Here is a 142675-nt window from a genome sequence, read left to right on the forward strand (position 1 = left end):
TGGGAACTTCCCCCAGCCCCACTCCTCTTTCACACATGCTCTCAGCTCTGCCTGAGCCCTGTTTCAAAAGGGACCAGCCGGAGGCAGCAGGAAAACCCACTCGGTCCTCCTTACCTGCCAGTAAAGTGGAACTGGCCCAGGAGAAAGCCACAACATCCTGACAGTGGATGCTGAGGGAGGTCCCCTTCCCTGCCTTTCCATTTTCCCAAGGCATCACCATCCCTGGTCTGTGGGACAACCCAGCCGTGAGCTCTGCAGCAGCTCATTAGATGCTCAGTGCAATTTAAAGGGGAAAAAATGCTCTTGTGACCATGAGTTGAAGGGCTGGTGGGATGATATTCAGTCTGACTTAAAAAGACTTTCCTGTCCTCCTGGATCTCATCTTCCCTCTCCAGCGGCATGCAGGCTGCAGGGCTGTCATTTCAGGGGTACTTCAGAAGTGTGGTTTGCAAAGCTCTGATATTCACAGCAGCTCCTTGGGAGCACTGCAGAAAGGCACCTACCACCCACTCCTCTCAGAGAACAGCAAACACGTCCAGATATTTGCAAGCTACATTTGTAATGCTTTGAAACAGTTTTTCAAGTAAATTTTGATAAACCTATCAGTGATCTTCCTCACTCTGAAACTATTTTATATATTTCAGAGGACATTATCGCGCATACACGGGAAGATGCCCTTCAGAGATGTCTTCTCTGTTGCTTTAGCGTGACGTTCAAGTTTTCCGTGTGATTCACAGACCCTCTGGAGCCTGGGGAAGAGAGCAGCCCCAAGGTCTGTCCAGACATTGAAGGTCGTTCCACACCCGTGCAGTGGTGCAAGAACCTCCCAGCCTGCAGTTTCCCAGTGCACGTGACTGACAGCCCTTCTCCACGTCTGTTAGACCAGATCGGAGATGTTTGCCATGAAAAGAGCTGTGGAAGGTAGAGGAGTGTTTACATGAAGCGCTCCCCTGCTGCTTTGGTGGGAACTCAGCCACGGTTAGTGTAGGCGAGACAACCAACAAGACACACAGGCCAACTTCTAGAGGACTTGTTTAGTCCCGTGGACCTGCCCTCTTCCAGTTTCGATGTGATTAATTGCACAAGAGGAGCTAAAGACGGATGGGAGGCATCCTCACACGGGCTCCTTCATGGATGCAATTGCTGTCCTTGGCTGCTTGCAGCTATGGGGCTGCAGCGGAGGTGAAAATGGAACCAACTGCCGCAAAAGGAAGAGGCAGGACTGTGCAGTGTGGGAAACGCATCAAGGTGGGTACATTAGCCAATGGGGCCAGAAGGGCTCCGGGCTTTGGAAAAAATGGAGGAGGAGAAATGAGGAATCAGCAGCAAGTCCTGCCCTGCTCCCAGGGCTCTGGGCAGTAGCAGGGGGCAGATCTCCACCACCACAGTCCCCCACACATCCCGTACGAGGGCTTGTGTCCCCAGGGCAGCTCCTCTCACCAGACACGATGTGCAGGAGCAGAGGTAGGTCATTTCCCCACTGCTCAGGGAAGGAGCTTTTCCTTGTGCTGAAATGCTGAGGCTTTTCACAGAGCCCTCCCATCCCTCACTGCTCTCCTTTGCATGCCAGCATCTGCAGAGGTGGCCAAGGGTGGCCAGGAGCTGGTGTCCTCCATACCTACCCTGTGTCTGCCCTGCTCCCTGTGCATCACTCCTGCTCGCCGTCAGAGCTGCAGCTCTGGCCGTGGACAACCTCGGCACCACGGTTCCTCCACTCCACACCAATTCACAGCAAAGGGCCCTTCAGCCATGCCCATCATCCCCGAGATGCCCAGGACAGCAGCACATTTTTAACACTGCCTTCTGCTTCCAGCCCATCTACTGCTGTTTCAGCTTGTGCCCAATCCAAAGCTGCAGTGCTGAACAAATATAGCAAAAGTGGTTATTTCCAGCAGACTGGAAAGCCTGCTGCCCTGCAGGTACCACTCACGGAGAAAAGAAGCCAAAGCTGCAGCTCCTGCAGCATGGAAGTGCTCAGGGCTGTCTTGCCTGGCACTTGCATCTGTCTCTCAGCCTTGTGCCCTGCGGCTGCTGGCTTTACCTGACGGGCCAACACACACACACGGTCCATGCCAGGCATCTGGCAGCACCATGCCAAGCTACTGAAAATGCTGCACTTTGAAGGAACAGAGGCAAACAGCGGAGCAGAAGGCAATGTCCTCCCCACACCCTGCCATCCCTTCTGCTCTGGGAAGGCCTAATGCAATTCCTGTTCTCACCGCATAGATGGCGTTAAGCTGTGCTCTGCAGTTTTCTGTGTACCAGCGTGCTCAGCAGCACGCCCGTGTGTGCATGGATTTGTAAGAGCACACATATATACATATATATATACACACACATACATTTGAAAAGCTTATGTTTTGATAGTGATCAACTATCAGTGACTTGAATGATTTCTCTCTGTTTCATGCTCAGCTCTGTTGTGCTTAAGATCCACTTCACCGCTGTCACCCAGGATCATCTTCTCCTGCTTCGCGCTTCTCCTTTACAGTCCCTAATAAGCAGACTACCATTTATGTCTGTACCCTGCTTGAGATAAGTGCAGTGATGTACCTTGCCTGTGTGCTACCCAAACAATGTGCCTGCATTGATGCTCTCTTGTTCCTCTGGGGCAGCACGGTCGGATCACCAACACCCTGCCAAGCTAGATTTTTTCTGCCAGCTCCCTCCAGGTCTGTCCCGCTGTTTCCTTGAAACTTGTCCTGTACTTTACTTTGAATGCAGCAGGGAGTCAGAATTACGCCCACTGTTCCCTTCTATTCTTGGCCCTCCGCTTCCCTCACCTCCCAACCAAAATCTGTTCGCCTTCTGAAAATGGCTTATATTTTCTGACTGCGAGAAAGCATCTCTCCCACGGGGGTTGCGGTGCCGTTGGCTGTCACACTTCAGAGCCGAGCAGCCTGGGGCAGGGGTCTGCCCCTTCCCCTCCCTGACCCCTCTCTCCAGCCATGCTCAAGTGGCGAGTGGCTGATCTGCCTTGTGGCAGCAGGTTTTGTGGCTCCTCCAATCTCTGTTTGCTGCATTTATTGCTTGCTTTATCCCAGCATTGCTAAATTTACTGGAGTTGTCGGTGGGAATTATTGGTGTGTCCGTATTTCTCTCCTTTAATGCCTGTGATTGCTGGGTGAGGCGGAACATGCTATTTGTCCCCTTTCCAAGCAACGTTTCTGTCGAATCAACAAGAACAGATTATTCATCTGCTGCAGGAGGCTAATTGCAAACAATCGTAAACCAAAATATTATTTCATTGCAAAGTAATGGACAGACTGTGTCTGTGCCATGCGGCACCCTAGTTCAAACACGGCCTGGTCTGGCCACCTGAACACAGCCCATGTGCAAGCACTCTTCCTCTTGCTTAAGGGCTATTCATCTAATGGGACGTTTTCCTCAGCGAGGCAGCAGCAGAGCGCTGTTATCCCCAGTCCAAGGAGAGCACCTGCAATGCCAGAGCAGGGCGACTTGCATCTGAGGAAAAGCAAGAAGCCCCAAGCTCACATTAAGGCACAGCTGTAACACCTGCACCAGCTCCCCAGAGCTTCTGAACCTCTGCCTGCAGCATGGGAAATTGTGAGGTGCTCTCTAGTGCTTTGAGATCTCTCAAAAAAACCAAAAACAAAAAAACCCCACAAATCAGCATCCTCGAGTTGCCCAATTTACAATCCTTAGCCAAGGGGTGGCACAAACATCAGCACCCAGGAGTCAGGGCAAGGAGGAACGTCATGGAGGCAACTGGGGAGACCCTTCAGCTCAGAAGCGTTGTGTCAGGGTTTTGCTGGAGATGAGGTTTGTGTGTCTCATTCTCACAGCATCCTCCAGCATTCATGGCTGGACTTCACCTCTGATGATGCACTGTGACACTGACCATTGATGAGCAGCTAGCATGGCATGAGTGTCCCTGCGTGTCTTCACCTGGTCGAGAACTGGTCAGCACGGCCTCCAGGAGCCCTGGTTTTATAGGAGATGGGAACAAGAGACATCGGCTCACAATTCTTACTGCCGCTGCTAGGTCTCTAAATTGAGCAGCTGGTTTTCAGACAGACAAATTTTCAATGAAAAGAACTGATTTCCATGGGACGCTGAGTCTTCCCACAGAGAAGCATTATGTTTACCTCCAGCCTTCTGTCTTTTCCTGAAAACCACTTTCTTTAGGAAACTACGTGGGCACTTCATTTTTCCTGGGGACACACTATGCAAGAACAGGATTTTAGTCATCTCTTCAGCCTCTTAACAGAAATAGGAAAGGGCGGATGACTGAGTGGCCACCAGATCAGTGGGGTTCATGAGATGGCCTAATCACAGGAGGTCTTCTAGGCTCAGGCCACTGCCAAGGCCACCACCTCCCTCTCACTGTACATGGCAGTATTTTTTGCCAAAATGCTCACTTCCATGAGTTCCTCTCGCCACTTCCCAGTTTACCCCTGAGAATCAGGTGCCCAAATGTTCACCTGCCTTTTGTCAACAGAGCAAAGCCATTGCCTTGACAGGGATATTTGTAAAGTCTTTGTTAAGAGCTGGTTGAACAACGTTGCCAGCATTTTCTTTGGGTTATTTCTTAAAGCTGAAATCTTTGTCTTTGTAAAGCCTCCATAGTTTCAGCACACATCTTCCTCAAAAATCATTGTGGTCCAGAGCAGCAATAATGCAACAGTAATCCTGTGGCTTGGTGATTAGCGTTAGCTGGGCTGCGAGACAGGCAGCTCCAAAAGGGCAAATACTGGCATTAGGGGAGATCACAGTAGTTTGGGGCAATAATTGCCAAAATGGATCAAGGACAAACGCACCAGATTTGAGCTCACTGTTCAAGTATTACTGCACTCCCCTGCATATAGAGCAAGTTTTAGGACAGAAAATAAGGTTTAAAAAAGTCCAACCTGCCACACATTCTTTCCAGGCGATGTCAGGGGCCCCGTTTAATCTAAAATCTTCTTATACTGTGAGCAATACATTGTTCCTCAAGTCTTCTGCCCAGTTTGGCATGATCAGGGATAGAAGATTCTGCTCTGAACTTTGCACTTCCATAGGTCAGCCCAATGTCCCCCACACTATGTTTTCAGGAAAACAGGCACAAGAATTTTGTTTAATTGCTTAATTCTAATAAAAGAAGATCTTTTTCACATCTTTCTGTGAAACACTTTAATGCACTCCAGTCCAGTCTGCGGGTTCACATGTTGAGTTTTGAGGACTTGTGACTGCACTACAATTTTTAGAAAACAAAAGAGCCAGACTACGATATCTGGAGATCCATGGGGCACCAACATGATAAAACTACTTAAACCCGGTCTGTCCCAGCTGAAGGTCCTGCATAGGAGAACCCATAAACAGCTCAAGCCACTTCAGAGGGAGCAATCTTTGCAGATGACTGAATAAATACTCACTGCCATATCCCAACTTCCTATCTTGCACCTTCCTCCAGCTCCATATGTTTCTCTTTACCATGTACAGTGTTTCTGCTCTTTAGCCAGTTTCTCACGCATCAAGCCATGCCAAGTCCTACACTCATCAGAAAGAGTGCATGGGCATGCGACACTGAATCCCTCACATCATTCAAACACAGCTGGCTCATAGTCCCCATCGCCTCAATGCTCTGCCTGAGGTCAGTGGTGTTTGTCCGGTCAGATGTGTCCTCAGGAAACCTCAAGCTACTCTTGAGGACTCATTCTTCTTAAGGGCCAATGCCTTCTCCTAAGGCTGTTTGGAAGATTTCCAAAGGATGGCTGGGTGCAGTTCCAGGTTCATCACACAGGTGGGCTCCAGCATCCAGCACACATGCCCTTGTTCAGGAATGCCATGCCATGATGGAGCATGCATGTATGTCCCATTTGATTTGGTCCAGTCTGCAGTTATAACCTGCCTCCAGCCTGCCCTGCTTCTCTGTCCCTTAGCTGTGTGCTCTCCTTCCTCCCCCTTCATTCCACCTCTGTTTCAGTTCCTGCTCCAGGGTGGTTCCCCTTCATAGAATCCTATCACAGAATCACAGCATGGTTTGGGTTGGAAGGGACCTCCCAGCCCATCCAGTCCCACCCCTGCCACGGGCAGGGACACCCTCCACTAGCCCAGCTTGCCCAAAGCCCCATCCAACCTGGCCTTGAACACTGCCAGGGAGCCAGGGGCAGCCACAGCTTCTCTGGGCAACCTGCGCCAGGGCCTCAGCACCCTCACAGGGAAGGATTTCTGCCTCACATCCCATCTCCATCTCCCCTCCTGCAGCTCCAGGCCATTCCCCTTGGCCTGTCACTCCCTGCCCTTGGCACCAGCCCCTCTCCAGCTTTCCTGGAGCCCCTGCAGGGACTGGAAGGGGCTCTAAGGTCTCCCCGCAGCCTTCTCTTCTGCAGGCTGAACAAGCCCAACTCTCTCAGCCTGTCTCCATAGCAGGGGTGCTCCAGCCCTCTGGTCATCTTTGTAAATCATCTTTCCTCCATCTCTCTCTGATGATGGCAGCAGGAAGAGGGAGAAAGTCCAGTTTTTGGTCTGGAATAGTCTTACCTTCACTGTCTCTGGACATCCCTTGGGGCTGTTTCACGTTCGGTAGCAAATACACATCAGTTGGGAGGATGAGTGCTGGCCAAGTGGAGACAGGACACCCTTACCTGCCTCACTGTCATTGTGGCTGCCTCCAACACAGCACTGCTTAAGGTATAGGAGCATCCCTGGAAATCTCTGCAGGCCCCGGAGGGTTTCAAGTTAAGACATGAGCTAGGAGAGTAATCTGAAATGAATAATTTATTTTGGTGAATTTTCCTTCCCTCTGTTTACAGATTGTCTAGGAGCAGATTGCAGCTTTCGCACCTCAATTCATTATTGGAAACTATTTGCAGATAGTTCCCGGTCTGCAACTCATTTGCTAACTCTGTTGGGAGTACTGCAGATCTGAAATCAGAGCTGTTTTGATTGGTCATGTGGTACTGCCATGCTCTCATTCCTCCATGAAATATATGTGACGTTTAGAGTCGGGCTGTAAGGGCAGATGCTCCTAGTCACGAATTAGATGTTCATTTTCTGCCAGTGCTCCCCAGTAGCCTTTCTGCATGTCCCTACAACTGCCCCTGCCAGGACATCTATCAAGATTAAGAGAGTAGGAGTCAGCCTTAAAAAAAAAAGAGTAACCCCTTGTCATCTTAAACTGGAAAACAAACAAACAAACAAACCACAAATGAAGTGGGAGAAACCATGTCTCAGTTACTCAAGGCAGAGAAACAATATGCAGCAACGTCCATCCAGGATTGGCACCATTGCTGTTGGCTTGAAGGAACACCAAAAGTCTGACCCCTTTATAGAACATATGAGCTACAGCCCACACCATCAATGCAGTGTACTTGGGAACAGCAGAGCTCCTGAAATGCAGACCTGTGAGCAGTTATAGGACCTGGACGGTGACCCCAATTGAATCATGTGTGATGGAGCAGCCATTCTTCAACTGCTGCTCTCGGGACTCTTCCCACTCCTTGGGCACTGCGTCCAACACATGTTGCTGGTCCAGGAATAGCCATGGAGTATGTGCAGGATCTGGTCACCAGGTCTTACTGAAGGGGCACAGAGAGGGCTTTCCACACCAAATACCTGTTTGTTTTGGATGATTTGTCCGGATGTTTGGCCTTCACACAGCTGTGGATGAGAGAGCTGCCAGAGAGCAGCTGTGCAGAAGTGGAGAGGCCATGACTCTGCTGAGCTCCTCTGGACCAGGGCATTAGGTTGGTTTGTGGGATGCACAGCCATGCACAGTTCAACCTAGATCTCATTCACTCTGCGGTCAACACACATGTAGTGCACTGGGCTCCCTTGGCTCAGCTCCACGGAGGAGCAGGTTTTACCCTCGGTCCATGTTTGGTGTCTGGCTGCCCTTCTTTCCTCTCCTCTTGGCTCACTGTGCACATGCTGATGAAACTCTCCTCCCCTCATATGGTCCATGCAGTCACAAATCCTATCCAGTCCAGCATTTGGAAGGAAAAAAACCCACCTTGCCCAGAAATCCAGGGGACCAATCTACCCCTTGAGATTGGTGTAGACACTTGGGATGTGGAGCCTTTCTCAGCAGAGTCTATACGAACCCAGATTCACTGCAGAGGGCCCTGCTTTGAACCAAGGGTCTGGCCAGGAAGTCATTTAAGAAACTTCTTAGGGCTTTTTGCTTCCTCTTCTTCAAAGTCCATTAGCACCTTTGACTGGTCCCAGTTGCTTCACAGTCAGTGCAGAGTGAGCTCAGGGCAACTCCAAGCCACGTGCAAGCTCTGATCCAGCTAAGTCCCCCTAAAGCTTGAAACTGAGCAGCTTTCTGCAAGACGTGCCTGAATAAATCTGTGGCCCTTCCTGCATGGCCCTATGATGCTCTGAAGGATTCTTGGTGCATCCTAATCTCAGCAGCACCGCCAGGACCAGGTGGGAACCTTTTACTGCGTGACGAGAGGGGATTGATGTGTCAGGCTGAAGCGAGTGCTGAGATGATTTACAGGAACAACTCGTCCAAGCCGACCCTATTGCTCAGGCAGAAGAGGCCTGAAATCTGAGAGAAATCACGAAGCAGAAGCTATGAGGCTCATAATTCACCTTCCTGGGAGAGGTAGGATCCGTGGGGAATCGCTGGCTGTGCAGGAAGTGGATGCACTGACAGAGGGGAAGCTTTTCTCACTCTGCCTTGCCCATCCAGGCTCTGCAAGGCTCTGGTGCAGTTTTTCATGGCAATAGGAGCGAAACAGCACATAAGAACAACACAGCTATTCAGTGCCTTCTCCTGAACTAACGTGATACGGTAATGAGCTGAGACAGTTAACAGAGATGGAGTGTCATGCCCGCCATAGCGGGGGTGGGTGGTTCAAGCCAGGCAAAGCTCACACCAGGGCCCGGGACCCAGTCGGCATGTCTCTGGCATGACATCTCTCACTGCAAAGGAGTCTAGGAGTGGCCAGCCATGGTTTAATCTTCTGGTTACTGGGCTCTCCCTGCAGTGTGCTGTTTGCTCGTACAGCCGTCTGAGGCATTCTGGTACCCAGGACACACTGCTCAGTGGGGTATCCTACTGCAGGAAAGAAATCAGACCTGACGTGTAACCTGGGACTGTTCATATATATGTATGTGTGTGTATATATATATATATGTTTGGTGTGCAGGTAGGATGATCCAATATTGCGTTCATGGTATTCTGGTCTGCTGGAAGAGCCACTCTGTCAGCATACAACTTATCTGCCCACTGGTGTGCATCAGTTCAAGTCTCAAAAATGGAGCAGTAACTACTCTGGGTGTCTGGATAAATCATGTCAGCACTGTTCATCCTCATGTGTGCAAACCTGGCCAAGGACCCTTGCTGATGTAGAGCCTCCCTGTGCCTCCATGTTTGGACAATCTGCAGGGTACATGTTTCAGCTGCTGAAAATGCCCAGGAGAGAGCCATGATCTATGTGCCCTTCATATAAGACAACATAGACAGTATAATACATAAACTATGTCAATAGTCCCAGTGTTGGTGGGTCTAGGGAGCCCTTTCAAATTTGTATTCCAGAGTCTGACCCGTTGTCTGCCTATGCCTGTCCTCAGAGCAGGTGAAAACTACTTCAAAACAAGGTCTTCTTGGATCTCCAGAAGGATGACCTGTCCAGGGGTCCCCAGGGATCCTTATCTAGCGGAGAAGGTAATATTCCCTGACCTGCTGGTTGCCCAGGCTGCATTATGCACCATGTGCTCATGTCTGCTCCTGTCTCCTGCAAGCGCAGGCAGTTCCAGAACTTGGTCTAGGCACAACAGCAAACAAACTTGTCCTTTAGTGCCCGTTTTCTGCCTCTTTGTTCCTCCACGAGACGTTTTCAGATGCTCACATCCACAGGACAGGTGCAGCCACAGGGCAGTGGGGAAGAAGGTAGAAAGCCTTTACTGGATCAGCACAAGGGTAAAAGCTACACTTTATGCAATATTGAGATTCAGGAATCGACTCCATTAGTTCCTATTCCAAAAAAGAGATGGGTGTGAGCATGGCAAAGGGCAATGTTTTCCCATTTTATCGGCCCTCTCTATTTCTCCACATCCACCTCTCTCTTCCACTTTCTCCTCAGCACCCTTAGACCCAGGAATGTGCCCCAAACACATGTTAAAGCCGCTCTGCCCGTAGATGAGGGTTAAACAGAGCAAGTCAACGGTTGACACTTTGCAAACAAGACTCACAATCAAAAGGAAGAGAATTGATCTAAGTGTGAGTAAGCATTAGGTAAAGACGAACATGTAATTATCCAGTCAAAGCAAGGTGTCTCTTGATCTCGGTGAATGTTGGCTCCTTTCCAGGCTGCAAACGAGCTGCACAGAATTACTCAGGCTGTAATTGCAAGCCACCTCAGATCCCCCCCTTGGGAGACTCCTTCTCCTTCACCCAGTCCTTGCTAGACAACGCTTAGACATGTTGGGAAACAGAAAGTGCCAATGTCCAATGTGCAGGCACAGAGGGAGAGCCAGTCTCCTGCACCTTGTAACATGAGCTTGGAAAGAAAGCTGGCACTAGGACACCCGCCGTCCTGTGGAGCTCCGCTTTGCATGCCAAGGTCACAGCCACCATGTTACTTCATGGTGACTTTTGTGTAATGAACTGTTGGGTCTCAAACCAGCCCAAAGTGGTGCAAGGATCTGCAAGAAAATTCAGTCCCAGCCTTCTACAGATGTGCTCTCTCCATTTCAAGATTCACCTTTCAGAAACGTCAGCCAAACAGCCACATGCAGATGGCTGCCTTCCCGGTAGAACCTGCAATTTTTGGCCTTGTGACCATAGCTTCAGTTAACTTTTTCAGTGCTCATGTTCACCTTCCAGCTCTCTCCCAGACAATTCCAGCTCCGGGGTCCTTTTATCTGCAGCGATTTTGATGCTCTGCACATAGGTGACCTCTCTCTCCTGATGCACCACTTGGGATGGTAAAGTCAGGAGCACTATTGAAACATGAGTCCTTGAAGGTGTGTTTAAAAGTGAGGAGCAGCATATTCCTAACCTGTGGTACCTAGACTGACGCTGCAGAAAGAGCAGGGCATGATAGGATCATCCTCCCTCCCCAGATGTCCACAAATCAACAACAAGATGTGCTGCCAGCAGATTGCATGGGAATGCTCCTTGTCCCTTCCCAGACCTCACCTTTCCTTTATCCCTGACACCTCCAGACATCCCTTCTGTTCCTTCAGAGCAGACCTGCCACAGACTGGCCCAAGCACCCAAAGGAGACAGCTGTGCTGAAAGCCACGGTCCCACCTGAGGGTCCCAGCCTCCGACCGTGTGGGCACAGTGCTCGCCCGGCAGCACGTTCATTAAGTGCTGTCCTGCGCTGTGTGCACAGGACTGACAGAGCGGAGAGGGGCTGTACGGTGCCAAGCTGTGGTATGTGCAGGGTAGGGCAGGGGTGCAGCGCTCACTGGTTAGGGTGCAAGCGTGGATACAGGATGGGCAGGGATACAGATGGAGATCGCACTTATGCAGAGCAAGTAGAGGGAACAAGGCGTGCAAGGCAAAAGCAGTAGAGAAGGTAGGTGCATGCCTAAGCTGGGATGCAATTAGGCATGCTGGCTGGAGGTGTGGGAAGGAATCATCCCTGCACACTTGCACTCTGGAGGGGCAGAGAGTGCTCAGAGGGGCAGGTATCCCCCCAAGTGTCATCTCCCATCCCCAGGGGAATGGAGGAGAGGGGCTGAGGCATTAAGCTGTACCTTTACATTTGGACCATGTTAGAGGGTGTTGGGTGGCTACAGTTCTCCTGGATTATTTTTAGGTGGGATTTCAAAGGTGGACGATTGCAAGTGGAAACTCTAGCAAGAGAAGGGGGAACTGGAACGGTCAGTGGCTGAGGAGTCTGATGCAGGGGAAGGCGCACTGTCTGACCAAGGTGAAAAGGTTTACAAGGTTTGTAAGGCAAGGTAACTAGGTGATGCATAATTGGACAGCCTTATTTGCACCCCTCTTTGTGATCTGAACTCACAGAGCTAAGCCAAGTAGAAGACAGTACCCCACAGCCCTCATAACTCCCCCTTTATGCTTCTTCCCCAGCCTGGCTCCTGGTGCCACACCACTCGGCCTCTGAGCTGAGCGCTGGAGGTAGCTGCCCCCAGACTCCTCGCACGCCTAGTTCTGGCACCAGCGCTCCTGTGTGGGCATTCCTCAAAGCACATCCTGCTTCCAGCCGTTTCCCAGCAAGTCCCCAAAATATAAGCCTCTAAAGATGAGTGTTATTGCATGAGAACCTGGCTGTATTTACAATTGGGAGGTTCTGTCCTGTACTGAGAAAAGTTGGATTTGTCTCTATTCTAATGGTGGCTCTGAAGGTCCTGAAAGAGTTGCAGGTGAGGTAGGTCCTGCTCTGACCCCAACTTGGGGCCCTTTCCAGAGCTCTGCCAGCTGCAGCCCTCCTGCTCTGGTCCTGGAAGCTCTGCACCTCAGCCCTGCTCCCGCACACTGCTTCTATTGATCTGCCCATGTATCCTAACGGCAGCCTTTCCCCTGCTCTGCTCTTACACTTTGGTTGAGGATGACCGATAAAATGTCGGCAAAAGATATCTAGAAGACATCTGGAAGCCATACCTCCCTGATACCTTTGGACAGCGGAGGCTCTTTGCATAATTAAAGCCCACACTTGGTAAACTACCTCCATCTAGCTCAAATGTCCAATAAAGCCTTCCTTTGGTTGCATTTCCTTTTTCCATAGGTGACTGTGGTGTCAGCATGAAGCACCCCAGAGATCTTTGGGTGAGATGAGATGGGTTATTGTACACAGGAGAAACAGTTTCCTGGCTCATCTTGGAACAATGCCTACACAGAGAGATGCAAACTGGGTAGGCCTTCAAGAGATGTGGTTGTGACACAAGCCCTGAGTCCAAGCTGCTCTAGAGATGGTCAATATTAGGGTGACAAGCTGTAAGAGAGGAATGAATATTCAATAGCATACATATACCTATGTGTACATAGATAGAGATGCGTACACATATCTGGTGGCAGTTTGAAACCTCTTGCTAGCAAAGACAGAGCCACCATGTCTTCACGTCCAAGATGTTCAGCTTTCTCTGGCATGATCCTTCCCTCCTCCTTTAGTTCACTTAATAAAAATCCGTCTTTCTGCTTCCCAGGACAACTGCAGATGGGAGCCGCCTATGCAGTAAGCACTTGTCCGCTCCAGGACAGGGAAGGACGGAAGCCTGCGGGAGGGCTGAGGAGGACGGGAAAGCCAGCTTCACCCCCTGCCTCATCCACCACCAGTGTTAAACTCGTGCTTTTTGGGTAAACTGAGGTAAGTTGTTGTCCTTCCTGTACAGGGGAGAGTGATCCCGAAAGAGCAGGGCTGGGATGTGGTGCGAGGGCTCAGACATGCAAGAGGGGAGCAAGAGCTCTCTGTTTCGGTTTTCCACTCTGCCCAAGGCCCTCTCTTGACCAGGCTTCCCCCGGGGACCGCACCAGCAGAACCAAACCTGCGGCTTCAGGCGTCTCCCGCCGCTCCCCCCCCTCCGCCCCGAGAGCAGCCCGGCTCCGGGGGGCCACAGCAGGGGCAAAACCACCCGCCGAGGCTCCGCTCCGGCACCCCGGGCTCCGCTGCCTCCCGGAGGGACTGCCGGAGCGAACCGGGCCGGGCCGTGCGGGCGCGGCTGCCGCGGGAGGCGGAGGAGGGGAGCGGGCCGGGCCGATGGCCGCAGCCGCCCGGGCGTCCCTATCCACGGCTTCCTTTAGGTGGCACCGCTCCTCCAGGAATGAGCCGCCCGGAGCCTCCCGGCCCCTCGCAGCCCTGCCCGGGCCGCGGCCGCCGATGACCGCGGGGGGCTCCGCCGAGGTCCCGCTGCCGTCGGAGCGGCCCCTGCGCTCTCCGTCTGCCCCCGGAGCGGCCCCTCCCTCCATCCATCCCGTGCCCGTCTCCCCCGTCCTCCCTCTCACTCCTCCAGCCAGTAAATCCGATCTAGGCTGATTCCTCTCACGTCAAACCACATGATCCCATAAAACATTCATCGCCTCTCCATCCCTGCGCCCCGCTCGCTCGCTCCCGGGATACAGTGCAGCAGGCTCCGCGCTCCCCGCCGCCGCCGCCGGCTCTGCCGCCGCGGGATCCGCCGCAGCCCCGGCCCCGTGCGTGCGGCGGGCGGGAGGGAGGAAGAAAGGAAGGAAGGACGGACGGAGGGAGGGACGGAGGAGGCAGGCAGGCAGGCAGGCAGGGAGGGGGAGCCTCGCCTGGATGCTGACTCCAGCTCGGGGGCTGCTCATTCCCCCGATGAGCGAGGGCGCCGGCACAGGGAGAGCCCCCTCCCCGTGCGCCGCAGCTCCGCGCTCGGGCTGAAGTTTTGCACGAGGATCTGCCCCGCTTTCGCAAGGATTGTACCGCTGCCGCTCGACTTTGCGCCTCCAGACGTGCCTTCCCCGACCCCTAAGATGAAGAGGGCGATAGCTGAAGGTAGGTGCGTCCCCGCCGTCGTTTTCCCCCCCCCACCCCCACCCCTCCTTCGCCGGGGCTCCCCCGCTCCCCGGGGGGCGGCAGGGCAGGGCGAGGCGGCCACGTCCCCAACTTCGCACCGCACCGGGAACTTCCCTCGCTGCAACTTTTTTTTTTTTTTCCTCGGCGGAGTCGGCGGGAGCGGCCAGGTCCCGCAGCGGGAGAGAGGGGCCGGACCCCGGGGGCTGGGCTGGGCTGAGCGCGGCCGGCGGGGTACGGCGGGAGCCGGGCGCTCGGCCCGGGAGAGGCGGCGGGGGGGGGGGGGGGGGGGAGCGGGAGCGCCGCGTCTGCAGGAGCGAAGAAGAGCCGAGGCCGGAGGGGGAGCGAGCACCGGGCTGCGCCCCGGCACGGCACGGCTCCGGCCGCGGAGCGAGGCAGCGGGATGGAAGGAGAGCAGCGGGCCGAGCCCCCGCCAGCCCCAGCCCCGCGGGGGAACCGGTCGGCCGCCCCCTGCCTCGCCCGGCCTTGGGATGCCCGGGCTGCCCCCAAAGTTGGAGCAGGCAAAGCGCCGCCGGGGAAAGCGGCACCCCGCGCTCTCAAGCCCGCATCCCGCGGGGGCTCGGAGCCGCTGCCGCGGCGGAGGGGGCCGGAGCCGCAGCGTCCGCGGGGAGCGAGAGGGGACGGGGGCAGCCCGGCTTTCCCCCCCGCCCCGCTCCCAGCTCCCCGGCGTGCGAGCACCGGCCCCGCTCCCCGAGCGCGGCGGAGGAGCCGCGGAACGCACCGGGCCCGGCCGCATGCGGGTGCCTCCGGCCGGGGAAGTTTGCGGAGGCTCCGGGCGCCCCGGAGGGACGGCGATCACCGGGGTGCGGCGCGGGCGCCCCTCGCTCGGGGTATCTGTCCCCTGCTTCGTCTCAGCCCGGCTGTCCGTTAGCTGGGAAGAGCTGGGGGTGGCAGGGGGGGACCCCCACGTCGGCTCGCCCCGCCGGGGGAGAGGCACACGGCATGCGGCGGGGCCGGCCCGGCACAGCCGGATCCCCCGCCTGAAAACAGCCCTTTTGCGTCTGCTTTGGCAGTCCCGGCGGTAGCCTTTGCTTCCCGGCTGCCGGTGTGGAGGGATGGGGCCGGGTCTGTGTTGGCGGCAGCAGCCGGGGGCTGCGGCTGCTGTTGGAGCTGCCCCGCTGTACGGTCCTGCCTTGGCCGTTTGCGGTTGCTCCGGGTGAAAACCGGAATAAAGACCTAGATTTGGAGGAACACATGCTCTCACGCTGCAGGTTCAGACCACTTGGAGAAGCATGTGCCACGCGGGTGTGTTCGCTGGAAACCCAGCCCACGGGTTGCAATTTTTAACTCGAGCAATCAACCCATTGTAGGAGCTCCACCGCTGTCCAGGCTGCTGGTCAAGGGAGCGTTTGGCATGCAAAGCCTCTTGCTTGCACGGAGTCCCTTCCCGTGTGTGCCACCCCCAGCTTGCTTGCTGTTCCCATCAGTGACACAAATATTTTCTTCTTTTTTTTTTTTCTTTCTCTTTTTGGAGGGCACTCTGATTTATTTGTGGTTATCAAGGGACATAACCAAGCTCTGATCCAAATGACACACCGCCTCCTTTAAAGAGTTTGTATCATTTTTAATTCTGAAATAGCCAGTTTATTCCTGTTTGGGAAACACCTTGGGAGCAGGTTGCAGCGACAGCTTCTCCCGCGGGCCCTTAGGGACTACCGACATTTCGGCATCCATTTGCTATGCGCTGCACCGTAGCCCCGTGCATGGGTTACCCACTGATTTGAACCCAGTGGTTGTGTGCTTATGCACAGACTCACAGTGCCGAGCTGGTGGTGTGGGCTGTTTGTCTACCGTGATGCTGTAGGACGGCTGTCAGCAGTACAGTATCCAGGTGATGGGTGTGGTACAGGCACCCAGGACAGCCTCTCCCCCCCATTCGCGATCCTGCTGCAGCACAGCACTTTCTCTTCACTCTGACATTCCCGGCTGCTACCAGCATCATGTGAAATAACACAGAAGATAATGAAATATAAAAACTGTGTTACAGCAGCTTTATTTATAGAACAAGGCTTTGAGGGGTTTGGGGTTGAATTATTATTTTTTTTTTCCTGCAGTTTATGAATTGCTCCCGTGAGAGACTGGGTAGCCTGGATTGCTGGTAGGTGTGACTGTAAAGTCCTTATGAACCTTGGGAGATTACGTTTAGATGAGTGACCATCCTACTGTATCTGGACTACGTTTCCCACCATGGGCTGCCAGGATACTTCAAGTGCCTTGTAAGCCAGAAATAGCCATTAGGGGCAGTTGGACAGGCAGAGCTTTCGCCTGGTGTTCTCAGCACTTACTGCCTCATTAGCACAATGTATTTATATCGAAAGAGGTCTTTCCATGCTTATTCTTTTATAAAATTTATTTTAAAAAAAACCCCGGAACACAAAATTCTGTAATATGAGAACCCAAACCAACCTCAGAGACTACTTATTCACTGATGTGAGAGCAGCTCTTTCTTTTTCTTGAGAGAAAACACCGTTCATCAGTGTATTATTTTATATTTCCTTTCTCTATAATGTTCATTTTGTATCAAGGTGCTGCAGCATTTCCTGGGCTTGGTCCCCCCTTCCCCACCAGGCAGCTCGTAGCTCAGACCTATATTCTGTGGGACAATCAAAGGGTGTGTTTGAAGGGGAGGAATTCCTCTAAAGGGGAATATTGGGGCAAAAAGGTGAAGGTGCTGTTGCACTGCTCCGTGCCTGGGCATTGTGTCAGTGCAGATGTCGTCGTGTCCGTGCTGGTTCTGTGATGTTTTCCCCGCTAAGAGCGCTAGAGAAAGCTGGTCCAGAAAATAAGTTAATTAGAAACGGAGAGAAAGCTGCCGCCGCTCTCTCCACTGCTGTGGCTTGTAGGCAGCATGTGCCTGTGCTGCTCACTGCCAGCACGGGGAGCGTGGCAGTCCTGTCTTAACAAGCCACGTCCTTTATTAATTGCCTCCATCTCGTGTTGAGATGCTCTGGGCTTTGCTCGAGTAAAACCCTCCTGGGAGCCTACGCTGTTCAAAGTGCGAAGGAGTCGGTGGCGGGAAGGAGCAAGGGGAGGAAGGCGGCAGTTTGCTGCACAACGGAGATGCCTCCCTCTGCTTTCGTCTGCTACCTGCCCTGCTCAGGGGGCTTGAAGGAGAGGGCAGGGGAATGGCTGTCCGTCTGTACACTCGGCCTGGTGGCTCTCTGCAGCAGGGGACGTGGGGGTCCACAACTCCCATCCCCACAGATGTCTTGATAACTCTGTGCCAGTCATTGTGCTCGTAACGAAGGCCTTGTGCCTGTGTAATCCTCTTCTGACACCAACGATGCCTTTGGCCATTAAGCCTTCCAAAGGAATAAGCAAAATGTGAAAATCCAGCAGCACGTCTGTGAATTTTCCACCTTCTTCGGCTCAGAAGCAGCGAGGGAGACTGTGAGATGGGGACAGGGGAGGGGAAGGATGCTCCGGAGGGCAGCTCTCAGGCACACTGCTGCACACCCTGCACGCACAGTGATACTGGCTGTGGGGAGCTGCTGCCAACCCTGGAAAGCGCAGTGTCTTCCTTCCCTCCCCATCCTCCTGAGCCTTGAGGGAGAGGAGGAGGGAGAGGAAAAATCAGTTGAGCCAGAGCCTTAGCACAAAGCAGGACAGGGAAGATTGCAAAGAGCTGAGCTCTAATCTCTGCTCTGAGCCTGCCCACGGCTGCTGTGCCAGTTGCTCACGCAGCTCAGCCCCGCCGTGCTGCAGGGTGCATCCTGGTGGAGAGGCTGAAGCTGCAGTCCCAGTGCAGGATTCACCCTGCGCATCCAGCCGGAGGCGGAACCGAAGGGAGAAGAAGAAAGGAGTCGGACTAATTAGGTGTGCATTCTCTTCCCCTTGGATTTGCAATGCTTTCTGCTGCTGTCACCTTCATTAAGACATATCTCTGAGTGCCAAGCTCCTCTTTTGATGTTCCTAAAGAGGGGTTTTTTTTTATGCACACAGTGGAATAGGAGTATCCCGTACCACTGCAAAGAGGCGCCGTTAAGAAGCAGCATCACGGTGTGGTGCCTGCAAGGGCTGGTAATTGCACCAGGGCTTCTCCCTCCTGTCCATGCAGAAAGCTTTGTGCTGTGTCCTGCAGCCAGATGGATCTGTCTGGGATTTGTGAGTAAGAGGGTTTCAGGGCTTCTCCATCACCGACACACACAGAGGTGTGGGAGGGAGGAGGGAGGCTTGTGATCTACAAAGCCCAGCCTCTCCTCCCCTTTCACGCTTGTGGTTGCAACTCCTGGAGGTTTCCAGAGACCAAGGGATGAGGGAGACAATTGTACTGAAAAGTCATAATCAGCGAAAAGAAGCAAAAGGTGAATCCTTCCATGTTTGCACAGAGATGCCAAAGCAATTCATACAGACTTTGCTAAAATGTGTAAACTCACCTCAGCCTGTGCTGGTGTCTTATTATGCTGTCGGAACACGCAGCAGCATGAGTCTTGGGTGGCTGATTATCCGTTGTGGTGGTGTTCAGTGATGATGTGTAGGCTCAGAGCAGAGTGGCGTCAAAGTGACACAGATATTTCCTACGGTGTGTGTGCAGCATGCGTGGAAAGGCCCTGCCTGGATGTAAGACAGAACACGTCTGCATGTGGTGTTGCACAGGCTCTGTCCGTATTTACGTTGCTTTTAAGAGAGCTCCTGGAAGTCAGGGCTTCTGGAGTCTGGTCTCAGCCCTGCTTCTGACTTCATTGTATCCTTGACCAGGTCAATGAGCCTTTCCGTGATTTAGTTTCAGCTTTTCCAGCTCTAACGCTGGGAGAGTGATGCTGAGTTATCTCCCAAGGGACGCAGAATATGCTTAAAGGCCAGTCCAGAGCTGAAATGTGGAGGTCTGTGCAATTGCCGATCACTTCTTTAGCAGTGACACAGTGTCAAGCAACAAGACCGATGATACTCTCCTTAGGGGTGTTGCTGCATCAACAGCAGGTTTGCCTCTCTGGTCCGGCCTGCCTTCCTCACAACCTTTGCATTGTAGCTTGGAGCTGATCAATAGCACCAGCAGATTTTACAGTATTTATTGTCCCTCTCAAATCTCTGCTCCTGGAATCAGGGGATTAGAAAAGTACTTGAGTTTTATTTTGTAGCCTTCCTGCCTGTCAAGAAAAGCAGAAGCATTGCACAAGATGTGCAAAACATTGAGGAAGTTGGAAGCAAGAAAGTACTGCAAAGCTGTGATTTTTAGTAGTTTCTTGGTAGCTCAGTAGTATGAGGAATCAGGCTGATGACTGGCAAGTAGCAGGCTGCAACTCTTCTCCCCCAGCCAGCCAGCAGTGTTAGGGTCCTCTCTGGAGGTGTCACAGAATATTTGCTTCCATAAAGTCATAGAATAGTTTGGAAGAGGCATCTGGAGGTGTCTAATCAACCTCCTGCCCAAAGCAGAGATAATTTCAAAGCTAGATCAGGTTGCTCAGGGGCTTGTCCTGTCAAAGATGGATGTCATCTCCAAGGATGGAGATATCCTCTCCTCCTCCACAGCTCAGACTTCTTGGCATGTCTGGCCAAGGCTGCTCAATCCCTTTGTCACCTGGCCTGGGTCAGGACCAGGAGTGCCCATGTGCCTTTGGCGTGGTCAGGGTACCTCTCGTCTGTCACTAGGCGTGGTGGTGGTGGTGGTGGAGCAGGAGCGATGGTGCACATAGTGCCTGAGTCCATGCTTGATGGGAGTAAGCTGGGGTGTCCCCATGAGTTTTGGAGCAGTCGTTGAGGGAGATAACAAGGAGGATAACCCTGAGAGTCAGGGTGCCTGGCAGAGCCACTGGGGAGGGCAGCAGACACTTCCAGACATTTCTGTCCTGTGTCTGTGTGTTTGCTTTTCTGACTGTGTTTGGGGGTGAAGCCCTTCGATGTATTTTCTGTGTACTTGTTACAGCTCTCCCAGCATGGTGTCCCACATCAACGTTAGCCAAAGCAGAGTTTCCCAGAAACTCTGTAGTCCTCAAACTCACCCTGCGCTGGAAACCTTTCCTGGACACTGCGCAGTGGCAGAGACCTCTCTGAGGACATGGTTTAGCATGGCCAAATCCCGGAATCCTGGAGGTGCTGGTGGGAGGTGCTCTCTGGAGGGTCCAGACTCCCACCCTGAGCAGGGCTATTGCTAACGTCAGATCAGGTCTGCTGTGGCTTTATCTAGCCAGGCCTTGGAAACCTCCAATGATGGAAATCTGCTGGCCTTTCCCAGCACTGGAGCTAATTAAAAAGCTTTTCCTTATGTCCGAACTGAACCTCCCAAACTGCAGTTCTTGGCCATGGCTCCTTGCTGTGTCATCTGGCCTCACAAAGGAGTGTTCAGCTCCATCATCCTTTTTAGTAGCTGTAGGCTGCAATTAGATTGTCCCTTCACCTCCTCTTTGCCAGACTCAAGCATCCTAACTCCCTCTACCTGACCTTGTAGGACATATGCTGTAGGCTTCTGACCATCTAGCTCACCCTCCACTGGACCTCTTTGGTTTCCCCACATTAATTTTGGACTCAGGGGCCCACAACTGGACACTGTGTTCGAGGTGCAGCCTCCCCAGTCCTGAGCAGAGAGGGACGATAACTTCCCCCACTCTGCTGTCCACGCTCCTCTCAGCACAGCCCAGGATGTAGTTGCCGTATTCATAGTAAGAGCAACCACCTGTTCATATGCACCTTGGTGCCCACCATAGCTCCCCGGCCGTTTACAGCAGACTGCTGCTCATGGTTTGCACCCTGGTATTGATGCACGGGGTTCTTCTGCCCCAGGTGCAGAACCTTATGCACCACTTCTTGTACCAAATAAATACTTTTTAATACTGTCCCTCTTTCACTCATTCAAAAAGCCTGGACATTTAGGTAAACAGATACCTACCTCTACATGCATTTATTTCCTCACTGTACTGAAGTGTTATTTAGCAGTGGGCCAGACACATTTGAAGAAGTCCAGGGTTCCCATCCTGCACCTACCTTCTCCAAATCACGGTGCTCCACCCCACTGACTGGTTGTTCCCTGTGCTGCTGGCCAAGTTCCAGTCCAGACAGCTAAGGAGAAGCTAGCCTTTGACATGGGTTGCCTTCTGCCCTCCACCGTCAACACCCTTGGGTGAACAAAGTCCTCTAGCCAAATGATACTTGTTTTGCTGCTTTCTTCTGGAGCTGACTCAGAAAAACTCTTCTGTCCTGCACATTTCTGTACTTTATCCAAGGAGGTCTCCATGAAGGTCTGGAGAGTCTTTATTGTCAGCTATGTATTGATCTCCATCCACACCTGCAGTTCCGCATGGAGATGAAAAAAGCCCCAGAGAAAGCAAATGCATCCCACCAGCAGAGTGATGTTCCCTGCCTGGATGGGAATTTCCAGCCCATCACAGCTTTGCTCTGTCTCCTGGGAGTTTGACATGTTCCCTCAGATGGCTCTTTGAATCTCCTTGCCTTTTTAACAGTTGTGCTTTCTTTTATCTCTCTGTGTTGCACCTTCCGGTGGAAACAAAGGAATGTTTGCATTCAAATTTGATGCTTTCTTTTCTTCCCTGAGTGCACGGGATAATTATAGTGCTTTGCATGGAGTCGTACTAATTGATCAGTTATTAGTGATAATTATAATTTACATGATGGTCTAGGAAGAAGGGGTACTTTTAAGGTAGAAATGATGTTCTAAGCTAACAGTTCAGAATTGCTTGCTGATGTGTCAGATCATCTCCTGTGTGCTGCTCATTGGGGAAATGGGTTAACTTTTTTTTTTTTTTTCCTGTTAGGAACAAATCTTTTGCAAGAACCATCTGGCTGCTAAATTCTTCTCCTGAAGCTGTGCAGTTTGCTGGGAGTTCATTTGCGTCTTTAGCTACTAAAGAGAAAGTAAAAGTGACTGATTAGTCTAAGACTGGGACCATTCACATCAAAGTGACAGATTTTGTGAGCTGGATTTGGGAAAGTGTTTAAAACTGGTGTGTTTTCATTAAATTTTGAAAACTGTGGGCAGAACTATGCTCTTGGCACTCCAGCACAGCTCTCAACTCTGCACCCTGCGTCGTTATGTCAGAGTGAATTGTGTGACTCTTAAAATTTGTGTCTGCTTGTTTGATGACTTTAAATATTGATTTTAATTGTGCGTCTTTCTTAAGGCTGTGAGTGATGATCAGAGCCGCGTACAATACACCATGTGCACAACACAGCAACGTGCACGGGGAGGAGATGTGAACTCAGTCTGACTCTTAAGCAGAAGGGAGGAGGGAGACGAAAGGAAAAACCTTTGGAGGCCCCAAATTCAGCTTTCCCTGCTTCCAGGCACTGCGGGGGGCTTTGTCAGAGACATGCAATCAGCTGCCGGGCAAGTCAGGATTGCAGGAGCCTTTTGCGAGCACTGGTGTCAGGCTGTCAAGGCTTCATGCCCTTCTCTGACAAAAGGCATCTTTTGAAATCCTAAGAGCAAATGCCGAGTTTGTTAAGATTGTCTTTGTGTCTGCAGAGAAAAACGATCATCTGAAAGGCGCTGGGACCTTTAGCACTTGCACATCTCCATGGCATCAGCATGTTTTTGAGGGGCAGCCCGAGCAGCTGGGGAGCAAACCCCTCTCCCTGGGCACAGGTCCCTTCCCAAGCGCACACACACATCCAGCATGGATCCGGCTGTGATTAATGCTTTCCATGCCCGTGCAAACGTGGTTAGCGTTGGCTTTACACTAGAGGGCTGTCTGTCCCTTTCCCTTCAGAGAAAAGGCATGAGTCCGTGCACTGCGAACGCTCCTGTCGTTCACAGCATCCACACGATTTGACAGCAGCCCGTTTTGTCAGGTGGGTAATGCGATGCAGGCTGGTATTTACTGCTCACCGCCTCCCTTCGTGCTGCACAAGAACTTCTGTGTCCTGGTCTGGAGGGCGCTTTGAAGCCATTTGTCTCGCGTGATGTGAAGCTGCTCTGGTGTTATCGCCAGGCTCTCTGTCCTGCACAGGTCAGCAGCCTTTTTGCAAGAATCAGCAGGCTTCGCACCGGCGGTCGTCTTCCCCTCCAGTTGGATCAAGCCACTTTCGCTGTCAGGAGTAATAGCACCGAGTGTTAGCGCAGGGGCTCGCTCTGGGAGGTGGGCATCTCCTGCTGCTGCCCTGTGCTTGTGAGGAGCTGCAGCCTCGAACGTTTGCACATCCCCTTCTGCGAGCTGTGGAGTGCACCCAGGCGGGAGGTGCTTTGGAAATGGCTGCCCTGGGGGCAGGAGGAGGGGCTGCAGTGTCCTAGGGATGAAAGAGATTTGGCAGCTTTTGTTCCATAAGCTCAGGTGGAACGGCTTCCTCTGGCTCTTCTGCTAACAGCAGGTCCGGGACCTTTGTGGGGACCTTGGCCACCATGAAGGCCAGTTGCTTCGGGTGCACGCGGGCACTCGTATCACAGATTTGTTAATGCTGTTCCCGCTCACCTTCGTCTAGACTGGGTTTAACTCTGGTGAAGATGAAACCAGCTGAGGTTTGCCGCCGCTTAACAAACTCGGTGTGAATTCAGACCTTTCCTTAAAGCGGCATGGCTGCCTGGAGAGATGCAACTGCAAACACAAGCCCCTCAGTGACTTCCAAGTGCATTGTGCCAGCTGCATTCGGGGCATTTGTTTCCGTCCTGGATGCCTGTGCAGTCAACGTTTGGCTTGGTTTGGGCAGAAGCGGTGTTAATTGAGAGCAGCCAAGTCCCTTGGCCTTTGCTAACAAGGGTCTGCTTCAGCGAGCAGGGCTGGAGGTGGGGGGGATGCGGTGGAGTGGCGGGGAGCCAGGGGAGGGAGGCAGTGGTGGGAGGGAGCACGGTGCTGGGCACACACTGAAGCGCAGACGTTGGTTCTTTGTCAGCAGCTGATTTATCAAGTCCAGGGACTTCTCTCCCTCCCTCTTTCCTCAATTTGCAGCTAATATATCCTGAAGGGAGGGGGGAATTAATAATGGTAATTACAGCAGCTCACAGTCCAGAGCGGTAGCATTAACCACATGCATAGTGATGGATGGTGGGAGACTGCGCTGCCACGAGGAAGCTGGACGTGGAGATGGCTTGTTGGACCTGCTCGCCGTCCACCACCACCTGCGGGCTGGGATAGCAGCTGCTGCCAGATGTGAGGCAGGAGGGGGATCGGCAGTGGGAGCAGGCTGAGATCTGCTGTCACCTGAACTCAGGGCAGGGGTGTCCCTGGGCTGAGCATCAGGGATGAGCCCGTTTGCTGCTCAGGTGTTACCTGCTGCAGGCAGGCATTACCTTGCTGCCTCTGGTCACCTGCTGCAGGAGCTGGGAGCTGCAGGCGGGCAGGAGGGCATTGCCTCACTCCCCATGTCACGCATCTGCCTTGCCTTTTTGCTCTGGCCCTGCTCCTCTGTCTAACTCTGTCTCTGGGCTGTCCATGGAGCACGTAAAGGTCTGCAGAGCAGCCCAGCTCTTCCCAGAGACTAACAGCAGTGCATGACCAGCATGGGATTTCGGCGTGCTGGTGCTGCCTTTCCCTGCCCGTGGTGTGGGATGTCCCCTGCCCGTGCGCCCAGCTGCGCGAAGGGAAGTCCCTGGGAGCTGCCCAGGCTGGGCTGGTGGGCTGCATCGCTCTGCCCCAGCCCCTGCTCCCCCCACATTTGCACTCCTCTGCGGAGACCGACAGTTGCCAAATCCCTCGCTTGGCTGGTTCAATTTCAATCCACAAAATGAATTTTAGGCCCTCTGGGTGAACCAGCATTAGCAGAGAGCAAAGGGATTCTGCCAGCCAAGCCCGTCTGGGCACTATGGGGGTGTCAGCTCTTGCAGGCTTTGGCATGTCAGCTCTAAGCCTCAATTTCTGGCATCGTGTGGCGAAGTGAGACTTTGGCTGGGGCTTGGAGGCAGAGCCTGGCTGATGCCCTGTGGCTTGCATCTCACACCGGAAGAGGTAACAGCCTTGGGTTTGGTGTTACCCACTGACAGATGAGCCACCTCTCCTGGTCTGTTTAGGAAGAGCCATTTCTAACACGATGCGCTGTTTGCTGTTGGGCAGTGGCTGTGGTCTGAGGGAGATGCGGTGTTTGGAAATCAGGCACTGGTTATTTAAACGGTGTCCCCAGCTCAGCAAGCACTATTCCAGTTTTCCCAAGGCTGCATCCTCTCCGTCGTGCAGCGGAGGGTGGTCCGAGCCCTGGGAAGAGGCTCTGTGCGGGGCTGGGATTGCTGCTGGTGCCCGAGCGATGTGCCTGCCTGGGCTCCACTTCCCCGCTCGAGGAGCAGGGTTGTGCCTGAATAATGGGCCCTTTTTCTCCCAGGCTGGAAGGGAGCACCAAGGGAGCAGCACAGCCAAAGAGAGATGTTTATACGAGTGGCACAATAAATGAATCTGAGCTGCCTCCTGGGAACCAGCCCAGAAGAGACTGACTTTCCTTGGCCATGGCTTTCCAGTGGGAAATGCTCTTCTTTCACTGTATTTATTTTTGGCTTTCCTAGAGTTTTGCTAGGCTTACAATTAATCCTAAGCTTCTGGGTGGCCAGCTGGGCTGCGGGGACAAAGTCTTCTTCAAAGCAGTTTGCTTGGTGATTTCCTGAGGACCTTGGATTTACTATGGGCTTGGTAGAGCTCGACCTGGGTCCACCTGGGGTATGCACACACGCTGCTTTTCATGGAGAAGAGGTATTTGTGGCTGCAGCCTGCATGGGGAAGCAAGTGGAGAAGCCGCTTGGCACTCTCCTGTCAGATGGAGGGGGAATTTGCCCTCCCCTGGGAGAGACGGCAGCGGGTATGTTGGTGCTGGGAGCCGGCATGCGGGGAAGGGACCAACTGCGCGTTGCTGCGTGCATGAGTTGGTGGCAAGTTGGCACGGTGTGTGTTGCATGGGTGTTAGAGCTGGGCTTGCCTCTCGCCCAGGTGCGCCTGGCATGTTTTTATTGTCATGAGGATCCCCCAGAACAGACTTTGCCTGCTCCAGCCTTGCCACCTGTGTAGGATTACATGAAATGCCTTGGGATTGCGCTGTGATGGATGGGCTGCAGGACTGGCAGGCACTGAGAGGAGCTGTGCTGAGCTCCTCGGCATCCCAGCACTGCACGGTCTCTGCCTTTGGTGCAGAGGGGGATCCCAATCCTCTGACGTATTCCGTGCCTGCCTTTTGAGCTTGTTTTATTGGCAAACACCCAGTGGGTGCCAGCCAAGGCAGATCTCTGTGTGCTGTGGGCTCGTTTCTCTGCCTGCACCCTCTTTCCTTCTCTCACTGCAGCTGAGATGGAGCCTCTGGAAGCGTTTGAGCTGTGTCAGTTTTGGCTGGGTTTCTGAGCCTTTCTAGCTTGCTCCTCTCTTCCTAAAATGAAGGCTTCGCCGCTGCTCATCTGAGCATGACTCCCTTGTCATGGACATTTGTGCCCTGTTTCCTGCTCATAAAGCCACCCTGCAAGGCATGGGCTTAATGTGGGGAAACTGCTGCTGTCAAAACTCCTAAAAAACCCAATGATGAGCGTGGGGTTTTCTCCCTTCCCTGCATGCCGGTGGGAGATGGGTGTAGTTGAGCATCTGCTGCTGTCTGCTGCAATGCAGACAAGGTACGGGCCAGCGAGCAGAGCATGGGCTGCCTGGCTGGGGCACGAGGTCCAGCTCTGCTGCTGACCTGCTGTCAGGCAAATGATTTAGTGGGTGACATGCAGGGGCCACAGGCCAGCATCTCCCACCGCCCCGGTGTGTGACCGAGGCACACACCCCTCCTGATAAATCCTCGTCAGCATATCGTTGTCCTTCTGTCCAGAGAGAAGGGTGACAGTCGTCATGTCTGCCTCCCCCCGCCTGTCCCCACATCCCCTCTGTTCCTAAGATGCTGAGTGCAGATCGAACATCCCAGGGGAGGGGATCGGGCAAACTGATGGCTGGCAGCACCGCAGGCACCGGGTCCTGTCGCTCTGAGCCTGGGGAACGCAGCGCTGGACTGCTAAAAAAACTTGCAGGCTCTCCCTGCATGCAGGGCTGGAGCAGAGCTGGCATTTACTGAACTGAGAGATCCTGTGAATTAAAGGAATGAGCCTGACACTTGGCACCAGGAGACGTGGGAAGTGATAATGGGAGACAGGGCTATAATGGCACAGGAATCTCTCAGTATGATGGGAGCTAAATGACGCGGTAAGGAAAATTGCACCTCGTTGTGAGTGTCAAAATCGACAGAGAGGAAAAGGAGATGAACACTGTGTGCAAGTGCACCCCAACTGCTCCTGTAAAAGAACCTTGACCCACCTTTGGCTCAGGCTGGAGTCAGCCTGCCAGAGCAGCGCACATGATCCCCAGCTCCCCATCCTGCTTCCCCCAAACCTCTCAGGCTTGGGAAGGACAAGGCAATGGACATAATCGTTTGGGCCAAGCGCACGCTCATGCAGCCTAAGACCGAAATGCCCATCGCAGAGTGTGGACACGCCTGGATGCATGATACTGTGCACGCGTGTAGGGCTATGTGAGCAGAGGCCATACGTGTGTTTGGTCACGCAAGCAGGGCATGGTGACCACTGCACGAGGGGCTGATTTTGTTTCTACCATGGGACAGGGATGGAAATGATCATGGGATGAGCACGTGGCTTGTGAAGGGGAAGGGACTGCAGCTTGCTTGTCATCCAAAAGAGACAGGAAAATCAGAGACGTGGAACAAAAATAATTAAACAAATGGCTGTGCTGAATACAGGCTAATGACAGGCTCTGCCAAGCACCTGGGCAGCAGTCAGCATTGCTATCTGTTGCAGGGGCTGAGCCCTGTGTGATCTGATGGTTTTGGGGCTGATGAGGCAAGAGGCTCAGCACTGAGAAAAGCATAGTGGTCCTCCTGGTTGTCAGCTGGGAGCTGGGAGCATGATGCACATCTCAGTGTGGGGCTCTGGCAGCCAGAATGGATAAAATCTGGATGAGGAGAAAATGGGAGGTCTGTACATAAATCGGTGGTGCCTACTCCCTTGGAGAATCATGGTTCCTTCCACTCCCTTCTCTCCAAAAAGACCTACATTTCTGAGGACACAAAGAGAGTTTGACATGAAGAGAGCTCAAAGGGGCTGGACCTACTTGATGTCAAAGGGAGATGGAAAAGATGGGCCGGTATAGAGGAGAAAGCACGGTGACAAATGGCACAGAAGGATAGCTTGGCTGTTGCTTCTGATACAAGAGCCAGATGGCAACACGCAGAAAAGCGTAGGAGGAGAGTCTTTCACTAGCAGGAGAGTCCTCTGTAGCTGCCTCCCACAAGGTCCTGCTGAACATCCACAGAAGGTGCAGCAAGGGCCACGTATTTATATTTTCAGGAAAACATCCAGCAATGCCAACCTGCAGGCTGTCCTGCTTCTGGCAGGGATGGAGGAGAGCTGAGGCCACGAGACAGCCCTGCTGCCTGCAGGAATGCAAAGGGGTCATCACCAGCGCCCACCAGCTCCTTCTGGAAAAACAGCAGCTGGTGCCACCAGCCTCAGCACCACCGCTCATTACACCCTGTTTTCTCCTCACCCAACAGTTCGGGGTGCATGTGCATCCTCATGACCTGCTCCCTCTCAAGCATTGCCACCTTGATTTCTTGCTTCAGAGGAGCTTGCTAAGGAGATGAGGGAGTGGGTTATTATTCAAAGTATAACACAAACATCTGGAGAAGCAGAAACCAGGCTTGGGAAACAAAAGGTGGTAGGTAAAGATGAGTATTGAATACACATTTAGCAATGGTGGATATGCATTGCTCAGTGTTACCGAAGGACTAATGCTGAGCTACACGGCATTGCTGAGCTGCGACACTGGTGCTGCAGGGTGGTCCTGTGCCCACACCTCGGAGGGGAGACCCTCTGTTTCTCCCACCATGTCTGCTGCAGAAGAGTTTCTCCCTGTCTTTTAGCGGCTTGTGGCTGAGCCTGAGCCCTGTCCCACTGAGAGCCCTCCCTGACTGCTGCTTTGCTTCTGCTTAGCTGAAGCCAACCCTTCCCTCTCGGGCGATTCACTCACGGCTTGTTCATTTGAATTTGTAACAGTCCTTCTGCACACACTGTAAAGAGTATTTAATGTGCAGCGTTTTGCTGAGCCTGTAGCCTTTGGAGCTTTTTGTGAAGACTCTTTGTGGCCTCCCTGGACACATTATTGGAGCGATACAGTCCCAGGCACACTGTTGAAAGCAGATGTCGTGCTAGTTAATACAGAAGTGCCTCCATTGCTTCTTCCCAGGATGCATCCAGCCCTGGCTGTTCCTCAGATGGGGTAATGGAGGTAATGCTGGCTTCCTCCTCGGTGACCTGGGCTGCTCTACAGATGCATGGCCAAAGCTTCGTCCTCTCCACTGCGTCTGGTCCTCAGGTTTGCTCCTTCTCAGAACTAGAGGCCACCATTAAGAAGTTGCACGGTGCCACCCAAAAGGGTCCCTCAGCCCTGGTGGGCACCGGGCGTTTGTGCTCCCTGTGCAGCAGGTTGGCAGCAGTTCATCCTGGAACACTGTCTGGCTCTTCAGAGCAGCACTGGGAAATATGCAAATTTAACCTTTGAATTTACTGTGCTGTTCTTTTCCTGGGAAATGTCACTCAGGGCATCAAGCTGGGATTGCCTGGTCTCGGGAGGGGGGTGGGCATCAGTGGCATATGCTCTGTCTCCGGGCATGCATCCGGCTGGCCCACAGCATGGGGAGGGTCGTTCAGGGAGTCTCTAGGTGCTCGCTGCAAGCAGGAGATCCCGTGCTCTGGAAGCGCCTGGAGCTCACGTGCCTCCCCGAAACCGATGTGATGTGATGGGTGGAACATGTTTTGGTGACTTGAGCTGGCTCCTGAGTGACATAAGGAGGATTACGTCTCGGTCGCCGGGTGCTGGGCAGGGGAGCTGTCAGCAGTGACACATCTCACAGCGGCAGAGCCGGTCCCGGAGAGGGCTCCTCTGCCTCAAGGGAGGGGAGCGCTTCCAGGGTCAGATCCAGACGATGCTGCGGCAGGAGGGAGCTTCCTGTTCGGTTGAATGTGCAGCAAATGAAGATGAAGGGAATCCCAGCTGTCAAAGCTAGCAGTAACTGATAGGACCGTCCTAGCTCAGGCCAGAGACTAAGATGAGGAGTTGAGTTTACAGGCTGCCCCTGGGAGGTACCTATGGAGCCAAAAAATGGGTGTGATTACAGTGTGAGCAGGAGTGACTGTGGAAAGAAGATGCATTTCAGCACAGGTGTATAACAAAAGGCTGCATCAACATCCCTGGAGGGCTTTGCCCTGGCTGCCGGACCATCCATGTCAAAGCCTTTCCTGCCACATCAGCTCTGATGCTTTTATGAGCTCCTGCCAGCACAGATAGGCCTGTCTCTGCAGCGTTTCCACCATACCTATGTGGACTGTGCCGGCTTCAAGCGTGGCTTCGGGGAGGCAGAACACACCTGAAGAGCACTGTGAATAGCTCTGGTTGTGTGGCCCTGGTGCAGAGTGTTCCCTGCAGCTTTTTGCAGAGTTATTACAGTTGCCAGTACAGATCTATCTTTGTTTAGGACAAACGCTTCAGGGTCAGCAGAGCAGGAACTCTCAAAGAACAAGCCAAGGTGTGCAGCTGGGCTCTCCTCCAGGACCATCCGAGAGCAGCCAGCGTGGGCAGCTCCAGGCTAGCAAGACCCTGAAATAACAGAGCGGAGCGCAGCCTGCCTTCACAAGCATCCCTAAAAATAGCAAGGCAGGATGTCCATGTGATGGGTTTCAATAGGAAAATAGATTCATTTCCCAGCTCCCAGAGGGGTTTTTGGAAACAGCAGAGAGTAAATAAGGGTTTTGAAAGTGATGACAAATACCTTGGAGGTGCCCTTCCAAGCAGCCCTAACTGTTTGAAATTACACTCACATTTCCAGTGGCTCTGAGAAGGGGAGCGTGAGGCCCTGACGATCTCCAGATCTAGCATGCTCTTATTTGCTTGGGTGCTAATTAAGAGAATGTTGAAGGTCTGCTACGTATTCTGCAACTCCCTGTAAATTCAGATAAGAGCGATTACAAATCCATCACAAGGTGTATTAAAATCTCCTTAATTAATAAACAATAAACACGGCAGTCTCCGGGAGAAGGGCTGTGAGCACTGGAGAGGAACGCAGGACAGGGATGGACACCGAGTTGCGGAGCAGTGGGACAAGGTGGGGAGGATGCTGCCCACTCATCCCTCATCCCCCAGGAGCAAGGCAGCACAGCAAAGGGAGTCGTGCAGGCTCTGCACGGGAAAGCTGCTGACCTCACGGCTGATACCTGAGGGTTCAAGCTACTGCCAGAGCCGTGGGTGTTGCCACCTTTCCCTGTGGCTGCTTGGGGACTGAAAAAACATCACAGTCTTTGTATGGGCAATGTGGATGGAAAGATGAGAGCAGCGCAGGGATGGGTTTCCCCGCTCTGTGCAACTTGAGAGCGTGTGGCCAACGGCGGGTGTCACCCAAGGGACACTGGTTCAAGCCCCTGTGGCAAGAAGAAGGTCCCGTACCAGACGTGGCCAGAAGAGACAGCTCACCCCACAGCTATGCAGGCATTCTGGACTGAAAGATGCTGGATTATTTACACAAAGCAGAATAGCTCAAAATGGAGATGGGGATTAGAGTGCTATCACCTCACAGCAATGGCTTGCATGCAGCGTGCTTCTGACCCCACTGGCAAACTGGGATCTGAACTGGCCCAAAGCCTGGGTGAGTGCCTTAACCATTAGGGCAACTTTGAACTTTTCATGCACCTTGGACAGAAGTACCTTCCTGGTCTGCAGGCACCCCTTCCTGACCAAGTTTTCTTGAAACTAGCGGTAATACATGGAGCTTACACCATATTCACATTTCCTGATGAAAAATCGCCTCTCAGAAGGGGAGTCCTCACTTGCGTAAAGAGAAAGGGCGCTGGAGTTTGAGCTGCAGATGCAAGAAGGAGGTGGGTTCCTGGATGGGGAGCTCAAATCCTGAGTCGTAGTGGGTTTATGTCCCTGGAAAGCTGTGGAGAGAATTGCCCTACTTGCAGATGAGACATTTCAAGGAAATCCCGTGGGTGGTCCTTTCAGGGACCTGACAACAGGGGCTTTATCATCCGCTTGTCCTCTGGGAGCTGGCAAGGAAGATCCACAGGCTTTCCAAGTGACACGGAGCAGTTTCCTTTCCTTTGTTTCCAAATCTTTTTGCAATAGCTCGCTGAGGAATATTTCCATTTCAGGAAGCATTTCCTCTCCCAGACCTGGATGCTGTGCTGGTGTCACCCGCGTCTGTGATATGCTGCCTCTGGGGACGTAGCATTTCAATTCACATTACAGTGCCCGTACCCTGGGGAGAAGTGTCAGACCAAGACAGACCTACTCCTCTGCTCCTCTTGTCCATGTTGCTCTTCTACCACAGAGGCTGGGCTTTCCTGGTCTCCACTGTCTTTAGAACATCAAGGGCAATAGCTAAGAGGGACATAACATTACTGCTGGGGGGAGTGAAGCCAGTAAAAGGAGGTAGCCTGCTTTTAGTAAAGCTATCTCAATTCATGCATTGGCACTGATGGTGCAGTTTCTTCAGGAGCAAGAAGGCAGTTGTGTCCCTTGTTTGGTGGGTTCAGAGGTCTGAATGTCCCTGACAAGGTTTATTACTCAGCTGAACCCGATAATGTGATGTTTGAGCCCATTGTGAAGCGTGCCTTGTCCAAACTGCCTTTCACTCCCTGCGGTACTCCCAATTTGTGTCAGTGGAGGGTTGATGAGACGATGTGTGTGACAAGCATCTGGGTGCTGCACTCACAAATCAGCAGGGCTAAAGGAGAACTCGCTAGGCAAAGATGCAAAATCTAAATAATCCTCAGATAGCATCTTAAAGCCCTGACAGGCTCCAGACAGGTGGTTTCTATAACAGACTCTATTCTCCACCTGCCCTGGGGCAGAAATACTGATCTGTCTTCTGCTGTCTGCGCCGGCAGACTGTTCGGTCCCTCATAAACCCATCGTGTCCTTCGATGTCCGTTCCTGGCACACCCTCTCCTGATCATTCCCTGTCCTGCGTGAGCACGTGTTGTGATGCCAGGTCTTCTGGCCCCACCGGCGCCTTGCAGGGCAGCTCCAATGGACACAAGTTTGTCCCTTAGGGACAGGGGTTGGGACCTTGGAGTCTGGCCTGAAAATAGCAAAATACATACAGCTGCTGTGTCTCGCTGAGAAAAGTCTGTCTGGTTTCAGGCTTCACTGTCTAGACGGAGAGCGGGTGGGCTGGAAAGGAGCAGGGGGGTTCCTGCGGTGATGGCACTCACGTGTACCTCTCCAGCTGTGCTGACTTGGCCGCCTCCAGCTGTTCCTGAGGCAACTGTGCAACACACTAAGGGGCTACGTCCCCTGTCCCCAGCAAGGGAGTCACCCCAGCCCACCTGCTCGGGTGCCTATGCTAAAGTTTCCAGCCACCACTATCTATTGTAACTCCCTTTCCAGGGAGGGTGACAGGTCCAGATTCAGGGACCCAGGACTGGGGCACCCGCTCTGCTGGAGAGCTGTGCTGTGGCCTCGGACCACCCGCAGCAGCAGCGATGAGCTGAGGGGGCGATGGCAGAGAGCTTTGCATAGGGGCTGCACGTGCCAGTGAGTGTTTCACAGATTACTGACCGGGTTAAAGCCCTGCAGCGTGTGTCCCAGAATTGCATAATGCTCCCACACTGTCAGCCCTCCTGGGAAATTACTTGAGCAGGCTACGGCCGGCCAGGCACATGGGAACAGCTCTTGTTCCAGCTGCAGCCCAGGGGCTGTTTGAGGGGTGCTGGGGCAGCAGAGCTGGCCCTTACACCCGGGACAGAGGAGGATGCACAGGCTGGAGCGGGGAGCATGGGGTCCTGCCTGGAGAGCGTTGCCTCTGGATGTGCCTCGGGCTGGCCGGAGGGGCTGGATGTCCTCCAGAGCAAGGTGAGGGGAGCCAGGCCCCGTGCAGGGCCAGAGGCTCTCCATCCCATGTGCTTTGCTCCCCGGGCTGGCTAAAAAAAACTGCATAGAAGATGGGTGACCCTCCATGCACCCTTGGAGGTTGGCCATGCCACCAGGGAAGCCTGTGCAAGCCAAGAGGGTTTTCTGTACATGCATTCAGCATCAGAAGCTGTGGGCTGTGGGGCCAAAGGGGTGTCTGTCCCCGTTCCAGCCTTCCTCACGCTGCTTTGCTTGGCTCGGGAGATAGTCTGCTTCTCCACATCTGCTGTGTGATATCTGATCTGTCTGCAACGTCTGCAGGTCCTCTGCTGTCTGAGGAGAGATGGGGCTGCTTGGTTAAAACCGCAAAAGCTAATTGCTTATCCTTATGGCACTGCTAAGATCACGTTCATCTGAATTGCCACAGACCTCTCTTGCATCTCCAGGGACAAGGGACCTCAGTGGTGGCTATGCTACATGTGAGACCGTCCAGTCCTGGGGGAGAGCAGGGTAACCCACGTGCAGTCGAGGAGGTGGTGGCTGGAGCTGGGTTTGGACCGTGAGTCTGGGGGGGTCCTTGCAAGCACCCTGCCCCTGGGGCTGGGTGATGCCTGGGAGGAGAGCGGTGTGCTGTCTCTGCTGTTGTACTTGTCAGCTGGCAGTGTTTGGCCAGCAGTGAAGGAGTAGCAAAGGCATCATGGATGGATTAATTCTTCTGGCGTTCACCTGAGGAAGAAGAGGTGATGGGGGAGGCAACTCCTGGCTCATCTGTGCAGAGGCACCTTTGCGGGGAGCTCGGCCGCGAAGTTCTTGCATGTGTTGCGTCCTGTGGTGCGGGTATGGGCACATTTGTGACTTCCCTGCCATAGCCCATGCGTGCACAGCAGGACTGATGGGTCTCCCATATCTGACAATATATTGTGGTTGCACGCATCCAGAGCTGGAGGACATTTTGGCTGAGAACTGCAACTACAGCAGAGCTGCCTGTGCTCTGGGGTATAGGCGTTTCTTCCAAAATTCATTCAGGAGCTAACATGTGAGCTGCTTGTGCACATGTCTAACTGCAGCTGTAAAGGAAAGCAACAGAGATTTCAAATGGCACTGCCTGTTTTACCATTTCAGGAAGAAGTGTGTCTTTTTATAATTGCCTTGCTTATTTGGAAGAAAAAACCCACTGTAGTTACTAGAAATTCAATATAGAAATTACTAGTTACTACCCTCAGTAGACTAATTTTGAGGGTAGAAGAAGAATGAGGAATTTAATGCACACTATAATGAATGTCAATCTTCTCTCTTAATGAATAGGAATCACAGTTTGCTGCACATTGTAGGGAAATGAAAAGCATCCAAAGTTCAATTCACTTTTTTCTTTTTTTCCTTTCTTACTTTTTTTTTTCTTTTTGAGAGAGATAATGCAGTGCACAGCAGATGGGTACATTCATTTGTGAACGCTAAGGATTTTTATCTCTCACTGTACAAGTCAAGGTTTTCCTTCAACTGAGCTTTGTAAAATTTCCTATACAAGCCGAGGCATAATGCCGTTTACAGAGCTGGATCCTTGAGAGCAAAGTAGGTTTGGGTTTTTTATCCTCCCTCCTGCAGCAAACCATCCAGACAATTAAAAGCAGAGATGACCCAGCTTGTGCTTGATATATGCTTGCTATTCTCAGCCATGGCTTCGCTTGCTGGATTCGCAGAGGGGGTGTGTGTGGGGGGGTGTGTGTGTGTGTGTGGGTGTGACTCTTGTGCAATTAGGTCCCTCGGAGGGGACACAACCCCCATCCCATTGCTGCATGTGGAAGCGGTACCTCTGCCTGCTTTCTTCGCTGCCTCCCTCGCCAGCAGGAATCCCCCGCTGCGAGCCAAAGGACTGGTTTGCGGCAAAAGCTTTAAATTTGAAAAGGCCGATGTAGTTAGCGTGGGACAGGCTCGTTCCTGGCTGAGGAGGCTGTGCAGGAATTCGTGTTTAATAGCGGGGAGAGGGTGGGCTCCTCAGCACGACCCAGCTCCGTGGTCCACAGGACCTTGATCTGTGAGAGCTTGCTTTGCTTGCGTGGTGTGGGGTCTCTGGAGGAGCAGAGCATCTCTGGCTCACGAGGGGCAGGATGTCTGTGGAGCAGCAGAGCCTGTTGCATGTGCCAGATCCCTTCCTAGTCCCTGCCTGTCCCCGCTGGGGCTGTTCCTTGGCAGCTTTCTCACTGTGGGAGAACCACCCTCCGGTGTGGTTCAAGGGATCTACTGTAAGTTCCTGAGCTCCTGATCGTGGTATCAGTTAAGCCGGGCTGGACACCATGTGCCTTTCTCTATGGCTCCATTAGTATCTTGGAGATGGTTTGGGGACACCTTGCAGCAGGCAGCCCATGGCTAGCGGCCAGCAGCTGGGTGTTGTGGCAGGCAGCAGAAGGCTTGGTGGACATCTCTGGTGACGGGGCCAAGGCCCTCAAGTCCTCTGGCTGATGCAGCTGGGATGGAGGGACACTGATGGAGCCTGTGGCCACAGACCCATATTGCAACTAAGGTGATCCACAGACTAAGAGCTGCAGCAAGGACCTGTGCCTGCCCTGAGCGGGTCCATCTTGCTGCACTCTGTATTTTCTTCTAGTTTCCTGAGCTAAACTGCCTCAGTGCTCTCAGGAAGGAGCTTTATGAGGAACAGCACCCTCAGATGACCCATCTGTTGGCCTTGCAGGTGGGGCAGTGCATTCTGAGGGCTGTGGTTTGGGAGGGGGGACCATGTTCCTGCCCATTCCCCTGTCCCAAGCCTTGCAGTGAAGCCCACCTGCTAAGCCAGTGCTAACTCCCCACTCTGAGACCTTTCTGTGGGAAAAGTCAGACCTTGAGGAGCAGTGTCTGTGGGAGAGTCCTGGACAGAGGCTCGTGAGGACCCTCTGAAGATGGTGGTTCAGGTCCTCTGCTCAACCTGGTCTCCACCGGACAGTGTGCAGATCTTCCTACAGCCTGTTCATCTGATTTTTGTCTCCCTCTCCTCTGCCTGGACAGCAGTTCATGTGGGTATGGCTCTCCGTCATGTGGATTGCTTCTTGCACACTGCGAATTGATGCTGATGAAGGTGGCTTTAAGGCATGCGCTATGCGCTGCAGTCAGAAGCTGGAAGGTCCGAGATGGTCCTTAACTCCATGAAGGTCTGTTCCACAAAGTCGCACAGTGTCCCTTGCCTCCTGCTCATTTTGTGACCCCCGTCAGGCTTGAGCAAAGACAGAGATAAATCTTTTTTCTGGAGGTAATTCTGCCTGTCTTCTGCTGCAAGCCTGTGATTTCCTTGCTGTGCCCAGGCAGCTGCTCTGAGGTCTGAATCTGCTGGACTCAGTAGTGAGGGAAGGAGGCTTTGGGGTGTATGTGAGGGTCGGGGGGTTCAGGGCTACTACACAGAAGGGCCTCCCCCTGCAGGTACCAGCACCCAGGGCTCAGGCGTGAAAGGGTGTGGGATGTATGGGTGCAACGGGGGGAAGGGGAATTTGGGGGGGCACCTGGGGGACAGAGCTGAGGGCTTGGCCCCATCAACCCAGGGGTGAGTCCCAGGAAGCATCCCTGGGAAAGGACGTGCCGGCAGAGCCTGGTTTGCCCTCCGTGCCAGCCGGCTGTCCAGATACAGACCTCAGAGGAGGAGCTGGCTTGCAGGGTCTGTGGGACCCCCTGCGGCCGCCGCTTTGGGAGGTGGAGGAGAGGGAAGGCGGCTGTCCCCCAGGCAGAGGTGCTCTGGCGTAGAGCTGGGGAGGTTCCTTGCTAATGTGGTCCTGGGGATCCGGAAGGTGTTTTTCTGTCTGTTTTCTCTCATGTGCAAATGCAAACTCCTGCTGAGCAGATGCCGGCTCTGTGCCAGAGGAGTTTAGAGTTCCACTGTTTTAAAATATTTATTAATGTGAAGATGTAGTTAGCACTTAAGCTGAGGCAATACGGTAGAAGTCTTTTTGTTGGAATGGAAGTTAGTGATGCTGAAAAACCATTAAGCTGTAAATATAAACTATATTAAGTGCTCAGTAGCAACCTTAAATATCCCTTTGTTGGTGGCTTTGCTTCTGCGAGGCTGAGTGTCTGTTGAGGGGATTACTCACTGCTGTAGCTCCATGGCATGCCCGGCTCTGCCCGATAGCTTTAAGAGGAGCGAGAATGGCTTTGCAGGCGAGATTTCCTGAGCAGCACAGCTCAGTGCTTGCCTTTCAGCATCTGATTATTCCACAGGATGCTCGTGGGGACGGTGAGTGGGGCAAGATGGCAGAGCATCTCTGCTCCCCCTGAGAGGCTGCACTGGGGTCCCGCAGTCGCCTGCGAGGGCCGGGCTCACAGACCACAGGCTGGTGCCTCCTTGCTATCTCCGTGGTATGATGCAGAAGCTGCCTGCTTGCCCTCAGGTCTGGCAGATCCCGGGCTGCATTCCCACCTTTCCCTGGAGGCACCAACACCAGGACAGGCTGAGCGAGAAGGGAGGCTCTGAGCGAGGTGCTGCGCTGCCTGGATGAGTGCTGCCCGCGGACGCGACTGACGGCCTTCCGCATTCAGCCCCTGCTGCGGAGCTCCTTCCCACCCAGACGGGCTCTTTGCCTAGTGCGGGATCAGCCCTGATCCCCTCGTCCTTGCGGATCAGTCAGAAGGGATGGGCTTTTCTCAGAGCGTGCTGCCAGAGCTCAAAGCGAGTGTCAGCGAGTCTCCCGTCATCACGCTGCCTCTGAGCCTTCCTCTCTCTCCATCCCTCCATGCTGCCTGCTCGTGGGCAGAGCAAGAAGGGGAGGAACAGTGTGGTGCTGGCCATCCTCGGTGGTCTGTGGGTCATGACTGTGCTCCCCAAGCGCCGGCTCAGCACAGGGCAGAGCAGAGCAGCAGAAGTCCTTCTGGTGCTGCGTGATGAACCCTCCTGCTCGCCCGGTGCCAGCCTGGCTCTGCTGCCCGGGGTTTAACAAACCTTGTAATTTCTGCCTGAGCAAGGGCTCAGCTCTTCCTCGGACCTGTGTGTCTTGACACGCTGAATCCCAGTAGCTGGTTTTGGGGGTATTATCCCAGTGAAAAGGGCTGCCTGGGCAGCCTGCCCTGCACCCTTCGCAGCCCTCCACGGATGCTGTGGCAGCAGGGCGAAGCAGAGGGAGCCTGGCCGCGCAGACCCTGCCTGCATCTGCTGTTTGGCCATGTCCTTCTGTGCTCCCAGCCCAACAGCGGCACTTGATTTAGTAAACTCCCTTTACCCAGGAGAGCTCATATTTCAATCTTTAAAACCATCCTGAATAAAGATTGCGAAAATAACAAACCCCCACTCTGGCTGCTGAGAGCATGGAGCTATATGGATTTCTTAGGCAATTAAATTTTACATAACAGAGTAACTAGATTGTACAAATTTAAAGAGCACCTGGAATATGCAGGCATATTCTGAAATTTCTAATCTCATATTTCAGCCCTAGACCATTAATCTGTCACATTTCTTGCTTCTATTTCTTTTCTATCCACACTGCTTCAAAGTTGGGATATTGGTGGTAAATGCACCTCCTCCACGTTTGCCGCTAGTCCCTGTTCTGTCGGGTGCTCCTCCCCTATGCCGTGGATATGAGCACTTTCTCATCTTCAGATCCTGTGCTCAGTATCATGGGGTTTTTTTGAGGAGAACGGAGCATAGCTTCTCAGCATAGCTTGTCACTTTGCCTCTACCTTGCTGGGAAGCAGTTCTGCCCCAGAGCTGGGACAGATGCTCGGAGATGGGAGCACCACCAGCAGAGACAGCAGAGACCTTCCTGGGGAGAGGGGGTGCAGCCTCGTGACACCATCACGCACGGAGCCGGCGTGCTGGTGGGGGGGCATGGGCTGGTGGGCAATAGGAGATAAGCAGGTGAGGGTGGGCAGGTCACTGAAGAACCCACATCACAGAAATTTCTGGCAAAACCTATTTGCTCACTTCCTGCCATCTCTGCTGCCCCACTGCTCGGTGGCTGAGTGTCACCGCTGTGCACGCAACCGTGTCTCCAAGTTGCACACCCCCCCCATGCCCTTCAGAGCTCCCTGAGCACCCTGATGACTGTGTATCGTAAGTAACGGTGGCCGCTTCCCCTGGCGACTGCAGATGCCGTGCTCCGTGCATAGCCCGCTTCCTCCCTGTTGCACTGATCCCTGCGTAGCAGCTGCCACCTGCGAGCAGCGTCCGAGCTGGGATGATGCTGCAGAGCCCCGTCATCCCCAGCCTCCCGCCGGCCAGCCCAGCCCTCACTTCTTGATTCTTCCCACCCCCAGCAGCTCTTGCTGCCAGCTCTGCCCGCTGGCTTGCCCCCAGGGCATGCCGGAGCATGTAATCCCCTTTCCGATGGGCAGCTAATTCTGGTGTGTTGGCCCCTTCCCTGCTTCTCTCATCCCTGTGCTTACCCCTAAGCTGCTTTCCCAGGTCAGGCGGACAGCAGCGATATTTCTGCTCACTCTTCCTGAGCGGGAGGATGCTCTGTGCCTGTGTGGAGGTCTGTGAGCGTGAGCTGACTCTGGGAGCCAGGATTGTTGGTTGTTCTTGATTATTTAAAGCCTGAGATGCAGCCAGTGGGATCTGGCCCCTGAGCCTGGGGAGAATCGGGGGGAACATCGGGATGTTTTCTGCTTTCCCCAGTGTGGCGACAGTGGCTGTGGCTGTCTCAGCTTCATGGGGACCCTTTCCTGCCCTGAGTTACTAATTCCTTGTTGGCAAGCAGTTGTAAACGCCCCAGCTGTATGAATTCTGCTGCTCTGAGCGCTCAACAGGCTGCATGTCTAGTGAGGAGACCGCTTTGGCAGGCCGATAGCCTTGGGGCAGCTTGTATTTGTTTGTGCTGTTGCAGGTTTTCAGTTAAAGGGGAGATTTTTCCCTTTACCCATCACAAGAGCATCCCCCTCAGCTCTCCAAACGGACCCTTGTGATCTCCATTGGGGTTGCAGATGCCCAGATCTGTTGGAAACAGTGGCCGGTGTGGCTTTGTGCATTGCCTGCAGGACACAGCGGGTTCTCTGTTCAGCAGTAGGCTTTACTCTAGCAAAGCAAAGGGCTGAAGTCATGGTTATAACATTGGAGACTGTTTGCCAGAAGATGGTGAAACAAACATGAATTGCAGGTCACATTTATTGCTAAACCTCATCCCTTGTTTCTCCTGTGCCTTGGATAGCTGGACAAGTTGACAATCTCACACAAACTTTGGTCTGGGACTCTCTGGCTGCTTGTAAAACGCTGATGGTATTTAAACAAGGAGCCCCTGTCAATGACTACGGGAGTCGAAACCCTGCTCAGCTTCATCTAAAATAGGTCACGGGTTGAAATGATCACGCAACGTCCCTGCCAGGCATTTCTGGGAGAAGTCTTGTGAGGTAGCTCTGAATTAAGGGATCTTCAAAATGCTTTGTCTCTTTTTTTTTTTTTTTTTTTTTTTTTTTTTTTCTCCTCTGCTGTGGAAGGAGAAAGATGGCAGCTGGAGGTCTGGCTGCAGCCCTGTCCCCGAGGTGCTGCTGGGGGGCTCTGGGGAAACAAGGACATCGTGGGGGCAGCAGGGTCGGGAGGCTGTGCCGCACATCCCACCCTCCACGATGCACCCAGAGGTCTCTGTGGGCTCAGGGTCTCTCCAGCCCTCTGCCATGCAGCTTCGTTCAGCCTCAGCTGAAACTGCATCTACCTCATTTTAAATCCAGCTAGAGGGAAGAGGGGAAAGAAAAAAAAAAAAAAGACCTGTTTTTGTTTGCCTGTGCACACAATCCAGGTTCCTTGGCTGCTTTAAGCTCCTGGCCTAGATTAGCAAAGGATAGATTATTTTCACGTGGAATTGTTTGGGAATAAAGACAGGTCTGGGATATTAATTTGCTCTTTATTGTTGCTGAAAGAACCTGGGAGCCTGGTTGCTCTGTGAGCAAGGCAGGAAGGTTTGTGTTGTTTTGTTTTTAAAACAAAGTTGGAGGGATCTACTTTACAGAGCAAAATGAGCAAGAATGGAAGAAAAGATGTGAATGCTATCTCTGGAGAGCTTTAAAAGTCTGAGCACCTCTGAGATGCTTTAGAAATTCAGAGTTGACCCTGCTCACTTTGTTTAAAAAAATAAAAAATAAATAAAATACACCACCACCCTCCACCTCCCGTCTGTGGCATTCTTTGTGAGGACTTCTGAAAGACTCTGAAATGCGCTGGCTGCTGAATAAATTATAAACACACTTCCTCTGGTAGAGTGCTTGTTTCAGGCTGCACATCCAAAAGCAAATTAAATACTCTTCAGCATAATTTCAAATGGAGCTCTTTGCTTCATTTTGAAGATTGTGTATTCAAATTATTTATCTTTTTCTCAGGCTACTCAGGAGGGGGCTATCTCTGGCTCAGAGCCTGGATGCGGAGCAGGCTGGAGGGACGTGCAGGTGTGAGACGGTGCGTGCTGCTCGGCTCTGCCCCGAGTCCCAAGCAGGGACCGCTCGCTCCTGCCGCAGGCTGCCCGTGTTTGGAGAGGGCTCGGGAGACAAATGTTTAAATCATGCTGCTTTTTAAAGCAAGAGGAGCCCAGGTCCCAGGCTTGGGCTGTGGCAGGGCTCGCCTGTGCTTCCCTTGCAAGGCAGAGATGGGGCACAGAGGTGCTGCTGGGTCTCCTCGGAGCAGGGATTTTGCCGTAGGGAGCCAGACCTGCTAAACACGCTCTTCTTGGCTGCTGTGCTTTGACAGCAGCCTGGAAATGGCTCAGCAAAGAATTGGGTAGGTCTTGCCAGAGTGGTCCATAAAGAACCTCAGTGGAGCGACACGCGTTTCGCCGCCCAGCGCTGCCTCAGTGGCACTAAGTCCCTGGGATGGGACACTCAGAAACAGAGGTGACACTGTCCCTGTGCCTGCCTGGGGTCCCAGAGCTGTACGGAGAGGTGATGCTCCAGCTCTATGAGTTCGCTGAGCATGGAGCAGCGGTGCCGTACACCCCTGGCCGCCTGGGAGCCCAGGAGTGTGAAATGCATGGAGAAAAGTGGGTCCAGGGCTGCTCTAACTGCTCTAATTCTTCACAGGTGACAGGAGAGGCAATAGGCGAACATTTATACATTAAGTTATGTAAGGATATAATAGCACTTTATGTTGCAGAGCAATCCAAACCGCACTTCATCACCCCTTCTGCTGGCTTCCTGCCTGCAAACTGGACGCATGATGTGTCAGTGCCAGCCTGTGTCTGTCCCCAGCGTGAGTTATCAGCTTGATTTCAGAAGAAACTTTAAGTATATTTGAAAAATTAAAGGGAGCAGAATCCCCCTGTATCTTCTTCATGAGCAGAGTCCAGTCAGAAATATTACAGATTGATCAGTATTTTATCTGGGAAGGAGGATGGCTCCTTAACATCATTAAGTGGTGACCTTTAAAACTCATATTCTCCTGCCAGCCAGATCGGGCAATGGATGGAGCAGAGACGGATGGCGGCGGTGGGGAATAAAATCAATTGTTTGCTGAGATCAGTGCGTGTGTGTTTTCAGTGGCATGGAGGTCCTTGGGATGCTGTTCACTGTCTTTTTCTGCACATTTCTTTTTTACAGCAGAATAAATTCTGTTTGGTACCCAAGATGAATTTTCAGAGTCATATGTCATGTTTTACAAGGGGCTGACAGCACAAATTGGGGGAGAATAATGGTGCCCAGCCCTAACTCACCTCAATGACTTTATTAGATTTCTCATCCAGAAGCAGATGAGCAGGCTGGGTTCTTGGGGTTGTTTTCTGTTGGGAAGCTGATCAGCCTAGTTTCAGGTTTGAATTTTGGTGTGTGTTAATCCTCTGCCTGGACTCGGCTATGAGACATGCTGGGTGGCAGCACCAGAGCCAGGGTTGAGGCTGCTCATCGGGGAGCATGCGGTGATCTAGACCCAGTTCTAGATCTAGGTCCTGTCCTCTTTACCCCTGGTGCCACCTGCCCGTAGCTTGGGAAGGAGAAGGTATCAATCGCATGTGGATCTGGGCACACTTGCCTTGAACCTTCTGAGTTTATGGCAGCCCATGGCAGCACGGTGATGGGAATCTGCTCTTTCATGCCCTGCATGTGTGTCTTAAGATCATGGCAGAAAGTTGGATCACGGCTGGCAAGTGTTGTCCCATGTAGCATAGGCCCATGGCAATGTCTTCATGGTATTGGCCATCATCTTCCCAGCTCTGTGTCCTCCATGGCTCCAAGGTCATGGCAGGTGCAGCTGCCATGCACAGCAGTGCAGTCCTGCCAGACACAGGACATTTGTCACCGGAGCACTTGCAGATGTTCTTGGACCCAAGCTGTCTGCGGATGTGTGCGTTGTCACTTGTGGCCAAGTTGGCTTTGCCACAGCCTTGGCGCCCTCACGCAGCCAAGATCTGCATCTCTGCTGGGGTGGCAACTTCAGGCCCCCCAGGGGCATCTCTACCCCTCTGCTCCCCCCTGGTCTGACCTCCCAGAGGGACAAATCAACCTTGCGTGCCATGTGCTTGGAGGGCTCAGTTTTCTGTGTTCCCACAGCCTTGGGCTCACACAGGCTAAGGTGGGCTCTGTAAAGTGGGTCCAGCTCTCACACTGCTGCCCACAACTTCACACGGTGCCTGGCAGGCAGGAGAGATGCCCCAAGGGAAGAAAAGGGCAAAGCGAAAAGGAAGCAGGTGGAAGTCTGGTGTAGAAGGGGTGTAACTCTGTGAGGGGTTTCTGCTGCTCCAGGGCAGTGGGTGACCCGTGGAATGTGTTCCCCTGGGGCTGTGGTCAGCAGCGTCACTCCTGCCAGCAGCCTGGACCTGGATCCAGTGAGGGAAATCCCAGTGTGATCTCTCTGTTTCCATTTCTGTTGCCTGCAACCCTGGGGCTCCCAGCACAGCCTGAAGCATCCATGCAGGCAGCGGGGATGCCGTTTGGGATGCAGGGGTGGATGGGAGGATGAGACAGGGCAGAGTGAGCTCGGGCAGTCTTGGTGGAGTGAGGGTCAGCTGTGGGGCTGGATCCTGAGCACAAATGCACGGTGTAAGGCCACAGTGACTCACTCACGTCTGGTGGAAGAGGGGAGGAACAGGCTCTGTGCTAGCCCAGAGCTGTCTCTGCTCCTGCCCAGACACAGTGCAGAGTCATTACAGGGTAACGTGCTTTCAAAGATGAGCAGGGAAGTGCTGCATCTTTTTTATAGCCCTCTTCTTTGACCTCTGATAGGCGATGGTGAGGACGTGGTGCTCATTCCCATGCATTCGGTGCAGCGGTGGTTTGTTGTTCGACAGCGAGGCAGTTGCTCATCCAAACCAGAGGCATGGGGACAGCGGCAGAGAGGAGCTGCATGGCAAGGAAGGGTGACACATCCTAGGGACAGCAGGAGTGGCAGGGACACCAGCTTTGGTCTCCCCTCCCCTCTGAGGACAGAAATCAGGGTTTTGCCCAAGCCCTGATCAAATGCAGCAGTTGGCACGGCTGCCCCTGAACCTGGGTGCGTTTGCTTCTCATCCCGGGGCCACAGTCCCCCAGGGAGGTGAGAACAGAGTACCTGTGTCTTCGGTGAGGATCTGCCTGACTTTGGGATGTCTTTGCAGAGCTCAGACAGCCCTTAAAGCAGAAGGTTACCCTAATTTATAGTCCCTGTATTTATGGGAGGTATATATCAAGGGAGAGTGTAATAGCTTTCATGTGGCCCATCAGCAGAAGGGGGACTGTCCTGAAGTGGCTGGGAGCAGGGACAGCAGTGGGATCATTCACCAGTGTAGCTGCTTTAACGCTTTCACTTCAGGAGCAGGGAAGAGGCAATCCTGCTGCTGCTTCGCAATGATGTTGCAGCTTGCTCCATGCACTGCTTGCAAGAGGACCTTGAGTCTGTGCTGGGAAGAAGCCAGAGGTGGTATCCAAAGCCTCTTGGCTTCTGCCAGTGGGTGGGGAACTTAAGAAGCAGAGGTTTCCCAAAGCTCATCCAATGCAGCATGTGGGGCCAGAGATCTCACCAATTCCCACCAGACTCCCTGCCCTGCCTGGGTGACCTTCCTGCAGATACCCTGTCCCATGCACAGCCTTTCTCCATGCTCATGGCCCCCCATCATGGGCATGTTTCACCTTCCTGTCCCTCCCTGCATCTATCCTTGGAGCTGGTACTGCTGTTGCTGGGCTCTCTCTGCCCCTTGCCCCAGCACCGGGGACCTGCCCCAAGGTGTCCCTTCAGCCGGCATCATTTCTTGGTGCTCCTACCTGTGAAAATGGCTTCAGTCTCCCTTGGTTTGTCTGACCGAAGCAGAAAGCTGAAAGGGCAGGTTAGCTCCTGTTTTGCTCCCCACAGCTCTTCTAAGCAGCCAGCGAGCCCGTAGGAGGGTAAGGATAGAGCCACGGGGTCTGATCTCTGCTGCGGAAGCCCTTTCCTCCTCTCTGTCCCCTGGTGCAGTGTCCCTCTGTCCCCACCCAGAGCTGCCCCAGGTGATGCCCTGCTGTGGAGGTGCCCTAGGCAGGAGAGAGCTGCGCTGCTGGTGGGTGGAATCGCTCTGGCTCTGTTGGCTTTACCTAGCGGGAACGCAGGGTCCTGGGTGTCAGCCTCATCTAGCACACACCAGGTATTCCTAGCTGGAAGTTTATCTGGGAGCTGGGGATCACGGCAGCTGCTGACTGCAGCAGCATCATCCCAGCAGGAGCTGCCCCGAGCAGCACAGGGGTGGGAAAGGCTCCTCTGGGCTCAGTGCCTGGCAGTGCTGGGGCTGCGAGACGTGTGTGGACTGAGCGGGGCTGGAGCAGAGCGTATTCCCTGCAGAGGGACTGGCAGAATAACTCCCTTTCTGACTCATTCCTGAGGCTGCAGGCAGGGCCCAAGCAGCTGATGGGCACTGAGGCACCGGAAGGAGCGGGGAAAGGGACGGGTGAGAGCGTGGGTGGGTGTAAGCAGGGTCCCAGACGCTGGGTGCTGCATCCATCAGCACCACCAACCCCACGCAGGGTAGAGAGCATGAGCCTTCATCACATGTCCCAAAAAGCATAAATGGCTGGAGCATCTCAGCTCCCTGAGCCTCTGCTCCCACTGTGCAGACTCCTGAAATCAAGAGGAATCTCATGGGTTGTACTCATAGACGCAGCAGGGCAGGCTGAGCCCTTTGCAATTCAGGTGACCCCACCAACTGGAGCTGCACTTTCAGAGCTGCTTTGCTGAGGGTGTAGGAGGACGGTGGTTGCAATGCTGCTATTCCTGGGGCCCAGGCTCCCGTGTCCTTCCTCCTCCTCTGCAGTCCCTGTGTGGAAATGGCTGTTGCCCACTCTAGAAGCTGTCATTGCTGCTAGAAGATGTTCTGCTTCTTTAGCAGTTCAAGAGCTTCAGCAGTTATAAAAACTCGTCTTTAAAAATTCATGCTGTTCTGTATCATGTTAAATATTTATTCTTAAGGAACAATGCGTTCCCCCTCCCCCATTCTGCTATGATACCTATTTTGCATATGAGCTGATTAATAATTAAGCATCTACATTTTATTTTGACTAACAGAAGATGTGCTCTAGCCAATTGGATGCCTGTTGTGTTCTGCTGAGCTGTGAATTCTCCTTCCCTCTCCAGACCGAGGGATCCTCTCTGGTCGTGTCTTGGAGCTCTCCCACCCTGGGAATCCAAGCTGGCCATGGCCAGTGCTGGACCACCTTCACATCTGTAATGCTGCAGGGCCCATGCTCCCCTGGCCACGGAGAAGACTGTAGGATCACCCCTTGCCTTTACATCCAGCAGGAAGCCAGGGTGGTTTCTTCAGCCCCAGCTGTGTTTTGTCCCTGCCTTGTAACTTTGCTGTCTTCAGGTGAAGACGATGTACTTTTTCTGATGGAGAGGTCTCCCCTAGGCTGGGGCAGGAAAAAGTTGGTGCTGATCTGGCTGGGCAGCTAGGATGGCCCATGACAGCAGTGAATGTCTGAGTGCCAGCCTTCACTCCTGCTGAAGCAGAAAATGGGGGAAGAAATTGGGTGTCCTGGGCCAAAGTCAACTGTGTCCCAGCTGGTTCGGAGCACAGAGCTGCTGCTGAGCTGCTGAGTGGCTCCGTGACAAACCTTGGATGGTGGCGTGAGGTCTCGGAGGACAGTGTGGAAGGGGACACCTATGTCCTTGAACTGGACAAGCAACTGGACCTCAGCAAACCTGTGCAGGTGCTGAGTAGGCATCTCCAGACAGGTGTGGGGCCCTTTCCCAGTAAATCCAGCTCCAGTAGACAAGGGAGGACTGGAGAAAAAGACCTCTCGGCAACTTGGGACCCAGCCCTGCTTCAGGGCAGTTGCTGCTGTCACTGCTAAGCTCAGAAACAAGGGCTGAGGAAAGAGCTGACACAAGGGCAAACCGTACCCTGGGATTATAGGGAATAAATCCTGCTAAGAAAACTGGATTACTATTCAGGAGAGATGCTGAAAAAAACAGCATTTATATTCTGCAGGAGATTTCAGTGTTAGCCCCCTCTTCTCCCCGCCCCAGATTTCCCAAGGAAGAACAAAAATAACTCTAAGTTTTCCCATGGAAATACAATCCCGGCTGCTTTGCAAACATGGGAGTGTCTTGTTTTCTGTAATTCCCAAGCAAAGTAATGTATATTCCTTTGCACCAATAAAAATGAAGTTACAGGATCCATTTTGGAGTAGATGTTTGAGTGTTCAGGAAACAAGGAAATTAAAGCAAATTGTGTTGAGGTGTTTGTTTGGGGACCTCTGTCAAAACAGATGTGATTCCTCATTGTGGTCCCTTTCAGGAGTGCTGCATTTTCTAAACGCTCTGTCAAAAGCATCTCAGCTGGCTCTACCCCTTAGACTGAAATTATGAAATGAAGACACTGTGCAAGACTTGAGATTTACTAAAGCATTTGCTATGGATTCACATGAAATCTTTGTCTCAGACTGAGTTTTAACAGCCTGGGTTGTAAGCGCTGTCATAAAGAGCAAAGATTGCCCGGGGGGTTGTAAACAGAGGGCGATGATGGGTAATGGCAGAGCACAGAGTGGGGTGCTGAGGCTGGGCGTGGGGTGCAGGGGACACACACAGCAATTGGCGTTTCTTATTTAACAGCTTCATTAGCGAGCTGGAGGCAGGCACACGCAGCATGGCAATGGAAGGCGCAGATGGTGCTAAACTGGGAGGTGTTGCAAACAACAGTTCAGCGTGCGATGCAGAGCGCCTGGAAAATCAGGCACAATAGGGTGACACTCAGCTCACAAGCAAATGGTCCAGGACAAAGATGGCCAAGGGCAAAACTGGCAATGAAACAGTGATGGAGGCCAAGGCAAGAGTGTGCTCTGGAGGTTAGGTGGCAGGTTTCATTCGCCACATGGCACACGTGCTGTAAAACCCTCCTTCCCTTCTCAAGCAGGGGGAAGCTGTGTGCATCTGGCTGCACTGAGTTCGGGGCACTGTGAACCGCAAAATCCCGAAAGCCTGGGAGCAGAGAGGGCAGCAAGAGTGAGCAGGCGCTGGGGAGAAGTAGCTGTGTGCTGTTTGCATCGCTGGGGCTTGCTGTGTGCCCCTGCATGAGTACGCGTGTTACAATCTGATTTTAGGAGGGGAAGGGACCATGAACATAGAAGTTCTGCCCTGAAAGGGCCAGTTTTGGCGGCGTCAGGCACTGGCTGTAGAACATACAGGGCTGTAGAATCATCTTGAGGATCCAGAGCTGGGACATGTAATGAAAGAATTGCAAGTATTAAGTACAGCCATGCTGCAGGGACTGGCTGCCACATCCCTCACATCGGTCAATCGAGGCTTTTTCCTGTGGGGCTTGGTTGAAAGAGAGATGGTGCACGGGGCCACCAGTGAAGTACCCCAGACATGCTGTGGGAGAACGGGGAACGCTTGCAAAGGTGGGTCCAGAGCCTTGCCTTCTTCTGTGCATCAGCAAGAGCTCTCTAAGAGGGCAAGATCTCCTGTTTCCCACTGGTAGGGCTCGGCAACAGGGACATGAGAGATGCACCGTGGGCTGGTACAGGTCTCTGGTCCTGCTACACCTGCAAGACTGGGTGTGGGAATGCAGCTTGTAGGTACCAGTAGATGGAGGAGCTGCCATTTCCCTCCACCATTTGTGGTTGTGGTTAATCACTGTGACTCATCTCATTTCAGATTTGAATTCTCTGGCTGTCACCTTAAGCCACTGGACCTTGCTTTGCCATCCTCTGCTAGATTGAAGAGCCTTGGAGTACCTTGTAGTTTTCTTCCCTGAAAGTGCTTAGGCACTGTTATGGGGTCACCTCCTTTAGCTTCTCTTCAGAGGAGAGGCAGATCGCGTGTCTTCAACCTCACACCATTTTTCCTGGCTGTTGGTCTTGTTTCAGGCTCTTTGTGACTGCTCCCCCTCTTCAGTGGGGGGTTTTTCCCCCTGGCTGTAACCCGGCTTGTGCCTCTCTCCGAACTCGCTTGGGACGGTTTGGCGCTGCAGCAATACTGTAATGCTGCCTGCCTGGTGCTGCAGCACGGGCCGGTTCCCTCCTGGACTTGCAGAAGGCCACTGATGTGTGATCATGTTTACTGCTGGCATTCAATCCCAGCACTTGCGACTTGAGCTGTGACACTGGCTGGATGCTGCATTTTTGATGAGCAGTTATTGTTTTCGGACGTGCCCTGGGAGATTCGCAGACCTGGGGAGCAGGAAGAGTTGGATCTGGTGCATTTGAACACGGACAATGAAGTTTCGTTTTACTTTATTCCTCTCTGTGTGAAGCTGGGTGGCCCTGGGCCAGCAGCTCTCCCCTCCTCTCCTCTGCTTGGACAGCAGCAGCCTCTCTCCCTCCTTCCTCTGCATTTACCCATGGCTTGGTGCACGCAATGGAGGAGCTTTCGACCTCGTTTCCTCCCAGCCTGGACGGAGGCGATGCCTGCAGCCTCCGCTCTCTCACTGGAGATTTCAAGGTGTAGCTAATGCCTGGGCCCAGGCGTTAAATGGAGATGGTTAAAATGGTCAAAATAGAGGTGAACTGGCTTTACTCCTACTCGTCCTTTCCCTCCAAAGGGAGGGAAATGTCATTCTCCAGGAGGGGTCAGAAATCCAGGCTCAGCTGGAGAAAGAAGACATGCCAGGGCCCTAGACCTCCTGAGAGAGCTGGAGACCATGGCCCAACCAGGGAACGACTTTACAGCCCAAGCCAGTAAGGCAGCAACCCTGCACGCTGGCGCTGTGCATCCCTGACAGTCCTGCATCGGGTCTCAGCACCCCAGCTCATTTCTCCTGCTGGCAGAGAAAAGGCAGCTGAGGCCAGGATAACGAGGATAATGGGGATAACGAGAATAACGAACATGCCAGTGCCAAGGCTCAGCAGCACCAAGACTTGGACCAGAATTGACCTGGGACCTGTCTCCAACTTGCAGGGACCAGGGATGGCCCTGGTGCCCGCTCAGCCACCGGCTGCTCCCTCCCAAGTCATCACTCCTGTTTTGCTCTCAGAGCCCGTTACTCCGCCGTGTGGATTGCAGGATCAGATCGGTGGGTTAGCCGGCCCCCCTGTTTTGTGTCATCACTGGGAGCTGTGGTAGGTCCAGGAGAAATTCCCAGTAGCTTGCTGGACATGGTCATCCTGGGATGCTGAGCTGGAACAATCGGAGTCCTGCAGTGGCCTGTCTTCAGGGCAGTGACAGTTTTAATTGCCAGTTTTAAGTAGAAGGTGCCTAAATTGCAGGGACATTGGAGGTGTGTGCACAACAGGCACACGTGGCGTGTAGCAAAGGCAGATGTACACGTGCACAGAAATTTCTCCCTCTTCTTTCCCTGCCCTGCAAATCTGTCTAGTGGGAATCCCACAAGTTCTGCTGACTCCTCCTCCTTTGTTCACACTGGGCTCCCTGAGTTTTGCAGAAATGCTCCCTTTCACTACAAAAACACCAGCAAAGTGAAAAATCAGCATTTTCATAGCATTCAGGGTGGGGAGGGGGAACATCTGAGCAGGGCTGGGAGTGGACCAGGAGCCTTGCTAATAGAGGTCAGCACCTCTTCTTTGGCTCGGGACCCTTCCTGAGATCGCAGACACTGCCCGTGGCAAACATCCATGGGTGGATGGCTTTCCCTTGGGCTCCCGGGACAGGCAGGACCCCTGGCAGTGACCTGACCCTTCCTCCGCTGCCGTTGTCCTCGCTGGCCCCCGGCAGACAGGCCGGGCTGTGGAGGGTGAGCAGAGGCTCGAAGGTGCAGAAGTGATGGCTTTGCAGGTGTCTGAATGGAGACAAAAGTCAGGCGGTTGGGCAACAGTGTTTGATTTTAGACAGAATGGGCTCAGATCTTAAGGAACCTCCATCCTGGGAGGGACAACACCCACACAGCCGTGGTCCACCCGCAGGTCCCACTGTCCTCCTGTGCTGAGCTTCTTGATGTCTGTCTCCTTCCCAAAGCATACGGTGACTCTGAGCTTCACTTGCCCTGTTGTCCATGTCTCTTCATGATGGTCTCATGTTGTCCTCATTGTCCCCATCGACAAGGAGAGCAGCAGTGGGTAGAGGCACCCACAATGTCATGGCTGGTGCAGAAAGCAGGAATAAGCCTGAGCTCAGGTCCATATTGCCCTTAGCCAGGAGCTTGTTCCTACTCCAGATGACAGACAGGCAATTACACTTGGGTCTGCACAATACCTCCAAGCAAGCACTGCTTGTTCTCCTCCTTTTCCATGCTAGGCCACACTTTCTGCAGGAGTTCCCCCCTCCACAGAGTCTGCAACACCCATTTCAGGCATTTCCATGGTCTTCAGGAGAAGCCGGACCAGGGCTATCCTAGCAGCAAAGCTCTGCTAGACAATGTGTAGGAAAGCTAATAAATCCTTGCTCTCCTATTCTCTGCGCCAAGCTTGTCACCTGGGAAAGTCCCCTCTTTAAATAGCAGGCTGAGTGTTTTAAGGTTGCAGAGTGGTTTTGTAAAGAAATGCGTCAAGGACTCTTAGTGCTTGACCTTTCCCATCTTGCCGCAATTTCTGAGCGTGAGGCTCAGGCTGTGAAGTGGCTGCAAACGCTGCCGACCCCACACAGCCTGTTGTCCTCAGCAGAGACTAGAGCTGCAGCTGCCTCCCGAGGGACCTGTCCTGCCATCCACGGCTGGTGCTTGTCATGGGGCTCCCGGAGACCTGGGCCAGCCTTTGCATGGATGGTGTTAGACCACAGCCTCCACACATGGTTCCTACCACAGGTGCCGTGCTTGTGCTGCTCCTGCTCTAGGAAGACACGGTGTGATGGTGCTAGCTGGGGCACGCTGCTGTTTTAAGTTTTGGGTCTGTAAGTTCCCCTGGCTGAAGTCAGCTGAGCCAAGTGGCACCAGAAATGCAGTGTGAGGCCGAGGAGGCAGAAGGCACCCTAGGTCTGCACAACAGGAGACCAAACTGGAGGAGAAGGTCACACCAGCACCATGCAGGAGATCAGACCTTTGTGGGGCAGGCTTCTTTGCCAGGACGTGAGAGGGGCAGTCGGCTGGCTCCTCTGCCTGCAGAAGGGCTTGCACAGAGCTGTGGGTCCCATGCTCACCCTGGCTACACCAGCTCCAGCTCGGATACCTATCTTTGAGCTGGCTGCCTGTTGGAGTGGCTCACGGCTGCTAACGCCCACGCAGGAGACAACACCGGAGTGAAGAGGGCTCTTCAGGCTGGTGGGCAGAGGTTAGATAAGGGCTGGTGTCAGGAGCTGGAGCTCAAGCACATGTTGTTTAACAGGAGCAGGAGCTAGCTGCTGTGCCAAGGGGCACGGTGGGTCTGCTGTCACTGGCAGGTTCAGTGGACAGATTTTGCATTTCCCTTTTGATCAGCTGTGAGCTTGAAGCAGAATTAAATCCAGGTGGTCTCATTGTCTCTGCAATGCAGGAGGTCAGAGAACACGGTTATCTCCTAGAGCTTTCCAGCCAGTGACTGTGGACCGGGCAGGGATGCTGCCTCAGGGGCAGCTTTATTCTCGCTGCAGCTCCCTGACCTGTCTGCTGCCGGGCCAGACCCCCATGGCACACACAGCTGCTGGAGGTCAGCACCCGGGTTTGTGGGCTCCATCCTTTGCCCTGCAGAGGATTGCATGCTAGGAGGAGGAAGATCCCCGGTGAAGGCACATACATTGCCCAGACACAGTTCCTGACCCTCTCGGAGGATCTGGTGGTCCGAATGAGCACAGAGCTGCTTCAAACCCAGCTTTGCAGAGGACTGCCGATGTGTGAAATGGCGATGGCTGAGCTGTGGCCAGGGGCCGTTATGTGCAGAGAAATCAGGGTAAGAACAAAGCAATTGGGGGGGGAAGGATGATGGTTTTAAAATTTAAATTAGTTTTATTTCTTTTCCTCTTGCGGGTCTGCATTTTCTCTTCATCTTATAGACTTGTGCTGCTAAAGTGGTTGTTTTGTGCTTGTTTCTTTAATTAGTTTCTTAGCAGTTTCCCAGCTTTTCCATAGAGAATTTTTCTTCTGAAGGAGTTTATTTCTTAAGGTTAGTCCTTAAAATACTTGTCCATACTGCGAAGCAGTGCCAAAGCCCAAGGAAGAACTTTGCTATAGGAAAGATGCAGACACATTTGCTGAGCAATAAACTCCGCTTTCTGATGCACTGAGGAGTTTCCCAGCGAGAGAGCCAAGGGGCTTTGATTTTGCCATATCCCATCATCAGAGTTCGAAGGTTGAATTTGTTGGGACTCTGGCTCCTCAAGCAGTTAAATGCTTTAGAAAATCCTTCCTAATTCCCTGTGGCTGGGAGCATGAGGTTAATTTTATACTGCTTCGTTTGGAAATGTCAGCTTGTGTGTACAAGAATTTTACAGCAACTTTGTTCGTGCACTGAAAACTGAGATCACTTTTTAATGTTAACAAGGAATCAATTTGTTTTGAATGTGTAAAGATTTTATGCCACTAAGAGAGAAGATTTTTTAATATATATATAATAAGCCCATGGTACTGTCCGTGTTTTGAATAATCCATATCTTTCTTATTGCCCTGCCTTAGAAAAGATGCTGCAGTAAAGGAAAAGCCTGAGAGAAGGGCAGCCAGGATGATCAGAGGTACAAAATAGGTCTCGGATGGGGAGGGACCCATGTAGAGGTTTTCATGCTTTTGGAGACCTTTTACACAAAGGTCTCCAAAGCAATGAGTGGGGCAGGGCAGATGAGCAGAGAGTAGTTAGTCGCTATTTTTAACACTGGTAGCACTCAGTAAAATGGTGAGGCTGGGGTCTCACAGCATATCCATCACTTCTGGAAATCTTTGCCCCAGGATGCTGTGGGAGTCAAAAGAGAGAGTTTAAAGAGAGGAAAGGCAAACTGGCTTTCTGGGATCCATTGGTGGCCATCAAGTGGATGGTTTGTGTGCGATCCCGATTTTGGAAGTCTCCAAACCGCTGACTCTTACCTCTGACAGTGTGTATCACATTCCTGCCCTGTTTCTCCTACTCTTACCAAAGTGGAGGCTGCTGGCTGTGTCAGAGACAGGATGAAAGCTCTGATGATCTTTGTTCTGGTTCAATATGCCAGTTCTTGTATAAAAAAAGAATTAAAAAAAAGGTTCACAGCAGCAGCTAAGACCCAGATTCAGAGCTGCTTCAGCATCGCAGAAACAGGGATTTAACTTTTAGAAGCTTGAGATTTCTTTCTATCTCTCATCGGTCTTTTTTTTTTTTTAACGGTTTTCTAAAATTACAATAAAGCATCCCACGAATGTTTTTTTTCTGGTTGGTTTACTCTGTGCGTGTGTGTGAAAAACCACAGTACATTGGTGCTAACTGCTTAGTTTTCAAAGACAGACAGACCATGCAGCTGCTTGGTAAAACGTGTATAAATCACACAGCGAACATAAGTAGCATAAAGCATTGCAGATGTTCTGAAACAGTATGAATTATTTTTAAACAAAAGCTCCCAAACAATAGTTGTATTGGCTTTCCTAGTTTGTTGTGCTCTGATGTATCAGATGGAAGCTTCGCTGAGTGTGATGGGAACCGTAACTCGCCTTCCTCGAGCTGTCTCCAAGCTGGAGGGGCCTGGCTATCTCCTCCCAAGGACATTTCTCTTTGTAGCCAGGACGTCCAATGTTACCGGGTCACAAATGCCCCTCGCAGGGTGGTGACAAGCGTCGGTCCCAGCTTTCCAGCCTCTCACTGTGTGTGCTGGGGCGGGAGTCGCTCTGGCTGGACCACCACGTGCCTTTAGCAAGATGCTGTCACCATGGAACTGCTGTCCTGCGTGTGCCAGCCTGGCCTGGAGATCACACCTACCTCTTCACAGGGTTAAAAGAGTAAAAGTAAGCTTGGCTGATTCCGTCAAAGTCAGAGTGATCCTCCTAGTGACAACCTTCATGAACCGATTACAAGAAGCTAACGGGACATAACACGTAGGTAAAGCCAACCTGCAAACCGAGCTCCACTCCCAGTTCTCCATCTGGATGGCTCCCTCTGGCCTCTGCTCCACCACAACCCCCCTCCCAGCATGTCCTCCTGGGCAAAATGAGAGTGGAGACACCAGGGACCTGTCTGGGCTGGCTGACTGCTCCGGTGTGCCCTTGGCAGGGGGAACCAGGGAGCTCAAATGCAGGATCCAAAGATGTCCTGGGGACTCTGGACTTGTTTCCATCCACATCACAGGCATCATCTCAAGGATCTTTTTATTCTACTACTGTTGGAGCTTCCTTATATTGGGGTCTTTCCCCTAGCCCTTGAGCACCTGCAGGCCCGCTAACGAAATGCTCTTAAGGTGATTTGAGAAGAAATCTCTTTGATGAACAAAAAGGGACCCTCAAGCACTGATTTTCAACCTGTTTACCTCTTCTTGCAAGAGGTAATTGAACTGCAGTCGTAAGAACATATTCTAACAGTTTGCAGATTACACACTATAGGAGGTCCTTGGTGTCCTCTCACAGTTTGAGCTGGGTTTTCCCTCTCCTTATCAGCACGTCTTGCAACAGCAACCTCTTCACTACTTCGCAAAGAACTTGCAATAAGAGTATTTCAGAAATCATTGTTTATTTAATATTTATGAGAACCCTGGAATTCAAATTAAATTGCAACAAACTAGCACACAGGTGGTTACAGTGTTATTACACAATTTCTAAATTACCCTTATTTTTCATGGTTTCGTAGTCCCCTTGCTGCAAAGCTCTGGTGTTGCCGTACAGCTCTGTACTTCAGCACTCACCCTGAATTTACTTCCACCTCCTCCAGCAGGAATGTGTTGTCCCCCTGACCTTGACTTGCCACAGTTTGAGCAGGAACCCCTCCCAGGCTTCTGACCCAGGTCAGCAAATAGCTTGACATCTCCAACATCTTGGAGTGCCCCAGGATGAAGTAAGTGGTCTGCAACAGCCAGTGAAATCTGTTATTTGGCTCCAAAGTGTCATGGGGTTTAGGCTATGTATACAGGTATCTGTATGAGTAATCACAGAATCCCCGACTGGTTTGGGTGGGAAGGGACCTCCCAGCCCATCTAGTTCCACCCCTGCCATGGGCAGGGACACCCTCCACTAGCCCAGCTTGCCCAAAGCCCCATCCAACCTGGCCTTGACCACTGCCAGGGAGCCAGGGGCAGCCACAGCTTCTCTGGGCAACCTGGGCCAGGGCCTCAGCACCCTCACAGGGAAGGATTTCTGCCTCACATCCCATCTCCATCTCCCCTCCTGCAGCTTCAGGCCATTCCCCTTGGCCTGTCACTCCCTGCCCTTGGCACCAGCCCCTCTCCAGCTTTCCTGGAGCCCCTGCAGGGACTGGAAGGGGCTCTAAGGTCTCTCTGGAACCTTCATCTCAGTGAGTTTTTGGTCTAGACATCACCTTCGTAACTCCCAGGCCCAGCAGTCTGTTATAGATGTTGTGCCTTCCTCTCACCTCCTTGATCTCTTGTAAGGAGCTACCACCTCCTACAAGACCTGCAGGGTTTTCTTTCTGTTCTCCTTCTTGTCCCCAAACACACCAGGCTGGGTGTGAGTACTTCCTTCAGGGTTCCTGAGGTGTCACTTTCCAATGCAGATCTCTGTAGCTGGTCCTGCAGCCCTACCCCTTCCCCAGGAGCCAGTGGTACCTTTACCACAAGCTGTCTGCCACCCCTTCGTTCATCTCAGCGTGGTCCAAATTCCAGCTAGCTGGCTGTGGTGGATTGCTGTCCAGGCAGGAGTCACATCTTGGCTATTTTTTTATTGCTTGAACATGCGTTTGTTGTATGAGGTGGTGTGGAGAGGGAGCAGCTGTGATGTACCACTGTCCCCGGTCCCGACCCATGGAGACAGCAAACTCTTCCCTGTGCTTCTGTGGATGATGGGTGCACGGTCCCTCCTGCGTCTGGAACGTGGGTCCCGACCAAGAGCTCTGAAGACCTCCCTCTGCCCTTGCTCAAGCCGGGATAACATTTTTGCACTCCCCCATGCTTGCGCTTAAATAATTTACAGCAGATTACCGACACATTTATACGTGCTATGTCACCTCCCAAACACTGCTTGCTTTCTGCCTTGCTGGAGCATTACAGAGCGTGCACGTCAGCGTGTAGGCTGCGGTTGCCACCCTGGGCTGCTGTCAGGGACTCGGGTTTATCCCTTCCCATTGCCCTTGAGCAAAACCCTTGGGATGCCCGAAGGCTCACCTGCCAGGCAGCTTCACATCCCACCTCCGAGTCCCTCCCTTGCAGCATTAGCACCAGGATGCAAGGATGTAGATCCCGGGGATGGTGGGGCAGCCGCAGGGGGATGGAGCTCCTTGGAAGAGCAGAAGCCCAGGGGATGCATTCCCCTCTCGGCTGGTGTACCTCGTCGTGGAGAAGGCAGTCTCCCTGCGTGCATGCTGCAAAAGCCGTCTTCCTGGCACCGAACCTTGTCCTTGGATGTGAATGGCTCAGCACAACGCATGGGCACCGCAGCACCCAGCTCGCTGTGTTGACACAGGCTCCTGGGAGAACAGCGTCAATACTAGGTGAATATTAATACTAACAGGAGGAGACAGAACCATTGTTTACCCTGCTTTTGTTAATCAGTTTGTTTCCATCCGTGATCCCAAAATGAAATTAAAAGACTCTGTTTACATTGCTGAATTATCATCTGCTCCAGCAGGTAAAGCACTTTGGCAGAGAATTAATGGAGCCGCGGACAGATTTGTGTCAAAAATATGTGCATATTTTCCCACCGAAGGATTTGTTTGAAATGAGCTGGAATCTCATGCCTTTGTGTTTAAATAAAACATCATCCACCAACCACCCACACATGCTGCTGGGATGCTGTGGCCCTGAAACAAGTTCACCTTTAAAACAGCTGAGTTGAAGGCTTTTCCCGTGCTAGATTCAAAGGTGATTTTCCAAGACCAAAGATGGCCTTGGAGGGTGGCTTAAGGATTCGGAATATGCTTGAAGGAAAAATCCAATCCTGATGCCAAAGAAAGATGGGAGGGTGTGCACAGGGCTTCAGTTTGTCCTCAAGATCTTGTGCTAAATTGTGCTGGGGAGGGGGGAGGATAGGTATTTCTGTCTCAACAGCAAGAGCCAAATTATCTTCTCTGGTGCCGCAGTGCAACCCAGCACAGAATGGGGCCCTTGCACCTGCCTCAGAAGGCTGAAAAATCCAATTCTGATCATTTTTGCTCCAGCAGCACTAAATTTATAACCCAGCACAAGGAAGACAAGATCTAAAAACCAATTTAGCAAAAAATAGCCTTTGCAACTAAAAATTAATGCTTCGAATGGCCTAAATGAAGCTTGAAAATAGCTTTTTTTCTGCTCCAACCGATGATTCACGTGCCTATTTGCAAACAATTCAAATGCAGTAAATTGAGAGGAAATATAAATCAGGTTCCTAAGTGAAGCTGCATAAATCCAATAAATGATTGATGAGAGAATCCTGTTTTAAGACGCTGCTGTCTGTCTCCAGTGCTGAGGCAGAAAATAATGGGGCCTTCGCCTCTTTAGGCTGTGCCGAATAAGGCGAGTTTGCACCAACCTCTGATCCTCACTCAAGGTCAGATGCAGCTTTCTCTCTCCAGCTGGCCAAGCTGCCCAAAAAGAGAATTGCAAAATAAGGCTGCGCTCACCCAAGGACCTGGCAGAGATCGTCACGGTCTCTTCCCCAGGGAGGAGGAGGGGAACGGACTCACCGGCTGTGCTGCCAGAGCCACAGCTTCCAGTGCAACCCTGCAAAGGCTTTGGTGGTCCCAAAGAAACGTGGCTACCAGCATGGACCTGCTCCTGCAATGCATCAGAAGCATGGCTCAAGCCAGCCGGGAGCTCTGCAGCTCTACCTGGTTTCAGGGCAAAGGAGCTGATGTGTCTGACAATAGGACGATACCGTGCTCTTACAGCAGGTCTGGGGCTGGACGTACCATGGTGAGAAGCTCATGGCCCCTTTGTGCTCTCTGCTGCTCTCTGCACGTGGGGACATGTGTCTCAGCTCTGATCTTGGAGCACAACTGCAACAGCAAGGACAGCTGGAAGAGTGGCTGGAGGTGACTTGTTCCCAGAGCTGATGACTGTGGCAGATGAATGGGAGTGCAGAGACCTGAAAACATACCCAAATATCCACCCAAGAATTACCCAAATACAACCAAGGCTACTGCATGCTGCAAGCTCTCCTGGGACTGCCGGTGCAGTGCAATATCCAAACCTTTGCTTGGCGGTGCAGGGGATAACCCACTGCACATGGGAGCTGTTCGCCAGGAAGGGGATTGTGGCCAGAACACGTTTCTCATAGGTAGTTCTTGGTCTTCATTCCTTGTTGCCCACATGAGCAGCAGCTCCAGTGACTGCGCCCGGGGTGCAGGGAGGTGTGTGCTCTTGCCCGGGTCTGTTCCTGACACGGAGCCACCCATGCAATGCGCAGGGCAGACAGCTGGCAGACCTCACGCGTGCAAGACACCAGCTTCTGACCTGGTGACTGGTGTGAGCTCCCAGCCTGCAGTGAGTGATGAGTCTTTTACCACACCAGCACCTCACTTGGCCAACCCCTGAGGGAGACTGCCTGAGAAACAGGGGGGATCTGGGTGCCCTGTCGTTCAGCTGCCAGCATCCTGCCTCCAGCACAGAGCTGGTGCCAGAATATCCCGAGTCCTCTGAGGGGCCAGTCGCTCATCCTGCTTGGATTAACATCTCTGCAGGCATTTGCAGACCGGGATGTGTCACATGCTACTGGTGCAGCCCTGAGGGCTGGCAGTCACGAGCAGCTTTTTCCTTCCACAGAGTGATGGGTGCGTTGGGAAAGGGACAAACCTGGTATGAGTTGTTCTGCAGCCCTAGAGTGGAGTATGGTACTTCTGGGGTACCACCTTTCCCATCTCTTCTGGGGATGGAGAACCTGAGAAGCAGCGGGCTCCTGGGGACCACGTGGTGCTGGGCTGTGCCCCACTGTTCCTGCTTTGAGCTGTGTCAGCTTGGGTTGTAGCACAGCAGATCATCCCTGAATAGACCTTGCATTTCACCTCAACCATTGTCTTCATCCTGCCCCACCACCACGCTGCCAAAAATGCAAGAGAAAAGGATGGTTTTGCAGTAGGACAGCCAGCAACATGATGCTGTGGCTGCCACAGTGCTGGGAAGAACCTGAGCAAAAACCAGAGCCACGTGGCTCCCTGCTTTGTCTTGGGACTGGGAGGTTCAACCACTTCTTTCTGCCCCTGACAGGTCAAGACAGCTGCCACCAGCTCCTGCTTCCAGGCAGCCTGGCATAAATCAGCATCAGTGGAACGAGGTGGCTTGTCTCCGCTCCAGGTTGTCCCTGTTTGGATTTGGCTCTGACACAGTTTTCATGAAAAATTTATTTTGTGAGAAAATAGATTTTCAATCAAACCAGGCATTTTTGCATAAAATATTGTTTGCGTTGACATTTTCCCATTTTTTTTCAATGATACAGTTCCCTTCCTTTCTTCTCCCACCCTCTTCCAAAGAGACAAGCACAAAAATAATTCAGAAGCAGTGTTAATTTTTCAGTGAAAGTGTCTGGGTTTGGGTAACACAGGACTGCATATTTTTAGAGCAAATCAAATATTTTTCATCAAAATAGAAGAAAAGTCAGTTTTCAGAAATGAAACCAACAACGTTTAATGCAGTGGGAAAATTATAACTATCTATCTGGTGAGTGGTTTGCAGAGGGAAGTTGGAGTCTGTAACTGTCCAGCCTGCAGCAGAGGAGGAGGATGCTGAGTCCCACCCAGCCCCTCATCAGCCCTGACCATCCAGAGCCACGGGGGGAGTGAGGACAACAGCATCCGTGGCCTCGGGTCCCTCCTCTCGATGGCCAAAAGCCCAAGATGACCTTCTCCCTGATGGGATTCACTGCGACCGTCCTGTTCTCAGCAGCCCGCGCCCAGTCCTGCTTTCCATCCTAACGAGGCCGGATCAGGCACCAAATTATCGACTCTGGTGACAAACAGCGTGTCGTGCACGGGAACGAGGAGGCAGTGTCTGGGGTCCCGGGGGATGCCTGCTCTGTAATGGAGCTGATTTCCACGCACCCCACGTGGGCTAGCTGCTGCTGAGGAGCTTGCCAGCCCCCGGTGCCCTAGATTCGGCTTCCTTCTGCCCTATTTCCGCCTGGCCTGTGGCCAGGCCGAGGAAGGCTCGGCTTTCCGAAAGCTCCGTGTGACAAAAGTCTCTTACAAAGGCAAAGGCTTTGATTCGTCAAGCCATGATGGATAGCCCCTGCGTCTGCCCGGGCATGAGTGAGCATCCCTCAGCAGGCGACCGCGGGTCTTCTGCCCTTTGGGTGTTCTGATGCAGGGCTTGTGGCCAGCACAGGGAAGCCTGGGGCCAGCGCCTGGGCTGCGGCCACAAGACAGCAACAGAGGACCAAGCACCATTTTCCGAGACATGCAGAAGAAAGTGTCCCACATTCCCACCCATGTGTTTAGGGATGGCAGAGACCGCATCTCCCCGCAAAACCCTTCGCCTTTATCACAGCTGAGCTAATCAGTAGCAAAGGTCTTTGGAGGATCCACAGCTGTCCTTGCTGAAGTTACCTGACATTAACTCATAATCTGTGATCCCACAACAGCCCTGAGCTGGCTGTCCATTCCCATTCCCTGAGCTGGCTCATCCCAGGAGCAAAGGGTGCTGGTGCAAGAGAGGGGCTGGTGCCGAGGCCATGGCTATGTAGAGCAGTTGCACCTCTCACAGATTCACAGAATCACAGACTGGTTGGGGTTGGAAGGGACCTCTGGAGACCATCTAGTCCAACCCCCTGCCAAAGCAGGATCACCCAGAGCAGGTTGCACAGGATGGTGCCCAGGCGGGTTTGGAATCTCTCCAGAGAAGGAGACTCCACAACCTCTCTGGGCAGCCTGTCCCAGGGCTCGGTCACCCTCAGAGGGAAGAAGTTTTTCCTTGTGTTGAGATGGAACTTCCTGTGTTCCAGTTTGTGCCCGTTGCCCCTTGTCCTGTCACTGGGCACCACTGAAAAGAGTCTGGCCCCATCCTCTAGACACCCACCCTTTAGATGCTGAGAAGTGTTGATCAGATCCCCTCTCAGTCTTCTCTTCTCCAGGATAACCAGCCCCAGCTCTCTCAGCCTTTCCTCATACGAGAGATGCTCCAGTCCCTTAATCATCCTCGCAGCCCTCCGCTGGACTCTCTCCAGTAGTTCCCATCTGTCTTGAACTGGGGAGCCCAGAACTGGACACAGCACTCCAGATGTGGCCTCACCAGGGCAGAGTAGAGGGGGAGGAGAACCTCCCTTGACCTGCTGGCCACGCTCTTCTCAATGCACCCCAGGACACCATTGGCCTTCTTGGCCATGCGGGCACACTGCTGGTCATGGAGAGCTTGTTGTCCACCAGGACTCCCAGGTCCTTCTCTGCAGCGCTGCTTCCCATCAGGTCAACCCCAACCTGCACTGGTGCTGGGGTTATTGCTCCCTGGGTGCAGCACCCTACACTTGCCCTTGTTGAATTTCATTGGGCTCCTCTCCACCCAACTCTCCAGCCTGTCCAGGTCTCGCTGGATGGCAGCACAGCCCTCTGCTGTGTCGGCCACTTCCCCCGGTTCTGTACCATCAGCGAATTTGCCTCTCAAGGCACTGTACTCCACCCACTGCACGGGATCCTGCTGGCTGCCCTTTAGCAGAGCACAGCTAGCTCTGGAGAGGCCTCGGTGAGACTCACCCTGCCAGCTGTGGCTGGCAGCTGGCTAGGCACACGGCCTTGGGAAATTCTTGCCATTTTCCAGCTCTTGCTCTTTTGCAGGACTAGCAGAATTTCTCAGTCTAGAGACATTTGTCAATTTGCATAATTAAAGCACTGCAAACTCATCCAGATTCACAGATCCCTGCGCTGGCTCCCCTGAGACTCACCACTTCTCTCCCATGAATTATTTATTGGCAGCACTGTTTCAAACGGTCCCCTTTGTCTGCTGCGTTTGCTCCAGATTTCATCTCTCCGTGGTGGAGATGGTGCTGTGGTCCTCTGAGGCAGAGCGTGGGGAAAGGAACAGCTCCATTTGCCACAGCCCTTCCTTTTACTCTGCCCATCAGGTGAGAAGAAGGGATCTCCCTTGAAACTACGGGGCTCCCTGTCGAGGGCGAGCTGAAGGAAACGCCTGTGCAGGCAGCAGAGATTCCTGCGGAGCTGCCTGTGGCAGGGCAGCCGCAGCCTACAGCCGGGGCTCCGTGCATCCGGGTGCATCGTCAGCAGGGGCTCGGGGTGCCTGGCACCTCTGTCCCTGTGCGCTTGCCTACGTACCCCTGCATGGGACGTTATGGCTTTGTGTGGGACAGGCTGCAATACCTCTCCAGCCCCGAGTGCTGTGGGGAAGCAAAGGCACAGGCTGTGCCACACACTGTGGCCGGGCACCCTGAGCTCTCCTGCTTTGCCTCTAGTGAGAGCACCCATTAACTGGCTCGCTTGCCAGAAACCACATTTCCCTGGTTCAGGCGCACAAAAAATAACAGATAGCACAAGAGAGAAAGCCAGAGAGACAGATGAAGGCAGGAGCAAGTGGTAAGTACATAGAGACCTTGCTCATATTTGCAGGCTCTCCCTGCCTGAGTCGAGTGTGTGCTTGTAAATCCCACATCAGAGGAATACAAATATTTGTGCTGCAGAAACACTTCCGATGAAGTCCTGCAGCTCTCCTTCTCAATTCCTTTTAGCCTTTCGGAGGCCTGTTTGCTTCTCGGTCTGTGGGAACCCTGCAGACAGCATGGCTGTGGCAGGCAAACCCCTGAACAGCCAAACGCTGCAGCTCCTCGTCCCACAGCTGCCGTGGGTCCCTGCTGGCTGCATCCACAGCACCAGGAGCTCAGCACTGCCCAGCAAAGATGGGCAAAGATGCAGCTGCTTTCCCTGCATCTCTCAGCAACGTCCGTAGAGTGGAGTGGGGATGAAGCAAGAATAAAATCAAAACGTAGAGGTCCCAGTGCTGAGTAAATCAGAGTGAGTCCAGGTGTCAGCTGCAGCTTCGTTAAACAGTGGTGCAAAATGGTCTGAGGATGGAACACGCGAGCATGGGATGGTGCTGGGGCGAGACCAGAGCTGTACTTTCCAGTCTGATACGCCAGACTGACGTTTCGCCCTGGACCCGGACCTGGTGAGGGAGTTTGCAGTTGCAAATTCAGCCCTAAAAAGTTGCGATCTGCCAGAATTACAGATTCCTGTGCAGTTCTCATCCTCTCCCCACCCATGAATATGTATGTACAGCGACATGGCTTTTAATAACATAAGCACTTGCTGCTCGATCTCCTGAAGCTGTGCCAGCCCCGAGGCTCCCACGGGAGGGAAAGGCAGTGGTGGGGGCTGAACTGGGAGCACTGGGGTTGGCACCGGGCGGGAGATTCGTGGTGCTTTGCTATCGTGGGCCCTTTTGCCGCCCGCTGAGCGGGGCTGGGGGTGCTCCTGGCGATGCTGGTTGTGGGCTTCACTGGATGTACAGCTGAAGGCTGCGTGCTGGGGGGCTGGAGCGTTTATTCCGGAGAGCCGCTGTGCTCATCAAAAGGTGTGATCGCGCCTGCAGCGGCGAGGCCCCCGTGTGTAATTTTCAGCTCCTATCCCCTTCGTTAAATCAGACGAGGCGAGAAATGGTACAATGCAGTTGGGGGCTATTGTGAAAAACCTCTGCAAAGGATTTTCACAGTGTGATGGAAGCTAGAATATTCATCTGGGCTTCTTAGGGTGGGGGGTGGTTTTTTTGGTTGGGTTTTTTTTTTCTGGAGACTGCTGTTGCTGATGTATTATTTATACAGCAGGAAATTAGACTCTGAGGACTCAAGTATTCTTCAAATAAGCTTCCTAATTCTGTCAATTAAGAATGCACAGGCTGCTGGGTCTCTGGCTTGGGAAGAGCCGCAGAGGAGTGAAAGCTGCCCCTGGTCATTGCTCTGATGTGCTGCATCGACAGCATGCTACAGACATTTCAGCTGGAGGAAAAAGATCTTGGTCCTAAAATCAAACGCATTAGATGCTAGGAGCGTTATAGACAGCAGCTCTTGCTGATTTCAATGGGACAAATAAGTTCCCTGTGCTCTGGCGGGGGAACGCTGAAGCCGTGAATGCGTGGTCTCTCATTGTTATGTTCTGTAATGAAATCTGGTGCTTTTCATTGCTATTAACAAATGGCTGCCAAAGCTGGGAGACCACTGTTATGAGTTAGGGGTCATTTACCCTGTAATTAATGCAGTAATTCTTCATGTGCTCCCGGTGTAGTTCCAAAGCAAATGAGTTGACATGTAATTAATACATAAAAGAGCATCTTCCCTTCTTTATCGCCTTTGCTTAATCAACGGGCATTTGTAAACGGGTTTGGAAGTCTCCTCCTGCACCAGGGCATGGGGATCTGTTTCCGGCCATGGAAGAGGGCTTGGGCATGGGGCTGCAGGACGGGCTGTTCTCACCTCCCACGGGAAAGGGAAAGTCACGGGGCAGAGGAAAGGAGGAAGCAGACCGTCCCCAAAATGCAGCTGGGCACGGGGCCGCACCGCGAGCTGCCAGCACCAAGCTGGGAAACAGAGTGTTCCCTTCTACCTGTAAAATGCTCAGCCCCGATCTGTGACTGAAGATGTTCATTTCGTAGCCAGGAAAAAGCAATGGGGGGTTTGAGGCGATGCTTGCCAGCACATTTACAAGTGCTTTGGTGCATTTTCTGCACAAGGATGTCAGGCGCAAGAAGAGCTAAATGCTTCTTCTCCCCTTACTGTCGCTGTGAGAAAAGTGAGACCACGGAGAGGACAACCGCTTTGTCCCCTCCTGTCTCTTATGGGCCTGACAATGTTCCTTCTACAGCCCCACAAGCACTCTGTGCTCTCCGGCTGAGTGAAGGAGGTTTATGTCTGCAGCACAGTTTTTCTTTTTTTCTTTGCTACGAATTTAATGTCCACTGCAAATGCAGATCTCTCCATCTGGAGGAGGAATAAATGCCTGCACTGTCTGCTCTGCATAGACGTGATAACTCATTCCGGAGGACAGGGACATATCACTCTGTGCAGCACTTGCACAAGTCCTGCCGAAGAGCTCCTGCCAAAGGATTGTCACTACGGGTGAACACCCTCACTGCTCTGGGTCAGGGCTGGGTGGGTGATCCCTCTTCTCCTGGGGTGCTCTTCAGTCCTGCATGCCAAGGACCAGTCCAGAAACGGATTGATTCCTATGTGCCCCTGGGAGCAGGGGTCTGGCCCCTGTGCAGGCAAAGATGCCCCCCTCACCCTCTAGCTCTTCCCAGTCCCCAAAGCCTTGCAGATGACACCACAGTGACTGGCTGTACACAGCCTGTGTGAAGTGAGCTCTGGATCCCTACTCACAGAGGAGGAGAAATAATTTCTCTTGCTTTCTGTAACCCTTTATGGCCTTGGCAGTCTCTATCTCTCACTCTCCTTTGTTGACTAAACGTGTTTTCCTTCCCAGCCTTCTGTAACACCATCCCTTTGTTGAAAACTCTGGCTTCTGGGAGCATAGGTTTAATTTTTAAAGTGGTTTATAGTCATGATGGCTGTGGAAAAAGATGAAATAACTCACCCATTTGGATTCACACAGCAGAACCACAAATCAATGGATCTACAACACTGATTAGCTCTAAGAAATGCCGTATGCTGTTCTAGTGCTTATGTATCTGTCATGGTTTAACCCCAGCTGGCAACCAAGCCCCACGCAGCCGCTCGCTTATTCCCCCCCACAGCAGGATGGGGGAGAGAATCGGAAAGGTAAAAGTGAGGGAACACTTGGGTTGAGATAAAGACAGTTTAACAGGTAAAGCAAAAGCCGTGCACACAAGCAAAGCGAGACAAGGAATTCATTCCCCACTTCCCATGGGCAGGCAGGTGTTCAGCCATCCCCGGGAACGCAGGACTCTATCATGTGTAACGATGACTTGGGAAGACAAACGCCATCACTCCGAACATCCTTCCTCTTCCTTCCTCTTCCCCCAGCCCCTTATGTGCTGAGCATGACGTCATATGGTATAGGATATCCCTTTGGTCATTGGGGTCAGCTGTCCTGGCTGTGTCTCCTCTCTTGCGCACCCCAAGCCCACTCACTGGTGGGAGGTGTGAGGAGCAGAACAGCCCTTGGCTCTATGTAAGCACTGCTCAGCAGTAACTACAACATCCCTGTGGTATCAGCACTGTTTCCAGCACAAATCCAAAACACAGCCCCATACTAGCTACTATGAAGAAAATTAACTCTATCCCAGCCAAAACCAGCACAGTATTGCATGGACTTGTGCATAGGAAGCTGGATGCGGGAAGTATCCTTTCCACCATTTTCCATGCAGCCGTGCAGTCAGAACCCAAAACATGGGCACGTGCCTGTGCAAGCAGCTTTGCATGAGAAGCAGAGATGCTGGAGGGTGTGTGGCCCCTGTGCTACTTTGAAGGTTGTTGTAAGATGGTAAAGCATTGATGTTGCAGTCTCAGCTTCCCTGGGAGCATGGAGCATGACTACCATCAGGGATGGTGGCGCAGAGCAGGGCTGAGAATAGCTCTGATGGTGAGGGTGCCTCACCCTTCTTAATCCACGGGCTGTCATCTTTTTTGGCCTTGGCAATGTCCAACCCCTGCCCAGGTGCTTTCCAGAATCTGGCTTTTATTCCCATGTGTCCCTGGCCCTTGCTTTCTGTTTTCCTGCCTGCACTGGACATAGCACTCTTGGTCATCTCCATCTCATGTCCACTGGCTGGCCCGCTATCTCGTTCTCCCGTGCCTGCTGTTGAGGTCACGGTGCCGTCAAGTCATTTTTGCCCTTGTGCTGGTTTCCATCTCTGGTTCTCAGCAATGCACGTGGACCAAGAGCAGCATATCCTCCCTCTGTGCACAGCGTGGCCCACCGCTGACCCTCAGATACTGCGCGAAACCAACAAACCGATAAATAGGGAGCAAGGCTCAGCTCTGAATCGCAAAGGCTTCAACTCGTGTATCGAGTTATAGAGAGAAAAGCTGCCAGCAGGCACTGACTGGCAGGCTATTTCTGCTTTGAAGAAGCTCATAAAATATAAACCACACGTGGCATTAGACTTCTCCCTGTCCTTCATGCTTATGGGGGAATAAATGCTTTTCTTTTCAGCGCTAGTGAATGCCGGGCTGAGCCTCTCCATCTGAAAACACTGGGTTTGCTATGGAAACCAGTCCCTGTTATGACAGCTCTCCAGTCCTCATCCAGGGAGGAATTCGAGATAAGGCTCCTGGGTTGGAAACAATGAACTCAAGAGAGGCACCGGTCCTCTTCTGCACCTCGCTGGGGCAAGCGTGGAGTAACTCGCTGCTTGGCTGGCCTTGCTCTCAATTTGGGAGGGCGGTAATGGAGAGGGGGACTCGACGCAGGGAGGGAAGCACAGCAGAAAGCTCCCCATTCTGCTCATTTCTAAACTGATGCTTTTCTTCCTTGCTATTCCTATTCTCTATTCTTCTTCTTTTCCAGTCCTTCCAGATAGCAATGTATAGAAATATAAGCCAGAGTGCTTAAGAGGGGCAGCACGCTTACAGAACGAGGATATATGTGGTTAAAAGTTTGTTTTCTGTTGGATTATTCCTGCTTTTCTACTTCTTGTCAGCAGACAGAGCTTTGCAGGGACCTGCCAGCCAGCTCCTGGGTATGACTGTGCTCCTCAATGGGCTGTGGGTGAGAATGAAGAGCAGGACAGTCCTGGAGGGCACTTAACTCTCATTCGTTCTCAGACATCTCTGTCACAGGCATGATGCTCAGCAGAGATGCCGTGCAATCATCAGGAACAGAGGAAGCCATCGGGGGTTTGCCCACACACATTACTGAGCCCCTGTCCACAGCCGAGCAGAGCCACATCTGCAGAGCCAGGAGACATCAGAGAGGGGGGTCTGTAAAGCAGCAAGGCATCTAGTGAAGCAAAACCTACTACACTCAGGGTTCACATAAGTTCTCACTGAAGGCCCTTGCAGGAGGTGCCACTTAAAAAAAAAAAAACAAAAAACAAACGGATCAGCCCAATATGGGTATGTACATCTGATGTGGTTGTGCAGTGACGTTTATTTGACCAAACCTGAATGTCTACATCTAAGCAAGTCATCTTTGCACTCTTTACAGTCAATGGAGTCCAGAGCATGATGATTCTCTTTCTAAACACCTGCACTTTCTCAGCTGAATTGTATCTGAGTCTGTAGCCCAGATTGATCAGATCCCCTCCCCCAAATTAGAACTGCAACTGCAAACATCTTCTAATCTCTGGGATCTCTGGTACACAGCAAATCCATGCTTGCATAGGAGCTGGCCCTTAAAGAGTGGGAAATAGAATTTTGTTAAGATTTATGGCTGCCATGGATCATCTCCAGGACCCTTTATGGGGGGTCCCTGGCCCTCACATTCTCCACAGTAACTCTCCGGCCAGTGCCCAGCATCGCTGCTGCAGGCAGGAGAGCCTCTGCTGCTTCTGCAGCGGACACCAGGTCCGTAAATCACCGCACCCCCTCCTGCATGCCTGCCCTCCCCAGGAGTGCTTAAATCAACTCTAAATGAGCTCTTTTAAGGAAATGTAGCCAATCAGCGGTGAATTATTGCAAAGCACAAGGGCTTTCTTAAAAGCGACGGGCACTTATTGGTCATCTGGACTCCAGAAGGCACAGCCCTTTAAATCAAATCCCACAGGTCGGACTAAGCAACGCCTGTGCCGCGCTTCCTTGAGCAGAGTCTGCGCTGGTGGGTTGTCAGCGTCTTCCTCCCTCCCCGCTGTCCTTTCAAACCATCCTCTTCAATACGATCCCTGCGCGTTCTGCTCCCATTTTTCAAACTCGCTTTTGCTAACTGTTCTGCAGTCTGAGGACAGTGTGTACTCAGGCTTCAGCTGTTTTTCAGACCTTCTCGAGCTCTTTCCACACTATGCTGCTTGGACCCACAGGGAGGCCGGCTAAAATCAGAAGACGATGGAAAATGGTACCCTGTTGCTCAAGAAAGAGGTGTCACTCTCTTCAGGGGGGTGCTGTGATGTGTGAGCCTGTTGCTGAGCTTTTCCTCATCCACCATGTTTGCAAACAGCAGCTACAAACCTCAGCTTTGAAGAGGGAAGGAAATTCTCAGAGAGCACACATTTTGGGACATTTCATTCACCTCCTTCTTTCTGAGGTTTGGGGAGATAGAAGAGTTAGCATTTTCATCATCTTTGCCAGAAAAAAAAAAAAAAAATTAGCATTAGAAAGCAAGCTGTGATGAACTCCTGAATCCAGAAGCTGGGACTTCAAAAAATTAGCTAAATATCTTAAGATAGGTGATAAAATCCTGAAAGTTAGCAAGATCTGCAGCACGTGAGTGGCCACACAGATGTGTGGCCCCTTTGATGTGGGGCTCAGGTGGGACTCCTGCCCCTTGTGTCCCCCCCCTTGCCTTTCCTAAGCCATACGAGTGAGGGGGGCAATGGGATCAGAGCAGTCTACGGTTAACGTCATGACAAGACATTCATCACCAGCCTGATCCGCTAATTTCCGTGTTGTGCGGTGGCAGTGAGTGACAGCTCTATAATCTCACTCGGGGAAGTCATCGTCTGGGTCACATTCTGTCAAGGAAACCACAAGTAATATTTTGACTTCCTCCTTTGAATTCTTCTAGCTTAAAAGCATTTCAGGGTTCCCTCTGGTTTTGTCTGTAATGTCAGTGTCAAGGGAGTCATAATAAAATGTCATCCCTCCCCCAAAATATTTTACCTGCAGATGAGAGCTGTTTTGGTTTCTGCGTGAGGCTGAGGTGGTTTTGGGTGCAGAAAGTGGAGCAAGGACTGGCGTTCAGCTTGGGGCAGAGGTTGCAGTAGCAGCCGTAGTGCACAGTTGTGTGGCAGCTCTTTGGGAAACGATGTCTTAGAAAAGGATGGCAAACCCTTGGTGACCTCCCTCTCTCTGGGGCCTGACATCTTTTCACTCAAGCGTTTCTTAATTATTTCTCAACACGAAGCCTGGCATGTTTGGTGCCTAACCTTGAAGATATTTCTCTGGCCCTAGTCACTCTACCAGCACCAACTCCCCCACCTGCAGTGTGCTGAGCCATACAATCCCGCTGTATAACAGGGTAGAGCAGCTATCCTCGCTGTTTAGGGGAGGTGGTATCCACGTGCTGCATTCCTAGAGCCTCTTAGGTATTCAGTGAGCATGAAAAGTCCTGAAGTTAATGAATCTCATAACTTTCTTCAGTCCTGGGTGAGGGAGGGTATGTTCCCACGGCACAGCGACATGTGGGGCTGCAGCACCTATGCTGCTGCTGGGTATTTGAGGCCAGCAAGGAATGAACTCCAAATTTGAATTCATGGTAGCTTGAGGGTGAAGCCTGCCTGTGCTTCTGCCATCAGGGGTGAAAGAGAGATTAAGGAGCCAAGACTGAGTCAGAAAGCCCTGTGGTCCATGCTGTCTGGCTTCCCGGCTTTCAACGGCCACCCCCAAGTGATGTACTAATTTGGGGGACGGGACGGGACGGTGCTCTGCAGTTTCCCTTCGGAGCCCAGATGCAGCCAGCAGCGCAAGGATCCTGAGGGAGCAAGCAGAGGACAGCATGAGCTTATTGCCTGAGCACACAGTAGGGGAGGGAGCCCTTTTTCCTCATCCTTCCTCAGTGGAGCATTTCTGATTTTCATTTCCCAGATGTGTCATGTCAAATACAAAAGCAGTCCTCTGAGCATGGACTGAAATAGACCTTCTCTCTTCTGCTCTCTGTCCTGGTCTCGGGTTCATCTCCTGCCTCATTCTTTGCAAGCTTTTGTTGTATTTGTCATGGCAGACCTATGCTCAACATATTTCATTTTTCAGTCCTTCCGGCTAAGGTTACTGATCCAGCCATTCAGCATACTTATCGGTTCCTCTCGAATCCACTTGGATGTGGTTATGATCTGGAGAGTTCAGATGCCTGAAGTTGCCCCCCTTCCTCTGGAGTCTCCCACCAACCATTGAGATACTGCTTAGTGATGCACAAGTATAGCTTTAAGCTTGTGAATTTGCCAGTGAGGGGCAGGTAGACACGTTCAAGTTACATAGGGCACTCATGAAGGAGCCTCTCCTTGTGCTGTGATGCTCCTACATCATCAGCATGAATTGATGCCACTGGTGCCTTTTGCTAGAAACCAATGATTTTTAGCCTGCACGTGGGATCTGACAGCTCTGCTCCTGAGATACACGTGCCTTGGACCAGCCCTGAGTAGTTACTGAGGAACGGCTCTTCTCCCTGGGCAGATATGCGGGGCCACCACTTTGCTGTGGGAGCTCACCAGTTTTCAGAGCCTGGCCAGTCTGTGTGAAAAGCATCATCTTGTGACACTGCAATGAGAGCTTCAGCTGATCGTCTTAAGAGGCGTGTTCCCGGTTGTTAACACATCACAATTTATACACAGGGGCTTTGCTTTCCACCCTTTTCAACAGTCTTTCCATTTTCCTAGGATCTCTCATGCTCTGTCCATTAACTCACTGTTCTTAAAGGTCTCTAAAAATATATAGTACTCTTTATATGCAAGAATATCTCAATTTACTTCTTCATTTTTACTTAGGTAGGCAGTCCATCAACATCTGCTTTTGCTTGGAAAGTGATGTAGTTGGCCACCCTCTCTCACTCAGTTCTTCCAGAGTCCAGACTGGCATACCAGTGCTGTGAATGTGACTGGGATGGCGCCTGACCTGGTTGTTTCCAGTCAGCCTGGATTTCTGCAGCTGATGCAAACTCTTCTTGTAGTCTAAAGTTGTTTTCTTTTTCTAATGTCGGAGTCACTGGAGAGGCCATACTCTAAAATGTCAAACTATTTGTACTTTCTTTTGGAGATAACGGGTCAGTGACTTCATCTGAAGTTCAGCTGAGACCATTTCTCTTAAAGGTTGGTCCTTCTTGATCTCATGTCGCTGCATTCATTAGTTCAAATTTCATGCAAATATGATTTGAAATGTTCTTAATGATCTTAGACAAAGCTATGATTCCTTTCCTCAACTTCGCGTGTTATTTCAGATAGTCCACAGAGACAGGGTGATTGATGGTACATTTACAGAGGTCCAGCTGACCTATTACAAGAAGGGTGGGTGAAGCAAATGCAGAAGAGCCAGAGGTGATGATGTGCCCCTTTAGAGGATACGTCACTGGTGAGGAAGGCCGGGTGCGATCTTCCTCTCCATCAAAGCCAATTCAGTATGTTCTTTAAAGTACCACACGTTCTCAGTATCTTCCATATCCACCAACACAGAACTAAACTGAAGCCTGTTGGTGTATCCCTATTATCCTGAGGGTTTCTTCTCTCGGATTTGGTAGTTTATTACGAGTTCATAAGTTAAAAATGCTGATTTCATGCCTCTTGTATTTCGTCTCCTCTGCTGAATTGCTTGTGTCTGGATGTGATCTGATCAGTGGATACGCAATCTGTATTCAAATGAGTGGTCTGTAGCTGACAGCCATTTATTTATATATATGTTTATTTTTTTTAATCAGTACCCTACATCACCCATTTATTAATTTCTGCAAGGCCGTGCAAATCTCAGATGCACCAATGTTTACAAGCATCTTAGCAGAAACCTTATGTGTCCCTTGTTGCAAGTGCTTTTTAATTTTCTCTTTCTTAGAGTTTCTTCTCAGTCTTTTATAAATGTCTCAGCCATGGGCTTCCCACACATTGTTGTGATTATCAGGAATGGCTGAACTCTCCTCGAGGTGTGCGGGCTGCCGTGGTTCTGGAAGCTGTGGGTCTGCTCCTCTCGACATGCAGAAATTATTTTGCCAGCATTAGAGAAATTGCTTTGGTTTTGTGCATTAATGCTACTGTCAAGCCTTAACTTTTTTTTTTTTCCCCCCAGAAATTACCATGTTGCCTTGTCTCTGTTCTTCAGTAGCTGTTTTAAGTAGTCAGACTTCCACGTTTGCCTTGAATATCTTCTGCCTCTTTTTTGAAGTTACTCCCTTTAGAAATGGTTTTAAGTACACTTAGTCTCCCTCTGTCTCAAAGAGTTTTGTCTTACATTTGCTTCCACTCTGGAGAGAAATTTCTTGTGTGTCACAGGACCTGACTTTCAGTGCTGTTATTTCACCAACCACTCGGACTGCAGCTGGTATAAGTTGGCAGATTTCAGTGAAGTTCTGACTCATGTGTGGTACAGAGCTAGAGGGGGGGACTCCTGTTATCATCTGTCATCGCCTGGGAGCATTTATACCTCTAAAAGGTGATATTTTGATGTCACTTTTTCTCCAAACATTTCCTCCTGAAAAATTTATTTTTGTGGAGCACCAAATGTCCTTCCCTTCCCTTGCGTAAGCATGTCAAAAAAGAGGCCCAGTAACATTGACCTGTGGTGCTGGTCTGAGTGATGGTTTTACATCCAGATGCTCTGTTCCAATCTAATGCAGAAATTGCGCTGGGACTATTTTGTCCAAAACTTTCTGGTTTTATTCTTTTACCAGCTCTTTGCAAACAACCTGCCTAGTGTTGACCTGGCCTGTGTTCGGTTCACTGGATCTCTGCAGCTCTGTCTTCATGTGGGTACCAACCTGACTACATGGGGTAGCCTGCCATCGCACAGCTCCTTTCTGAGGTTCAGATTTGAAACAGAGAGCAGGGACAACATGTTTTCCCCTGTGGCCTTTCCATATCTGCTTGTTGGTAAGCCTTGCTATGGTAGGACAGTTGCTCCTCCCTCAGCTCAGTAAATTTACTGTGCTACACGGCTTCCTCCTGTATATTTCCAGGACTCTGCAGCCCTTAGGATACACAATTAAGACATTTCGACCTGTGCACAGAGCTGGTCCTCCAAGTTCACCTGTGGATAATGCTCTTTCTTTCGCCACTTCCATAAGTTTCTTGGTGTTTTGGTTAAGCAAGAACATCAGAACCTAAGAGCTGTTGTAACGGCGATCAATAATAACAATTGTATTCTTTCCGATAGTCTCTAGGAGCCCCAGGCAAGAACTAACATTTGGCAATGCAAGCAGAGAACAAAAATTCACTCCCAAGTAAACCACCTTCCCTTCACTCATTATCAGTCATCATCTTGCAGCTCTCTGGCAGCTCCTCAGATATGGCTCTTTTATCTATAGTCTCTCCCCTTCACACTGATTAGTTGGCTGATCATTTTCCCCAGAAGTAGCTGCATTTTTCTAGCCTATATCAATCTGCCATTTTTTCCCACAACCCTCCCTGTCATTCATCTATCCCCACTAATGCTGAAAGCTTCTCCAGCTCAGTAGGGGCAAATTTAATTAATCTGCTATTTTCTCCCATTCTCATCTAGATCATTAATGAGAGCGCCTAATGAGTCTGGGTCTAATCATGGTCCCAATGGCCTATCACAGCACACGTCCTCCTCTCGATATACCACCCAGTTAACATTAAGCTTCAGTTGGGATCTTTCAGCCAGCCGTAGTTATCCCTCCAGTTCCAAGTACGAATTGCTGTTTCCCATAACGTGTCAGGAGTGAGTGGGTTGATGCTGTAGCGTGTGTTGTCCATCTGCCTGCCTTGCCCGGCCAACTGGAGATGAAGGTGCAGGTCTCTGCCTCAAAGTCAGGCATTGGGAGGATACGGCAACCAGGTCTCTCGCCATGTTGGGCTTACAGGTGAAATGGTTTTACAGCAACGGGCACACCTGCAAGCCTCTCCATACTCAGTTGGCCAAGCAAACCCCTGCATGCTGAGGTCCATCAACACCTGGAGATAGAAGCGTGCACCCTCACGCTGGAAGGTGGCAAGAAAATTCATGTGCCATCGGCTTCACAGGCAGCCGAGATGAGTTTGAGAACTGCTGTTGCAGTTGTATTTTCGGTGCTGACAGCTTTTGGGGAGGTTTTCCACTGTAAGAGCTACCCGTGTCCCAGCACCAGCCACTGTTGCTGTTTCACTCACCTCGCTGCTCTCCAGCCAGCCAGAGATGAGGGGATGCTGCATTGTGGGAACTGGCCAGAATCAAGAGAAGATGAACAGGAGGACATTGAACTTGTTTGATTTCAATTCAGGCAGCGATTTTGAACAAACTCAGTCATCAGACACCCCCACCCCCTACCCCATCACAGGAAACCCCAGAGGGACCTTCCAAATCTAGGATTAGCCTGTTCCTTGATAATAGCCTCTGGGCACCGGCAACTAACAGGAGGGCTAAGAGGCATGCGTCACCTTCAGCAGGATTTAAACTCGTCAGAGGAGAGGAGAAAGAAATAGCTGCTGGATTTTGACATTAGCAAATGTCACGTCATACTTTTGGGAATGGAAAATGTGACCTCTAGACTGCTGGGAAAAGAGCTGGAATATTTTGATAATAAAGGGGATTTAGGGATTCAGAAAGCATTATCTTAAGGATGTGGGACACATGGTGACTTCAGCAAAGGATGCTGTCACCTGGGAAGAATAAGGATCCGGAAGGTATTTTATTGATGCAAGACCTATGTGAAGCCACCAGCTGAACCCAGCAGCGCATACAGCTGGAGACACGGGGAGCGCGGATGGCTCTGGGGCAGGACACAGACCTCCCCCGCAGCCAGACCCTGCAGAAGTACAAAATGGTGAGCAAAGGGAAGCGCAAGGCTTTGCTCAGGGCAGAGGAAGACTTAGGTTTGTGGCAGTGTGAAGAAGAAAGGCTACTCTGTGGTGGTGACTAGGAGAGGGATGCAGGCAGGAGATGCTGCATATACACCTCAGCAGAGACCAGGATAAAAGTGGTGCGAAGCCAAGGAGAGATTGCCTTCCTTTGGAAACAGCACAGGCTTGGTCCTCGAAGCACTGGGAAGACACCCTTCCCCGAGGTGACATTTTATCAGTCAGTGTGGAATTTGTCCACAATTTCCTTTGTTGCCAGCCTGATTGCTCTGTGTGCTTTCCTGGGTGCTTGGTGCGTCAGGATGCTGCTGCTTGTTACACGGTGCTACTGCATGGTGCTGGTTTGACCAAGCTGTCCAACAAGGGAAGCTGTTTTGGACTGTTTTCTCAGCAAGAGGTGGGGGTGAAGAGGGTGTCACCCCAAATAACATCTTAGAAAGAAAATAGCAAGGCAAGCCTAAGGTTGGTGAAGCAGAAATGGCAGCATCCAAATCCAGGGTGGAAGTAGGTTTTCGTGAGGATGTAAGCAGTAATGCAGGAGCTTTTCTGACTCTCTGTAATCAAGGTGAGATTGTCCGAGTTTGCTTAACACTACATCTCTGGAAAGATACCTAGGGGAGGGAAGGCAGAGACAGAGGCACCAGAAGAAAAAAGCAATCTGAAATTCCCAGATTTACTCTGAATTTTTCGTGGTTTCCCTGTGCGAGATCCCTGGCCTGATTCCCCACGCAAGGCTGGAGGGGGTTTGCTGGGCTGAGGTGGTTTTCTGGGCAGTTTTTGTGGAGTTTTGGTTTTGGGAGGTGAGAGTACTGACGAGGTTTGTATGCGAAGGCTGGCACAAAGCACACTTTTTTGAAATGTGTTCTCTGGATAGTGCCCGCTGGAAGTGGCGGGGTTTGCTTTCCTTGTCGTTGCACAAGCTATTTCCCCAGAGAGAGGAGAGTTTGCTTCCACTTTGGCAGGGGAAAGAGAGCAGGGGAAAATGAGGAGTCATTTTTTTTTTTTCTGTCTTCAAATCCACAAGATTTACTCTTCTCTTTCCTTGGCTTGCATCGAGTGTGAGAAATCCTGAAGAAAGTAGCAGTGAATGGGCTGAGATGAGCTTTTTCCAGGCTGTAAGAGATGAGCTAATTCTGCTTGTAAATTCTACTTCACCTTCCTATCAGGTGCCATTTTGGCACTTTGCTCTTGACTTCAGGGGTATCCTGCAGGATTGAGCTTCCCAGGTGCATTTTTGCGATTCTGATGTAATTTCTATTCATAATTTGACCAATTTCTTCCTTTTTTTCACTTCAGTTAATTCTTTTGATAACATGATTCATATTTCCCCCAAATCAGCAGTTGGTCCTTGGTCTCTCTCGCAGTGCTGAAGGAGGTGAATTAAACAAATAAAGATGACAAATGAAATGGAAAAAAAGTTCACTTAGTATCATGAAATATTAATAGCCACTTAGTATTAGGGGAAATTAGTCCTGCTGCACTAAAACCGCTCTGCATGGAGCGACTGAACTGCAGGGTGTGAAGTCTGTGTCCCTGCGGAGTTTTGCATGTCCTGGCTATAGGATGAAGATTGCCTTCAATAAGCTTCATGGTTTGGTTCTTTTAATTAAGTAATATGCTTCAGGGGCTGAAACAAAATCTGTTGCTACAACATCCCTTTCTCAGATGAGGCCAGCAGTGGGACAGCAATGCCGGACTGTGGAAGAGTAAGGAAAGGTTATTGGTTTGACAGGGCGGTGGTAGAGTGACATGTATACCCAGTCCTGGAGAAAAACAAGTCTTGGGGAGTCGCTGCTAAGGAAATCTTTTATTTTCTCTGAAATGATCCTGAGTGCTTACGCAACTTGCCTGTGGAGGCTGTGAGCAGCATCTCCGGAGAGGGATGCCCAGCTGAAGTGACACCATCCATCAGGAGTGCTTTATGGAGAGCGACAGTAACCCAGCCGTGGATGGATGTGCAAACCTCTTCCTAAGAACTGTGCATGGAAACGCTGTCAAAATTAGCTGACAAGGTCCCAGTTCTAATTCCTTATAAATATCAGAAAGCCAGGGGAGTCCCAGAGGCAGGGAAGGCCAGTGCCCACCGCTGGCTTAAAGCAGCGAGGGGGAAAGCCCGGGAGGTACGGAGAGGCTGCTCGGTTCGATCTCAGTGCTGCGGGAGAAAGAGGAAATGTTAACACAGCTAAAGATCAGAGGCATAGAAATACCATTAATTTCAACTGGTAGATTTCCCAGAAAGTATTCTTAAACCCAGTTGAGTTGTCAATTTTTTCTGATATTGTTTTTAAAGATATTGCTGTCACTATTATTTATTAATCATATTGCCACAATGCCAACAAGCCCCAGGCATGGACTGACGTCCTGGTGTATTAGAAGTGGACAAAAAAACACAGTGTCTGCTCGTGTAGTTGGATTTTCATAATATATTTAGACTTATGTCAGGCACTTGATTTACTTGGTCGAAAATATACTCTCTATTGAATCAATGGACAGTTATTAAATGGATTAAGAAACAAGCAGCTAAAAGCTCTCAAAATGCAATTGTTTTTGGAGGATCATTGCCGAACAAGCTGCTTGCATGGTAGCTTTGCAGGATTCAGCTTTCACCCCGGTGTATTTCACTATTTTCATGAATGATCTGGAAAATATATATAAATTAGTTGCCCGTAAAGTTTGCAGCAGACTCAAATTTTTCCATGATAAATAATGATGAAGGCAAGTCTCTAATGCAGAGCAATTGCAATTGCTTGGTAGACTGGCAACAGTGAAACAACATGAATTTTAATACAGCTAAATGCTCGGCCATCCATCTCTGAGCGCAGAATGTAAGGCCACTCCGTCAGGCTGGGAGACTGCCTGCTCGAGGGCAGCGACTCTAAAATTGATTTAAGGGCCATATTGGATAACAGGTGATTATGAACATTTAATACCCTGTAGTGGTGAAATGGATGAACATGATCTCTGGATAAAGAGGGGGAAGCCGAAGTCTGAATAGGGAGTTTATATCCACCTTGATTAAAAAGCAGGAAGATGTGTAGTCTCCTGTAATGAGACCCAAAGGCTGGAAGTGGAACCGAGAGATTTCAGCATGGAAATCTGGTGCAGATTCTTGGTGGTATACTGTGGGGTCTCAGGGCAGATATCTGCTGTGAGAGATGTGGGCAGCTCAGCCAGGCACCTTCGGTGAGGCTCAAGCCCTGTCTCGGCTGCAGGCTGGGATCCTTTCCCCGTCACTCACTTCCCGTTTCCACAGAAATGGGAAGGTGTATCATTAGCGTCCTATTGTATTCTTGTTTAACTTGGCCACGCAGAGTCTGCACATCTCAGACAAATATGTTTATAGAGTTGTGGGTGCCGTGTTTCTTATCTGGCAAGAGCGGATGAGAGAGCTGCAGAAGGGCAGGCAAGCATGTCTAATGCTGAAACTGCAAAGGAGACAAAGCCAACACCCGATAAAGACAGCGGCAGTTGAATTTGCACACTTATTAAAAATCAGTCCCAGCTTTTATCTGGGAATGAAGGAACGAGCCATGTGAATGTAGCAGGGATGCGTGCCAGGGAGCTGGGAGGGATGCCAAGAGAGACGGGGGAAAGGAGGCAGAGGGGGGAGCGTGGCTAGACTGGGCTTCTGTCCCACCGCGTGGCTGGAGGGGCCAGGTGTCCAGGGAGCGCTGAGAAATGTCCTGCCTCTGCCCCACAGAGCTTGCTGTAAGGCAGCTTCATGGCACAGACCTTACATTTCATCGCATGGCTCTGCTACGCCACTGTTGAAGGTGACAGCTCATGGGGTGGTGTGGAGAGCTCTGGTCATCCAGGCTCAGAAAGGAGAGCAACGAGTTGCGAGCAGGGTAGACAAGATCTTCAGTCACCCGTGTCTGCTCTCATGTTTTCATTTCTAGCTGTTCTTTGAAAAAGTGGTTGCGTCTAAACTTGAAATTGAAATGCTCTCCCTCTCCCCATCCTACTTGTGTTGCTTGGGGCATCAGCTCCCAAGCTGCTTCTTCAGCTGCAAGGTGAAGGCCATGGGAAATTTCTGGAACAACTTTTCCTTCCAGGTTCTTTCCTAGACTTCATTCCTCCACATTATCTGCAGATGCTGGGTCTGTAAGCAAAAGCTAAGTCTCATTTTAGTGGAAAACAGAGAAAAATGCTGCCTAGTGCAATGGGGCACTTCCAGTGCTGAAGATGTGGGGGTGGGGTTTGCAGCTGCCAGGTGGGGTGCAGTCCCAGATGGCTGGGGGAGAGCAGGTGTAAATGCTATCTGGAGCTTTACCTCTCCTTTCCGTGAGTCACTCGCACACGGTGCTTTCACCAGTGCCAGCTTTGGGTACGCAGGAAACTCTGCTTCTTAGTAATAATGTTTTGAAGCATTCCTGAGATACTTTAGGCTCCACAGGAGATCTAAGTCATCTCAGGAACCAGAATTTACTTCCTTTGACACCTGTTTTTCCCTGATTTTTTACAAATATGGCACGGACAAAACTAACTTCTGTAGGAGCTAGTTGTCATTCACCATGCATATTTTCTTACTTCATTCTTCACAGTATGAGGACTGACTGGTGGCAGTATCATAGATGATCCTGTTCATGGGGTGTGCTGGATGCATCCCATCTGGATAAGATGGAAATGAGGATCATGACCACTTGTGATGCCCTCACCCACTGTGCTGGGGACCGGTCACAGCTTCTTTTAGTCTGCTTGCTTAGACAGCCTGGGATCTGCTAGGATTTACTGGGCTGGGTATGGATTTTAGTCATATGACACTTTGTAAAAGGGATAGCTATGATAATACCATGGCCATTGGTGGCCGAGACTTGGAAAGAATGCAGATGTGACATCTCTCCCAGGCTGTGAGGAAGGAGCTCACTGTGCTCAGTCTGGCCAAGCTCAGCTTTGCAGTAAGTGCACCATTGCAGCTCATTGTAGTGAATTGGGATGACAAGTTATTCAGAGCGGTTGTCCAAGATGAATTCACGACAGGTGGATTTGGAGACTTCACCTTGTACCTGCAGGCTGCCATGGATGTCTGTCTACCCTTGTTCTGCTGGCTGTCCTGCAGCAAGCCTACAGCCTTCCTGCCCATCCTCTTCCTTTTCCCCCCTTCACGCTCATTTTTCCCCGGGGTGCCACCAGTGCTCCACGTGCTTGTTGCAGGCCATGCGCCTTCCCTTCGGGCACCGGGCATTTTCTGCCCAGACCTCTTGCCTCTCAATCTGACTTCCACATCAGATATTTGCCTTGGACTTCTGCCTTTGTCACAGACTGTCCTCTCCATTGGATGTCTGCATGAGCTTTTTGCCTCTCCTCCAGCTATTGTATTTGTTAACTGGCACCATTATCATGTCAAACTCACCTGCTCAGAGCCAGATCCCTGCAAACCCACTCTGCTCTGCTGAGTACAGAGGCTGACGATGAGACTGGCCTGGGGAAAGCTGTGGTGCAGGGACTTTTGTGGTGTCACGCTGGTGGGGGGGATACTAGAGAAGGCCAGGAGCAAGGCAACGCCAAGACTTTGCATTACGTCTCCGGGAGAGCTGAACGTGGTCGTGGTGATTCCAGTGTTAAGCAACTATTCATGGTCACGTTCGGAAAGGGGACGCACTTCTGCGTACAGTGGGGAAACCAGCTCGCCTCAGAGGAGGAAAAAGGGAATAGTGGGAGGGTTTGGATGGGCCAGCAGCATCTGGGACCCACACTATCTGCATGGCAAGGACCAGAGTTGAACAGTATCAGGCCCAGGACTGAATGGTATAAACCCATGTAAGAGACCTCGTCCACAGGAATTCTCCATGTTTTTACTTTAAGGTCATAAGGTTTTCCCTTCCAGATATGCAATAGATAGTTGGAACCAGGACAGATGGAAAACACACATATTTATTACATCTTACACGAGAACAGCTGAAAATTCTGCCTCTGCTAATAGAATTGGCAGAGACTGAGTCCCACCAGGTGAGGTGGCAGAGCAGAGCTGGCAAGAGCACTCATTGAAGCATGGCCTAGGATATCCATAGGATTTTCCTATGCCTATCCATAGGAAACCGTGATAACTAGATCAACTTTTTAGTGTCAAAGAGAATACCCTCATATCAAAGATGCAAGCAAAGATTTTTCCTCTTTTTTATTTAAACCATTTTAAGGAGCATCTTTAACGTGTTGATAGGTAGGGCTTACCAAGCCCTTATTTCTGTGAACTACTGCTGCAGCTTGGCTGCTGGATCAGGAAGATGTCACTGCTTACAATCAGCTTACATTTTAAGATTTGGGCACAACTGTGAACTATGATAATATTTCTACTTGAAGGAAAGTGGATATTTGGGCACATGATTTGTTGCAGCACGGGGTTTCACGGTAAAATTCATAACCACAGACTAGATGGCAGATGCAATTCAGCATTTATAAATACAAAGTAATGTACACTGGCAAACAGCCCAGACCCTTACCTAAGCAAACACAATGATGGGCTCTAAATGAGCTATTGCCAAGTGATCTTGGGGACTTTGTGGAGGGCTCTCGGAAAAGCTCAGCTTGATGCTGAACGATGGCAGGCAGAGTGCAGGAGCTGTAAGGGACAGAGCAGGGCATCTAAACCTCTGCATATGCCCATGCTGCAGTTGCATCCCAAGTATTGTCCTCCCACCCCTACGGTGCGGAGGACCTGGAAATGATGCAGAGAAGTACAGCAAAAATGTCCGGAGCAGCGTTTGTACAGTGACCGAGGGCTTGGACCTGACAGAGAGGAAAGAAGGTTTCACGGTCTGTTAAGGAGACAGGGAAATTCTGCCTCAGGCAGGCCCTGGGCCACTGTTTGCCCGGGGCTTGGAGAGGATGCTGGGGCAATGCTCACACCATTTAGTATTGCCTTTCCAGCCACATCTGCTCCTGACCACTGTGTCAGACCAGCCCAAATGGGCCCTTGTCTGACTCCATGCAGCTCTTCTCATGTTCTGGTATTATAATGAGGGATTTTCTGTTTCTCATTTCCTGGCCTCACAGAGCATTACTAGACTACAATAATTGATGTTAGTGTTATTGTTATACAGGGACCTAATGATTCCTGCATTTAAATCCCTTGATATTTTCCACTATGAAGGTTTCTCGTGACCTTTTCTTTGAGGGTCTTTCACACCTCCATGGCTTGCAGCAAGCTTTTGGAATTCAGCAGGAGGAAAACCCTCTGGCTAGAGAAGAGACTTTTTTTTTCAGCTCCTCATCAAATTCGTATTCAAATTGGCTGAAATATAAACTGTTAACTATCACCTTTTCCTTTCTCTCCCTGATGTTGCTGAGGGAAATGCTGGCAAACCACCAAAAGTATAATAACCTTGCCCAAATGTTGTTAGGCTAAACTGAGGCTGCTGCCAAAATGCTGGGAGCTTTGGAGAGCCCCTGGCAGGGATGGGGAGCACCGTCAGGTGTCCGGGAGCTGCTTTGGCACATGCCCGTGAACGGATGGAGCTGCCCTGGTTAAGGTTTGTGCTGCACTCAGCTCACGTAATGAGTCGTGTAGCTCAGCCCTAAGCGGTGCTGAAAAATCAGCATTCAAACCCCTCTGGAGATTTCTGAGGATGGATTCTAAGAATTGCACATGATATAACTTGCTTTTACCTTCTTCCCTTAAAAATATCCCTGCAATATTAAGTCCAAAAATCACATTAAGGGAGTATGATTTAGGTGGAAAAGATGAACACCTAGAAGTTAGGAAATGGCACATCTATTGCCTCCATCCCCTGCCTGGATGCATTACGGAAATGACCTTTCATTTCTGACCACATATGGTATTTTTTCTGTTGAAATCCTGTCTCATTCAGGGTAGCAGCTGGATATACCAAAGAGCAGGACTGAGGCTGTACTGCCAAAGGGAGTGAAAAGCACCACAGTCCCAAAGGTAATGGATGTGGATGCAGTCCCAGAGCATGTGGGATCAGGGACTGTACCTGTAGCAGTTAGGGGTGGGGTTCAGGTGCCTAAACATTGCTGCCTGCTGCCGTTTATATCGCACCCAGCTCCAGCTGCTGGAAGAGCGCAGGTCTCCTACAGGAGCTGTGTCAAATCTGCCGGTGTTCCTGTCGGCGTCTCAGACCCTCAAGGGTGTCTAAAAGGGAATTAGTCGCCTATTTTTAAGCAGCTGGGATTCAGCGCTGGAACAAGGCGTAGGTGTTTTGGTGTGAGCTGGGACTCTGAGCTCCAGCAATGGCCCTTGGAGATGGACCTGACCTGGTCAGCCGAGCCTGGGGACAAATTCAGTGCCCTGGAGCAGACACAGAGCTGCGGTCAGCTTGCTCCAGTCACCCCACTGAGAGGGGTGCTTGACACCCCAAATCCCCACAGAGCTGCAGGTATGCCACAGGACCTGCAGCAGCCCCAAAATTTTCTGCCGCAGCTGGCTGCCAGGCGGCTGCCTGAGGATGCTGCACGGCAGCGGGCACGTGTGCTGAGACCTGCTCTGTTCGCACCCGCCCCGGGCTGGTCCGCAGTTCCCAGAGCTGTAACACTGGTTGCTTCTCCCAGGTGCTTGTGTGGTGGCAGAGCATCACTCCTCTCCTCTCCTTCTCACCCTAAAGCCACTCCAGCTGCACCATCATGAACCGTCCTTCCTCTCCGCAGCAGAGGGAGGGACGAGGCAGCAGAAGGGAGGGAAACTCCAGCCTGGCATGAGACTATTCCAAACCCATCCTCCTTCCTCATTCACCTCTCAATTCGCCTTTGACTTGAAATGCATAAAAGTGTTGCCCTCTCCCTTTTGGCACACACGCGCTCACATGCACAGACACACCTTTGGCCACAGGACAAAGCAGGAGACACTGAAGCTGCTTTGCAGAGTGTCTTTCAAAGCCATGTGGGGAATTTCAAACAACATCCGTTCAGAACAGGGAATTAGGCAGCTATAGTGTCTCCCTATAAACAAAGGCAAAATGCTGTGTGCATCAGCAAAAGGCTTTGTATCGTAAAGTACTCCCTTTATGTCCAACCAGGAGAGAATTCAAATGATTATTGACCCTCCACTGTAGGAAAGCCGCATTATAATATCTCCAAATCAATAGAGACAAGTGCAGAGCGGCAGAGAAAGGCCACGGCTCTGCAAACTGCAGAAAATTGCATTTTGCTTTGGCCTCTTAAAAAGTTTGCAAAGCATCTATTAGAGGCCCCGGGAGCCTTTTCTTTCTAATTGCCATGTTTGACAATGCGATCGCACAGGGGACTAGCGGAAAGACAGATAATGGACCCACTTTAATTGCTTCCCAGTTCCATGAGTCATAACACTTCTGAGATGGCAAAGGGGAAGTGCGGCAGTTTGACTGAAGGAGGTTTCTGGCTTTTAAGAAAGCTCTGGAGGAACAAGTGCTAAACTCAAAGCCAAAGTCTTGGAGGGACTGAAGGTTCCAGGTACTGGATTTTCTGCCATCTTTTGCTTTTGACTGGAACTATCCAGCAAAGTTTTAATCACGTTCTGGAAGGGGTAGGAATGGCTTCTTGTCTAAGAGAAGAGGGAATGGATGTCACGCCAAGACCTCTTCCTCAGGGATGGGCACTAAGGTTGAGTCCTGCAGGTGGTGGAGGCTCCGGTGTCAGCGGTGGTGGGAGCACGCTGTGTACGCAGGATGGATTTATTTGGCAGGTCAAGGGAAGGATGCTGTAGTTCCCCACTGGGAGCTGGGCTTGGCATGTATTTCTGGGAACGGGCACACAGTGGACCTTCTGACCTCCCTCCTCCCTGTGACACCAGTGAATATCTCCTGTACTTCTGGCCTAACCACAGGGTGTGTTTTTCCTGGAAAAGGAAGGACCCTATAGCCAGAGATGAACCCAGGACTCCAGGAAAACAAACGACGGCATTTGCCTGTGCCAGCCAGACTGTGGAGTAGCTGGGCTCTTTCTGCCCAGGTCATCTGGATTCTTTTCATCTGCGCTCAACCAGAGCTTTGACCTTTCTGCTCAGGGCAGCACCGAGCTGCCCAATGCTCCACACCACGCTGTGGTGCTCAGCTCAGTGCTCCACACCATGCTGTGGTGCTCACCTCAGCATAAAGGGGGTTGGGTCTGCACTTTGCATCATGACATTGGGCCCTAGAACAGGTGCCTTCTTCCAACTGCTGGGCTCCAGCCTGGGGGCACAGGGCAGTGATACCGTTGGCCTGTCTTGGTCTTGCAGGGCTTGGGCTGGAGTAAGAGATTACCTGAAAATATGGTAATTCCAGGCAGAAAGGAACAAGCTCTGCTGCGCTTCAAACCATCCTAAAACTGTGTGGCTGCATTAACATGGCTTGATGCCAGGTCTTGGCAACCTTCCTGTCCCAGGACCCTGCCTTGTGCTCACCCCTGTCCTAAAGTGGTCACTTGGCAACTGGTCAGAAAAAAGAAGGTAATATTTGCCTGGAATTAGATGGATGAAACTATTCTGGTGCAAGTTCTGGATGGCTCATGGCACTTGGTGACCACTGTGGTCTGGGACACGCTGAGCACCAGGCACAGTTACTGGTTGAACACCAGTGATGGAGAGGCCCGTTGAAGGAGCAGGAGAAGGCCAAAGCATGGTCCCTCTGGTCTGGCTCAGGAAGAAAGGGTCACCTTGACTTCCCAAGGCTGGCTGTAGACTGCACCCACTCCTGCACTTCTTCAGGCCCTGCGCTGGCCAGGACCTTCTGATGACTGCTGAGTGCTGAGCTTTGTCATGGATCACTCAGGACATGGTTGAGCTGCACAGCAGGAAACTAACTGGAAAAAGGCTTTGAGGGATGATTGACAGTAACTGTCTCCGGTGGAAGGAGCTAATCTGAGCAGCTCATGAACACCAGGTCCCTAATTAAAGCACACAGGCTAGCCCTGCCTGTAATTAATTTCCCTATGCTGCTCCACTGGCAGCTGGCTATCAGTGCCACTGACTCACAGCTCCCGGCAGCCTCAGAGGCATCGTCAGCAGGAGAAAAGCCATGGTTCAGAGTGAAGCAGGATTTGCCCCTTCCCTTCTGCTCCTCTGTGCTGGGGAGAAGCCGTAGCATGCCTCCAGCTCTGCATGCACCCAGGAGCTGGGACAGGACCTTGCTGCCCAGCCCCGCAGCTCTGTCCATAGCAAAGGGCTGGTGGTGCACGCTCAGGGCACAAGCAATCAAGTGGTCCAGAGGGTGCAGGAGCACAACTGTCAGGATGGGGTGGCACAGGGCAGGGAGGTATTCATATGCATGGCATGTTCTTTGCTGGCTGCTCCATGTTCTCTCTTTCTCTCCCCGTGTGTACAGATATTTATTATGCACTTGCCTTCTCTGGCTGGGGCTGGAACAGCAGTGTTGTCATTGTGATTCCTCTCCCATGGGAATGGTTCTTTGCATTCACTCCGCTGTGAGCATGTCACATATTTATAAGGCGTGTGGGATACATCTGGTTGTGGTTGGATTTTCCCCGAGTAGGCTGTAGCCCCTGCGGTATTGCCAAGGCAGGGAGGAGCAGCTAGGAAGAGCCATGGAGCCTGCACCGGTGTCTGCAGTCCGAGAGCTGTTTTTCTGGAGCGGGTGGTGTTGTGTAGCAAGGTGAATCCCATTGCTCCAGTGCCACCCCAGGCCCCATCATCTGAATCATGAAACTGAAGAAAGAGGCTCCAGAAAGTCCTATTTCTCTGGCCACAGGTTTTCATTATCAGCTGGAGAGGAATCGTGCTGGTCAGAGAGTTGCCAGCACTGTTTTAATTTCCCAGGAGGCTCCTCTTGGTGTGACATGTCTCCAGCAGGAGATTTCAGTTGTCTCATCTTACTTTGCTCCATACAATGGGACGTGATATGTCAAAACATGACAAGCCAGCCAGAATGTGTCATAATACCGTACTCAACACACTGCCTTCCAGGGATGCTGAGCAGCTAATAATATCAGGCTCAAATTATCTCTGCGTGCTGAGCTGTTATTTTTTCTCCTATGTGAACTATGATATATAGGAGTCTCCCACCTATATTGGACTGTTGGATCACTACAGATTTATTAGCTGCACATGGTGAATTATTTTGACTGGACTGAAACTCAGGCCTGGGATTCTAGCCTGTTATTGCAGAAAAGTGACTTTCCCGCCTTGGCTTCTCCAATACATTTGTTATTGCTTCAGTGAACAGTTTGGTGAGATTTCCGTATGATTTAATCCTTTCTTGTTGGAGTTTGAAGTTGCTACTTCGATGCAGAGATGGTGTGATTTCGTTAGCAATGCGTTCGCCTTTCAGGCTTTTCTGTGAGATGCAGCCGCTCTCTCCAGGATTTGGCCCCGCGGGAGCCAGCCTGCTTCACCGTGCACGCGTGGCTGGATGCGACCGGGCTCTCTCCAGTCTCCCCAGTTTATCCCGTTCAGCATCATTGTCCTTTTCTGCCTGACTTTTTGAACTCTGCTATTTTACCTTAAGGTGTAATGAGGCATCAACATTCAGTCTTTCAAGGAAGAAGAAAATCCGCCCACAACAGCGAAGAGGGAAAGCTGCTGTTTGTCCCCGGGCTGGAGATCCCCAGCAATGGGGAGGAACGTGTCTTTTTGCCAGCGGTGCTGTGATGAGCTGGGAAGGAGACACACGTGTCCCTGCTCGCACGTGCCATTTCACAAACGGAGCCTCCCACTGATACAGTTCCTGCCCATTCATTTTAGCTCCCGTATGCGGTTTAGAGGAAGCATTCTAATTGCTTGCTGCTAATTGCTGGTGAAGCACTGCTGAAACTGCCTCTCTTCCCCGCCTTCCCCACCATGGGTAGGAAACAGCATGTCTCTCTGCAGGTCGCTCAGCCGGAGGTTCACGCTGACCTCCCCCCCCAGGTTCCCTTTCAGAAGATAATGATGGCTGCACAGCCCCTGCCCATCCTCCAGGCCCTTTCCAGCATCCCAGCTGGGGCTGGTGAATTTGGTAAACCAAAATGCTTCCTTGTGATTCCTCTGCAGCCCAGCTCCTGGGGAAATGAGTGGTCCTCACCATGAAAAAATGTTCCTCTCAGGAGCAACCCCAGTGGGCTGCCTGCATGCTTGGAATACATTAAATGTACTTCTGCCTTGCAAACTTTGAGGAATCCCTGAATCAAGCATTGCACGTGATTTCCTCCAGAAACAACACTGGCCTCTGTGCAAAAATGTGCTGGTTTCTCCAGTTCCTTGGTGGCTGCACAGATTCAAAGGAAAAAAAAAAGGGAGAGAGGAAGGGAAGCAAGAATATGTGGCGTAAAGGTTTGACCAAGAGAAGGAAAGGATGCTTTTGGCCCTGAGACCTCTAGAGGCAGGTCTGACCTCTAAGTTATTCTGGGAATCTCTCACAGTTATTTCTTACGGGAAGACCAGATCAGTCCAAAAGTGTTCATGGAAATTCACAAAACCCACATTCCCATCTTACATTTTGAGAGCAATCTGGGGACACCTGCTTGTTTTGGAGAGTTGTTCAATGATCCTGAAAAGCAAGGAGCTGGTGGCACTGCTGGAATGGGACGCAGAGCTGCCTAGTACAACGCTGTGGCTGCAGACATCAGCCACAGCTGGGCAGATGCTTTCCCATAGGCTGAGCTGTGCTAAATGTGCCCGTGGCAGAGACAAATGGTCCCCCAGAAGACATCCCCTTTGCTCAGAGGTAAGCTCTTTGGAACAGGGCTGATGTTAGATGTGCATCCAGGACCCACAATGCAAACACATGATGACAATATTTCTCTTTCACCACCACAGTCAGAGGCCTCCCAAGTGTGAAGGGCTGAGGAGTTTCTCAGACTTTGTCACTATAAGGGTATATTGATTTTAGCTATTGTGTTGTGTGGTAGAGCATTTTTAATTCTGCATTTTAATTGTTTGGCTCCCCTGGCATATGTTGTTTGTGGTTAGCGGCAACGCACTTAGAAGGGTGATTTTCAGGCTCATCTATTAGTTGCAAAGAAAAGCGCTCTCCCATGACCCTGGCTAATTTGCATACTATTTTTGTTATCCTTTAGGAAGCAAACTGCTGATTTTGGTGCTTTGCTTGAACATCCAGTCAGAAGTGGAGTCTTGCCCCGGGGCGTGTGTATGCTACAGTGAACCGAAGATTACAATAAGTTGTCAGCAGCAAGGACTAACAGCAATCCCCACTGAGATACCCATCCAGAGCCAGCGCATCTTCTTGCACAACAACAAGATAACCCTTGTGAGGTCCACCAGCTTCACCTCCTGCCGCAACATGACGATTCTTTGGATCCACTCCAACAACATCAGCCTCATTGAGCCTGGAGCCTTCTATGGGCTCAACAAACTGGAGGAGTTAGATCTCAGTGACAACACGAACCTGAAATCTATCAACCCTGTCACTTTCCGGGGTCTTGTTCACCTCCACACCTTACACCTGGATCGCTGTGGGCTCCTGGAGCTCTCTACAGGGCTTTTTCGAGGGCTGTTCTCCTTGCAATATCTCTACCTTCAGGATAATAATCTTCAGAACCTGCTGGATGACACCTTCATAGATCTCGCAAACCTCACGTACCTGTTTTTGCATGGTAACAAAATCAAGAGCTTGTCAGAGAATGTCTTTCGAGGGCTAATCAACCTCGACCGGCTGCTTCTGCACCAGAACAGGGTCAGTCTGGTTCACCGCCGGTCTTTTCATGACCTTGGGAAAGTGATGACCTTGTATCTGTTTAACAACAACCTGACCGTCCTCACAGGGGAAACGATGGCTCCCCTGGTGTCCCTCCAGTACCTGCGCTTGAATGGCAACCAGTGGATCTGTGACTGCCAGGCTCGGTCTCTCTGGAATTGGTTTAAGCAGTTTAAAGGATCATCTTCAGAGCTGGAGTGCCACCTTCCCCCCCGCTTGGCAGGGAGAGACCTCAAAAGGCTGCAGAGCGCCGACTTGGAAGGATGCGTCGACTCCTTCAACCAGATACGAACAAGCGTTTTTAGCACTAAGACCAGATCTGGTAAACTGCCAACCGGGGTCCCCCCTCTCGGTTCCCACGATGGCTCCTCGAAGTGCTGCCAGCCAGAAACAGATAAGTCTTTTATTTATGAAGCTAAAGGCAAGGCAGGTCCTTCTTCCCACAGCAGCCGGCCATCCTCCAACAACCCTCTCAAGGATAAGGAGAACATGTCCAAAACCAAGTACGTTGAGACGGACCCTTCCAAAAATGGCAGCAACAAGCAGATAAACGATTCCCCCTTTGGGACCTTCCCCAGCATTGTAGACCCTCCATTGACCAAGTTGAAACCAGAATTTCTAGAGCCTATTGAACCTTCCACAGTCCCAACCAAAAAGAGGCAGGGCTGCTCTAAAAAGAACAAATCAAAGGCCCAGTGCCGCCTCACCCAGCAAGGAAACAGCTCCACGTTACAGCTCAGCCTAAGCCTTTTGATCCCCCCCTTGGTGTGGAGCTTACTGTTATTCTGCTAAAATTAACTCTTTTCCTGGGTTGATGACACTTTAATAGTAGACTTTTGCTGACCTCCATAAATGTTGCAAACAAAAGCAAAACTACCATCCACCCTGAGAAAGCTTTGTTACACAAAAGTTAACTGGATGCCTTTATAAAAACAAAAACAAAACAAAAAAACAAACAAAAAAGACAAACACCAAGATGTACATAATTTATTTGTCCTGAAACCTGTGAATTATACCTTTGGTCTTCGGAACTGCACTTGCCCACAAAGCAGCTTTTGCTACAGCAGATGGTAAAGAAATAAGGTTTAATTACAGAAAAAAAAAAAAAGTGTAAGAAATGCTCTGAAAAGAATGTCTAAAATCTGTTTGTAACTTGACATCACACTGAACAATATTGCAGGTTCCCATTTGCAGAGGTAATGAATTTGATGCTGTTTTAATCCTATGTTTATGAATATTGCAGTTTTTCCGTATTCATTCCATCACACCATGTTTACGGGTAGCATTTGTTAAAGAATGCTACCTTTTCCTTCACAAGATTGCAGTATATATAGATATGCATTTTATTTTACTTGTGTACAAGTATACAAAAAAATATAAAATAAAGATTTCTTTTTCCTAAATGGTTGTCATCTGCAAGGGGTGAAGTACACTAACCAGCTAAAAAGCTGAAAAATTAAAAGGATGTTGAGTAATCCGTGATCTGAAGGCAGGCTAAGCATTTAGCACGGCAGTAATAAATAAGACATACTCGACATGGTTATGCAATCCTTAACTGGTGCCAACAAAGGGTTTCCTTGCATGAAACATGCTCTGCTAATGCTCCTGGTTCCCTTCAAACTGTTCCACGCATTCGCCCAACATCATTCATATTTCAGGATGCTCAGAATAGCAGGAAATATTAGCCCAGCCCGTTGGAGCTGAGGACTCCAGCTTGCAGGTAGAGGAACATTAGTAAGCAGTCCCAAGAAGTCGGGCAGGGTAATTTTTCTTCTAATAGGCACAGATAACTAGGCTCAGCTCTGTGATTAATGAACCAGAAGGTAGTTCCAGAGTGGATCAGCACTCAGGCTTGGATTTATGAAAGAGGGCATATCTCCCAAAACACAGCTCCTGGCCTTGCAGCTCAGGCTGGCTGTGCTGGAGGGCTGGTGTCCATTCCTGGCTGTGCCACCAGGGTTTCATGGAGTCACTGTGCAAGTGACTTCATCTTCTGTATGACCCCCATCTCTGACCTTGGGATGCTACGAAAATAAAACCATTGATGTCTGGGTGCCCCCATAGCACACGGTGGGCCATAAAGCACGTGCCTACATCTAGCTGTGTACTCCTTGTACTGCAGACAGCCCCCCCGTGCACTCTGCATGTACTCCAGGTTGTGGCAGGGTTGTGCAGAGTTTCCCAAGAGGTTGTTTTTCCTTATCAAACTATAGATTTTCTTCTGTGCTCCTCTCTTCAGGGAGACTGTTGAGGTATTGAGGTCTATGCATGCAAGACCAGCCTGTCACATGCAGGTAGCATGTATTGTAGGCCAGAGGAGAGCAAGAGCAGTGTCATGGGTGTACCAAGGTCCTGGGGACAGGTACTAGAGGACTATGTGTGCAAGGCAGGCTGAGGGTCTCCAGGCTGCACTGGCCACCATTGGGTTTCACAGCACTGGCACTGGTGCTCAGCTTCACAGAACAACCATACGTGGAGGAGGGAGGGACCATTGCAAGCCAGGAGTGAAGGACATCAGCAGGGCCACGACTTAGTGCCAGCCTTGCTCTAGGCTTGATGGTTCATGAGAAGGGAACAGTGACGATGGGAAGAAGCAGGGGAGGATGCTTGGATAGCTCACGTCCCAGAGAGACTGTGATGCTGCAAGTTGGGCAGCCAGCGTGGCAGTGTGTGAGGCCCACCTGCAACAACTTCATGGGGGGTAGCTAGGTACTTTCTACTTCTGCCACAGCCAGTTTCCACCTGTGTGAATCATGGGGAGGGCAATGCCTAAACAGTTGCATTTGTGACCTGTCTCCTCCAAACCCATCACTGGGGCTGCCAAAAAGATGTGGCATAGACCCGTACGAGTGGACAGCTCACTCGTGGCAGTGAGATGGGGACCGAGCTGTCAGTACCAGCTGTATCGCTGGGCAGGAGATGCTGTGCAGTACAGCCCTGGGATCCCAGCAGAACTGACTGCTGCCATCCCAGCTCCATGACCAGCATCAGCCTCTGCAGAGGAACCAGGCATGTTTTGGTGCAAATACATTGTCCTGCCCAAAGGATGAAACAAGAAGTCAGTGCTGGGATTCCTAAGTGCCTTGGTAAGCTAGACAGCCTTGACAATCCTGATGCATGTCCAGTTTGTGTGCATACTTATCCCCACACACGAGTGATCAGTTCATTACTAGCTGCTTTCTGCTACACTTGCTAGGATCTGTCCCCTGTACGCCAGTCTTGAAGGATTTTCCGAGGTCCTGCCTGCCCAAAGCAGGCCCTGTCCTCTCCCACTCATCCAAAAGCATCATTGAAACTCTTGAGGGCTTCAAACCTGAAGCTGAAGCACAGTAGCAGAGAGCAGCTCATCCTGACTTGGCCATGGGGTCAGCACCACTCCAAAGCCCATAGAAAAGACAGAAGGAGAATTGCTGGATGCTGTGATGGGCTGCTGTGGAAATTCCCATTTTGGTCATAGTCTCAGGGCACACCGCGTGTCTCCCTTGTACAGTAGTTGGTGAGTCTTGTGGTCAAAATGCTCAGACCAGTGCCCACAGCTGTAGGGCCATGAAGAAACCAGACGACGTGGCAAAAAACCAGGATGAAACTGAGAAAAAGGAAAATAAAAAAAAAAGAAGAGAACAGCTGTATGTCATGACATTTCCCCACAGCAACTAAATGGACCCTGAACAGAGCTGAGATCTGGGCTTGTCCGTGCCCAAATCAGCATCACAGGGAGTTTGGCTTTGATGGTCCCCGTGGTTAACACAAAGCAGACTGGCGAATTACTGTCACTTATCCTGAATGGTCTAGGAGTCGCTTTATGCCAACCCAGTGACACTCTTCCTGCTTTCTAGAGCTTGACTCTGCTGTGCTTTCAGTGGCTCCTAGGACTATATATTGGCCACAAGCCCAGAAGAGTCCCTTGTGCTAATTTCCTAGATTTCCTGCTGTCCAGATGCCAATTTCTGTGTTTACAGGCATTAGAAGGCCATTTGAATGACAAATTATTGACGAAGGGGATGCAGTGGACAGCAGGAACACCTGTAGGAGGCTGGAAGAGGCAAAGGGAGAGCTCTGGTATTGATGAGGGTAGGGAGAGTTTAAGGACTTCAAAGGAAGGCTGTTTCGCTTCTGCTTTGTGCTTTGCTGGGGTTGGCACAAATCTTCCAGATATTCCTAGACGTATTTTACACTCACATGTCACTGAGTTAAATGGGATTTACCCAGCAGGGCTCAGGACATTGTTGACTGTTCCCCATCTCATGAAACTTTCTCTCTCTTCCTTTCTCGCTGTGCAAGTCACGGTCAATTTTCTGCTCACATACTTGATGCCAGGAGTGAAATCAAATAAACCGAGCAAAGCCAGAAGGGCTCTGGATGGATGAGGGATGCAGTCCAGGCTGTCCTGGGAAGAATGGACTCACCATCATGGAGCACAGAGCTGCACAACTCAGCACATAGTGTCCCCTACGCATTGTCAACATGCAGACCCTTGGTAATGCAGTGCCCGCTACTGAAGATGCAGTAACAACACAGACCTTCAAGCAGTGGTGGAAAGACATTGTGTTCATGCTTGCTTCAATGACAACATTTGCCTCCCCAGATCCACACTTGTCCCTGCAACAAGCAGGAACAGTAGTACCAAAATGGAAACAATTTTTCCAGGTTTTCAGGTCCAGCTGTAAGCACCGCCAGGCTCCAAGCTAGCAAAGGAGATGATTATACCCCTCCTTGTAATGGTAACATGTGAAGTGTACTCATCCTCTGCCCCCTCTCTCCATCTTCCCAAACTCTGCAGAGGGCAGGGAGATGGGACTGTACCTCTGCCTATGGATGGGGAAGCGGAGTCCAAAAGCATGTTGTCCCATCCTAAATGAGGTGCCTGGCACAGCTATGGTGAGCCTCACTCCAGAGGTCCCCATCTCTGTCTACCATGCTGCCAAGTTGCAACATCTGACATGGACACATTTTATGTAAAAGTAATATCATCAAACTGGTTTTGAAAGCTTAATATATAACTGTGATTCACTGAGATCAAAACTTTATACAGGGATGCTGTGGCTTTGACGCCACTTCCATCAGCAAGATCTTTTCAAAGCCAGGGAGGAAGAGAGGGGTAATGCAATGTGAAAGAAACCCCACTAACACCCTGATTCATAAGAAATCCTAGATGTTGATTGGAAAGGACTGAGCTGCTCTGACACATGTAGCTCAAGCAGTTCTAGTGTAAGCTGTGGTCTCCTGAGGACTCCTCACTTTCCCTGTGAGGGCCCCTCCAAGCCTTCAAAAGGTGAACAGTCTGGGTCTGTGCATTGAAAGTCCTTCACAGGGCTGGGTCTAAACCTCGTTGCTACAGCTGCTGAATCAGCCTTGCTGGAAACACGCCGTCAGATGGGCAGGAGAGGCTGGGGCAGGACGAGACCAGCCAAAGCTGACCATGGCCAAGCACTGGACCTCGTTAGCTTTGTTCTCTGCCTGCTGCAGATAGCAGATTGCGTTCCCAATGGTGTTTCAGGATCAGTCATTTTGCTGCATGCAGCGGATCTAGAAGTGCAATGCCCTGAGGGAGACAAGCTCAGGCAGAGCTAGCGGTCTCTCTTGGCTTCAGACTTTAGGAGTGTACAGTTGCCTCGAATGTGTTTGTGACAGCTGCTTTCCTCCCCTCTTGCCCCTCTTTCACTGGATGTGAGAGGACATGCAAGTTGCCTTTGCCTCTCCTGCCCTTCCCCTGGGACAGGGGACTCCCAGTTCCAAGCTGCTTCTCCAGACAGCAGCTCTGTGACTCTACAACAGCTAGAAAAATATTACTCAGGTCTCCAAACTGAAATCAGCTTAAATACATGGGGCTGCTTAATGAAGCTCATCTGAGTTCTGCTTAGCTGCATACCGGTTTTGGAGACCACGTTTCCAAGCTTTTCTCACCTGAGGCTGAAGTCTCCCCACTCCTCCTCTGAGTCGGGGAACCATCAGAGAAACACCAAATCTCACACGACCCAGGACAGCGCTGAGAGCTGGCAATGCTGTGTCAGGGACTGGAACCTGCTTCTGGCAGCAGTGCCTGCAGTCACCTGTCTGTGAGGACAAGTACCTGCTTGTAACCGTGGCCCTGGGCTGCGGGCAGATGGCATCTCTGCCCCATCCTTCCCCAGTAGCTCATCGAAGATCGTGGGGTAAATGCCCAGCTGCCTGTGACTCCACCGGGCTGAGATCTCTGCTCCTGAACAGGATCTCCTAAACCTTGTGAGCAAGTGGTGTTTCCAATTGTCTCTGCTCTGACGCAGAGAAGATTATCTGAGCTGTTGAGTTTTGCTACAAACAAACACGATGCATAAAAATAATAAAGGCTGGGAGGTTTTCTGATTTGAAGCTGTGTTTCTGGATTAGTTCCCTATCATTAGACAGTGAGGGAGAAGAGCTATTGTTGTTCTGCCTCCTTCTCAAAATCAGAAAAGGATAAAAAAAAAAAAACAGAGTCATTGAGAGATGGGAGTGGGCAGGAAACCAGAGAGCAGGCAAGAGGCGCAAAGGTTTCTTAGGGGTGATATTGGACCATGGTGTCTCAGTTGCTCATGGGAAGCTCTGGAGGTAGCATGAACTTGGAGTACAACCATGGTGAGGGCAAGGAATCTGTGAAATTATGCAGAAACCTTCCCTATAAAGCCAAGCCCAAACATTTGAATCCGGCTAGGGACAGAAACACTAATTAGAGACCCCTTGATTTGTGCCGTAACTAGGGCACCGCATGGGGAAATGCTGAGGCAGGTGAGACAATGGAATCGCTTCCCAGGGCATCTATAAATAGGGATAATGGAGACTTGGCAAAGAGAGGCACGATGAAAATAAAGGTATATACTGCCCACTCACTAAACAACGAGGCACTTCAAATCTTGATATGACCCACCTTCAGTACAGTTTGAGAGACTTGTTCTAGGTCAGCAGGTACCAAAAAGGCCCAGCTGTCATCAAGCATAAAAACAGTAACATCTTTTGGGATGAAATCATAGCTTTTGATAGGCTGCCGCACTCCACATGGCACCAACACAGGCGCGCTAGCTGGGATGAGTCACGGGCTGGGCTCCTTCACAGCGTTTCGGTTGTGGGTGGCTCCATCTGCAATGGTTTACTTGTGTCAGGGTCCATCTGCAGTGGTTTATTTGTGGGTCGAGTCTGCTGGCAGTGGTTTGCTCATGGCTCAGCTCCTTTCTGGTGCTGTGGTTGTGGCTGGCTCCTACTTGCATTTGTTGTTCTGTGGCTGGTTTTTAGTATTATTGCTTGGTTTTAGAGCAGAAAGGGAATGACTGCAGAACTCTGGTATGAGGAGGGAGTGCTGGACTTTTCCATGTGAGTGGGTAGCTAACATTTTACAACAGTGAAGCTGCACCTATTCGCTGGTTGTGGTCAGTGTAAACCACCACTCCTGCAACTCACTGCATGTGTGTCTGCTGCTGCCTGAGCTGTAAGATCCTGCTCTGCTTTCTGCACAATCCTCTCTAGTGCAGTTTGGTCTAGCACCTCTAGAGAAGGACCAGGAGCTTCATGGCATGGACAGCTGACATGGCCCAGGGGCACAGCAGCATCTCGCACCCGGTCTGCTGCGTGTTCCCTCCCATCGCCCCAACGGGCCAGGGATCCTCCCTGCTGCCCACGAGCAGAAGGCACCTTATGCACTAGCGTGTGAATGTCTGGGAGGAGTGGCACGGCATGTTTCTTTCACAGCACCTACCGCAGACGGTCCCCAAATACACACGGACCTGCCCCCCCAGACCCTCAGACATCAGCCTCCCTGTGGCTGCCTTGCCCTGCTTGAGGAACTCTGTGTTCCTCTGGGCTTTGGGGTAAAGCAACAGAGACAGCTCTGGCTGAGCTGCAATTCCCAGCAGTGTCACAAACACAATGTGAGACCCCGGGCGAGTCATTTAACCTCTTTCCCGGCGCCCAGCGGGGTGCGGAGGGGCTGGCAGTAGGAGACTGTGCTGGGTCTTCACACACATCCGAGCTTCTTCTTCAGCAGGAGAAGGGCAGGAGGTTTGACTGCTTTTTGTTTTCGCTGGAGCAAAGCCCTGGAGTGGGCTGACTGAGGACTCTTATTTAGCTGCATGCTTGCTAAATAAGGGCAGAGCTGCTCTTTTCTCCCCCGGTATTTCCATTCAAACCGCAACAACAGCAGCAGCAGGAGCAGCCGCTCCCATAGAATATTTATAAGTTGTTTGCAGAAATGTCAAGAAGAGCCAGTGGTTGTATTAACACACTCTCAAAGCAGCAGTCTCGGAAAGTTATCTTATGTGATTCTTAGTCAAAGTGCTTTATGTAATAGTTACAAGCGCTTACAAATCCCAGTGACATTTTCTTGTTTCTTGACAAACAGCCGTTCAGTGTCCTGACACTGAGACAGGAATCAATCACTTTTGCTCATTCATTACCTGTCTCCATCCTCTCCTCCGCCCCGCAGTGAAATTAACACCAGGTTACCTGGAAGGCTCAGTCCCTTTCTGCATGACAATTAGAGACTGAGCTCAAACAAGATGCAGCAAGGCTGGGTAACAGGCACGCTCCTCACCCGGCGATGTCAGACATGCACGTGAATTTCAAGTTGACTTCAAGACACCGGGACTAAATGTTCCCATTTGCTTTGGGCAGTAAAAGTTGAAATTTTAACATGGTTTCCAAGCAAGACTATTAAATTCTGTATTTTGCTAAATGCATTTTTTTGCTCCCCAGTGCTCCTCCTTTGCTGCCAGACTGACCTTGCTGGGACTGTGGGGGTGAGGCTGGTAGGGATGAAGGGTGTTGAAGGGAAAGCAACTTGAAGTCTCCCAAACAAGGAGGTCTGGGAATGCATTCATATGCACACCTAATTTCTCTGAGTTAGGGGTGGGTGTGGAAAGTACGCTGGGATGTTTAACTTTACTGTGTATGCTTTGAGGTTGTGTTTCACTTTTGGGCGTGTTTCCAGCAACGGAAGCTGACCAGATGGGTTCAATACCAAGGTGCTCTGGACTCTACATGGGTAAATTCTTGTGGTGTTCTTGGTTTGGTTGGACCTGAGAGGTGCTTTGGTCTTTGACCAGATTGTTCTTGGCCAACTTTTGTAACCTGGAGAGGTCCGGAATATTTAGATGCAGTTAGAGGAGCATTCAGCTTCTGATTTGTTTCCACCCTTGGAATATATTACTTATTGGAAGTGTTTAAGACCAGGTTGGATGAGGCTTTGGGCAACATGGTCTAGTGGAGGGTGCCCCTGCCCCCAGCTGGGGAGTTGGAACTAGATGATCTTTAAGGTCCCTTCCAACCCAAACCATTCTATGATTCTATGATTTCCACCAGAGTTTTTGATCTTTAAACAACCTAAGAGATTATTTCCAACTATTAGGTGAAACAGGGGCCATCCCAGAAGGAATGAGTGTTTGTGGGAAAAAAGTACATTTTCTCCTGCCAGAGTGGCCTAATAGTTCTGGGAAGGAGAAAACTGTGACACACGGACATCCCATTTTCCACTGTGTGTTTCTATATCACTGGTGCAGCTCATACATCTTGCCAGGAATCTGAGTTAACTAAAAGGTCCTAATGGTCCTGACCAGCCTTGTTTGGGGTCTCCACCCAAACCATGGGCCCAGGAGATCTATTTATGTTCAGTCTGGTGCCGTCAGTCCCTGTTGGAGCCATGCTGGAGGAGCACTGGTCTACAGCTTGGCCATGGTCACATGCCTGCCTGGCTACGGAGCCCTCCTGCTCCGAACCCCAGCTATGGGCTGATTTCATGGCTTGACCTTGGACCTGTCACCTCACTACAGACCTGCTTGGTGATCACTGGACCTGGTCCTGACCTGTGGATTGACTGGACCTGGTCTTGACCTTCCTGGCGTCACCTTGGACATGCCTCATTGCCGTGATATTGCCTATGATGTGGACTCTTGGCTGGACCTGACCACCATCTTTTGGCCTTGTTTCCTTACTCAGGTCCTGTGGGACAGTCTGTGGCTGGTGGGGCCCCTTCCAGCCGTGGGATCTTGCTCAGCTCCTGGCTTGCTTTCCCTGAGGGAGCAGCCCTGCTCTCGCTGCTCCCTGACACATCTCATAGAATCATAAACCTTACAGACACCAGCTATATGATGAGAAGGGCACAGCAGAACAAAAGGCAACCCAGGTGGCCTGAAGCTAGTCTAAGGTATGACCCCAGCCTTCTCCAGAGTCACTAAATTTTGCTGCTTGCAAAACCTTTTGTGGAGCTGGAACAATGCATATATGTATAAGGGGTGTCCAGACAAGCTTTATATATTTCAAGTTCTTTCTGGTTTGCTTGAAAAAAATGAGGATGGGCTCCAAACCATGTACCAAAGACTGGAAAGGAGGCATCTCATGTGCCCAGGGGTTGTCATAGTGAAGATGAGTGACACATAATAATGATGAATTCAGAAACTTTCACCTTGATTTCCCTGCCTATTTGAGCTTTGAAGTGAGCCTCTAACATTATGTTAGCAGCTTATTGTGTGTGCTTCATTAAAAATACATCACAGATTTTTTTGCGCTAGAAGGGACGCAAATTAGGTCATCTAGTCCAGCCTCCCGCTGTTCTGCCAGGACTCTGATCTTGCTAATGACTCCAGCCCAGCCCTGACAGGTGCTCGTCTGGCTGCCAATTGAAGCTCTCGGCTGACAGGGGGGAACCAGGCTCCATCCGAGATGACTTCACTTTTAAAAAACTTTCAGGCTTCTTGTTAAATGGGGTTTTATTTCATGTTCCAGTACTCCCGCTTGGTTGGTGCTTGAGATGCAAGGAGAGCAGCTTTGTCTCCTCTGATGTGCTGCAGCTCCCCTCTGTGCTTTGAGCTGCGCAGATTCAGCCGCTGCTGCCACTGTGGAGCAATGCAGGTGTAGACAGGTGTGACACAGGAGCTGCTCACCGGTGGGAGGTCTTCTAGAATGCATCTCCACGGCTGAAAGCTCTTTGGTGGAATGGTGGCTCCAGGACCCTGGCTGCAGTGGTCTTTCCTCGTGGTTTGTCCCCAGCTCTTTTCCAGCTTTGCTTTCCCATGCCTGTCCCCTGCAGTTCCCTTGGCCACTCCTTTGCGATAGTGGTGCAGGCAAACGTGGAAGCCTCAGCACTACTGAGAGAAGAATAATCCCTTTGTATTGAGTTCTGTGATGTTAGAAAGGTAGTGTTTGCCTCAAACTCTTTGTCAGTCTGAGCTGGAGGACACAAGGGTCTGAGAAACACTGGGGCAGACCTACATGAACATACCTGCATGCTGCCATCTTATTTTCCTTTTGGGCTGACTCTTTCTATGGAGTGGTGCAGCTCTTGAGGTTTGGTGGGACCTCAGCATCACACAACTTGCCTCTAGGTTGCACTACTGGTTGCCGCGATTGAGCCCCATGCAGCCTTGTGTCTTCCTGCCCAGGGAAGACTCAACAAAGCTGAGCTAAATGCTCACCAGTGCTGACTGGTGTGGACAACCAAGGAGGCTGGCCTACATATGAACTCAAGAACAAGCTCACCTAACACTGTGGAAGAGCGATGACATCCATCAAATCTGTCAACTCTCCTGCAGGCAGCCCAGGAGCTCTGTGCACCAACTGCTGCACAAGTGAGACAGACTGGAGCTGCCAGGTCCTCCCTGGTGTGAATCTGTGCTGGCTCTCAACAGCCTGGGAGATGCATCTGAGATGTATCCTAGTGAGGAAGATTCTGACCCAGCTCCTGGACCAAGTGGTTTGGCCAGGGTCAGCATGGTGCTGGCAGATCTGGGGCAGAAACAGCAAGAAAAATGCAGGGGAGGGACCAGTGGGTTTTGCCCTGAAAGACCATCATGCCACAGCGTTGTTGTGCTCTGAACTGAGGTCCACAAGCAGGGTTTCATCTTGTGGGGAGATCTGAGTACATGCCTCCCCTGGGAGCGTGGGGACCCCCACTCACCACCTGTGCAGCAGGACCTGGCAAGTCCAAGCAGCCTGAGCTGGCCTTCCCTGGACTTTGAGGCAGAAAAGACTGATTCCAGCTTGATGATGCTCCTGGATTTTTTTTTCTCAGGCTCTGTGCCTCCTCCAGGGGAAGGAAAGCACAGACCTTCATTAGGTGTAATGACTGTCTGTCTTGGGTTGGGGCCACGGGCCCTGGGCTGTGCAGGGCTTGGCAGAGTGCTGTGCTGAGCAGTCTAGCATGACCTAGAAAAACCTCTTAATGGGTTGTTCATTTTGAAAGGGGCAATGGTCTTATCTAATCACAAACCACATCCTTCAGCACCAGAGCCACTGCAGCCAAGTTAACTCAGTAAATCACCATGCCGAGCTATTTAGAGGACAGTTTTTAATGGCTCTAGCAACAGGAGGATAATAATATAGAAACAAAGTGCACTAATACGCTGTGATGGGATAACTGGCATCCCTCTCCACCCCTGCAGGGCCTTTGCAAAACGGTGCTGTTATATGGGGCTTTCTCATTTCCATGGAGGCCCCCTCCCTATACCCATTCCCTGGAGCTCCTTCTTTGTCATCTCTGCAGCCTCAGAGAAACTCACACATTTTCAAAGCATGAGAGTTTGAGAGGGTGTGTGGTGGGGTTTTTGGTTGGGTTTTTTTTTGCTTTTTTTTGCTTTCCCCAACAATTTTATTTTAAGTCTGTCCTCCCCCTCTTCCCTCCTCCAGGTCGTTTTGCCTTGTGTTAGCCCACTTGAGATCTGGGCACCTGCACTCAGAAGTGCTGTCTCCTCTTTTGGGAGGGGATGCAGGCTGCCGGGGGGGACAAATTCCAGGTGCTATGCTGGCCATAGGATTTTCACCAGGAAATGGGGACCAGTCCCTGGAAAGGTATTTGTACCCTGAGACCCAGGACCATGCTGCCGGGCTGGCAGGCTGTTACGTTATGACTCCTGGGACCTTTTCCATCCTTTGCCACAACCTGCAACAGCAAAACCTTGCCAAAGCGGAGAGGTTAAGAGTCATTAGCCCCTGTGTCACGAGAGTTACGAAGAGAGGCAGAGCTCCTGTGCAGTAGTTCTCTTCCAGACTTCAGTCCCTCTAGGGATGGCTCAGCCCTGTATTCTCATGACACATGGGAGAAATGGATGCTCTGAGTGAGTAAAATGCCCCAGGTGTCCTTAAACGGTGATAGCAGAAGTGAAATTTGGACACAAAGTGCTGCATTTTCATCCGAGGCTCATCAAATAATATGCAGAGAATTTAAATCCTTAACTGAGCAACAATCAGCATCTTTCCCAAATAAGGCTGAAAACTGATACTGACTTATATCCTGCTTCTTCTTTGCATTTAGACTCGTGTTTCACTAACAGTGGAATTTAGCAGGTCTGAGTCAATTTTGGATGGACAGCTGTAGCTGGAAAACCTGACTTGAAGAGCGACCTTGTGATAGGGTGATGCTCAATCAAATGCTACAGAAGAAGGAAGACCAGGGCTGCCTCCCCATGCAGTCTGGCTGCAGACTCCTTGCAAGCACACCTTTGGATGTTGATAAATGTTCTCATAGTTTTCCCACACAGCCTCACCTCACTCAACCTGGAGAGCACTCGTGGTGGAAGGACTGATCTGTTCTCCTTTCCACAGGCACCGTTTAATGTGTGGACCGTTCCAGCCAGCCCTGCTCCGAATATAGCACTATAAATGGCCTGGTGCTCATTGCTATGGTATCCGAGTGCTTCTCAGCCAGTCCTGAATGTTTTCAAGACCTTCGTAAAATAGGGAGCTTATTTTAACACCACTGTAGGCAGCGCTTTCCAGGTGCTTGGAGAGCAGGGCATTTGGAGATCAGAATTTGGGGCTGCTACCCTCTAATCTACTCAAAACACATATGGGATTTGGCTTCTCAGAGCAGCAAACTGATAGAAATTCGCTCCCAACCTCCTCCCTTTTAGCGAACAAAATTTCTATGATTTGACTGCTTTGAGGATGCCATACAGGTTAAAAAAAAGAAAAAAGAAAGAAAAAGAAAAAGGAAAAAAAAAGAAAAATAAAGAAAAAAAACTCCAGAATTGTGATACATCTATTCTTTTCCTTCCCAAACATTTAGCTAACAGACAGCATTTCCCAGCCATCTCTAATGAGAGTGGTATAAATGATACCAACATGCAAATAATCTTTGAGGCATTAAGTGGCCAAAAGAGTTTGGACCCAACAGAAATGTCAGTGTTTTTCCACTTTTTTTTTTTTTCCTCAAGAGGACTGAAAAGAGGAAAACTGTGTGTTCAACCAAAAAAAAAAAAAAAAAAAAAATCTGTTAAATGGATTCTATTTCAGGTTTCTCCAGTGGAAGCAAAAGCTTGGAAATAGCAGCCTGCACTTAGGCACTGGTCCCTGAGAGAGTCAGGCAGAGGCCATCTTCTCTCCCCCAGCCCCGGGAGCTCTGCCGAGGACAAGGAACGCAGGTCTGGTCCCTCCTTTGCTTCTGTCCCTCAGGAGAGCGATCTCACCAGTGGCCACCCAGGGGAGAGAGATGCTGCAGGTGAAGAAAGGTCCAGGGCATCCCCCTGCTCCTTCTCATGCTGTATGTTGGGCTTGTTGTGAAATCCCTCCTAGGTAGGGGTCATTGTCCTTAGGCTGCAGCATCAGGCAATGTTTTTCCCCCATGGAAAATGCTGGTATGTTTTGCTGCAGAGGGTGATATCTGCAAGTCATGGCTAAACAAGCCCACCTATACTTGGGGAGTGCTGCAGCACCTTGTTCTAACCTTGCTTTTGTATAGAACCAAGTGGCTGTGGCTTTCCCACGAGGTTCAAACATGGGTCTCACGCCCATATCCCACAGCGATGCCATGCCCCACGCTTGACTCCTCGGTTCTGGGGTGCCAGTTCATTCCTCTGCACTTGGACCCCACACCTCTGCCTTCAGCATTTCCATGTCCACAGGCTCATGGTGCACATCAGTGTCTTGAAGGTTTGCAAGCATTTTTGCACCCAGTATCACTCCCCGGGGCAGGATGGAAAGCTCAGTGCTCCTACCTCAGTCTCAGGGAACTGAGGCACAAGACGACTAAAAGCAGAGTCTCCAAAACATCTCAATTACTTTTATGAGCTTCTCTTTTTCAGCTTCAGGGAATGTTTTTCAAGGCTAGAGATGCATGTCGAAAACAGCCTGGGTGCCTCATGCCTGAAATCAATGGACTTTTGATCACGATGGAGCCGAGTGCCCCTCCCCGAAAAATGGGCTTTTGCCCGAAATGCCTGCGTACGTCTGTATCTCTGCAGATATCAGTTTGGTTTCTTTTTCCTCAAGTTTTTGCTGAAAACATTGAAACAGGAACATGTTCCACAGCACTTTAGCTTTCACAAAAAAACTCAACAGTTTTTGAAAACTGAAAATTTTAGTGGAAAACTGAAATTCCTGGGCAGTTTCCTTTTCCAGTGCTAAGGGGAAATTTTGCAAAAAGTCAATTTTTGCTGCAAAGAAGTGTGAGCTGTGCTGTTTTTCAAGCAGCTGTAGTATGAGCTCATATAGGCAAAAAAGAAATGTAGCCTGTGCACTGGGGGCGAGAGGCGTCTGGTGAACAAGAGCAGATTGTTACACCAGTGAAAGGCATTAAGATTCAACAAGTAAAAACTGACAATCTTGAGAAAGGAGCATGGAGGGAGAAGATCAGGTTAATTAGCCTCCCGGAAGAATTGGAGGCCACAAGCTCAGCAGAACTTTGTGGAGGAATTAATTAAAGGTTTGTTTGTAGCTGAGCTTGATGATAAACAAAAAAATAAAAATCCCCACTGCAAGTGCCTATTGCATCCTGACACATCGAGCTCCTCTGGACTGCGGCCAAGCACTCGTACAGCCCCGTGTTTACACCTTTGAAGAGTCAGTGGACAGGAGGAAGAATTAATTGCAACAAGCCCAGACAAGACTGCCAGAGGGAAACCATCAGAGCTGCCTTCATCCCCCCACGCTGGTAGGTGGGCAGGACAGCGAGAGTGGAGCTGCGTGGTGGGAAGGGACCAGGCAGGGCATGACAGGGCCAGAGGGATGCATCAGGCATCGCTTGATGCTGCAACGCTCTCGGGGTCAGAGCCAGGATGACTTTGGGGAGCAGGGCAAGAGCAGACCTGCAGAGCGCCTTTCCCCTCTTTCTATCGGTAACCCATTCACTGTGCTGATAGCATCATAGGGGCGTGCTGAAAAAAGCAGCAGGAGCAGGTCAAAATCTTGCAGAAAGGTTGTGCTACTGCTGGAGTACCACGAGACTTCCTTCAAGAAGAGCAGTGACTGGGAATACAGGAGCTCTGCTTCAGCAGGGCCAGTCCTCAGGGCAGAGCGAATTCCTGTTTGGACCTTGAAGTCTGAATTTTGCTTCTGTGCTGCTTGGTCGTGAGGTTCAAGGACCATTGTGTATGGCGTGAATAAAGCAGGACACACACACAAAATAGCTGGGCTTCATGGCACTGAAGTCTCCCTCAGCATGGAGCTGACAGATATAACTCATAAAAGGCTTTTGCAATGCATCTGACATCATATTCTGTTTTTAAACATTAGCATTGGGCATTACCTAATCCATGTTAAATGGGTTGGGAAGTGACAACAGACTACAAAACACTAGTAATCAACACAGAACAGTCACTGAATGGGGACATTTCTGTCGGGATCTCAAGGAAACAGTGAAGCCTTTGTACTTTTCAATATTTCTATCAATTATCTAAAAACAAATCTAAAATTTGCAGATAACATCAAGACTAGCAGAATGGCACATACAGATAAAAGCAAGCAGCTTTACAGACTTAGCTAAATTCCTGGGTGAGCAGGGATGCTCAATTAAAATGTGTTTTCGCACAGGCAGATGAGTGTTAGCTGTTTTGGTGCAGGACAGACGTGAGCTGTTGAAGGCACCAGCTCTGACAGGGATCTGCAGAAGGTGAGCGTGTTGGCTGTCATTCCCAGGCTAGCAAATTGGGGTAGGATTTAAAAGGATCGAGGACAGGGTAGAGAAGGTAATTTTAACTTTGGTATGAGACACTGATGGGACTGGTAGAAAGATGCTCTTCCTTTGATACTCTCCGCTCAGTGAGTCCCAAGGAATATTGATGCTGTGGGATTACTGCCTTCTCCCTGAGCATCACGACTGCTGTTACTGGTGGACAAGTGTCATGGTTTAACCCGGCAGGCAGCTAAAACAACCACACAGCCATTCGCTCACTGCCCCCCGCAGTGGGATGGGGGAGAGAATCAAAAAAAAGGGCAAAACTAGTGGGTTGAGATAAAGTTTAATAGAACAGAAAAGGAAGATGATGGTGATGATGGCAATGACAATGATGATGATGATGATAAAAATAAAAAAATATACAAAACAAGTGATGCACAGCACAATTGCTCTCCCTCTGTTGACTGATGCCCAGCTAGTTCCTGAGCCATGGTTGTGCTCCCAACCAACTTCCCCCAAGTTATATACTCAGTATGACGTCATATGGTATGGAATATCCCTTTGTTCAGTCTGGGCCAGCTGCCCTGGCCGTGTCCCCTCCCAGCTTCTTGTGCACCCCCAGCCTCCTCGCTGGCAGGGCAGGATGAGAGGATGAAAAATCCTTGATTTGGTGTAAACACTGCTCAGCAACAGCTAAAACATCAGTGTGTTATCAACAGTATTCTCATCCTAAATCCAAATCACAGCGCTACACCTGCTACTAGGAAGAAAATTAACTCTATCCCAGCCAAACCCAGGACAGCAGGCAATGGTCGTGTGCTGTAAGCAGGTAGACCTGAACACTTGCTGAGCTGGGGCATTGCAGCCTCACTGGCACCCCTCTGCTTTGGACAACACTGTGTTCCCCTTGCTGTTTGGGCTATGCAGCCCTCCTTAGGCAGGCATCATGAAGTGACTTCGACCCCCAAATTCTTGCCAGATGGCTGTGGAAGGGTTGTTTGGTGATGGGCTATATGACAGTCGATGCTCTGGGACAAGGCAGAGGGCAGTGTCCAGGGTACCCCACACAGACCTGCCTTGCGTGGGACCACGATGGAGTGCTTCCATTGGTCCTGGAGGCACCAGGACAGGCTCTCCCAGACACCACACTCAACCTCAGGCTGCCATGGGCACCGGTCCTGGCTCTGGGTTTGACACACAGTCCCCACTGTAGGACCCAGATCTGGTATGCCAGGACCTCAAGGGGCAAAGAGATAGAAGTCAAATGTACAGAAGCTTTTCAGCTGCATTTGAATTTTCTTCCCAAGGGAGTGTGTATCATGGTAGGACTGAAGTGTATGGGATCAATGAGGACAAGCAGGAGTTGGAAATGGTCCAGCATGATGATGTAGATGCAGACTAGACTTGATGATCTTAAAGGTCTTTTTCAACCAAAATGATTCTATGATTCTATGAAGCTTCCTGGTGAATTGAAATGTCAGTTCCTGCCCTGAAGTGCTCTCCCACCTCATCTGTCTAACACAATGGTAAATAGGTTGAGTGAACATAAAAAAAAAAAATATCAGGCCACATAGTGTAGTCTTACAGGTGCATAAGGAAACAACCATGTCATGGGTAACTTCCCTGAGACAATAAAGGTATGACTTTGTATGCAAATCCCTAAGACAACCTTTTTTTTTTTTCTTTCCTGGGTGGAGAATGACGAGACAATGACCCATGGGAGGAGGTCAGCAGCCAACACAACCCAGCTTTCAGGTTGGAAAGTGGGGTCAAGGACCACAACCCCCACTGGAGTCAGAGCTTCGGTCTCAGTTTGGTTGCACCCATCATGGCAGTTAAAGTAGCCTTGGAGGCTTTTGGACACTCTATTTTGTCTTGGATCTCTTGCATTTAGATAATTTTAATTTTACACTTGAGCAAGAACATCCCTGGCTGAAGCTACGTACCAGGGCATCGGGGTCCCCTGAAATTTTGCAGGTGTGTTTTAAACCTGCTTCTGCTCTGGGGGAGATCATAAATGTCCCGTCAGGTAGTTTATTTACCATCAGGCACAACTTGCTTAGCTGTGGGGTTAGAGTTGGATCTCCACTCTGCCTGATCAGCACATGGATGGAAAGAAACTGCCATTTACTGTCATGAATGCAGGTCTTCAGCACAGGCAGGTGCCAGGTGGCTGCCTGGAAAGGAAACGGTGCAAGTGCCTCTGAAAGAGAAACTTTAGTAGAAACATTATGTTTTACAGGAACTTTCCATGCAGACCTCAGAGGCAATGTAACCTTCCTTACGTACAGAGGTGCAGGAGAAACAGGGTCTGGCTACGGCCACTGCCATGCGGGTTGCTTAATAAAACAAGTGTGAGAGACCTTTTGCAAGCTATCAAGATAAATAAAGGGAGCTGAGGCCAGAGGAGAGGAAGGTGGGAATGCTCTCACTGGGGCACTGGTGCTGGGCTGGCAGCAGAGGCAAAGCTCTGCAAGAAGGCTTTTCTCAGTGATCTGTGCAGAACTAATGATACAGCTGAAGAGGCAGCTGAAATGTTATACGAATCCTGATATCAGAAAGAAGATAAGCAGATGTAAACATCTCAAATTCCTACAATAGGGGGATTTTTTTCTAAAGGTGATGGAGAAAAAAGAAGAATCTTACTGGCAGCAGCGAAGCTGATTGGGGGTGAGACAGCAGCCCTGACCCTCCTGAGACGGGGATTTATTTAGAAGACAACCACAGGCAAATATGGTTTTTCCCCCTTGCTTTCTGATGAGGAATATTGCTGGAATCAGCTCAAGGGAGGGAAGCTTTGATCATACTTTCATGGAGCAAGAAAAGCTGCTTTGAATTCTGGCACAAACCAAATCCCAGGAGGGGCTGTGTGTGTGATGTTCACTCTGATGCAGAGGTCCCTGGTGGGACTGTCCAGAGAGTGACCGTTCCCTCTTCACATCTGACACTTAGATATGTATGGGCAATGGAGTACTGATATCCTTACAGTGCTACCGATGAGCTGAGAAATTAAAGGTAGCTACCCAAATCTGAGCTGCTCCTTGCAGAGCGAGCCAGAGCACCAGGGACTTCCAGAGGACAACCCATATGAACCATCTTAGTACCTATTTTAAGATAAAAATATCCAGATGCCAAAGCTAGTATGGAGAAACCCAAGGTCAAACTGCAAATACCATCTGGTGGTGTAAGGACCAAGACTTCCTCCAGCTGTGCCTCTGGGGCTGCATGGTAAAACCATTGTCCAGTAAGGTCCTCGGTGTGGTGTGGGAAGGAAGGATAAGGGGGAGGGGGACAGCTTCATGGCAGGAGCTGTTAAAGGTATTTCTGCTAAGCATGCCAAGAAAAGTAGTGGTATCAGCAAATGTCTAAAGAAGAATATATCTTCTGTGTTGAGGTGGGTTATAAATATGCTTCACCCAGGAAAATTGCCATTGGGATTTTTTAAGTAGTGACATTAGACGTGCTAGAGGACAGAAAAGATCCATATCCAATGCCATAGGAATGTGATAAAAACAATTTGTGTGGATTTGGCTAGATTTGTCCTATACTCAGACACAAGAGTATGTGTCTAGATGGTGTTAATTGGAGTAGCATGAAAAAATTCCAAAAATAAGTATCTTTTTTTATTCAGGAAAGTGTTTCTTTGAAGGAAATTGCTTTTGAAGGAGTGACACTAATTTTCAATTACTTTTTTCATTCCCTGCTTCTATTTTTAAGCAAAACGTTTTGAGAAACAAAACTTCTTTACAAGACTTTGAAAGTGCATTTACTTGAGTGTGTGGATTTTTCTTCTGTTTGGCCACCGAAAAACATGTGAGAATGGAGAAAACGCAACTTCTCCCATGTGGATATTGACTTCCCAGCTCATGCCACCTGACAAAATCAAACATTTTCCAAGGGTAGCTTTCTCTATGAAATCATGAATAATTAAAAACAAAGCTTTGCCTTTTAAAAATGAGAAGGTCTCCTTCACTTACCCATGTTTTTGAACTGGACAAAGATCAAATGAGAGGCAAAAATCACAAACTCTGTGTGGTAGAATGAAATCTTCGTATGAAAGTAATTGTAAAGAGATTTCTTTTCTTCCTTTAATTGAAAAAAAAAAACAGTCAGAGACCTCCTTGGTTTTCTTAGCAGTTTTAGTGTTGTTATTTCCCTGTGCCATTTTGGAAGATTTTTCTCAGACTAGAGATGGAGACAAACCAAGTTAAATTTATTCCCAACACCTGTACAATGTGGCAAAGAGCTGTAGGTTTTCTGATAGGCATCTGAGATAATTGCTATGGCATCCTATCTTTTCAGTAAAAGCCTGCCCTGGCACTGCAGCTTTCAACATTAAAACACATTTATCTCCCCCAGTGTGATTAACCCCTTGGAAGGGTGGCCTGAGCGTAACCCGTGCAGCACAGGCGGTTCTGCCAGAGCTGAGCCTGCATCTCCGTGCATCCCCCACACTGTTCCTCCCGGCATTTGAGCCAGCTGGGTTCGGCCACAAACTTCTCCTTCCTCGCCTTCACGTGCGACCCTTTTGTGCAGCTGATCCCAGACTTGGCTTGCAGCTTGAAGGTGTAAGAGGGGAAAGCACAGATGCACCATGGAGTCCAAGGAGCACATCCCCATGGATGCTTTGGGCTCACCCCCCGCCGACTCTACCCTCTGTCTCCAAACTCAGCTCTTCTACACGTAACCTGCTGCATTTCCAAATTCTCCTCGGAATGACCCTTCTGCCAGGGACCTGCTGTGTCCCCAGGCTGCCCATCCCCACGGCTTTGCCCCCCAAAGCACCCAGGCTTTGCACTTGGATGCTGCCTTTGTTCTCTTTTCATCTTCCCTTTATCATCTACAGCTCCCGTTTGTAGCCAGCCAGCACTTCCAGCCCGACAATTAACAGTTGCAATTAAGAGTTGCAGAGGTAGGTGTTTCCCCTCCGAAGGGAACTGATGTTTTCCATGCTGAGCATGAGAGAGATTCCCACTGAGGGAGCTAATTTGTGCTGCTTAGTAAATGCAGCTGAATATTGTCCTTGCTAAGTCTAGAAAGTTGCAAAGTATTAAATCAGGGAGGTTTTTTTACCTATTTACTGACAATCCCAAGTTCCTGTCAAAAATGAAAGCACATGAATTTTAGGTGATTGTTGCACAGTCTGTGCTCTTCAGAGCTGCTATGCAGTTTAGAAAATCAGGTAAAAAATGAGGAAAAATGGTAGTTACCCAGTAAAGGATGTTTTTTTCCCCATCCATTTTAAGGAAAGGGTTGCTACGTGAAAGGTAGGATGTTAGGGTTGTCCTCAGAATACAGCCATAGAAGTAACACTGCTAAGTAGACAGTGCATCAAAATGTTTCTGTTGAGTTCTCAAATCATTTAATGAATGATAAAATGGTAGAAGCTGGGAAATAATGGGAAAAGATGATCTGGATCTGAATGGAAAAAAAAATAATCTGCAAAAATCAAAACAGACAACCAGTGACACAGAGTATTTTTGCTTTTAGCTCCTGAATTCAGACGTGCTACTGGTGTCCAATAATGGCATTTTATGTCTTATGCAGTGAACGCTGGTATGAAATTAACAGTGAAAATATGTATTTTACAAGTAAGACTGTGTCTTAATATCTGCAGGGAAAATATGTTTAGATTCTACTCTGCTTGTTGCTAAAAGTGATCTAATGTTGCAAGCGAAACAAGAAAAGCCTCCAACAATGTCTATCCGGTGATGAGAAATGATTAATATAATACCTGCTGGAATAGCTTCATAGGCATCCCCAGGACAGCTGGATGGATTGTACACTATACAGAGATGTAGCACTCTGCAAATAAAACAATGAAGAAATAAGGAAGTGTTATTGATGGAGATTATTTCTCCCCTTACTTGATCATAACAGTTTTATATCTGTGTAAAAATGAATTCCAGTTTGTAATGTGGTCTCTGGGAGCTGTATTTATTCTGTTTATTGGTATCAGAAACTTATTACTTTGCATAAATTACTCATGTGAATTAGACATGCTTATGATACTCACATTATTTGTGTTTGGAGGGATGGGTAGCAGAAAGCCACCGCAATAATTCTTTTTTGTTTTTTGAGAAAGACTGCTTGGAAATCATGGGAGATGAGAAACTCCCAGTGTGAATGGCATTGCACTGCATACCCTGCACACCAAAAATACTCCTGCCCACAAAACCCGTGAGGGTGTTGAGGCACCTTTACCACGCACAACATATCCCAGTGCAAAGCCTCCCTGCGCCAGCAGTGATAGAGCTCCATGGGGCTCCATGGGGGCACGGCAAGGGCCCTCAAAGTAGCACAGGGTGGTAGAGGAGTAGCTCTCCCTTAGCAAAGCACAAAGTTTATCCCACAGCCTTTAAACGTGGAGGATTCTGTGCAGATACAGCATTTAGGCGAAGATTTAACATCTTGCTGGAGCATCTGTTCTTCTTTAGCCATAAAAAAGGGGCTGGATGTCTATTGCTCTGTGATCAGCAGGAGATCAGAAAAGATCAGCATAACAGTCCCCTCTGGTTATGAATTTGTGACAGGGAAGTACAACCACTTCATGCACTGCAAATGCCAGGCAGGAGGAGCCCATAAGATGAGTAACAAACCGCTGGGATTGTGCCTATAGCTGCTGTTTGACCCACAGTTCACCCATCGGGGGCACATGTTGGGTTCTTGGCCTTGGCTGTGGGGTCTTTTGCAAACCAATTAGCTTCTGTTTCCCTCTGCAGTAGGTATTTGTCTTAAAAGCCTATTTCTTTCCTAATGTGGTTGAATTTTGATTAAAATACTGTTCAAGTTTGGTTCTGATCTCGAGAGATGGATTTGGCAGTGGTGCTGCTGTGATGGATCCTGTGCAGCTGGAAGGAACGGTGCTGCCCTGGGTGCTTCTTCTTTTCCCAGGGCTGTTGTTTCTGCACAAGTCTTCCCCCAAGTAGCTGCTGTATTGTTGCCTTTTTGCAAGTGGTAATTCAAAAGACCTGGCTGATGTGTACGTTTTTGGAGAGTTCTTGGAACGGCCGGGGTGTTTTTGTGTCCATCTGAGGCACGTGTCTGTCCCAGTGCAGCTGGGCCTTCATTAATCATACCCCAGTGGTGATGCACTCAGCAAGCTGCAAAATGTTTTTGCCGCTCTGCCTGTCTTGCTATCCCATTCGAAGCAAAGCTAGGAATTCCTCTGGTGCATCTTTCTCCAGCTGCTGGACGTATTTTTTGTACGGCATCCAGATTTCACACCTGTATCTGTGTGGTAAACACAACAGCCCTGTCCACCCTGGTTTGGGTGAAGAGCAGAGAGAGCCCGCACTGAGGCTCTGATAGCTTTATCATAGGAAGAGAGTAGCTCTCCATGAGCACCGCAGGCACCAGATTGCAGCACCGGGGGCTGGCTGTAAATTTTTAGCTGTCAAGTGGCTCAATCCTCCTCCAGAAGTCTGCAAAGCAGCGAGTAAACTGGCCAGGTGCTCTGTGACTTGCTCTTCTGCAGTGACAAGGGAAGAATCGAGTACCCTGGCAAAAGCCACGCTTCACTGCTGATGGAAGATATAAGGACAGCAGAGGAAAAAACTGTATTATGCAGTAACTAGCAGCTTCTTTCTCAAAGCATGCAGGAATCACTTAAAATCTTCCTCTCATCTTGATGAGGAAGCTGGTCAGGATGTCATTGTGGTGTCATCTCACATGGCAAATCTTTGACCATGCCAGGTAGCAAATCCCCACCCAGGCTGCACAGCCCCAGCAGAGTGAGCTGCTCACCGCCCTCTTCTCCTAGATGCTCTGGTGGGGTCTGTCTTCAGCCCCAAACCATTCAAGTCTTCACAGCTGGAATGAGGTACAATAGTCTTAAAAAACTGGAGAGATGGCAGGTCAGTTATAAAGGGCTAATCCCGTAAGGCAGGCACAAGTGAACAATATGCATCATAACCCATCAGACACAAGGACTTAAATCAAGGCACAGACAGCACAGATCATACTTGTGATATGAGAAATGGTAAAGCCATGAGCCCACAAATGAGTTGGAGATCATTTGAGATAACCACCGAATGGAAGCTCAGTCTAAGATAAGGAAACTGGGATGGTGAACATGAGCCAAAAATTAATTCATAGGGAAATGCTAACTGGATAGAAAGAGGTGGTGTGATTTCTGCATACAATATTAGGGAGAGCAAGATGAACTACTCGATATATATCTGATTTCCACATTGTTAAAATATGTTGTCAAGCCGGAAAAGGTAGACAAAGACTTGCAAGGATGAGTCAAGGTTTGGAAAACCTGTCTGAGTGTGACAAACAGAAGGAGCTCCATCTTTCAGTTTATTAAAGTGAAGTTTATGAATAATAGTCACAGAATAAAAATCCACGCATAGGGTGCAGATTACTGATAACAAAACAGTGTCTAATTTTGCAGATAAGGACAGATGAAGATCCAGTGGTAGGAAATTGCAGGCATGGAAGACTGAGTCTGAAAATGACACACAGACTGCAATTTATGATAATGTTAGCTGTTTAAGAAGTGCTGGACTTTTTGCTAGAACCACTGAAAAATTAGACACACTGAAGCTGTGCGCTGTGGGGTCCAGGTTTGAAGGGCTGGATCTTGCAGAGAAATCCAGAGCCCTGAGGCTGCACAAAGTCCAAAGCAGCAGATTTTTCAGGCAGCAGCCTGAGTTGGCATTTTAGGACTGAAATTTAGGATGTGTGCTCCTGCATTACACCCAGAGGCATGTCCAACACCTACGTTATCTTGAGTGTTGCCTTGGTGGACCCTAATCCTTCAGTCTGCTCAAAGAAGGAGGAAATGCTAAGCCATAAGTTCACATTTCAGGCAGAAATAGCAAGGTCAAGCTGTGTGGGATGTCAGGCTGGCCTGTATGCATATGCTTCTCTTACTCTGAGTCCCAAATTTTCCCTGCTCGCTGGGTACAGCCTGCTGTACATCATTTCACAAACCAGGAGAAATTAGTTCCTGATCCTAGATATAAAAGTCAAGGGCAAATGAAGATCAAGATTGCTGGTGTCAGCCCCATCCTTCCAAGAGGCAGTTTCCTTCCACAGATTGTCCCTTTCCATGGAGAAGGAAATTGCACCAAGGACAATGGACGTAGTGAAACCACAATGGGAATCAACCTGAGAATGACCAGTGAAGAAGAAAACACACTTGCCATGCATCCTGCCTGGCATCTACATCCAGATGTAGGGGATCATCACTTTGGAAGTGATAGATGGCTTGGACGGACACAGGGCATCCTCTGTGCTGTCTGCAATTGTGAATCTGCTTGCATGAAGGAGGGCTGTCAGGTTTGCTAGAAAGAAGAAGGTGTGAACCTGCAGCTAACAGCCTTGGAAAGCATTTTTCCTTTACGACACTGAACTTGCAATGCATTTGCTTCCTGTTTTCTGAATTTCTCTGATTTACATGCACTCATTTACTAAAAGAAATGGCAACAACAAGAGTAGAGCTGTCCTCCGGTGTACATACTAAAAAAAAATCACCAGGACATCTCTAAGAAATTGCAAATACTTAATCATCAACATTTTTGGGCCAGAATCAGTCATTATTAGATTACCTCTGTAATAAGTCTAATTGGGAACAGCCCTTGATAGAGGTGCTGGACTCTCATTCAGTTCATGTCTACTCACTTTCCTAGAAACATCAATGAGGGCTGTGACGTGTGGTTAGCTTGCATTTCCTTTTCCTTTGCTAACCTCTGCACCAAAGCGCACTTTTCCGTGAATCTCCAAGGCACATGCGTTCTCTGAATCACAGCCCCATCCCTCCCTCACTGCTCCAGGGAAAGGAGCTCAAGAAATAATTAACTTTACTGCTTCCTGTAAAATCACTTGTTTTTCTGGGCCCTGGAAGGCAGGAGCTGGCAAGATTGTGTGTATGTTAGTGACGACTCAGATCTTTCACCTCCTTCTGCTGTTTTTGCAAATGGAGGGCAAGACTGCCTTGTCTGATTGTCACGAGCGGAGGTATGCAAGTAATTGTTTTCCTGATTTGGCCAGTGATCCAGAGAAAAATAATTGTTTGAAGTTGACCCAAACCCACAACTTTACGAAGTTTTTGGTAAAGTGAGACAGTTCATATTGGGTTAAAATGCCAAATGAAACACTTCCTCTGACAAGAAGCGAATTATTTTATCTTGGGGGCATTGTTTTTAATCTGATATACTGGAGGGGGGGGGGGGGTGTGTAGTTTTACTCCATGGCTGCTCACCTGGCTTGTGGTGGAGCTGGGATGGGAACCCAGCACTCCTGTGACTTGAGACAGAGCTATAGGCTGGATGGACACAACCTACACTGGGCTATGGGGCAGGAAGGACAGGACCTTATCCTCCTGAACTTGTCCAATATGCTGACCCATTAATCACGTGAGGCAGAGTGCTCCCTCCTGGTGTACGGGCGTGTGTCAGAGTGATTGGGACCCTGGCAGGATTCATCTGCCCAAACATTCATGCAGAGCAGAGATGTCTCCATCTGAGTAATCATCTAGAGTCCCATTATGGTCAACAGTGAGAAATCATCTCTGCCAGAAATCCATCAATCTTGCTATCAGGGAGATATCTAAGTAGGCAAAAGCAGTGACTTGCATGCTGAAACCTGTATTTTTTTCTCTAGCTTGGCTGCATGCACCCAGACTGTAGAAATATAAATCTGGGCTGATAAATTTCTCCTTTCCTTGCTCCTCCCTTAGTTTCCAGCTTTACTCCTGAAACACCGGGTGCAGGACTGGAAGAGCACTGGTGAATGCCCTACCCCTGGGTTGAGGTGCGAGGGGTACGGTTCACCCACACGCATACCTGGGTGCTGCACTACCGAGCACAGACAGCACCTCTTCCAGCTTCAACATCAACACACGCTCACTCCAGTTTTTCACCTGCATCTCCTCAAGACTCCGGCATCCTCATTTGGAAAATGTTGCAGATTTTTTCTCAGCTAGTACAATTCACAAATTTCAGTCATGCTTTATGATGCTTCCCCAGCCCTGAGACATGGCCATCGTGGCCAGTCACAGCGCTGGGATTGTGCCCTCCTCACCAAATGCTCTGGCATTTTGGGACCTGCTGTACTAAGTTTGGAAAAGGAGACAAGAAAGAAGTGAGCATAGCTGGAGACCACTGGAGAGGAAAACTTTTTTAGGAAGGCAGATGTCCATAGTGGCCATCCGTGCAGGTCAGAAATCCACCTTCCCATGGGCTGTGCTTTGGTCTCTGCTGTGCAAAGGGAAGCTGAGGCCCACAGAGGAGGGGGGTGCTCAGAGCAAAGGCACCGGACAGCTGTAGTCCCAAAACACATCCCACTTGTAGGCATGGTGTAGAAGCTCCTCTTCTTCCTCTGCGACTTGGTGGCTGATTCACTGAATCCCAGCTGTGACTGTTAGGTTTTCCGCCTGGAAGCTCTGGTTTGTCAGGAGGTTTGGGAGCATGAATCAGGTTCTCTGCTCCTGGGAAAGAGAAATATTTGGTTTAGCTTCTTCCCACAATAAATGTAGGACTACCTCCAGAAGCTTTGCTTACCCAATCAGGCATTACTCCCTTCCTTTTTTTTTTTTTTTTCTTATTATCATCTGCCCAGGAAATGGAAACACTCTTCTGCCTTCCTGTGTGATGGAGATCTTATAAGAAGAGATGGGATTTGTATTGTACTGTGAAGACATCTGCCTGGGCACTGTCTTCCACAGTCTGGGACTTCTCCTTCCAACCCAAGATGCTCAGCTGTCCGTGAGAGAGAAGTGAGGAATGCAGTGAGCAGTGCCAGTGGTGATGTCCATTGGCCTTTTCCCATGGACTACACAGTGGTTGCAGTAGTCTCCATCAATGTATAGCAGACAGCGTAGTGCTTCCATGTATTGTTGGCTCACAGTGTGTCCATCACCTTCCACGTTCTTCAGCACTAAAAGTGTTTGGTTTTGATCCTTCAAGACCTCTGATTTCTCCCATTTTCTGCTGGGACTTCCCTTCACACCCACAAATCTCAGAAGGGCTTCATCAAGGATGTCCCAGTGGAGTGCTGGTCCGTCACAACCATCCCAAGCACATGGAGATGGTGAGTACATTTGGGGAGGGAGAACAGCAACGTGACCATGAAGAAAGGACTAACATACTGGGAATTTAATGAGCTTGATGTAGAGGTACAACTGACACATGGCCCATTGGTAGCATGAGACAAAATATTAAACATGACAATTTTCCAGTGTGGCAAAGGCTTTTAACAGGACTAAGTAGCTGAGTATGGAGAATGCCCCTACGCGTGTCCTTTACTTCCCAGCACTGACTACTGCAGATTGTGTCACGAAAGGACTTTGCACTTGAAAGGAAGAAGAAAGGAAGAAGAGATTCTGACTAATTTGCTGACTAAATATTTACTAAAATAGATTGTAGCAATAGAAGTCAAAAGCTCCTCAAAGTGAGGATGCAAATAGAAGAGCTAGAAAATACAAAAGGAGAGGTCCTGGTGAAAACTTTAACTCTTATGTATAGACCCAGATTTTTTCATAGAATCATAGAATTTAATTCCAAGCTAAAGCAAAACTGAAACTGAAATTTTTGGAAAACCAGAAACGCAAAGTAGAAGTTTTGGAGGCAAAGTGAAAGTTTGTTTGACAAACCACAAACATTTCAATTTAAAATTGGAACTTTTTTTTTTTTTAATTAACCTCAAACTATAAAAAGCACAATGATTGGAAACCAAAGAAAATGACATTGCCCAAATGTCTTTAATAAATGCACAAGCTGCAAAACAAATATGGATTTGCAAAACATTTTGTTGTTAACACATTTGCATTTTCACTGACTAAAGTATTCCTACAAAATTTCACCCGATTCCCTCTCTAATATTATGCCTTCTTAATGCAATCATTTAATACTGATTTAAAGTCTGTGAAATGAAGGATGAAGAGCTGATATTTCTCTGTAACCTTTTGATTTTCTATATTCTGACTTCGGTCCATTTGATCCTTAACATCCAGATTTCAGTAGCATAAGGGATTTTTTACATTTATTTTCATAATTTAATGTTTGTTTTAGAAAAAGGAGGGGAGGAAAAGCTGCCAGGGCTTAATCATGCGGCAATCTTGAATCTTACCACGACTGGGGGAGGAAAAGAAGGTTTGGCATCTTTGCTGCAGTGCTAATTTGCATTGAGGAGGATCTTTACCCTTCGCAGCTAAAAAAGATGAAGTGCTAACTTTCAAAGTGACATTTTGGAATTTGTGTGGAGGTTCTCACGCTGCTGGGGCTGCGTTTAACGCTCTGACTGTTTCTTTTATTAAGCCAGGGATGGCAAATTTGTCCAGAGGAATAAATGCTGTGGGGGGAGGTGGTGGTGGTGTATAACTCAGGAAGGGAAGTTTATCCCCACAAATAAATTGATATGGTAGCAAAAGCCATGACTGGAAACCCGGGAGGCGGAAGGCACCGACCACCGAGGCACACGTTCCTCAGCACCATTCTGCAAAGGTCCCCGTGTCCCCCACCAAAGGGCCCTTCTCACCCTTCTGGGCCAAAATCAAGACAGGCAAAAAGCTGCATTTACCCTCAGGGTGGCAAATGGCCTAAAGTCTGCAGCTGAGGCTGTTTCACTGCTCAGTCTCCCAGTGTTAGGACATTTGGCTTCAGCTCTGTTACAGGGCATCTGTGACCTGCGTGGACAGCTAAAGCTGCTTTTGGCCAAAGCATCATTCAGCGGCCATTTGGAGTGAGCACTGCAAAGCATGTCCTTGTTTTACAGCTCCGCCTGGGAAAGGGTTGGATACAGCTTTTGTGGCCAGACCTTCAGTCTGTGGTTTCCTCTGACAGCATCCTGGTACATGCACATCATCGTAGTGCTGGGCTTCTGCATGGTGCTGCCTTGTGCCACAGGGACTTACACAAGCTTCTAGATTTGCTGACCAACCATATCCAGAAGTGTGTGTGTGTGTGAGTGTGAGTATGAGTGTGTGCGCACGGGTGTGATCACAAGGTGGGGAGATTCTCCCATTGTCTACCTCTGCTGCTGCAACCCACCCACCCTGGTAGTCTCCTTGGAAATGGAGCAGGTTGAAGGCTCAGGACAGTGTCTTTAATAATCTAGGTGGTTTCTTTCCAGTTACAATTCAGTAAGCATTTCTCTTCATTAAACATTAATAAGAAGCCTGAGTAATGGCTATCTATGTGGTGCCAGTATGGTGCAGCTCTTGCAGCTCCCTGCTTATGCCAGTCCAAACCCTTTGTTCCAGGAGTCTGTGTAGTGTGCTCAGCACCCGGGGCAGAGGGGCTCACGTGGAACAGAGCATGAAATCATTGTCATGGCAAGCAGTGAGCAGTGGTCATTTCTCTTAGTACTCATAAATATGTGCAGAAAATTCTCCTCTAGTAATATTTATCTGTGTGTTGCAGACTTTTGTGCACCAGAAAGGTATGGTCCTGGCTAGAAAAGGAGCTCAGAATTGTGATTTAAATGCAGTCTGTTCGAGGGGAGAGGTTTTCCCAGGCTTTGAAGGACCTTGGCCAATTTTAGAAGTACCATGATGGAAAGGAGGGCCAAGTGCATGCTGTGGCATCATGGAGATTGGGTTGCATTTACAGTGCTTAAAAGCTGTACACCCATTTCACTCCCCTCCTCAGTGTCCCTCAGCCAAGCTGGATCTGAATGAGACATACACACTATTTAGAGGATGGGAAAATATCTGGTTTGGATTTGTAGGTAACTCCAGGGTCTGCTGGGAGGGTCTGGTCACAGGAGGGACATCAAATGGAATGGGTAGCATTAGGGGAAGAATTACATTTTACCTCCAAGGCTTTTTTAATTTATGGGGAAAAATTTCAAAACTAAAAGACAACTACATAGGACTTCTTAAACTCTTTAAAAAGCTCCTGTCTACCATATGCTTCATTTCCAAGCCTGGTCACCAGGGACTGGTAGAAAATCTAGGCAGATGATATAGCCTGCTTCTTTCATGCGTGGCTGATTGAGGCTGTCGCAGCTGGCTGCAAAGGCCAGCTTGAAGGAACTGTTTTCATATGTCTCCTCACTGGGACATCCTATTACTTGTCTGGGCATTTGGGCTTATGTGCAAAATAAAGCAGAAAAAGGCAAAGCCTTCTCTAATCCTCAGTTCTGCTCATTCCTTCAGCAGCTAATAGTCCTGATAGGGAGAGGCCATCATGAAACCTGCTGAAGACCTGGAGGAGCCAACAGGTGACCAAAGAGTGGAGAGGTGCTCGTTAAGGTGAAGTGACAGCAGAAAACCCCTGTTAGTTCTTTGCACTGGAATATGGAGACAGACCTTCACTGGGGCCTTTGTGTGGGGGGAGAGACAAGTCAGAGGAACAACGTCAGACTGAAGTGTCAGTAAGGAGGATTTTAGACTGAATCGATAGAGTGAGTAATGACAAATCGTCAGGACCAGCTGGTATTCACAGAAGCATTGTAAAGGAGCTCAGATATGAAATTGCTGAGCTGCTCACTATGGCTTGTAACCTATTGCTTAAACTGGCCTCAGTGCCAAAGGAATAGGAGGTGGCAAATGAGATGCCAATTTTTAAACTCCCAGGGAACCTGGGGAAACACAGAGCAGTAAGTCTGACTTCTGCACTGGCAAAATTGGAAAAAGCTGTAGTGCAGAATAAATTAGTAGTCATGGACATACAGTGGGAAGAAATGCCTTTAGACATTCATCTGAGCCCTTTGAAAGAACTGACAAGCATGTAGAGAAGGGTGATCCAGCTTGATATACCGCACATGGATTTCCCAAATGCATCTTGTATGCTTTCTCATTAGGAGCTACTCAAGAACCGGCTGCCTTGGCGTAAGTGGGAACATACCACAGGTTAAAGGAAAGGAATAAAGAGCAGGAATAAATGAAACTCATTGCCAGTAGAGTTCCCCAAAGGTCTGTGCTGAGATTTGGGTTGTATAATGTTCCTAAACTACCTGAAAAGGGAGCAAATCGAAAGGAGACAGCATTTGCATATGATGTGCTGTTACCGAGAACACTCAAATCTGAAACTGGCTATGAAGAAATGGAGCGATATTCAACAATACAGAAGGGCTGGGAGTTACAAGGCACATACTAGTGTTGATAAAGGCAAAAGAAAGCACATGGGGAAATCAATCCTTTCCACATTAATACAACGGCAAGCTCTAACCCACCTTGTGCTAGTCAAGGGGAAGAGCTTCACACAGCTGTGAAGGCATTAGTGCACTCTGATCAGCAGGAAGCAAAGGGCACTCGGTGAGTGTAAGGAATAAGGACCAGCGCAGCACGAAGTGAGACACCCAGGGAGCATTTGCACCCTGAAGGCCATGTGCCTTTCTGGTTGTCTCATTTCAAGAAGACTATAGTAGAATTAAAATAAATAAATAAATAAATAAATAAATAAGAAAAGGACAGCGAGAATGAAAAGAGATACAAATGCTTTCTCATATGGGCAGAGAATACTCCAGCTTCACAAGAAGGGATTTGATGGCTGTGTGTAGAGTGGGGATGAAGCTGAATGGGGAACATTAGTCGCCATCAGGGGTTCTTGGGGTAGGGTTAGTCCAAACTGCATATGGAAATCTCAATGTGGTTTTTTTTATTTGGTTTGGTTTGTCTGTTTGTGGGGTTTTTAGCAGAGATGTTGGGAGCTGTCATGCTTGAAAGTATGGCAAATCCAAACTTCCATGGAGACACAAGCACTGAAGATGGGATCACTACCTGGAAATGGCTCCAATAAAGATACATGTATCTGGGTCATCCAGGACCACTCTTCATAGCCAAGGGAAACACATAGGCTTCAGATGTGAGTCACCAGTTCTTCCTTCAAGCAGGATCAGCTAAATAGGATGTAGCCATGTGGCAGCCCTGGAGTCCATGCAGTCTGAGGGGACCCTTTCTGCGATTCATCTGCATGGATATGGCTGTATTGCTTGAAGGCAAAGCAAGTAAATTCCAATTTTTCTGGTCCTAGGCATGCTCTCTTTTTGGCTCCATCACCAACAGGTCTTACAGGCATATCCATCTTATGGTCCCAGTATCGGGTGGGAGGTGATAGTCATGTGGAAGTGGTAGTTTCCCAAAGGCCATTGCCAATCCCTCAGCTCAGGGGAGTAACTTTCCAAATAGATGGGACATATTTCTTTCCAATCCCCAAGGCAGCTGAGGCAGTCAGTGCAATCAAAGCCAGAGGGCATGGGTGAACGCCAGCACCGAAGTGCTGAGCTGTTCAAATTGTGATGTTTCCACTGCCATCATCTTTGTATGCCATGTAGCACCATGGTCCTGGTGCATGGCCAGGGCACATGGCACCGCACAGTACTACTGCAGCTCCTTCTACTCATGATAGTAGTCAGGGTCTTTCAGGGACTGACACTCATTCAAATTGAACTTGTGCTGAATGGGATTCCTGGTAAACACCCTGATACAGAATCTCATTAGCAAACACAGCACATTACCCCGTCAGCAGCAGTAGCAAACACAGCAGTCGCTTCGTGGGGATGTCAGATTAGCTGCTTAGCTTTGTAACAAATATACCATGGTTCATTATCTTTTATATGAATCCACCTCTCCAGTGCTTTTAAGACCTTGTGAAATAAGCATTTGCTATTTGCTTTTTGCTCATGCGGCACCTAATTCTCCAATTATAAATTTGTATTGGAGCCCCCGTACTCGAAGCCTGAGGCCAACATCCTCTGCGCAGGGCAAGGGGTTCCCAGCTGACCAGATCTTTGCCTTTGGCAGGGCTTCTCTGTAAAGCCTTTGGTGGCAGCATGAAAGTGTCAGCATTTTCTCTTTTCATCACAAAGTGGGGATGATTTTGCTCTCAGAAAAAGTCAAATTAAGAAACGAGCAAACAGTTCCTTTGATATTAAGGAAACATGAAATGTTGCATGTGGACAATCCATATGGATTCTTCCTAGGGAGTGCTGAGGGCATCTTCGTCCGTTGCCTTGGTGCCCTGGGAACTCAGCCTGAATATTACGAGAATCGGGACAGACTCAGATGCAGGGATCAGGGAAACCTCTGAAAAGCCCAAAACCTGTTTATGCAGCTCTCTTGATGGTGTCCATAGTGTAAAGTGGTCTGGCATTTAACAGGCATTCACTTGGAATAACTAGCACAGCTCATGCGTTGTAATGCACCATTGCAAAGTCATGCCAATCAAACATTTATAACATGCCATAAATTATTCTGTGCACAGAGCAGTGCCCAAAGATTTATAGCAAAAACAGTTCCTTCAGGCCTGTTCCATTAATATGCAACTAATTTGATAACAATCAATATTTGAGGGACACTATTATACTCATTATAGCCCCAAGTCCCAGTAAATATGGGAAGTCCATGTGCCTAACTGCAGTCCACCCAGGTAAGACTTTCATCGTGCTCAGGGGAAAATAAAAAAAAAACACAAACAACCACCTGAAAAAAAGGAAAAAAAAAAAAAAAAGAAAACAGCTAGGAGGGGATAAAGACCAAGAACTACTTAATGACCTCTTCAGGGACTACAAGTATTTCAGAACAAATTCAACAGCAATTTCTGTGATGTGCAGAAGAGGGATCTGGGGCAGCAGGGAAGAGGGTGTCACTTGAAATGTGGAGAGAAAGGTAAGTATTTTATGCCCAAATTGTTTCTGGATGGAAAGTTGGATTCTTGACTAAACCAAATTGATTTCAGAAAGTACCTGATTCCTGTGGGGATACAAAATCACATTTTCAATTGAAATTTTTAGGCAGAAAAAACTTGAGAGTTTTGATGAAAAGTTGGCTCCAAGAAATAAGATTCTATCTGCAGCTATTTCCCTCCTGATCCAGTATTGTTACAGCTGGTTAATATTTCCCCAGTTAAGCTATGTTTTGATGGAGAATTGAATATTTTTACTAAACTAGTTCTTTTTTTTCTCAAAGTTTCTCCTTGTGCACACTGTTGAACTTTTAACAAAAAAACCCTCTTTTTAATTTTTTAATGAAGAATAGAAAATGCTTAGGGAAACATTAAAATCACTTTCCATCGATGTTTTCATTCAGAGGAAACCCATCACACAACCAGCCCTGAACACAAGATTTCCCTAGCTGCTTATGCCTCTTTAGGCTGTATTTTTCTATAAAGTTGGTACTGCCTAAAAACCCAAAAGTCCCGGAGACCCTTTGTGCCAGGCAAGTCCTGATGGACTCACACACAGTGGTGGGTCTCCCATAGCTTCTCATCATGAGTGCAGGAGGAAAAGGCAGCACATGCCAAGGCTGAAGCCACACGGCAGAAGCTCCACCACGCTCCAGCATAAGGAAAGGGCTGTGTGAGTGCAGGACCATGTGTTTGGCAGATGCTCAGCAGCCTGTGGACAAATGTATGGTCTTACTCGGTGCTCCAACAGCTCTGGAGCTCCATCCCTGAGGAACTTCTTTAATGCACAAGTCAATGAGCAAGGGGAGGAAGTGAATGAGGTGTGTGAAGACAATACAACCGCAGAGTAATCTTCGTCACAGCTTTATAAGTCACCAGACAACAACTTATTGCCTTTTCTGGATTACTTGCTCTTTGACCTGCCAGTATGGTCAGACTCTGTTCTGGTAGGCAGTGTAGCAAAGATGGTTTGAAGGACCTGTCTGATATGCTGGGAGCAGGGTGGACAGTCAACAAATGTGGGAGAGAAAAGGCCAAGACTCTCCAGACAAAATGGGAGGTACAAGGCAGAGATGCCACCTCAGGGGGGCCACAGGAGAGGACAGAGAAGATACAGCAGGGAAGGCACAAGAGAGACACAAAGGAGAAGAGAGGAACCAGCTGGTGAAAGGAGAGGGGACGCAGACCAGGGGAGGTTCTGGGGTCCTGGGACAGAGTTTGCTCGGAAATGACGGCAAAATGCAGTGGGCAGGCACATCGTGCGAAGGAGGGGGGAAGGCAGTGAGGGGGCACGAGGGAGCCTTGCAGCAAAATCAATTAATACTTGAGCGAGTCAGCTGCTATTGAATGAAATTTGAATTTCACACCATTGCTGGAAACCTCAAAATAAACCTTTCCCCTTCCCAGTGCGTCAGAAATTCTGCCTTATAAGGGAATATTGCCTGCTGGATGTTGTGGGGGCAGAAAAGGGAGAGAAAATAGACTCCAGAGCCCCTCTCCTCTTGCGTCTCTCTAGCCCTTTATTTTGCTCTAATCCCCGGGTTGTGGTGGAGTTGGGAAGGATTGTTTTCACCCAGCCTGTGTCAGAAGGGAGGAGAATTCCCATGGGATGAAAAGCAACGGATTTACAATTTCTGATTCACTGCCTGCAGTCAACTTAGCGTCCTGCTGCTTGTTGAGGGGGGGAGAAGGCATCTGGCTAGGTGTGCTCTCCAGGGAGGCTTCTGCCCTGCCTCTCCCGGTACAACGGTGCTGCAGAAAATACAGCTCACGACTTGGAGGCAGGGGAGGGTGGTGGTGGGAATTCAGTTCCACTGATGGTTTGGGCAGACTGAATTTCAATCGGAGTCAGCTGCTAAGCAGAGCAGGGGGATGTTTATAATGGGATTTAATGAAGCAGAGAATCGGTGTTGTCCTCTGCATCAAAGGGGCTTCCAGTTACAGGGGAATGCAAAGCTTTTCATTACCAAATGAGCACAGAAATACCTGCCTGATAATCCTCAGCACTTACTGAGCACTTCCTAACTTCAAACAGCTTTGCCAGCCCCAGAGAAAAGCTTTGCAGTGCTGCCCAGAGCCACGAGCACTTGCCATTGCATTTGCTCATCAGTGGCGGCACTGAGGCCAGGGATTGCAGCTACAGGGCACCCTGGCTCACCCACTGATGCTAGCCCACCTCAGGAGACCTTGAGCCCTGCTCACTGCTGCACCTTTATTTCCATAAATCTGAGTACTGTTGGGGCACAGGCAGTGGTTACAGCACTGCACAGCTTCCAGTTTTAGCACTGGACGCCTGCAAGCCTGTCCATCTATCGCTTGTCTGCTGAGCTCCCAAATTTCTGCTACCACAAGATGCTTTTACTATGGGTTCTTCTGAGGGTTAGGTAGCCCCTGAGGAAGGGGCTGTCCATCCAAACCTCTCTTTTCCTTGAAAGAAACATTAGTTCCAAACCTCCTCCCTCTCACCTGGTTTTGGTGTCTCTTCCCATACCTGCGGAGAACATTTCACCCCCGCGGGCACATTCTCCTGAAGCCATACTTGGCTTATGCTGTTCAAAGTCTCTTTGCACCATCTACTCGACTGCTCATTTATCGTTCCTGCATGAAGAACAGGGCCAAACACCTTCCCATCGTATACGACTGCCTCGGTACACATTGGGGCATTCAGCTCCACAGAGGACCTGCAGCTAGACCACCGGTTTTTTCTTTCTTTCTGTCCTCAGCTTCTGAGCCACGCACTATTGCTGTCCCTCTAGCCTCCAAATCATCTTCTTTTCTTTCTCCTGAGCATTTTCCCAGGTCCATTTTACCCAAGCCCAGAGTGCTCTGGGCAGTTTCAGCAAAGCCAGAACCAACCCAGGACTTGTGGCCTGCGATCAGTTTTCATTTGGTGTATAGCTCACTTACCATGTGCAGACCAAGCTGATGATTCCATCCCATGTATGTAAATAGCACAGTTTTTACCCGTGTCTAAAAAAATTGGAATCTCTCTGAGCTTGTGGAAAATCTCCTTAATGAATCTATACAGCTGAGAGAGTTAACTACTTCTGTAGTATATTATTCCTAGAATGTTTACTTCAGATGCAGAGGGGCTAAACAGATAAATTTATTCTCATGGTAAAAATAAGCACATGATTGGTCCCACTGACATGTGCTTCACCACGCATCACTCCAAGCCCTGCCCTGAATGCAGGCACCCCCGTGGTACGGATCCTTTCCACAGGAAAGGGCCACAGGGTTCCTCCTCTGCCTCCCCATCTTTCTCTGCCTTCCCCATCATGTGGGAAAAATCTGGAGTCTTCTAGCAGGGTTTTTTCCACTGTGTTTGGAAGCAACTGCACCAAGACTGGCCACATTTCTCCTGCTCCTACCTTGATTCATGCTCATGGGGACTCATGAGTCCCTCTGCACTGTCTTCCAATCTCCTTGTAGCTATTACTGCTTATACCTGCATCCTCCCTCCTGGGTCTCATTTACGCTGCCAGGCTGTGTGCATGGGCAATGTCCCTGTCTGTTTGCCGTTGTGGGCGGGTGGATGGATGGATGGATGGATGGATGGATGGATGGATGGTGCAGGGCTGACAACGATCATCATCTGTGCTCATGACACCAGACTGCAGTTGAACCATCACCATCTCTTTGTTTCCTGAGGAGACTGACTTTGTGCCCAGCACATCAGCTCGTTTAGCAGTTCCAGCCAAATCATTTCCCAAGCATCTCAAGCTGAAGTCACACAGTTTGCTGAAATGGATGTGATCCAGCAACTTCCCATGACTTGTCTTTGAACTGGCAGGGTGGAAAGCACAGAGGCAACCTGCCTGCTCATGGCGGAGCGGTACCCTTCTGCGGTGTCAGCACCGTGTCCTCCCCCTGGAGCAGGATCTGTCCTGGGGGGCCTCGGCGACCTGCAGACTCAACGATTTAACCACAAACCTTGCTTCCGCATGTCAGCTGTTCACTTTTGGCCAATCCATCCTTCCCTTAATGGTGATTTATTTCACAACATCTCAGCAGAGGTAATTTCCATATGGCACAGACTGCCGGAGTGGGCATTTTTCATGATATTTAGAAGCCAAGTCACTTCAATTTGCATAATATTCAAATGATTTCTAAATGTTGAAAACAGTTCACAGGAGAAAAACAAAAAGGTTACTCATAAATTCCACATCTTTTCTCCTGCCTCCGGGTGCAGGGAAGCTGGTCAAGATACATACGATGCATCCTGGATTACTGTTGGGAGAGCAGTGAGTCTGACCTGGTGGGAAAGGTAAAGGGAACCTGGTGGAGAGGGAAACGTGCAAGCTCACCTACATGTGCAAAGCAAGGAATGTGCATCAGCTTGCTATTACCAGTCAGAAAGGTTGTTTTGATCTGGGAATTTAGCACTGTTCCCTCTAGTCCTACAGGGATGACATGATGTCCCAAGGGCTTCATCTCCCAATGCCTTGCTGACTACCTAGGCAGCCTCATCCTTTTTTTTTTTTTTTCCTTTTTTTTCTTGTCTGGCCAGCCCCTCTGAACTGGGGAGCTGTGAACAGGGAGACAGGAGTTCTGGCTTCCCATCTTACAGCTTCCGCCCAGGTGGGAACACCCCCATACGCAAGGGGAGAGAACTCCCCTAGTCATCACAGGAGCTACCAGAGAAATACAGCATATTCCACCTGGGATCCCCATTAGGGCTAAGTGCTGCAGCTGGTGAGATCCCAGCCCTACTCCTTAGAGCTGATCTCTGCAGCAGACTCTAATCTGTGCTTCAGCCTATCTTCCCTCTTAAATTCATTCCAGGATGGCTCCTCACTGTGCATTATTTCATCTTAAGTAACCCTTTTCTCTTTGTTTACCTTTGACAAATATTTGCAGCTTTAGTAGCTCACATCCTTGGGAGGGATTATGCAAAAATCACTGTAGCCCTCTCTGCCTCACCTACAGTGTTAGTATCTGAGATCTACTAACAAGCTCGGGCCTTGCTCCTGCAAAGCCTTTAGCTGTGCTTTACCTTAAGTACTGCGCACACTCCTGGGTGCCTGTGATTACCCGTGAAGGCTCTGTGGTGCTGGGAGATACTGGGCAGAATTTATCCCTTGATTTAGCTGAAATGGTAAAAATAGGAAGGTGGGAAAAAAGACCTAGTATATTTATACTGCAAATTCTTTTCATCCCATTGGCTTTGAAATAGATCCAGGGTTTGTTTGCTTTTTAATTTTTCCATTTAAAATATATATCATTAATTTTTTTTTTCCTCCCTATCCCTCTCCTCCCATGCCTGGTTTTTAGGTATTGTTTCACAGCTGGTGGAAGAAGGCAGAGGGGAACGTTATCTTCACTGGCCACCAGGAAATGTTTACAGCTAGGGGCTAGGAACTGGGGCAAAAAAGTAGGACGCAGAGGAAGGACTGTGATTCATTATTGCTAGAATGGGAAGCACCTCTGAATATTATCTCAGCATCGTCTCTGTTCTTCTATAGCATAAATAACTGGCTCATCCCTAATGACTCCGTTCTTGTTAAGAGGAAGCTTCATTCGGGAGCTGTATGCAGCCACTTAACATGCAATCTGCATCTTGCTGACTGTGAGTCAGTGTCTCTTTGATCCCACAGTGCCGTAGAGGATAGTGCTGAGCATGAGAACCTGTATGCAGTTCCCTCCTGTAGGATCTCAAACCTGCTCTGTCCTCTGGAAGCCTCATCGGTGGGGGGCAAGGAGGGATGCTCTGGGTTGCACCCCCGGGCTCTGGTCAGCACTTAGGTACCAGGATCCTAAAAGCTGGTGCAATGCCTCCTTCACCACCTGCTTTTTTCATTGGGGAAAGAGGGGGTGCTGAGCCTGGGGGGCAAACCCTGTATCTCTGAGCCCATGGATCAGAACATGTCCTCTGGAGGAAAATCACTTTGAGGATCAACGTTGGTTTTCTATATCCCAGACAAATGGGAATGATGCAAAAGGCACCTTTGGCATCACACTGGCATGCAATACCACAGTGGTGCCCCAAAATATACTCAGTCTGCAGCCCCATCCAGGCCAAGACTATACCACTGCACCCTGTGGCTCGCTGGCTGCAGTCATCTCATCTCTTTTTTCCATACTTGAAGCTCTTTGGAGAAGGACCTGTCTTGTTTTGTTTGTTCAGACCCCAGCATAGTGGGATCTTGGACCATGATTGGGACGCTTGCATGTTCCATGAATACAAATGTAATTAATGAAAATAACCAGTGGGAGGCCAGAGCTCATTGCTAGAGGGACTGTTTCAGTACAACAATATTTCTTTTATTCATTCCAAACTCTTCTGTGCAGGAAGCAGCTCTGTAGCTGGCATGGATGTCCAGAAGTGCTGCCACCTATTCTCAGCATTAACCTTTCCAGTACTGGCTTAGCAAATCAAGTGAGATCCCAATTATCTGCCTGGTTGGAAGGTCTCTTGAGGAGAGACCCTCAGCAGCTCTGGAAGGAGGCTGCAGAAGGTTGAAGGGTCCCTTTGGCATCTCTAAGTTGGGCAGAAAAGAGCTAAAGGGCTCCTCATCAATCAGCCATCATACAGGGAAAAATCTAGTGTCTTCTAGCAGGCTTTTTCCACTGTATTAGGAAGCAGCTGCCTTTTAATTAGAGGATAGCTAAGTGCTACCTTGTGATCTGCGAGGTTATGCATATTTAATAACGCCAGCTCCCATCTGCTGTTGCCTAGTGCTGTGTTTTAGGAAGTGCAGACTGGAAAGTCCCCTTTGATGTTTCTTCACGCTGGCTGTTCTTAGTAACAGGGAGAGCACAGCAACTCGGCAGCTGGGGATGCTTCAGCCATTCCAAAAACTGGGGGAAACCATGTTGTGCAGGGAGGTGCCTCACCTGATTGTGCGACGCATTGATCTGGATGCTTTGTTGATGGCGGAGCAGACTCAGCTGGAGCAGGCGACGTTTCTGAGCTGTGCATGCTCTGGATGAGGGGCAGGACTGACCTGGAGAGGGAAGAGGAAACAGGACGCTGCCGCCGCCTCTCCTTATCCAAATATAGTTAGTCTAAACTCTGCTAATAGATTCCTTTTTTTGGTGCTGGTGGGGAGACAGATTAGCATGAGCCTGAGGAAAGGCTGTCCCAGTTCCTCAAAACAGAGGCCTTCCAAATGCTTCCGTCAGCTGTACTGTCACCCTGGCTGACCCAGCAGCAGCAGAAGGCGGCAGAAAGACGTGTTGAAGCTCTCCCACCAGGTGCTGGGTGCAGCAGGCAGCGCAGAGCAGTGATGGCATCAGTGAGCATTGCAAAACCAAGTGTGTCCACAGTCTTGCTCATGTTCCAGCCCCTGCTAACAGTGTTTGAGGTATTCTTCTCTCTGTATTTACTACTTGCTCTTCTATTCTATGTTCTCTGTGTATCTCTCTAGATATTTCCATGTCTATCTTATCCTCCATTTCTTGATCTTCCCTGAGGCATTTTGCAATTTAAATTACAGTGCTTTGGCACGGTCACCCTTTCCAACTCAGTGCATTTTGGTGTCACCAAATTGTTCTTGGTATCTTTATTTTTCTTCCTTGGATGCTGGGAAAGGGCTCCACAATATGCAGGAAAAATTCCAGTGTAGGGAGCTGCCCATAAAGGAGTAAATCTTTCCAGCTGCATATGAAACCACAATTTGGAGCTCCAAGGGACTGAAAGACGATGCAGCTCCCAGCAAGAACAAACCCAACTGCATTACTTTAATTGTCTGAAAAGGGAAATGCAAAAAGATAAGGACGAGGCATCAGGCTTTTATAGAAGCTCTGCAGTGTGGTGTTGGTAACCCAGGCAAAGCAAGAAGTGCCACATCCCAGTCATGCCATAGCAGTGCCCTGTTCCAGCAGAGCCATGTGGCCTTGGAGCTGCTCTAAGTGGGACACTGGGATCGTTCCAGGTGACACAAAGACAGCTGGCACAAACAGTCACTCCATGAGCTTCCTTCCCTGGCACAGAGGAGAGCAGGTACTGGTTTGAGCTGACATGACCTGAAGCAGCCCTGCAGATGCATTTGTGGCACTGGGGACCAGCCTGGCACCTGTAGTTCATAGTCCCTGGCTCCCTAAGGACTCTCCCACTGCAGCAGTGCTGCTTGTGTCATCTGTGCCTCCTTCCTCTGTTGCCAGAGCCCTTCAAACCAGGAGAGCAGAACCTGCAAGTCAGTGACTATTCTGAGAGAGGTGAGCAAGGACAGTCCGTGTGCTGCTCCCTGGGATGTCCCCCAGGCAAGGGGTTGCTCCTGAGGGGACCTTCTCCATCACCTCCAAGTTGTTCCTTCTTGGCCAAGCGGACTCTGCAGTCCAGGACTAAGCTCAAATCGTTCCCCTGCAGAGAGGCTTAGCAGGGCATCCCTACCTCCAGGAGCCCAGGGGTACCAGCAACTCAGAAGAACCAGCTGCCTAATTGCTGTAGCTCTATCCATTTGGAAGTATGGGCACAAGCAGCTCTGAAGCTAGCCAACGGAGGGTTCCTGCAGGCTTTATTTGCAGGAACAGAAGCAGATTTTGGATGGGATGGAGACAGCCAAGAGGCTGATCAGGGAATTCGCTAAATAAAATATTTTTTTGCCAGCCTTGTTTGTTTGTTTATTTTTGTCAGAAGTGAAGTGTCTTGCTGGAAAGTCTCCATCAGACCTGAACTGGGAAGGCTGCCAAGATCTGGGATGGGATCTCAGGTCAAAAACAATGTGCTGGGGAGCCAACTTAAAAAGCAAGTATCTTGTGCAGGGGATTTGCCATGTAGTGGGAGCTCTGTGCTCTAGTCTCTTCTGCAGGGTTTGAATTTAGGTCTCTTGAGTCCTGTGTCAATGCCCCAAGCACAGGGCAACATGTTGTTGTGGTTCGGTCACTCACTTATTGAAAGTTTGCTCCTGGACCAGAGAAACTGTTTTCTCATTAATATTTCATCGAAACCAATGTGTTCCTGGGGCCGGGGGGGGGGGGGAAATGGTCTCTTCTACAAAACAAACACACACTGCATCAAAAAACAATTCAATACACAGCTCCTGCCCAGCCCCACTTCGGCCGTGCCTCCATTGCCCTCCTCAGTCCTGCTAGGCTCTTGGAGCTAAGCCCAAGTAACAGAAAGAAGGCTGGCCATTGTGTAGATTCATGCCCCTGACCCTCCTTTCCACGGCAGAAGGAAGGGCTGTTTCACCTCTAATTCTGCCACTATTTCACCTGGAAAAAAAAAAAACAACCAACAGCCTGGGTGGGAATAAAAGACCTATTTCTATGCATTGCAGGCCCAGCTGGCCATCAGGGGGTGGGTGGGAGGAGATGCCCCGGGGATGCTGCTGGTGCTGAAGCGCAAGTCCTGACTGGAGACCCGGCGCTTTGCAATCCTCCCAGCTGCCTGGCGGCTTTGCATAGCAGCTCAGAGCTCCCGCTCAGCCCACTCTGGGCGGGAATTCAGTTAATATTTCAATAACAAATCTCCTAAACTCGGGCTCCCTGTGGGGCTGGCATTGATCACTGATCCTCAGAGCTTCACTCTTTCTTCCTTCAAATCTTCCCTAGGCTGGAAAGGCGGCTGCTTATTGATATTCAGAGGCAAACATTGCAGTCTTTCAAACGCTGCCAGGCTTTATGAAGAGCTGTTAATAAAATGGATTCACCCAGCAGCAGAACGAAACCAAAGCGCAAAAAAAAGGCTGGGAGGAGGCAGAAGGGGCATTTCCAGGCAATTGAGGGCTTTTCCCTACGCTGCCTCCAAGGTCTTGGCTCAGGACTGTTCAGCAGCAAGAATTTGAAGGCCAGATTGTTGCTTTTTGCACGGGAGCAAAGAGCTTATGTTGCAGATGTGTACTGAGTGCTGAGAGCAGCTTCACCCAAATAATTTGGATTCAGCCATCCTCAGATCTTCAAAATCTAGTCCCCAGAGCATCTTTTCCCTTAGCAGATGATCTCTGAGGAGCAAGTTTGCAGCCATCCATGAAAGTTCTCCATCATTTGGGCAGATGTCTCCTTAAGTAGAACTAGAGTGTTGCTGAAGAAGCAAAGATACCAGATACTACAGCTGGGGCAGAGGATCAGGCACCTTAACCACACATTTACCATCACAGAGCGCTGGAGTTGGGAACTCGGTAGTGCTATTTTTCTGCACATCTCTACCTTTGCAGGAAGAATGTCGCATCTATCAGTGCACCATGGGACCCTTGTACCACAGAGAAACCCTCATGGCAGCTTGGTCAACAGTGTGCACTAGTTTCCAGGAACCCTGAGGTTTGTCTTCAATACTGGGGAACCCAAGAAAACCAAATCATTTTAGAGGAATCAACTTGGAAGAGCAAGTCAAAGATAAAAAAGGCATTCTAGTAATGCCTGAAATCAAAGCATTTCCTAGGTGTTGACAGCAAGGAGGAGGAAGGAGGTATACTTGGCTCCCAGCAGCTGGAAAAGATATCTGAATATGGTCTCTTTCCGCCTCTGCAAGGAGACGTGTTCCCCTTCACTGAGTTTTCTGGTCACAGCTTTGCTTAGGGCCTGCATGAAGTGTGCAGGGGGTCTACCATGAGCAGCAGAGCAGCAGCCAGGCTGTTCCTCAGGGTGATGGGCTGAGGTGCAGTTTCCAGAAGGGCCATGCAATGCTCACACCTCTCTGGGATGTAGCTGCTCCTTCTGGGGACTGATGACACAGTGTCCTCTCCTCTTGAGACCCCTCTCACTAACTTGGTATGTGCATCTGCAGATCAGCCATGGGTTCCATCTGTTCCTCCTAACTCCTTGGGACAGGTTATTTGGGTCCCAACATACTTGTGTTGGGAGGGAAAACATAAGAACGATTGCCCTTCTGGTCCATACCATGCTGTGGCCTTTGGAGCTGCCACACATTTTTAAAGAAGGATGAAAAACAATGTCTTAGCAAACAGGAATATATGGTGAAGCTGTGTGCGTCAGTAAAGACCTATTTGTGTATTGCACTGAGATCCTTTCACCGTCACAGCCTGTGTAGTCCCTGCTCTCCTTGACATTGGCATTATGGTACAGTCATTACAGGGCTCTTGCCTGACAGTTGCTATGTTTTGGGAGTGCATTACTTGATTTCTCAATTTGGGAAGTCTTTTGGGATTTGGTGGCTGATTGGCTATTGTTTACTTTAGGTCTGAAAAGGACATCAGCCACAGTGCTGGCCTGGGAGATTTACTTGGACATATGATGCTACAACACAAAAAGTTTGGGAAGCCACAAAACACAGAGTGACTCATCCTGCTTCATAAATGACTTTCAGCATCCTCAAAGGTCCCTACTGCTTGTCTTCACTTCTGGAAGGGCTGAGGTTGTTTACATCAGGGTAGAATACTCAAGAAGACTCACAAGGAAGATGAGGCATTTGAGTTCTTCTACAAGGTGAACCTCTGCAGCCAGCCCTGTTCTCCTGCCTCCTGAGCCTCACAGTAACATGGTAGGGCTTTGACATCCCAGCCATTCTGTTTTGGAAGGGCTGACAGTAATTAGCGATCATCAGAAAAAAAAAAGGAAAACAAACAAACAAAAAAAAACCCCCCAAAAAAACCCCCAAAAAGATTACTTTCTGAGTGGTCTGCTGAGGCTTCTGGCCCTTTACCACCCTATGGTACCAACCCCAGCTATCATGTCTCTGCAGGGCAACCTGGTCTGGGATCTGCACCAGCTCTTGCTTGTGGCACCATGCTAATGCCCAGCAACTCAGCACAGCTCCAGCCGCTGTTGGTCAGGGGCTGAGGGAGGGGGAGGCAAGAGGAGTAGAGATGACTTGTTCTTCCAGCCCAGGACCAGCTCATTAGCAAAGGACACTTTGCTTTTTAATGTCTTAAAGCTCAGGCCATAAGAAAGGTCACAGATGCCTGGGAGTAACTCCCTCTTGAGCCTACCCTTCAGCCAAAGCACACAAATAGCTTGAGGACATGAGAGGTCACATACATAGTAATCAAATGAGTATTGCATATGGGAGCCCTGGGGGAGGAAGGCTGGGGTGTGCTGGGGACTCTGCTGCTGTCAGAGGACAGGGTGTGCAGAGGACAGAGGCAGAGGGAGTGGGGAAGCAGATGGGGAGGAGGAGGGCAATGACTTGACAGGAATTATGCGATGCATCTCATGCTGTGGAGCAGTGCCTTTGACCCGGCTCCTCTCAGAAACTTGGTTCAATTTGCACGTTCACTTTGAAAGGGCATTTTCATAAAGCTGTTCTGTGGCTGAGATGCTGGGATCAGGCAGCTGAACACACTGCAAAGTCCCACTCCGGACTTCAGCAGCAGACAGCAACATAGCACCACCCAACAAGATGTCAAGAAACAGCTAGATTGCTGCTTAATTATTTATATCTCTTGCTTTATTATTAAAACTTGGTGTTCCACCCTCTTTCTTAAGGTCTCAGAGCATGTTTGTAATATGACAGTTTTATTCAGGGTTTGGTTTGGGGTTTTTTGGGGGGTTTTTTTTATGTCTGCATGTCATATTCCTTTTGAAGGCAGCGGTTGGGTGACCAGCAAGAAGGGGCTGGGTGCCATGGGCTGGGTGCTGCAAGCATAGGATAGATGGGGCCCCTGGAGAGTAGCAACTGCCCAGTCCCTGGTAGAAATGGGGCAGAGACATTTCCAGCATGTGCACAGTGGGAAGAAAGTGGGAGAGGAAACCTGAATATGAGCACCCATCAGACCATGTGTTTGTGGCACAGCAGGGCACCCTGTGGACTGTGTTCAGGTATGTGGGAGCACACTGGGTTTGTTTACCAACAAAGAGATTGCTCTGCAGGTTGTTTGTCCTTCTCGTGTAAAGGAAGTGCTGCTAAGAACACTTCTGCGTGCCATCACCAACCTTCCTCATCCAGGCAGCCAAGCTGCCAGGCCAGTGCAGGGGCAACTGGTGATATCAGATATTACTATTGGAGTTGGGAGGAGAGGTGAAATGTGCATCACACTTCTGATGATAGTTTGTCTACTCTGGACCATCTTTCCTGACAACAAACCCTTAGGAAGGACTCTGGGGTCACTTTGTCCTGGAAGTCTGTGCTGGAAGGGACAATGGAGGTCATAGCAGGTCTGTCACCACCGCTCGATCTGATCACTGCTTCTGTGTCTAGTTAAGTCTAGGACAATTCAACTGTCAAGGACAGTTCCCCCATCTCTGTGGTGACCTGTCCCAGGACTCCACCACCATCCTAGGGAACAATTTTTTCCTAATGTTCAACCTGAACCTCCTAAATTGTAATATATGGCCATTATCCCTTGCTTTGTTGTCAAAGAAATTGGCTGCATCATCTTTATAACTCCTTTTCAAGCAAAGGTTGCTGTCAGACCTCCCCCTTAGTCTCCTGCTTTTTGCCAGACCAAACTATCTCAGTCTCTCCTCATAGGTCATGATGTCCTTCTCTTTATCTGTGGGGGCAGCATTTCTATGGGTAAATTGAAAAGTTTAGCTAGACCCCTCCAAGGGCACTACAACTACCTACACAACAGTAATGGAGCTCTTTGCAGCAAGCCCCAGAGTACTTCTGTGTTTCGCTATCTCAGCATTGCTTCAGGCAGAGGCATGGGGACATGTTCATGCTGTTGCAAGAGAGTTTTTTTCCCTTCTCTGGACCTCTTTTTCTTTGACCCACAACTGGGTACTTTCATCCTGGAGCGCACAGCATCCCAACCACTGCAGCATGAGTAATTCTCTCCTGCCTTTGTTTCCTCTGTGGAGTATCACAATAGGCCTGGCTGAGTTTTTCGTCCATCTAATCATGTCCCTGCTGGCTAAGACGAGGTGAAAGCCTGTTTGCTCATGTCAGCAATCTGCAGCAACCATCCCTCCCTCTGAAGGTACAAGGTTATTTTAGGCATCTACAGAGGATGCAGCCACATAGAGCTATCTGCACCCAGCAGCAATGAGAGCCCTTCAGAGGGTTGCTAGACACCCTCTATAATCTGGCTTTCCTGTATTGTAGGGATAAATCCCGTATCCAGATTAAGCATGCCCAGGATACGTCTCTTTCCTGCGTTTCTCAGACCCCAGCGGCTGCAGCATCCCTTGCTGTGACTTCCCTGGTGCTACATCCCTCCTCGCAGCCTCCTCCTGCTGCTTACACCTGCCCTCAGGTCACTGCAGCAGTTCTAGCGGCAGCCACCAGGCTGCTGTATTTCCCTGGAAATACAAGAAAAGGTCTGCATATGTAACAGACTGCTTGGTTTCTAGGAGGCAGGGCACCGGCGAATATTTGTGAAGGCAAATATTCCCCACTGCCCGGTGCGCTGAGCAGCACCTCGCTGCCTAAGCCTGCACCAAGTCTAGGCAGAGCCTCCCAGCAGACAGAGCCTTTCTGCTTTTATCTTCCCTTTCCCAGGTACACAAGGGCTTATTTCTTGGCTGATCTGTTCTTTGGGCTCCAGAAGAGGACTTAATGCCTACTCTGGCTACAGAAAAGCTTTATTTAGCCCCACATCCTAGTTATTATTATTTGGAAGGCAATATCTCCCAGTGTTCTGCTTGGAGATGCACACAGTTCCTCCAGCTCGTGCTGTGGTATTGTGCCATCAATGGCTTTTCACCTAATATTTGACCTTGGGAAGCCCTGATGAACAGGACTCTTGCAGTGCTGTGTCTTAGTACACTTGATCTAAATTCAACACAAATGAAGCAGCACCGTATCTATGAAAAAGCTCTAGAGAATTTTGTTGAGCAATAATAATGCTTTTCATAAGAAACAAACATTAAGCAACTTTGTGATTAAACTTTTATATGTTAAGCATTTAAAAAAACAACGGCTCGAGTAAGCAGCATGTGTGAATGTTGCTCAGAGATAAGCCAAGAATCTGCTATGAATATGTATCAAAGAGTCTTCATGGTAGAGCTCCGTCATAAAATTGTGTATATGTGAGGTTGTTTGATAAACTAGTG

The 142675-nt window shown here is 50.0% G+C and overlaps 1 protein-coding gene across 2 annotated transcripts; it reads left to right on the forward strand.

Annotated features, from left to right (window-relative positions):
* Positions 1-13658: 13658 nt before the first annotated feature.
* On the forward strand, positions 13659-94178 carry RTN4R (reticulon 4 receptor). 2 transcript variants are annotated; one of them, XM_054844846.1, is made up of 2 exons: positions 13659-14378; positions 91797-94175. In XM_054844846.1, the coding sequence occupies exons 1-2, from the start codon at positions 14357-14359 to the stop codon at positions 93224-93226; spliced, it is 1452 nt and encodes a 483-aa protein (XP_054700821.1). In that variant the 5' UTR covers positions 13659-14356; the 3' UTR covers positions 93227-94175. The 2 variants fall into 2 exon arrangements, with proteins under 2 accessions (XP_054700821.1, XP_054700820.1); XM_054844845.1 differs by lacking the exon at positions 13659-14378 and adding an exon at positions 51108-51501 and having other exon boundaries at positions 91797-94178.
* The last annotated feature ends 48497 nt before the right edge of the window (positions 94179-142675 follow it).

This window comes from Grus americana, chromosome 16, assembly GCF_028858705.1.
Source record: "Grus americana isolate bGruAme1 chromosome 16, bGruAme1.mat, whole genome shotgun sequence".
NCBI lineage: Eukaryota > Metazoa > Chordata > Aves > Gruiformes > Gruidae > Grus > Grus americana.

Bases quoted from the DNA above. Each gene is read 5' to 3' on its own strand.
- RTN4R (XM_054844845.1), top strand. From the start codon at position 51,291: ATGGGGATAACGAGAATAACGAACATGCCAGTGCCAAGGCTCAGCAGC. The intron at 51,502-91,796 runs GTGGGTTAGCCG...GTTATCCTTTAG, and splicing joins TGGATTGCAGGATCAGATCG to GAAGCAAACTGCTGATTTTG.